General features: G+C 45.0%; 6 protein-coding genes across 7 annotated transcripts in view; 2 read left to right on the forward strand and 4 right to left on the reverse strand.

Annotated features, from left to right (window-relative positions):
- Positions 1-5,195: 5,195 nt before the first annotated feature.
- On the reverse strand, positions 5,196-14,762 carry LOC138794620 (CDKN2A-interacting protein-like). Its single transcript, XM_069973388.1, has 7 exons — positions 14,495-14,762; positions 14,215-14,406; positions 10,841-10,945; positions 7,954-8,151; positions 7,252-7,299; positions 7,092-7,165; positions 5,196-5,438 (listed from the first exon to the last, which is right to left on the reverse strand). Exons 1-7 carry the CDS (start codon positions 14,724-14,726, stop codon positions 5,361-5,363), a joined length of 927 nt encoding a protein of 308 aa, XP_069829489.1. The 5' UTR covers positions 14,727-14,762; the 3' UTR covers positions 5,196-5,360.
- A 209-nt stretch (positions 14,763-14,971) lies between these two features.
- On the reverse strand, positions 14,972-22,692 carry LOC138794729 (uncharacterized). The gene is made up of 4 exons (XM_069973575.1): positions 22,632-22,692; positions 20,563-20,697; positions 15,110-18,124; positions 14,972-15,015 (listed from the first exon to the last, which is right to left on the reverse strand). The coding sequence occupies exons 1-4, from the start codon at positions 22,690-22,692 to the stop codon at positions 14,972-14,974; spliced, it is 3,255 nt and encodes a 1,084-aa protein (XP_069829676.1).
- A 10,521-nt stretch (positions 22,693-33,213) lies between these two features.
- LOC138794621 (deoxyribodipyrimidine photo-lyase-like) lies at positions 33,214-46,761 on the forward strand. 2 transcript variants are annotated; one of them, XM_069973390.1, is made up of 10 exons: positions 33,214-33,389; positions 34,852-35,327; positions 36,849-36,994; positions 37,072-37,254; positions 39,091-39,249; positions 40,365-40,563; positions 42,292-42,444; positions 44,110-44,231; positions 45,379-45,538; positions 46,382-46,761. In XM_069973390.1, exons 2-10 carry the CDS (start codon positions 34,922-34,924, stop codon positions 46,534-46,536), a joined length of 1,683 nt encoding a protein of 560 aa, XP_069829491.1. In that variant the 5' UTR covers positions 33,214-33,389; positions 34,852-34,921; the 3' UTR covers positions 46,537-46,761. The 2 variants fall into 2 exon arrangements, with proteins under 2 accessions (XP_069829491.1, XP_069829490.1); XM_069973389.1 differs by having other exon boundaries at positions 33,214-33,327.
- Positions 46,762-54,557: 7,796 nt separating this feature from the next.
- On the reverse strand, positions 54,558-77,713 carry RUBCN (rubicon autophagy regulator). The gene is made up of 22 exons (XM_069974448.1): positions 77,577-77,713; positions 76,811-76,967; positions 76,483-76,566; positions 75,424-75,580; positions 73,641-73,747; positions 73,265-73,415; positions 72,241-72,699; positions 70,238-70,282; positions 68,158-68,241; positions 66,159-66,274; positions 65,553-65,748; positions 64,485-64,586; positions 63,458-63,529; positions 61,250-61,304; positions 61,037-61,169; positions 59,333-59,478; positions 59,008-59,072; positions 58,078-58,316; positions 57,932-57,993; positions 57,691-57,844; positions 57,136-57,226; positions 54,558-56,058 (listed from the first exon to the last, which is right to left on the reverse strand). The coding sequence occupies exons 1-22, from the start codon at positions 77,696-77,698 to the stop codon at positions 55,862-55,864; spliced, it is 2,994 nt and encodes a 997-aa protein (XP_069830549.1). The 5' UTR covers positions 77,699-77,713; the 3' UTR covers positions 54,558-55,861.
- A 13,098-nt stretch (positions 77,714-90,811) lies between these two features.
- EIF4E2 (eukaryotic translation initiation factor 4E family member 2) lies at positions 90,812-101,721 on the forward strand. Its single transcript, XM_069973391.1, has 7 exons — positions 90,812-90,901; positions 91,224-91,338; positions 93,330-93,464; positions 94,316-94,420; positions 94,658-94,810; positions 98,112-98,248; positions 101,067-101,721. The coding sequence occupies exons 1-7, from the start codon at positions 90,882-90,884 to the stop codon at positions 101,104-101,106; spliced, it is 705 nt and encodes a 234-aa protein (XP_069829492.1). The 5' UTR covers positions 90,812-90,881; the 3' UTR covers positions 101,107-101,721.
- Positions 101,722-130,713: 28,992 nt separating this feature from the next.
- Positions 130,714-144,179, reverse strand: part of CHRNG (cholinergic receptor nicotinic gamma subunit) — a 19,162-nt gene continuing 5,696 nt past the window's right edge. Inside the window, exons 3-12 of the mRNA XM_069973393.1 lie at positions 143,940-143,984; positions 141,580-141,689; positions 138,972-139,127; positions 137,870-137,967; positions 136,521-136,721; positions 136,149-136,263; positions 134,400-134,514; positions 133,266-133,476; positions 131,896-132,029; positions 130,714-131,301 (exon numbers count right to left, since the gene is read on the reverse strand). Coding sequence (XP_069829494.1) covers positions 131,119-131,301; positions 131,896-132,029; positions 133,266-133,476; positions 134,400-134,514; positions 136,149-136,263; positions 136,521-136,721; positions 137,870-137,967; positions 138,972-139,127; positions 141,580-141,689; positions 143,940-143,984 — 1,368 coding nt within the window. The 3' untranslated portion in view covers positions 130,714-131,118. The remainder of the gene's footprint in view (positions 131,302-131,895; positions 132,030-133,265; positions 133,477-134,399; positions 134,515-136,148; positions 136,264-136,520; positions 136,722-137,869; positions 137,968-138,971; positions 139,128-141,579; positions 141,690-143,939; positions 143,985-144,179) is intronic.

Genomic DNA, 144,179 nt, shown 5'->3' on the forward strand with positions numbered 1-144,179 from the left:
GCAATTATTGCCCGGGGTGGTCGGTAATTGGCCAAGTACGACCGATAATTGCTTCATGTTATAGGGCCTTTATTGGCTCCAGTCTTCTTATGCTTGTAAGTCCCCCTGTTCTTGGGATATTCAATCTTGCAAAATATGCAAATTAAAGTAACACTGTCCCCCCCCCCCCCCTTTTTGCATTCTGGCTTCTCTACACAGGTGTAATGGGTAAATTTAGCAGTTTTCATACCTTATTTTACATAATACGTCATGGTGCTTGTTCAAATAAAAAGTCATCTTTTATCAACTGGGGCTCACTGCTTCACTTAGCTCCGCCCACAGTGCCACCATAGGCCCCGCCCCTCCGTGGCCTCATTGGCACATAGGCCCCATCCCCTCAACGCCCTTTTGTATGGGCCGACCTAGAGGGGGTGGGGCCTAGACCTTTAGCACCATGACGTATGATGTAAAATAAGGTATGAAAACTGATAAATTTACCTTTTACACCTGTGTAGAGAAGTCAGAAGGCAAAAGGGAGGGGACAGTGTCACTTTAACCCCTTAACGACCGCAGGAGCATATTTACGCCCTGCGGCCGGTATGGGAGTTCAGAGCGGGGCCGCGCGCCGGCCGCGCTCTGAACCGCCGCGGTCTCGGTTGTCACATGTAGCCCGGGACCGCGGCTACTAGTGGGCACGGTCCGATCGCCGTGCCCGCTAATCAAGTAAACAGATGCAGCTGTCAAAGTTTACAGCTGCGTCCCATTACTTGCTGCAGCTGATCCCTGGTGTCTAGTGGCGGAGATCGTCACGGCAAACAAGTGGCGATTTCATTGATCTATGCTGTATTACTATATACAGCATAGATCAATGAGAGATCAGTGTGCCTATACTAGAAGGCCCCCAGGGGGGCTTCTAGTGTAAGTGTAAAAAAATTTTTAAAAAGTGTCATTATTAAAAAAATGCCCCCTCCCCTAATAAAAGTTTGAATCACCCCCCTTTTCCGATGTAATAAATAAAAGTAAACAAATAAATAAACATGTATCGCCGCGTGCATAATTGCCCAAACTATTCATTTATCACATTCCTCGCACGGTAAACGTAGTAAGCGCAATATGCGCAATCAATGTACCGATAGAAAGTAAACATCATGGCGCAAAAAATGACAGGGCTAATGATAAGGGCTCATGTGGGTCTCTAGGTGGAAAAATGCAAGTGCTATGGCCTTTTGAGCACAAGGAGGAAAAAAACAAAAACCCAAAAATCGAAATTGGCCCGGTCCTTAAGGGGTTAACTTTTTTGAAGCACTTGGGGTGTTCTTTACTCCACCACCACCACCATCCAGCCCGCCAGCTCAGATAGAGCAAGCGGGGAGGTAGAACGTTGCTATTAGGGGCCCAGGAACACCCCCAGTGATCCTAATGATATTTTTACAAGATTAAACATGACAAGAATGACAGGACTTATAATAGTAAGAAGACCGGGGCCAAGTAGGGGAGGTAAGTGGCCACCGGGAATGTATGCACAAACCTGTTGAATAATGAATGATGATGCCGGGAGTTGTGATGTCTGCTCCATAGCCCATAGTCCGTGCACTGACCGTATTTATGGAACTTTCTGTGGATAGAGTGAAAGGCAAGCGCAATACATGTGGCTTTTACCCAAATTCTACACAATGATAATATTTTTCATATGGAACATGACCTATGCAGATTCCGGAACCATGTCAGCTTAGGTTGTTGAAAGGTCAAAATTTGTTGTGGCTTTTCCTACTGTGTTTCCCTGAAAATAAGACAGTGTCTTATATTAATTTTTGCTTCCAAAGATGCTCTAGGTCTTATTTTCAGGGGATGTAGAATTTTTCTGTGAGGAAGAATTGACATATCTCAAGCAGAGCAGGGACAGGTATGGCAGCTTCTGGCCACTAGGGGGAGCTAACCACAGCATACTCGTACAGCACAGCAGGGACAGGTGACGGGATAACGGCAGACTGTGTGCAGCTCTACATCTTGCAGTGGGGGACAACGGGGATGGTGGTAGGCGACAGGCCTCTTGATACCTTGTCTGCACGTTTACAAGTGACGGTCATCAAAGGGGACACAGGGTTGGCAGCAGGTGCCGGTCTTCATGTCCTGCATGCAGCAGCAACTTAGAGTGAAGGTAGGGGACAACAGTGACGGACTAAAAAGAATCTCAGTAACATGCCCTGGTGTTCTGCTCGGCGGGCATGCTTCCAGCACATCTCCCCTTATAAACAAGGGGAAGTGATGATGACTAGAGAGGAGCGAATTTACCATAATAACGAAGCAAAGCGCTTTGTTATATCTACAATCCTCTTATCAACCAGCTGCCTTTAACTGACTGCCTCTCCTCCCCGGGTGCTGGGAAAAGCTGGATCCAGTCCTGGCAAACAGGCAGAGGTTTCCCGGGACTGGATCCAGCTTTTCCCAGAACCCGGGGAGGAGCAGCACGGAGCATCATATAGAAATGAGAAATTTTCCAGGACTGGATCCAGCTTTTTCCAACGCTTTTCTTCCTTATTACTGTATATTCACTCATCTTTACTGATGACAATAATAGAAGTAAACAGCCGCACAAATGATTGATCGTTCATGTCGCCATTTTTGATAGTTGTGCAATTTAAACAGACTAAAAGTTTTTTTCAAGAACCCCTCCGAGGTTCGGGTTCATATGAACCTGAACGCTCGGCATCAGATTCCCGCTGTCTGCCCGCTCCGCGGAGAGGGTGGATCCAGTGGGAGGACCGCCTGGAAAACTGGGATACAGCCATAGCCATAGGCTGTATCCCAGTTTTCCAGGCGGTCCTCCCGCTGGATCCGCCCGCTGCATGGAGCGGGCAGACAGTGGGAATCATCGCAGAGAGTTCGGGTTGGTACGAACCCGAACCGAACTCGGTTCAGACCATCCCTAGTTTTAAGCGTTAAAGGGGTTCTCCAGCATGGGGGCACTTTTTGGGGGGGACCTGAAGGTGGCTGAAATAAAAGACGTCCACTCACCTCCCCGGTTCCCGGCCGCTTCTGACGCTGCCCGAGACGCTACGTCTCAGAGCCGCTCAGCCACTCAGTGAAGGAGGCGGGATCCGTTTGAAGTCCGCTCGGATCCCGCCTCCTTCAATGAGTGGCTGAGCGGCCCTGAGACGTAGCGTCTCGGGCAGCGTCAGACACCCGGAAGCGGCCAGGAAACGGGCACCAGAGCGCCGTGATGCGGGACCCGCCGCTGGAATCGGGGAGGTAAGTGGACGTCTTTTATTTTAGCCACCTCCTCAACGGTCCCCCAAAAAAAGTGCCCCCACGCTGGATAACCCCTTTAAAGGGGTTATCTGGCTAGGCAAAGACGTAGCTATAATTAGCTACAGTAGCTATTGATTGTGAGTAAGTTAAGAAAAACATAAAGAAGCAATACTTACCTTTTTGCCCTTCCTAGTGTGCCCCAACAGGTCTCTGGTATCCCGCCTTCACTTCCAAGATGGACCTGCCTTGGGGTTAACAGCCGAGTCCATCATGAAAGTTGAGGCAGAATCGTCTCCAGGGGATACCAAAAACCAGTAGGAGGAGACTGGGGGAGCGCAGAGAGGTAAGTATAGCTCCTTTTTTGTTTTTTACATACTTGCAACTAGAGGTGAGTGAATTTACCGTAAAAAACAAAGCAAATCACTTTGTAAGCTCGGCAGTCAGCTTATCAGCCTGCTGCCTTTGAAGTCCATGGTGCTCGATTATGCTCTGCTCCAGTGCCGAGAAAAGCTGGACCCAGTCTTGGGAAACTGGGAGAAGTTTCCCAGGACTGGATCCAGTTTTTCCCAGCTATCACATTTTTGGTGAACAACCCCTTTAATATTTGTTGGTTACTAGTATGTCAGGCTGACATATGGAGGACTGTTCACATTTGTTTTATTTGACAAATTTGAAAAATAAACTCTGTTGCTTTACAAAGTTGGTGGCCTTCCTTTCTAGTGTTTTGGGGCGGCTTATGTAGAGTTCCATATGAGGGATTGGGAAGACATGTACTTCTGTTTCAGAGTTTTTGTTGCTCGACCAGTTCATAGACGGACATCTCAGAAAAGAAGCCTAATAGAAGCTTTAGTCTTCATGTGGGCCAACGTGGTGTTGTGGGTGGGGCTAAGTGGCACTTTGGCCATGAAGCCCCGCCCAGATAGCAGAATCCGCAGATGATAAAAGATGACTTTTTACTGGAACAAGCACCATGACATATGATATAAAAGAAGGTATGAAAACTGCTAAATTTACCCTTTACACCTGTGTAGAGAAGTCATAATGCAATAAGGGGGGGGGACAGTGTCACTTTAACTTGTACAGAGGACTAGGGGGCTACAAAGGAACCTGTCCAGGAAGTCCCAAACTCTGTCGGGGGGCGATGAAGACTTTACTGAGAAGAACATACCCGTACTAACAGCTTTTCAAGAAGAGATGACAGAGTGCCAGATCCTGGAACACGGGTGAGGGCTTTAACAACCAGGCTGTTACGACACTGGTATCTGCTGCTGCTCTGGACAGTTCCTGACATGGACAGAGGTGGCAGCAGCGAGCACTGTGTCAGACTGGAGAGAATACACCACGTCCTGCATTTAGATGTGTCGAAGGAGGACAATCCGAAACGCATTCTGTTTAAATAAAATATTTTTGCCACTACTTGCCGAATCATCTGTGCAGTAGTAAACTTACCTGCCCAGTGCATGAGCCCAGTAGTCCTTGATATTTGTTAGCAGAAAACTCCACCCACCAGCCACCGATTGGCTGTTATCTATCCCTGCCGTGTATATGTTGCAGTGAAATGATAGAATCAGGGATTTGATCAAATCCCTGGATTCTATCATTTTACTGCAACATATAAACTGTCAATCAGCAGCTGGAGGGCGGGGGGAGGGGTGGGGCAAGAATCCTATTCTCCTGCTTATTAGGAGAACAGCTGAACAGAATGATGTAAGTAATCACCGATCTGTCCAGCATTTCTGTCTCTAGTTTATGCTGCCCTCATTTAAGGTGGAATAAACCTAGCGACAGATTCCTTTTAAATACTTTCAGAACAAATGTCAGCAAGTCATCACAAAATGAATATAGAAAGACACATGTTACGTGTAGGTACAAGCTAACACAGCTGTAATGTGCAAAATGCTACCACTAATGTATGGTCATATCAAAGAACTCAGATCTATACACATAAGGATAAAATAGACAGGAATATTTATTCTTTTTATACTATGTACACTAAATGTGACCACACGAACCTTCATAGACTTACATTATATGTTAAAAGCTAATGTCAATCAACTCAATAATCATAAAAGTATACAGAGAAGGTTCCTAACATTATACCATATACCATGTCTTCTACAGAAGAGCTGACGTTAATTCAAGTTGTTGTTAAGCACATTTAGACTTTCCATGATATTTGTGTCCTTAGTATCCTCCGGCAGCCCCACATCCTAAGGTTTAAAAAAGATTAAAAGATTAAAAGAATATAATTCAGAATTTGCACACAAATTTTCCATTTACCTTAAAAAGTATATTCAAACTTCTCCCATCCTAAACCGATAGCTTATGCACAAGACAATGTGTTGTCTTTATGATAAAGGAAGTTTTACTCACTATTTAAAGGGGTATTCCACTTAAACATAACATTTGATATGTTGCTGCCCATGGTAAGACTAAAAATTCCTTTCATACTTGTTATTATCTATTCAGTCTCCTTCCCCCAGTTCTCAGCCGCTGCTTTCTGCTGAAAATACAAGAATGTGTGTGTGAGCTTTCTTCTCTGCCTCCCCCTCCTCCTCCCTCCCTTCTGAGACGTCTGATGTAAAGAAGTCCCTGGCAGGCTGTATGTGCAACATTGTAGCTTCTTTGTAATGCTGGGAGGGTTATTCTGAGGTCAAGATGCTGATGAACTTATTGTGATTAACCCTCCCAGCATTACAGAGAAGCTACAGTGTTGCAGATACAGCCAGTCAGGGACTTGCTGTCTCAGAGCCAGTCAGGGATCAGCTGTCTCAGAGGAGGGGGAGACAGAGAAAAAAGCTCACACACAGATTTTTGTGTTTTCAGCAGAAAGCAGCACCTGAGAACTGGGGGAAGGAGACTGAATAGATAATAACAAGTATGGAAGGAATTGTTAGTCTCATCATGGGCAGCAACATATCAAAAGTTATGTCTGAGTGGAATATCCCTAACATATTACAGACCTGATATTAAAACCTCAGTATCAGGACCTTTGTATAATAAAGCCCCCTGCATGATACAGACCAAGGAATTAGACCACAGTATATTGTAGGCCCCAATACCCAGCCACCAGCATAATACAGACCACAGAATAGGACCTTCTTATCATATTATAGTCACCCGAATATTATAAAACCCATAGAGGCCAGCTCCAGGTTTATGTGGGCCCTTGGGCTGCAGATCCTTAGTGGGCCCCTTTTCAGTACAAAACATTTAAGGGTAGTTAAACAGCAGAAACTACTGACACAGAATGTAATTGCTATGCAGATACCTGCAGCTTTCAACTTTTGCACTGTAAAGAATAGCATGCTTGGGTAAGAAGCCTGCACGGACTGTCACCTTGCTCTGCAGGTTTTTGTCACAGCATGTGGGTGAAATTTATTAAAGGGGTTGTTCACCCATTTTTTTTCTTTCAAATGAACTGTTACCATGAAGTGCCAGAGATTTGTAATTTACTTCTATTAAAAAATCTCAAGTCATCCAGTACTTATCAGCTGCTGTATGTCCTGCAGGAAGTGGTGTATTCTTTCCAGTCTAGAGATCAGTTGAGGTTTATATCAGGATTTGCTACTGCTCTGGACAGTTCCTGACATGGACAGAGGTGGCAGCAGAGAGCACTGTGTCAGACTGGAAAGAATACACCACTTCCTGTAGGACATGCAGCAACTCATAACTACTGGAAGACTCAAGATTTTTTGTAATAGAAGTGAATTACAAATCTCTGGCACTTTATGGCACCAGTTAATTTGAAAGAAAAAAAAATTTGGTGAACAACCCCTTTAATCTCTGCTGCCAATAATAATAATAATAATATTTATTTGTATAGCGCCAACAGATTCCGCAGCGCTTAAATAAATACTTACTGGGAGCGATAGATTGCCTCCTCCCTGTATTCTCCAGTAACTCACATGGACGATTTCAATATTATTTTCGGCCCCTGAAATAACAAATTTATAGAGATCACTTGATATCTTTGAGAGCGAGGTCTTACGAGATTTTCACATGATGCTGTTCATACGTCACCTTGCTTTGGTGCTTCTGTGCTTAAATTGTTAGTAGCTGGAGTAGGGTCTATAAATACAAGAAATTATTATTATTAATATTATTATTATTATTATTATTATTATTATTATTATTATGTTATTATTAAAAGGGTAGTTCAGCAAAAAAAAAAAAAAAACTTTCAAAACAACTAATGCAGGAAAGTGTCAGAGATTTGTAATTTACTTATATTTAAAAATCTCCAGTCTTCTAGTACTTATCAGCTGCTGTATGTCCTGCAGGAACTGATGTATTCTTTCAAGTCTGACACAGTGCTCTCTGCTGCCACCTCTGTCCATGTCAGGAACTGTCCAGAGCAGGAGAGGTTTCCTAAAGGGATTTGCTACTGCTCTGGACAGTTCCTGACATGGACAGAGGGGGCAGCAGAGAGCACTGCATCAGACTGGAAGGAAAACACCAAAATCCCCATAGAAAACATTTCCTGCTCTCCAGACTGGACAAATTACCACTTTTCTCACAACATACAGCAGCTGATAAGTACTGGAAGACTTGCGATTTTTAAATAGAAGTTAATTTCAAATCTATATCACTTTTTGAAACCAGCTGATCTGAAAGAAAAAGATTTTCGCCGGAGTACCCCTTTAACATATAGTATCTTTAGTTGAAATTTTGCATTTATTAGAGGTTAAACAATGCAGTAGAAGTTATCTTTTATTTCCTTACCTGTTATTGCTGATTGGTTGTTATTCTGATACGCGACTGGTTGGGTCTGATAGGAACTCTTTATATTGGCCAGTGCAGGGTATATCAGTGACCACAGTATGGAGATCAGGCTCTTCTTCTTAGTGGTTGTGCTGCTGGTTGTAGTAAGTGAAGTATTGGTGGAAGCTGCCGTTTTGCTTACAGCGGTTGTGTACGAAGCTACAAAAGACAAAGCCAGAGACACAATTACTCCAGACACAAGAAGCCTGAACACAATGATGATGGATAGCTGGGGCTTTGTGTCCGGCTACCGTTATTTTCTTATGCTTCAGAGCAAAACTGCATGGAGAGAAGCAACATGTCACTTCTTGACCAGCTCCGATTAAAATCATTGGGAGACTGGTTTTTGACAAGGAAAACAGGATGGTTTTTGCATTAAAAAAAAATCATGTGGTTAAAGGGGCACTCCGGCGATTTTTCTTTTCTTTCAGATTAACTGATTTCAGAAAGTTATATTGATTTGTAAATTACTTCTATTTAAAAATCTCCCCTCTTCCAGTACTTATCAGCTGCTGTATGTCCTGCAGAAAGTGGTGTATTCTTCCCAGTCTGACACAGTGCTCTCTGCTGCCACCTCTGTCCATGTCAGGAACTGTCCAGAGCAGCAGTAAATCCCTATAGAAAAGCTGTCCTGACATGGACAGAGGTGGCAGCAGAGAGCACTGTGTCAGACTGGAAAAAATACAGCACTTCCTGCAGGACATACAGCAGCTGATAAGTACTGGAAGACTGGAGATTTTTAAATAGAAGTAAATTACAAATCTGTATACATTTTTGAAACCAGTTATTTGGAAGAAAAATATTTCCGCCAGAGTACCCCTTTAATGCCTTATGTGGATATACCCCAAGTCTGGAGAATTCTAGCTATTGTTATATTTGTAGCAAAATTGAGAAACAAAATGCAGAGTGGGTGTGACTTACTAAATTAGATAAAAAAATGTAGATAACCTCCTCTAGAGTAGGTTTTCTATATGTGGTAATAATTGGTAATGCATTGTGATGCCCCATTACGTATTTCTGAAGAAATAAATGAACAAGTCTTAAAGGGGTTGTCCATTACCCCTGTCCTAAGGTTGGGTTTGGGGGTTTTGCAGCTCAGTTCCATTAAAGGGAACGGAGCTGAATTGTAATACCACACACAACCTGAGTGCAGTGGTGGTGCTGTTTACACAAGAAAGTAACTGTGCTTTTTCTAACCATGGATAACAATTCCTTCCATACTTGTCATCATCTATTCAGTCTCATTCCTCCAGTTCTTAGCTGCTGCTTTCTGCTGAAAACACAAAAATCTGTGTGTGAGCCTTTCTCTCTGTCTCCTCCTCCTCTCCCATCCCTTCTGAGACTGATAATGTGAACAAGTCCCTGGCAGGCTGTATCTGCAGCATTGTGGCTTCTTTATAATGCTGGGTGGGGTAGATTTATAGGGAAAATAGCACATTTCTTCTCCTTTACAAATATATATGTGGTACATCATACCTCCCAAGTGTCCCCCCTTTCTGAGACAGCTGATTTAAAAAAGTCCCTGACTGGCTTTATCTGCAACATTGTAGCTGCTTTGTAATGCTGGGAGGGTTAATCACAGTGAGTTCATTAGCAACTTGACCTCAGAATAACCCTCCCAGCATTACAAAGAAGCTACAATGTTGCAGATACAGACAGCCAGGGGTATGTTTTCATCAGCCGTCTCAGAAAGGAGAGGGGAGGAGAGAGCAAGGCTCACACACAGAATTTTGTGTCTTCAGCGGAAAGCATCAGTTGAGAACTGGGGGAAGGAGACTGAATAGATAATAACACATATGGAAGGAATTGTTGGTCTCACCATGGGCCGCAACATATCAAATGTTATGTCTAAGTGAGTGGAATATCCCTTTAAATGTATCAAGGAAAATATGTATGCATGTATGAAGCATTGCCCTAAAGTGGATCATTCCACTGGATCAAATCTAAAGCTAATTCCAGAACATATCCCTATAAATAAGGTAATAATGAAAGGTTGAATAGAGGCCCTTACACATACAATAGAGGCCCTTACACATACAATAGAGGCCCTTACACATACAATAGAGGCCCTTACACATACAATAGAGGCCCTTACACATACAATAGAGGCCCTTACACGTCTATCTGTCCTGATTTTCACCCTTACCCCCATAAGGCTGCTTAATAATTAGGAGCACACAGACTATATGGTGAGATTCCTGTGTTTCAGGATCATAACAAATAATTACTATTACACATTATCAATCCTGGTTATTTCCCATCCTAGAGGTTCTCCTACCTCCCGGCAGCGGGATCCTTCCCTGTTATGTACAGTATAAGTACCTGACATGGACAAAACATACTGGGGAAGCTTATCTTCTCCTTGCTGACAAAGCAGCTTCATACTATAGGATCAGCTCTTTAGAGGAAGAATTACATATGTAAATATAAGGCTAGGTTCACACTGCGTTTTTTGCAATCGTTTTTTTTTTCATCCGTTTTTTGCAAAAAACTGATGAAAAAACGGATGCATTTGTGTGCATCCGTTTTGATCCGTTTTTCCATTGACTTCCATTGTAAAAAAAACGGATCAAAACGGATCCGCTTTTTTTTACGGACACAAAAATAGTGTCAGCTACGTTTTTTTGTGTCCGTCAAAAAAAAAAAACGGATCCGTTTTGATCCGTTTTTTTTTACAATGGAAGTCAATGGAAAAACGGATCAAAACGGATGCAGACAAATGCATCTGTTTTTTTTTTTTCATCCGTTTTTTGCCAAAAATGGATGAGAAAAAAAACGGATTGCAAAAACACAGTGTGAACCCAGCCTAACTGGTAACGTCAGTATTGTCAGTTATAACAACTCTTACCTGATGCTCCAGGCGAAAGAGCGTTTTGGAGTGAGCTGCTGCTACTTCCTGCTGTTCTGAGGGATGATGGACTAGTTTCCCTTGCTGGGCTTATACCCGGGGATACTACAGAATGATAAATAACAGATAATAACAGATACACAACTTGCTCTGAACTATTTTACAAATAAGCAAAGTTACATATTTACTACTTGGGACAGTGAGAGCTAAAGTTTTCTTCATGTTATCACGTCACATCAACTTTTAGGCTATGTTCACACAACATACTTTTTTATAAAAGTAGGTTTGATTTTTTCTATTAGGCTTTGTTCACACAATGTTTTTTTCCTCTCCGTTTAAAATGATGTTCACCATTCCGCTGTTTGGCTGCCGGTCAGTGCAATACGTCTGTTGGACCATTATTCTAGGTCAGGTGGACTAATCGCTCTTTGTCCTTAATTGAAAGGTCCATTGAAATTAATAGTAAAAACGGTGAAAGGACGGTGAAAAAAGAAAAACTGTGTGTGACCAACTAAAAAATAACGTCCGCTGTTTGCAAAAATGTCCGAAAATAATTGTCATGATCATTTTTTTACAACAGGACACTGGTTGACCTCAGGGAGATCAACCAAAACACCGTAGAAACACCATCAGGTGTCTCGAAGTCAGTGTATTCTAGGAGATTGCCCCCTGGAAAATCAAAAAACACTGCAGAGACACCATGTCAGTGAGCTAGCCAGACCTTTCTCTGGGAAGGAACAACCAAGCCAAGGAATGTCTCCAATCAAGGAAACCACCCAAGCAAGGTATCCATCCACAGACAGCTGTTTCAGGGTATTTGCCCTTCATCAGTGTGGAGTAGGAATCTGGCTAGTGGAAGCAATGCCTAGTAAGTGCATGCAAAAGGGGGCAATGTCCTAGAATACACTGACGTCGAGACACCTGATGGTGTTTCTGCAGTGTTTTGGTTGATCTCCCTGAGGTCAACCAGTGTCCTTTTGCATGCACTTACTAGGCATTGCTCCCACTAGCCAGAATCCTACTCCACACTGATGAGGGGCAAATACCCTGAAACAGCTGTCTGTGGATAGATACCTTGCTGGGGGGTTTCCTTGACTGAAGACATTCTTTGGCTTTGTTGTTCCTTCCCGGAGTAAGGTCTGGCTAGCTCACTGACATCGAGACACGTGATGGTGTCTCTGCAGTGTTTTTTGCACACAATATTTTACAACGTCAGTTATTTTATACACTGTGTGTATTGGACGTCTGTCATTCCATTGACTTCAGTGCAGTGTATTGAAGTCGATTAAATTGCGTCAATAACGGAACTCTTTTTAAATAGAAAAAGCAGACGCCTTTTTTTGACATTGTGTGAACATAGCCTCGCAGTGAATGCAAACAACGGCCATTTGTACACACAATATAGCGAACAACAGCCGTGTTCGATGGGAGCCGTAAAAATAAGGAACATCAATTATAGACTTCAATGCAATTTTTCATTTAAATCAACGCCTGTTGTTTGATACTCAAAACAACAGCTGCTGCTTTGAGTGCAAAATAATGGACATTGTTTGTACATAGTGTGAACATTGCCTAAGTTACAATAATACCATGACCAGTGCACAACTGCAGGGGCCCCTATAGGGGAAAGGAATGGCATAAATCACAAAACTTCTTCTGGAAAGTCAACAACAACTTTTTACCCTGAAGGAAAATATGAGATCATGTGACATCTATGGTTGAAATTGTTATAAAGACACTAACAAGGTTTTACCCTGAAGGTAAACATGAGATCATGTGACAGTCATATCATTGTATGAAAGATACATGTTACTCCTTAATCATACATTCATTTTGAAGTAAAATTTTACAGATAGATTAATACATAGGAGATAGGAAAAAGTGCAGAAAGTGCAAAAAGATAGGAAAAAGTGCAGCACTCCAGAAATATTGTGCACAGAGGCCGGTGAAGTGCTGGAGAAAGGCCGCGAGAAGCGGCAGAAACATTATACATGAGATGTAATAAACTTCCCTTATACAATAGACATGAGATGTAATAAACTTCCCTCATACATTATACATGAGATGTAATAAACTTCCCTTAGAGTTTTTACACAATATTTTTGGAGTGCTGCGGTTCTTCCTATCTCCTATGTATTTGCCCGGATTACGTGTTCCAATGCTTTGCACCCACTACAACATTTACTTTGGCCTCTGCTGTTTTTGTAAATTCTTCGCTCTGCTTTTCTTGGGCTAATCTTGAGTTCCAATCCTAGCTTGCATCAGTAAGAACCTTGTGGATACAGAACTAACCACTTGTTTCCTTAGCTCCTCTAGTGGTATTTAGTACAGTGTACTTAGAGCCCGGCATAAAGACTACACTTCTCAGAAAGAACACGCTGTAAGTAGACATTTAAAGGAGAAGTCCCACAGAAGGGAAAACAACTGAGTTCTCCCATCCCCGATGTGCCTCCGATGTGCCGCTCCTGGGTCCTGTTCACATCAGACGGGCACTTGTGGCTCTGCTGGCTGCAACATCCCTTCCCCGGCTGAGTGATTGCCAGCCCAACCAATCAGTGACCGGGGCGAGACACAGGGTGATTTCTTTGCAGTTTTTGTACTTCCATGGGACTTCTCCTTTAAAGCAAATGTACACTAGGTACATTTTTTTTTTACATTAGCCGATCCCCTCTGGAGCCGCATTACAGAGGGGATATGAACCCACTAGGGTGCGGTGGGTGCACCTCCAGTGCATAGAGCCAGGCCGGGGCACGGCCAAAGATCTCCACCGAGTACTGGAACCAGGCGTCATTTTTTTTTTTTTTAAGACAAGGACCACGCCACAGGATCCCCATACAATCAGCTTATGTAAAAAAAAATTGCTTTAACCAGTAGAAAGTGCTAGGATGTCATAGGAACTGTGGGTGCAGTACTAAATAATTTAGTTATAAAGATCAATGTGTGATAGATGGAGTAGTACATATTGACCTTTAGGCTATGTTCACACACACAGTATTTTGGTCAGTATTTATGGCCAACCAATGCTGGCTCATGGGCTCCCCACAGTATAGTGGAGAGATGCAGCTCATGCTCACGGTTAGTTGCCAACACAACTGTATGACGCCTGGGGAGTCCCGTCCACGAGTCCTCTTCTTATTAATAGGGCTTGTGCGCAGAATTTCATACAGTTGCCTTGGCAAACTGACCGCCTGGCAGGAGCTGCGTCTCTCAACTCTAAACTGTGGATAGCATTTGTGTATATATATATACTTTTTTAAAGAAACAATGTGAGGAATGTGCCCCATCATGACAAGCACGTGTCTGTGAGGGGAGTAAGGGAGTAAGTGAAGTAAGTCTGTAAGCCTCCCTTTCCCCATTAGCATTTAGTCACCTACCTTGGTTGCTTTGGGACAATGGAGGGAGGTTTGAAGTCTGTCCATTTTCCGTGGGTCTCGCGGGTGCAGTGACAGGTCTACTTGCAGTCATTGATGATGCAGCAGTTGCTGCTGCAGATACAATCTGTACGGGATCGTTCGGCTTATTCTGGGGAATCAGTGGGTTGGCTGCAACCTTCTGCACAGTTGGTACTAAATAAAACAACACAGTTTATTACGGCCATACTGTATTCCCTTTGAATATTTTATCGTCTTTTGTAGAGTTACAATAGCTGCTTACCTGCCGTAGAAGTCGATACACCTTGGAACAATAGATTGTTTGTGCTTGTATAGGCAGAAAATTGGGTTCTATTCTGTGTGCTGGGTGCCAGATCACCTGTCGTATTGGCAGAATTGGGCACCGTCACTCCTGTCGTTTGGTTGGCGAGACCTGTAGAATTTAGAACTCTACTTCCTAAGGTTGTGAGAAGATAACTTATACCGGATTGTGCAGTAAGGGTGCTGGTTCTCATGGTGACAGCCGCTACATCTGTTAGCCTCGCAGAAGTAGTGACCATGGGACTACTAGAGATAATACCAGCTGCTGAGCTAATCGATTGAGTTGGTATCCCAATTGCCGGATTGGTTGTCTCTATACCTAATGCTGGCAGACTTCTTGTAGAATTATTTAGTATACCTGATGTTGACAGACCGCCACTGGAAACATAGGCTCTAGTTGTTTGCACTGACTCATTTATTTTAGGATTGCTAGGTGTTGTCACGGTTGTTGCCGTAACGTCCAAGGGTACCCCTCCACTTGGCCTAGGAGACCCGGTTGCATTAAAGACAAACATATTGGAAGATCCCATTGGGCTGGGGGATGTCTTGGTGTTCATGGTTGGTAATCCATATGTACCGCTGACAATAGTGCTGCTGAGCCCTGGTGTTGCTTGGACGCCATTTGCATTAGAAACTCCACCTGTTGTTGGTGGTCCAGTTACTCTGATGCCCGAAGTTGCATTGAATGCTATTGTTACTGTATTATTGTTTACGTCAGGTGTTTTCCCAGGTGTCGACATTGTGCTGACTACAATTTGCATAGTGCCGGCTGTGTTATTTTCATAGGAAGTATTTGCTAGAGGTCTAGAGGTGAAAACAGGGGTGATAACATTACTGGTGGCATTGGACAGTAGACTGAGCATTGGGGTAGTGCTAGAGAACATTGGGAAAGCAGTTGCGTTGCTTCTAGTTACATTCGGAATGAGACTGTTCAATGTATTCCCAGTCATTGTTTTGCCGGTGCTTACTTCAGTCACTCCTATGGGAATGGTTGGATTAAAATTAGATGCCGAACTGCTTAAAGAATTAGAACCAAGACTCGATGTTGCTCCAATAGTCCCTGTTAGCAATCCAGTTGTTCTAATGGATGGAGGTACCCCAATATCAGTTGCAGTAAATGGATTTGGTGTTGCACTTGTTTGCATTAAGATAGTTGAACTGGTTGTATTTGTTTTTAAGACGCTAATATTAGAGGACACAATGGAGACCATTGGCACAGTGGTGGTGGGGCTCAAAAGCATACCAGAAGCTGTGGTATTCCCACCTGTAGGTGGCGCTCCAGTTGCTGCCCTATTGCTGGTGATATCACTAATAACTGATGTTGTTCTTAGGTTTGACGTCATACCAGGCGTTGAGATGTTGCTGCTCGCTACTGGCAATTCGGTTGTTCTGGCTGAATTAGACATTGTTATAAAGTTACTAATGTTATACCCAGAATTAGATGTCACATTGCTGGGCAGTCCTGTCCCATTGGATGACTGTAAGGTGATAGTTGCAGCGGGGGCGGAAGTACTGGACGTTGTTGCAGCACCAGCTGGGGTCTGTACAAGTGCTGCCAATGTAGTGGTGTTGGTCATAGCAGATGGTACACTGTTACCGTTACTAGATGATGAAAATGAAGTCGAACCATTATTAGATCTGCCGGAGGTTATGTTATTGCTAGAAGAAGTTGTAATACTACCTACAAAGCTTGATACTATGTCATTTGTAGAAACTGAAAGCCTGTTTGCATTGGTGGTGCCAAGAGCTGTTGTAGGGTTGCCACCATTGTTAGAACCAGTGGCAGTGGGTAAGTTTGTTGAGCTGAGCGTTTGCACGGTGGAAGGCAAACCAGTTATGGCGCCAGTAGAAGGGGTGATTACTGTGGAAAATATTGTTGGAAGTGAAGTTGTCCTTAAAGTGCTGGTAACATTATTCAATGTCGAAATATTGCTGGTGGAATTAGAGAGCCCGCCGGATGTTATACTGCTGGCCCCAATGGTGGAGTAGGTGGAATTGGAGACCATGCTCAGGGTTGATGTAACACTGCTCGACAAAGGCACTTGAGTTGTTCCCGTAAAGTTACCAGATGTTGTAAGGTTACCGCCATTATTAGTGCGTTGCGTTGTGGAAACCGTGTTGGTTGTTGTATTACTGATGGCAGTTGTTGATGTTATGTTGCTTACTATAGAGGTAATATTGCTCGTCAGAGCCATTTGAGTTGTTGCTGTAAGGTTACCAGATGTTGTGAGATTACTGCCATTATTAGTGCGTTGCGTTGTGACCACAGGGTTGGTCGTGGTGCCACTGATGATGTTAGATGTTGCTGTTACGTTGCTGACTGGTGAGGTAATATTACTCAATATAGGCATCTGTGTTGTTCCCGTAAGGTTACCAGATGTTGTAAGGTTACTGCCATTATTAGTGCGTTGCGTTGTGACCACAGGGTTGGTCGTGGTGCCACTGATGACGTTAGATGTTGTTGCTGTTACGTTGTTGACTGGAGAGGTAATATTACTCAATATAGGCATCTGTGTTGTACCCGTAAGGTTACCAGATGTTGTAAGGTTACTGCCATTATTAGTGCGTTGTGTTGTGGCCACTGTGTTGGTTGTGGTTGTGGCACTGCCGATGACGTTAGATGTCTGTGCGGTCATCAATGTTATGTTGCTTACTATAGAGGTAATATTACTCAATATAGGCATCTGTGTTGTTCCTGTAAAGTTACCAGATGTAAGATTGCTGCCATTATTAGTGGGTTGCGTTGTGGCAGATGTGTTGGTTGTGGCACTGCCGATAACGTTAGGCGTCTGTGCGGTTGTTGCTGTTACGTTGCTGACTGTAGAAGTTATATTAATCAATATAGGCATCTGTGTTGTTCCGGTAGATGTTATAAGATTGCTGCCATTGTTAGTATTAATACCAGATGATGTCACCTTGAATAATTGCGTTGTGGCAACAGGGATGGTCGTGGTGCCACTGATGACAGTAGACATCTGTGCGGTTGTTGCTGTTACGTTGCTGACTGTAGAAGTTATATTACTCAATATAGGCATCTGTGTTGTTCCAGTAGATGTTATAAGATTGCTGCCATTGTTAGTATTAATACCAGATGATGTTACCTTCACTAGTTGCGTTGTGACGACTGTGTTGTTAGTGATGCCGCTTGTGACATTAGATGTCTGTGCAGTCGTTGCTGTTAGGTTGCTGACTGCTGGCATTACACTTGTTCTGACGGTAGTGGATGGATTTGTGCTCAGTAACAGATTGTTATTATTAATAAGAGTTACGCTGGAAGCTGATAAACTACTGCCCGATGTCGGTAATCCAGCACTACTGCCATTCGAGGTCGTGGGGACCACAGGGGAGGTCTGGCTGCTGCTTGGAAATGATAAATTAGATGTTGTGTTGGTTATACTCTGAGTAGATGGGACACTGGATGTGCCGGTATTTTGGGTTGAGGTGGAGGTCACTGCAGTTGGTGTCGATACATTTGGTGGTTTAGTTGTTGTATTTTGCGCTGAGGTTGACAACACGGTGGCCAGGGTTGAAATGGTTCTAGCAGTAGTGGGTGCTGTGGTTGTCTGAAGAGTGGTTACAGTCGTAGTAAGAGCTGCAAAAATAGAATGAGGTCATTATAACTCGGACATTTTGAACTGAATACAGTAATACCTCGGTTTTCGAACACTTTGGAACTCGAACTGCTTGGTATTCGAACGAAAATTTACCCAGAAGTAGTGTTTGGAATTCGAACTTTGCTCGGTATTCGAACGTTTTTTGAACGTTTTTGCGAGCGTGGATGGTGGGTTGTACCTGGCGAGTTAAACAGTGGTGAGGCTTCACATACAGTACAGTGCTGTATAAGACTGCTGGAGTGCATATACAGTGCAGTAGTAGTACAGCCAGTGCACCACCACCTCCCATACATTACAATGCTGCGATGGGGGGGGACGCTATACAGTAAAGGATGGGTGAGGAGTTGGTGACTACTGTACTATAATTGCTGGTTCTAATGAACATTTCTTATGTTTAATGTCCTGTACAGTATATAGTGCTGTTCTGTACTATAGTGATTATACGGAGCACTTATCAGTGTAATAAAGTAATAAAGTATTGTAGGGAATTATTGGTGGCTGCTGGAACCAATTCATCACATTTACATTATTTCCTATGGGAAGACACTGCTCGGTTCTCAAACTGCCTTCTGGAACCAATTAAGTTCGAGAACCGAGGTACCACTGTATATTGTTTTTAAGGAAGTTATGTGTAACTCCTCCCCATCAAGATTAATGGGAGGTGTGTAAATAAGTTACAAAAATAAAATATAAAATCTTGGCAATGCATTTCTTTTAAAAGCCAGACATGTGTATAGTTTGGATACTTAAAGGGGTAGTCCAGGTAGAGGGTTGTAAAAAAATACTAAATAAGTTATACTTACTAGTCCCAGTTTTGGTAGCTGCAGGAGACCAAGACCAGGACACATTAAACATATTTATTATGTTTTTACCCCCCCCCCCCCCCCCCCCCCCCCCCATATATATATATTTTTTAACTTTGCCCAGATTACCACTTTGAGTAATCTTTCCTTGCAGTTATAAGGTTTTCTCTGGTGCTCTATGACATCTAGTGGCCTTATTAAGGTACTGCATTGCACACAGTACTATATACATTATTCCTAACAATTTACCTCCTGTATTGACCTTCATGCTACCACTCTGCTACCAGCCTGTGTTCCCACATTTAAGAACTGCAGAGAAACGCATGCAGAAGTAAAACATGACATGTCAATTCTTTGGGCGGATTGCAGTTGAGAAATCCCATAAATCAATGGGACAGGTGGAATCTGCAGCGGGGATTTCCCTTAAAATTCCTCACCTATTCTGTAGTGTGAACATACCCATAGGCTGCTGGAGTTCAGACAGATGAACTGCTGAGACTCATAAGTAGGTTGGTGTCAGCTCACACTGTAGTTTTGATTTTTTTTTTCTTTCTTTTAGAGAAATACCGGTATGACACGAACGTGATTAGACCAATCATCCCAATTTGGGTGTTTTATAAAGATCTGAATTCTTTAGGCTGCATTAATATGTTGTTTATTTGCCATGTTTTTACCAAATTTTGGCCATGATTTTGGCAAAATGGCAGCAGTAGATTACACTTAAAACTGGGTGTGAAGGTGGGGAGAATCTTATAGCTGATGATATCATCCTGTAGTTCACAGGAACTTTACCCAGGACAGACCACTTCCTGAGACACAGAAAACCATGTCATTTTCCGGTGGTCTGAGTGCTGGTCACATGATGTAATGTAACCAATGGATCCAGCAGAGTTGGAATTACTGGCAGGAAACTTCCTACTACCTACTAAGACAGTGTCTTATATTAATTTTTGCTCCCAAAGATACACTAGGTCTTATTTTCAGGGGCTGCCTTATTTTTACATGAAGAAGTATTCACGTCACATGCACAGCAGGGACAGCGTACGGTATGGTGGCTTCCAGCCACCAGGGGGAGCTCACCACAGCACACTTATACAGCAAAGCAGGGTCAGTGAAAGGTATGGCGGCTTCCAACCACCAGAGGGAGCTCATCACAGCACACTCATACAGCACAGCAGGGACAGTGTACGCTATGATGGCTTCTGCCCACCAGGAGGAGCTCACCACAGCACACTCGTACAGCGCAGCAGGGACAGGGTACAGTATGGCTGCAGGCAACAGGATAACTGCAGACTGTGTGCAGCTCTACATCTGGCGGTAGGAAACAACAGGGATGGCAGCAGGTGAAGGGCCTTGCCTGCATGCAACTGCTCTGCAATGGACGGTGAAGGTAGGAGACAATGGCGGTGGGCTAAAGAGAACCACAGCTGCATGCCCTGGTGTTCTGTTCGGTGGACATGCTTCCAAACAAAAAATACGAGGTCTTACTTGTGGGGGAGGCTTTATAATTAGCAATTCAACAAAACCTCTACTAGGTCTTTTTTTCGGAGAAACAGGGTAGTTGGCAAAATGTACGGCACATTAAAGCTTGTAAAACATGAACTCTGTGTTACCTGCATTACAAGCAAGAGTGAAATCGGGACAGCAGTCTTTGTTCCCAGTACAGTATTCATCGCAGTAGCAGTCTCCCCTCCTGCAGGCGCTATTCACTCCTTTACAGCAGATTACTGGATTGGCAGTGCAGCGTCCTATACAGAATACAGAAAGGTTAAAAGATTCACTAAGGTGTTAATAGTTTTACATGTTTTTCTCTTGATATAGTCCTGCTTAATACATACTGAATGTCAATAGGTTTTTTTCTTTTCTGTTCTCAGTTTTGTTTGTTTTTTACAAAAGTTTTGTTGCATTTATCCAAAAAATGTGTTTGAGTTTTTGCTCTTGTGATCTGTGGATTCAAGGATTTATCTTAAAGAATGTGAGAAAAGGAAATAAAAGAAAAAGGACCAGTAGTCTTGGAGATAGGAGTGAAAGGTTCGTATAATGGAAGTAGGGATGGTCGGAACCGAGTTCAGTTCGGGTTCGTACGAACCCGAACTCCCGGGAATGATTCCCGCTGTCTGCCCGCTCCGTGGAGAGGGTGGATACAGCGGGAGGACCGCCTGGAAAACTGGGATACAACCATAGCCATAGGCTGTATCCCAGTTTTCCAGGCGGTCCCCCCGCTGTATCCACCCGCTCCACGGAGCGGGCAGACAGCGGGAATCTGATGCCGAGCGTTCGAGTTCATACGAACCCGAACCTCGGAGGGTTTGGACCATCCCTAAATGGAAGTTATTAGCAGAGTCAAGGGCGGTAGACATAGAAACATAGAAGATAGTTGGCAAATAAAGCCCCCTGCTCCATCTAGTCGCCCTTTTAGTATTTCCATTCTCATTATCTTAGGATAGATATATGTATACACCAGGCAGGTTACATTCTGTTATTGTAGATTTACCAACCACATCTGCTGGAAGTTTGTTCCAAGCATCTGCCGTGGCCGTATAGCTGGTAATGGTGTTGGGCCAGTTGGTGGGTTTGGTGTTTTGGAGCCTACTTGTCATGGTGGCCAGGAATGGTAACACCCACCTCCGGACACACGGACACCGGACCTTGGTTAGGACAGGCGTGAGGTGCGGAGTGTAGGTGCAGGTAAGGCGGTAGAGATGACAGAGTCCCACTTTAAACAGCTTTTGTACTTTACTGGAAAAAGGTATCTTAGTGCAAAGTTACAAACAGTGCTCAAATGCTTAGTGCAAGAATAATCAATATAATAGTCCAACAAGTAGGTGAGTAGATAGAGAGAACAGTAACAGGTGATAGGGACCGGATAGGTGGGCCCTTGCCTAATGTACTAGGTACTTTGCCGAAATAAGTGCTTGAAGAAATCCGCATATTCACGTATGGATAAGTCCCAGTTATCTCACCTGACAATAGTCCTCCCACCAGGAACTAGCTCCTTTTTATAGGGGTACATTAGCTAGTGTGTGGTGGGACTATGTGTGGGTAAGAGAGAAGAATAAAGAGGCAGGATAAGAACAAATGTGCCTGCACCTGTGATAGGACAAAACATAACATGTGACAATAACAGTTTAACCCATTTCTTCCTTCAGCTGTGCTTGGTACAGTATATAGAATAAATACAGCGACACCTAGTGGGGAAAACACTAAATACACTCTTCTTCATCCCCTTCTGTGTGAACCTGAGTTACTTTACCCAGGTGTATAGAAACTTAGTGGCACACCTGTGCTGGGACACTACACTGTGGCACGTTCTTGCACTGATCTGCACAAATAAATGATGTAGGCAAGTGACATGACAGTGGAAAGCTTAAAGTGATACTGTCACCTCCTCACTTTATGTACTGTTCTCTGCACCATCCACAAGCTTAGATGCTGCACATATGATATATACCTGTATCACTTTAAATTGCTGTCTTTAATGTCTATGTGTCTACAGGAAACAGGGACCTAACAACCAACATATATTGTATCTCTTCTATAATATAGAGAAGACCCCTCCTAATATCTAAGGCTATATACATCTGTCTTGCCGATATTCTAGTTATTCCTCATTGCATCAGGTCCAGCTGCTCTTTTCCCAAAGTTGAGACCCTTTAAATAAATCCCCATATCCTTTTCTTACCTGTGAACTGACTCTTCGCGGTGCTGATAAAGGCAAAGATGAATAGGAGTGTTAGCTTCATGGTCGAGGGGGCACGACTGAACAACAGTGGCAAAGACTCCTTGAAATGATAAGTGATGTCTAGTTCCAGGAAATATCACACATCACGATGTAGGGAAGAAACAAGTATCATTTACCAACCTTATTGTACAGGGACCAAACACTGAGGAAAAGCTTTGACTGATAGTAACAATAGTGTAAGCCTCCACCCACCATTATATAATATGGGATTCCTACGCAATGAGAGATGCCTGGGCCCACCGCTACCAAACAGAGACTTCTTCATATAGAGAAAACGGGTAAACCCGGGATGGGGAACCTTCGGCTCTCCCGCTGTTGCAAAACTACAATTCCCATCAAGCCTGGACGGCCAAAGCTTCGCTTTGGCCGTCCAGGCATGATGGGAATTGTAGTTTTGCAACAGCGGGAGGGCCGAAGGTTCCCTAGCCCTAATGTAAATACTGGTAGTGTTGGCCGGGATCCTCACTCATATGTCTAAGGTCTTCCATGCACCTTAGGGCCCTATTCCACCGGACGATTATCGTTCAGATTATCGTTAAATCGTTCGAATCTAAACGATAATCGTTCAGTTGAAATGCAGTTAACGATTAACGACCGAACGAGAAATCGTTGATCGCTTTATAAGACCTGGACCTATTTTTATCGTTGCTCGTTCGCAAAACGTTCGCATTGAATAAGATGTCGTTTGGTCGTTCGCAGTAGATACGAACGCAACAGCGAAGAGAAAACAATCGCAAATACGATCCTAAGTAACGATTATCGCTCCATGGAAACGAGTGAACGTTTTCAGGTCTTTCGCAATAGCGGTCGTTTGAGATCGTTAATCGTTAACGATTATGCAAACGATAATTGTCCAGTGAAATAGTCCGGCCCTTAGACAACTGTTGGGTGAATACCTCCCCCCTCCCCATTTTAGCCATGATGTATAAGGCGGCCTTCTGTCTCCTAAGACAGATGAAGCAGGTTGGATATCAATGGCTCGTTCTTGTGGAGATACTAAAAGAGGAGCCTGACAGCAGCAACACACTGACAACACAGTCTGACAACACCCCCCTCCCCCACCCTAAATTCAGAAGAAAAACAAACAAAGCACTCATGGTAGGAATGGATGAGACAGCTGTCATTCAGTGATTCAACCTACAGTCACTGGAGGTGTATGGCCAGCTTAAAGGGGTGGTGTCACAAAGCAAAATCACATATGTACCCATACCTCCCAACATTTTGGACAGCCAAAGAGGGACACTTGTGGAAAATTGTACAGACATTTCTTTTTAATTCAAGGATGCAATCCCACATACAGGATCTGCAGCAGGTTGATGCATTTAATTACATCAATATCTGCAAATCTGCAGCAGATCCTGTATGTGTGACTGCATCCTTAGGGTCTTATTCAACGGGCCGAGCAATGATGTAAACGAGCGCCGATCTGCTAGATCGGCGCTCGTTTACTGGTCCTATTCCACGGCCTGATGATCGTGAAACAAGGGCTGCATGGACATCGTTACCGATGTCTTTGCAGCCCTTGTTTCATACATTACCTGTCAGGGGCGGAGCTGTATGAACTGACAGGCCGCTAAGCCAATCACTGGCCGCGGCGTTTCCAGCCAGTGATTGGCTGAGCGGTCTGTAAGTTCAGACAGCTCCGCTCCGAAGCCGATGCTGCTGCGCGGGACTGAGAGAAGAAGACCTGCGGCCCTGACAGGTAATGTATGGTTCTGCTGAAATCGTCGGGCGCCGCCGCACACCCCTATTCAACCGTAGCGATGCGCTGGTGGCGAACAGCAATTTTAGGTCTGTACAACTTCCGTACACCCTGCTCGTCCGATGGGCGGGCTGGGGGAGCATGGGGAGGCGTGACAAGGCGGGGAAGAGGCGTGGCCTCCTCATGCACCTCATTTTCACCTACACCTGGAAGCAGGTGTAGATTTAGTATGCCGAGCGCAGGTTCGGGCACCCGGTCAGCCGGATCCACTAAGAGTGAATCCTGACGGGGAAAAGGGGGCGGGCCTAATAGAAGACCGGCAATGAGTCTGCATGTGTGAAAGGGGCCATAATGTCACATGATTCATTTGATATAACAATTTTTAGGATCCAACTTGCACCACATGATAGATAATATGCAGGTTTGGGTCTATTATACAGTAAGAAACCAGACACTTTCTAGAGCAACATAAAAAGTTTATTTCTGCCAATCTCATTTCTAGGTCAAAAAGAGGGACATGTAAGGGACCAAGAGGGACAGAGGGACGTGGGTAAAAAGTAGGGACTATCCCTCCAAAAGAGGGACACTTGGGAGGTATGATGTACCACATATATATTTGTAAAGGAGAAGAAATGTGCTATTTTCCCTATAAATCTACCCCACCCAGCATTATAAAGAAGCCACAATGCTGCAGATACAGCCTGCCAGGGACTTGTCTCAGAAGGGATGGGAGAGGAGGGGGAGACAGAGAGAAAAGCTCACACACAGATTTTTGTGTCTTCAGCAGAAAGCAGCAGCTGAGAACTGGGGAAAGGAGACTGAATAGATAATAACAAGTATGGAAGGAATTGTTAGTCTCACCATCGGCAGCAACATAGCAAATGGTATGTTTGAGTGGAATAACCCTTTAAATGGGCACAGATCAAAAAGTTCTGCACTCATCATCATGCAGCCATGTATAAGGGCTTTTTCCACAGCTCTGTCAGAAGGGAGGTATACATGCACTATCGATGACCACGCATCCGAATGACCGCCATGGAATTCTACATTTCTTCTGACAAAATCTGATGAGACAACCCCCATGCCGGCAGCTTCAGATTGTAGAGAAAACAAGTCTTTTATGTATGAAAAGTTACCTTCCTATTTCTAGCCCATTCAGTTAAAGAGACACAAAGGGAAACAGTAAAAAAAAGCTCCCTGAGGCCTAATAATATCATATAATGTGTCTACAATAAAGGTGGAAGCGCTGGATAAAATGGAAAATAACACTGAAGCACAAAGGCCTGAGAGTAACACAATACTTGTTTACCAGAGAAAACAGAAAATTATGACGTGTGTTCTTTGTCCTAAATCCGAGCTCAGGTGACAGCCTAATAACAGGAGCACAAAGCCGTCCTCCATGTTATATGTCTGTTACCTAACAGGAGTATCAGCAGCAGCAGTGCAGGACTAGTGATCAGCGAACATCCCGATATTCAGATCCCGAACATAAAAAAAAATATCTTGATCGGTTCATGTTCACCGAACATTCACTGCCCCCAGCCGAGCGGAATAGGTGAACATAATTTGAGAGATAGTGACTGGCGGCAGACACCGCCAGTCAAATCCCAGTATCTGTTGTGGAGTTAGAGTCTCAGCTCCAATCAGTTTTGGGGCTGGGATTCTGGGTTCCCTATAAACCCCCCCTGGTCCTTAGTTCCCTGCCTGCGATAGTGCCTAGTTTACTAGTGTATCTTGACCTGGCATTATTTCCTGCATTGCTTTTCCGGCTTATCTGACTTCTGGCTCTTTACTATTCGACTACCCTCTTGGATTCTGTATTGTACTGCGCTCCTCGTGTGTATATACACAATGATGTGCATACATGTGACACACACTGACAAATTGTCAGCTCTCCCTCCCTACACTGACAATTTCACAACATTCTAAGCCCTACTCAGTCAGCTCTCCCTCCCTACACTGACGATTTCACAACATTCTAAGCCCTACTCAGTCAGCTCTCCCTCCCTACACTGACAATTTCACAACATTCTAAGCCCTACTCAGTCAGCTCTCCCTCCCTACACTGACAAATTTACAACGTTCTAAGCCCTACTCAGTCAGCTCTCCCTCCCTACACTGATGATTTCACAACGTTCTAAGCCCTACTCAGTCAGCTCTCCCTCCCTACACTGACGATTTCACAACGTTCTAAGCCCTACTCAGTCAGCTCCCCCTCCCTACACTGACGATTTCACAACGTTCTAAGCCCTACTCAGTCAGCTCTCCCTCCCTACACTGACGATTTCACAACGTTCTAAGCCCTACTCAGTCAGCTCTCCCTCCCTACACTGACGAATTCACAACGTTCTAAGCCCTACTCAGTCAGCTCTCCCTCCCTACACTGACGATTTCACAACATTCTAAGCCCTACTCAGTCAGCTCTCCCTCCCTACACTGACGATTTCACAACATTCTAAGCCCTACTCAGTCAGCTCTCCCTCCCTACACTGACAATTTCACAACGTTCTAAGCCCTACTCAGTCAGCTCCCCCTCCCTACACTGACGATTTCACAACGTTCTAAGCCCTACTCAGTCAGCTCTCCCTCCCTACACTGACGATTTCACAACGTTCTAAGCCCTACTCAGTCAGCTCTCCCTCCCTACACTGACGAATTCACAACGTTCTAAGCCCTACTCAGTCAGCTCTCCCTCCCTACACTGACGATTTCACAACATTCTAAGCCCTACTCAGTCAGCTCTCCCTCCCTACACTGACGATTTCACAACATTCTAAGCCCTACTCAGTCAGCTCTCCCTCCCTACACTGACAATTTCACAACATTCTAAGCCCTACTCAGTCAGCTCTCCCTCCCTACACTGACAAATTTACAACGTTCTAAGCCCTACTCAGTCAGCTCTCCCTGCCTACACTGACGATTTCACAACGTTCTAAGCCCTACTCAGTCAGCTCTCCCTCCCTACACTGACGATTTCACAACGTTCTAAGCCCTACTCAGTCAGCTCCACCTCCCTACACTGACGATTTCACAACGTTCTAAGCCCTACTCAGTCAGCTCTCCCTCACTACACTGACGATTTCACAACGTTCTAAGCCCTACTCAGTCAGCTCTCCCTCCCTACACTGACGATTTCACAATGTTCTAAGCCTCACTCAGTCAGCTCTCCCTCCCTACACTGACAATTTCACAACGTTCTAAGCCCTACTCGGTAAGCTCTCCCTCCCTACACTGACTACCACTGTGAATATTGCTGCCTTACTAAATTTAGATGCTGTCCCTGCTCTTTTCACTCTCCCTATTGAACAAGAATCAGGAAAGACTTGAGAAAATTCGCCTCAGCGTCATGTTTTTATCACATTTACGTAACGTACGTAATGAGGCCAATCACAGTAATGCCAGTAGTGAACATGGCTACTACATTACCTGACGTGCCCTTCCTTCCCCACACGTTCATTGGCTCTTTCAAATTGGTGGGAGGAAAGTTACGCAGTTGGGTACATGGTGAGATAAACGTTCACATGTTCTAAAATGATCGTTATTGGCATCAAATAAATTCTTTGTGATCAGCGAACATGAACAATTCGTACAAAAATATGAACATTTACGAACATCTTGGCTCATCACGACACAGGACTAGAGAGATATATAGGGGAGATTTATCAAACATGGTGTAAAGTAAAACTGGCTCAGTCGCCCCCGGCAACCAATCAGATTCCACCTCTCATTCCTCACAGACTCTTTGGAAAATGAAAGGTGGAATCTGATTGGTTGCTAGTTGAAGAGGAACTATCAGCAGGTGAGATGAATCTAACCTGCTGATATGTCCCTATTGCACAGGAGACGCTGAGGAGGAGGGTATGACTCTTATAGTATGTCTCTTATAGCATGTCTCTTATAGTATGTCTCTTATAGTATGTCTCTTATAGCGTGTCTCTTATAGCGTGTCTCTTATAGTGTGTCTCTTATAGTATGTCCCTTATAGTATGTCTCTTATAGTGTGTCCCTTATAGTATGTCTCTTATAGTATGTCTCTTATAGCGTGTCTCTTATAGCATGTCTCTTATAGTGTGTCTCTTATAGTATGTCTCTTATAGTATGTCTCTTATAGCGTGTCTCTTATAGCGTGTCTCTTATAGCATGTCTCTTATAGCGTGTCTCTTATAGTATGTCTCTTATAGTATGCCTCTTATAGTGTGTCTCTTATAGTGTGTCTCTTATAGCATGTCTCTTATAGTATGCCTCTTATAGTGTGTCTCTTATAGTGTGTCTCTTATAGTGTGTCTCTTATAGTATGTCTCTTATAGTATGCCTCTTATAGCGTGTCTCTTATAGTATGTCTCTTATAGTATGCCTCTTATAGTGTGTCTCTTATAGTGTGTCTCTTATAGTGTGTCTCTTATAGCATGTCTCTTATAGTGTGTCTCTTATAGTGTGTCTCTTATAGCGTGTCTCTTATAGCATGTCTCCTATAGTGTGTCTCTTATAGTGTGTCTCTTATAGCGTGTCTCTTATAGTGTGTCTCTTATAGCGTGTCTCTTATAGCGTGTCTCTTATAGTGTGTCTCTTATAGTACGTCTCTTATAGTGTGTCTCTTATAGTATGTCTCTTATAGTGTGTCTCTTATAGCTGTCTCTTATAGTGTGTCTCTTATAGTGTGTCTCTTATAGTGTGTCTCTTATAGTACGTCTCTTATACTGTGTCTCTTATAGTACGTCTCTTATAGTGTGTCTCTTATAGCTGTCTCTTATAGTGTGTCTCTTATAGTGTGTCTCTTATAGTACGTCTCTTATACTGTGTCTCTTATAGTGTGTCTCATAGTGTGTCTCTTATAGCGTGTCTCTTATAGTATGTCTCTTATAGTGTGTCTCTTATAGTGTGTCTCTTATAGTGTGTCTCTTATAGTATGTCTCTTATAGTGTGTCTCTTATAGCTGTCTCTTATAGTGTGTCTCTTATAGTGTGTCTCTTATAGCTGTCTCTTATAGTGTGTCTCTTATAGTATGTCTCTTATAGTGTGTCTCTTATAGCTGTCTCTTATAGTGTGTCTCTTATAGCCGTATTACACCTGCAGACCCTCCATCTTCACTCACCAGTTAGCAGGATTTTCTAGTTTCTGATCATCATATTGATATCTGATCAGTCTTTGACCGCGTTCCCACATTTACTGTATGTCACCAAATTTAGCCGATACCAGACCCTCATGTGGTAACCAATACGTGTATGGCCAATAATCCTGGTAACAGCACATGACTACCATACCCCCCCCCTCCAAAAGACGCCAGATTTACTGGCAAGTTGGAAAGGGAGGTGGGAGACTAAAAAAATAAAAAAAAAGTTGTTTGCTTCCCCGTGCTCCCTGGTGCTGCCCCCCTCCCTGGTGCTGCCCCCCTCCTTGGTGCTGCCCCCCTCCCTGGTGCTGCCCCCCTGCTAGGTGCTGCCTCCCTCCCTGGTGCTGCCCCCCTGCTAGGTGCTGCCCCCTCCCTGGTGCTGTTCCCCTGCTAGGTGCTGCCCTCCTCCCTGGTGCTGCCCCCCTGCTAGGTGCTGCCTCCCTCCCTGGTGCTGCCCCCCTCCTTGGTGCTGACCCCCTCCCTGGTGCTGCCCCCCTCCCTGGTGCTGCCCCCCCTCCCTGGTGCTGCCCCCCTCCCTGGTGCTGCCTTCCTCCCTGGTGCTGCCCCCCTCCCTGGTGCTGCCCCCCTGCTAGGTGCTGCCCCCCTGCTAGGTGCTGCCCCCCTCCCTGATGCTGCCCCCCTCCCTGGTGCTGCCCCCCGCTAGGTGCTGCCCTCCTCCCTGGTGCTGCCCCCTTGCTAGGTGCTGCCCCCTCCCTGGTGCTGCCCCCCTGCTAGGTGCTGCCCTCCTCCCTGGTGCTGCCCTCCTCCCTGGTGCTGTCCCCCTCCCTGGTGCTGCCCCCCTCCCTGGTGCTGCCCCCCTGCTAGGTGCTGCCCCCCTGCTAGGTGCTGCCCTCCTCCCTGGTGCTGCCCCCCTGCTAGGTGCTGCCCCCTCCCTGGTGCTGCCCCCCTCCCTGATGCTGCCCCCCTGCTAGGTGCTGCCCTCCTCCCTGGTGCTGCCCCCCTGCTAGGTGCTGCCCCCCTCCCTGGTGCTGTCCCCCTCCCTGGTGCTGCCCCCCTCCCTGGTGCTGCCCCCCTGCTAGGTGCTGCCCTCCTCCCTGGTGCTGCCCCCCTTCCTGGTGCTGCCCCCCTGCTAGGTGCTGCCCCCTCCCTGGTGCTGCCCCCCTCCCTGATGCTGCCCCCCTGCTAGGTGCTGCCCTCCTCCCTGGTGCTGCCCCCCTGCTAGGTGCTGCCCCCCTCCCTGGTGCTGTCCCCCTCCCTGGTGCTGCCCCCCTGCTAGGTGCTGCCCCCCTCCCTGGTGCTGCCCCCCTGCTAGGTGCTGCCCCCCTCCCTGGTGCTGCCCCCCTGCTAGGTGCTGCCCCCCTCCCTGGTGCTGCCCCCCTGCTAGGTGCTGCCCTTGGCCGGGACCACGGGTGCAGGGGCGGTCTTGGCATTTCTGGGGCCCCAAGCGAAGCTATGTCTGGGGCCCCCCTCGACACACGTTCCAAAACAATAGACCGCTGTGTGTTGCCCCCAGTAGTATATACCCCTTGTGTCCTGCCCCCAGTAGTATATACCCCTTGTTTGCTTCCCCCAGTAGTATATAGCCCCCTGTGTGTCCCCCCCATTATATATAGCCCCCCTGTGTGCTCCCCCAGAAGTATATAGACCTCCTGTGTGCTGCCCCAGTTGTATATAGACCCCCTGTGTGCCCCACTAGTATATAGGCCCCCTGTGTGCTCCCTCAGGGGTATTTAGCCCCCCTGTGTGCTCCCCCACTTGGATATAGACCTCCTGTGTGCTCCCCCACTTGGATATAGACCCCTGTGTGCTCCTCCAGTAGTATATAAACCCCCTGTGTGGTTCCCCCAGTAGTATATAGACCCCCTGTGTGCCCCACCAGTATTATATAGACCCCTTGTGTGCTGCTCCAGTAGTATACAGACCCCTGTGTGCTCCCCCAGTTATATATAGACCACCTGTGTGCCTCACAAGTAGTATATAGACCCCCTGTATGTTCCCCCAGTAGTATATAGCCCCCCTGTGTGCTCCCCCACTTGGATATAAACCTCCTGTGGGCTCTCCAAGTTGTATATAGACCCGATTCTGCTGCCCCAAGTAGTATATAGACCCCCTGTGTGCTGCCCCCAGTAGTATATAGACCCCTCTGTGAAGCCCCAGTAGTCTATAGCCCCCATGTGTGCTCCCCCTGTTATATAGCCCCCCTGTGTGATCCCCCCATTTATATAGACCCCCGATGTGCACTCCCCCAGTTAAACAGACCCCTGTGTGCTCCCCCTCCCATATAGTATAAAACACAATAAAACAAACACTTATACTCACCTGGGTCTGGGCGTCTCCTCTTCTCTTCACTCTTGTGGCCCCAGGAAGGGTTTTCCCTACGATCACAAGAGGCCGCACTCTTCTTGTCCTGGCGCCGATGCTCCAGTGATGTCACTGGAGCGCAGGCACCACAAGGACAAAGCTGCCACTTGTGACCGCAGGGAAAACCCTTCCTGCGGCCACAAGAGTGACTGACAGGAAGGGAGCCAATGTCTCCCGCCCTGTCAGTGCTGCTGCATGTAACTGTGAGCGCTCATTACGAGTGCTCATAGTTACAGTTCAGATGGCAGCAGCGAGCAGGGCAGCGGCCCTGTCCAGGGGTCTTGAGCACAAGAGCAGGGCGTGGGGGCCCCCCTGGATGTTGGGGGCCCCAAGCGATCGCTTGGGGTGCTTGGTGCCAAAGACCGCCACTGCACGGGTGCCTAGTAGTAAATACGGCCCTGCCTTTTCCCTCCTCCTCGGCCACTGTCCACTTAAGCCCCTATTCCACGGGTCGTTTAAAGGAGCAATATCGTTCATATTCGGCCGATATCGGCCGCTACGAACGATATTCGTCCCGTGGAATAGAGTGCAACGATCAGCCGACATCGTTCATGTCGGCTGATCGTTGCAGTTGCTTGTTTTTCAACATGTTGAAAAACAAGGGACTGATATAGCAGTGATCTGCTGCCGTTGCTCCGTTGAATAGGAGCATCGGCAGCAGGCGCTGCTGTATCCTATGGGCTGCCCGGACGATCAGCGATCCCTGGGGCAGCACCCCCGCAGCTCCCCGCCGCCCCTCCCGCACTCACCCGCTCGCTGCAGCCGCGTTGAATAGCGGCAGCAGCGAGCGGGGAACGAGGAGCAAACGAGCACTGAGAGCGCTCGTTTGCTCCTCCAAACGACTCGTGGAATAGGGGCATTAGTCTGGTAGGACCGTCAGGAACACTGGGGCACCCGTTAGGAGCAATGCCGGCCCCCATAGCGGAGATCCATCCCCAGCGGCCCACCTATTCAGTGGAGCGGGTGGGATTGGTGCTATGGGCGGAGGGGCAGTGCTTGTAATGGTCAAAACAGTTCAAATATATTCTGAAAGTTGATGGAGTCCGTCTCTGTCACCCATTAGCAGTGAGTATAGGGACCATCAGTTACCATGGACCCAGCTCTGACCACCCCCTCTGTACCTCCTACAGTTCCTTCCCAGCACAAGTGGTTATGCTTTGCACATACAGTATCCTGTTGTTATACATTATTACATCATATATATAGACGGTCACACTGGCAGCATCACCCGCGCTGCAGGAACTTTCCCGACCATCGCTGTTCTCTATGGGCCGTTATAGTGTGTAGCGTCCTCGTGAATCATTTCCCTTGTTTACCACCAGGTGTCGCTGTCCGCTCTCAATGTTCCGGAAATACGCGGCGTATTACGTCATCTTGAAAGTCCTCTATTCTTTGCCTTATATAATGTTGTGGCGCGCATGTGAATGTTACACAAGCAGAGAGAGGAGCGGGGGGCGGTGATAGCCGGGACGGCGGAGAGGAGTCAGCCCGGGTGTGGACAGGTACGGTGCGGGGTCCCTCACTCTGCACATGGACACTGTGATGGAGCCTTATAATAAGCAGTGTATGTGTAACCTGTGTGAGGATGCTGCGCATTGTGTATAGGGACGGGAGGTACCACATAGATGGCGGGGGGGGGGACAGGAGGTACCACATACATGGGGGGGGGGGGGACAGGAGGTACCACATACATGGGGGGGCAGGAGGTACCACATACAAGGGGGGGCGGGAGGTACCACAGACATGGGGGGGGACAGGAGGTACCACATAGATGGCGGGGGGGGGGGGACAGGAGGTACCACATACATGGGGGGGGGGGGGACAGGAGGTACCACATACATGGGGGGGCAGGAGGTACCACATACATGGGGGGGGCAGGAGGTACCACATACAAGGGGGGGGCGGGAGGTACCACATACATGGGGGGGACAGGAGGTACCACATACATGGGGGGGGGGGCAGGAGGTACCACATACATGGGGGGGGGCAGGAGGTACCACATACATGGGGGGGGGCAGGAGGTACCACATACATGGGGGGGGGCAGGAGGTACCACATACATGGGGGGGGGGCAGGAGGTACCACATACATGGGGGGGCAGGAGGTACCACATACATGGGGGGGGGGCAGGAGGTACCACATACATGAGGGGGGGGGCAGGAGGTACCACATACATGAGGGGGGGGCAGGAGGTACCACATACATGAGGGGGGGGCAGGAGGTACCACATACATGGGGGGGGGGCAGGAGGTACCACATACATGGGGGGGGGGCAGGAGGTACCACATACATGGGGGGGGGCAGGAGGTACCACATACATGGGGGGGGGGGGGACAGGAGGGTTCCTAACCCTAACCCACCCCCATCACCCACTGTTGCCATAGGACCCCCCTCACCCATCACCCACTGTCACCACAGGACCCCCACACCCATCACCCACTGTCACCATAGGACCCCCCCACACCCATCACCCACTGTCACCACAGGACCCCCCACACCCATCACCCACTGTCACCATAGGACCCCCCTACACCCACTGTCACCATAGGACCCCCCCACACCCATCATGTACTGTCACCATAAGACCTCCACACCCATCATGTACTGTCACTATAGGACCCCCCACACCCATCACCCACTGTCACCATAGGACCCCCACACCCATCACCCACTATCACCATTCATAGCACCCCACACCCATCACCCACTGTCACCATTCATACACCCCTAAAACCCATCACCCACTTTCACCATTCGTAGGACCCTACACCCATCACCCACTGTCACCAGCATTGCTGTATAGGGCTGAGTGATGAATGACATTTGATTAGTTTGCATTTAAAGGGAATCTGTCTGCTGTAATTTATGTTCCTGCTGACACTGTAAGGTGAAGGTGATGTCTGCAAAGCCCAGGCCTTTTCAGTAGAGAATCCATGCCGCCATTGTGGCTGCTTACTAGGACCTGCCTGAGGTTTTTTTTATTTTTTTTACCCTCTAACCTGGGGGATGAATGTATTTTTCCCCAGACAATCTCTATCTGCCACGCTGATCCTGCGCTATTTCTATAGAGCTTTTTCCTTGACCAGAGTCAGAACCATGTCGTCTCAGAAAGGGAAGGCTCCAAAGCGCAAAAGCGAAGGGTCCGGAAGTGAGAAGTCTGACGGCCGCCCGGAGGACGACTCCGAGACAAAATCATCGACTGCATCCAAAATCCAAGGAAAAAGAAAACCTCAAGAAAATAAAACCAAGTCCAAAGCAATATCTGATGCGAGTAGCAGCGAGACCTCAGATGTCGACGCCAAAAAGCGGAAGATGCAAGAGAAGAAAGAGGCTGATGGCGATCTCACAGAGGCGGTGAGGAAGTCTCGCCTGAGTGTTGCCGCCTCTGTGTCTGACTTCAAGTTTAACAAGAAGAGAGTACGGCTGGTGTCCGCTGAGGCCGACCTGAAAGATGACGCCTTGGGCATAGTGTACTGGATGTCCAGGGATCAGAGAGTGGAAGGTGCGTGGATTGTTACTGTATTATGCAGGTGCGCCTTACATAATGGGAGGTGTGCAGATGGCATAGCCGGCAGTGTTACTGTTTATGTAGCATCAAGAGTTATGTAAACTGCATAGCTTGTGGTGCTACACCTCCTGTTTCTCTCCCCGTACCTTATAGATTGTAAGCCCTCACGGGCAGGGTCCTCTCTCTCCATGTACCAGTCGGCCATCTGCCTTCATGTAATGTGTTTTGATCTTGTAATGTTCTTGTTTGTTACCCGTGTCTCTTGTATAACGCTATGGAATCAAGGGCGCTTTATAAATAAATAATAATACACTGTTTGAGCAACTCCGATTAAGTTAATGGGAGCTGCTTAAAGGGGAACTATCAGCACTTTAGATAAATCTAACCTGCTGATAAGTCCCTATTGCACAGGAGACACTGAGGAGGAAGATATGTCTCATAGTAGGTCTCTTACCTTCCCCTGGTGCTGTTCCTGTCCACTTAGTCTGGTAGGACCGTCAGGAACACTGGGACACCCGTTAGGAGCAACACCTGCCCCCATAGCGGAGATCCATCCCCAGCGGCCCACCCCTTGTAATGATACCAGTGGAGCGGATTGGCAGCGGGGCAGTGCTCCTAATGGTCCTATGACTAAGTAGACAGGGACAGCACTGAGGATGAAGGTAACAGACATCCCTTCCTCCCTGTTATCCCGGGGGCTATCAGCAGGTTAGACACTACACAATTTTACAAAATTTGCTGGAGGGGTGCAGTTTTTTTTTTGTTTGTTTTTTTTTCCTGTTCGTGGTGTAGTAAATCTGATATGTTAAAGTTGACCTGTTAACTTATCGGGGGTTAGGTAGGGCTTCTTGTCGGAGTACAAGGTGCCTTCTTTCTGGCCATAGCCTTTTCCAGTCCTGAGATATAAGCTTTTTTTTTTTTTTTTTTTCATATTCAAATGAGGCCTAAGTCATCAGGCCACAAGCAGCTCCCCAGCTTGGGAAGAGCCCAGGCAAGTCCATACCATCCTTTTTTTTTTTTTTTTCCCTACCTCCATACCTACTTGCAGACCCCTACTACCCTTTGACAGCTGCTAGACTGCCTTCTTTAGTTCTCAAAGTTGAAATCTTGCACAGGAGCTGTCCATCCATGGGGCGGCACTCATGCAGTCATGTATTCTTCTTTTGGTGTCTTTCATCGGAGAGGAGTAATTAAGAGAACAGCGTACTGACTGCCAAAGGGGAGTAGGTGTACGCCAATGGGCACAAAGACAGTGAGTAAGGGATCATGGGCAGGCTAACCCTGGGCTGTGCCAGTGTCCCTGTCTAACCACCTTAAAGTCAGTCAATGATTGTCATCGGCTTTTTGATTTTGAAAAAGCTTCCTTATCATCTTTAAAGGGGAACTCGGGCCAAAAATCTTTTTCTTTTAAATCAACTGGTTTCAGAAAGTTGTATAGACTTGTAATTTAAGATAAAAGATTTTTGCCGGAGTACCCCTTTAAACTAACAAGTTCCTGTTACTCTCCTCTTTCAGATAACTGGGCCTTTCTCTATGCCCAGCGCCTGGCTCTGAAGCAGAAGCTGCCCCTGCATGTTGTCTTCTGTTTAGTTCCTAAGTTCTTAGAAGCTACTATCCGACACTATGGCTTCATGTTGAAAGGCATACAAGAAGTTGCTGAGGTATGTCACAGGATAAAACATGGGGTTAAACATAAAAAAGTGACATTTGAAAGAACGCAATTTTTTTTTTTTTTCAGGATTGTAAAGGTCTCAACATTCCCCTCCACTTGCTTATTGGATACGCCAAAGATGTTCTCCCAGACTTTGTAAAGAAACATAGCATTGGTGGGGTGGTGACTGACTTTGCTCCTCTGCGTGTCCCGTTGCAGTGGGTGTCTGATGTCTGTGAACGTCTGCCCAAAGATGTACCTCTTGTCCAGGTAAATTTAGATTACACATCTTGCTTCAAGTACTAGACATGGTAACGGGGAACTATCACCAGGTTAGACAAATCTAACCGGCTAATATCAGCGTATTGCGCGCAGGGTGCCATGGGTGCGAGGGTGGTATGTGTCTCCCCTTCTTCCTTGGTGCCATTCCCCTGCTGTTAGCAGTGTAATCCTCAGTCCGCACTGCCCGCCCCCAGAGTGCAAGCTGGCCTTCTTGCTCCATTTATTATCATTACAGGGAGCGGGCCGGATCAGTGCTCTGGTGGCGAAGTGCTCCTAATGGTGCTCCGGACCGAGGATCACACTGCTAACAGCACAGGGATGGTGCTGAGGAAGAAGGTGAGACACATATCCTCCTCCTTGGCACCCCTGTGCGCAGTAGGGGGCTATCAGCAGGTTAGATTTGTCTATCTCGGTACTGTAGTACTGGCCGGGATGATCTTTTCAGAGACTGGCCGCTCCGTGACCCGGCCGGGTCACGGAATGGCTAGTCTCTTACTGTGTGTAAACATAGCCTAATACTACATGTTTCCTGCAGAAGATGCTGATGTGACGCAGGTTCCTGTCAAAATCAGCCAAGCTCGTTTCCAAAGAGACAATTCATTTATAATAGCTCAGTTGTTCACAGTAGTGGAAAATCGGCCATGCATGTATGTATAGTCCCATTTGGTAGACTTGTTGCAGAAATGTTTATAATTGAAAGTTTTCCAAAACTAAACATTAACCCCCTATTCACATGGACCTAATCTGGAGACTTCATGCTGCAGATATGATGGTGTGGATTTAAAGTGTCACTGTTATAACTTTCAAAATCTAAATTAACAAGAAATGTGATATAAAGCGTGTTTTCAATTTATATTTTTTTCCCCCATTATCATGCTTTAAAACAAAGCTTGTATACTTGTATCCAGGTCCAGTCTCCTGAAGGCAGCTATATAACAGCTATACTTACTGTATCCAGGTCCAGTCTCCTGATGGCTGCTATATAACAGCTATACTTACTGTATCCAGGTCCAGTCTCCTGAAGGCTGCTATATAACAGCTATACTTACTGTATCCAGGTCCAGTCTCCTGAAGGCTGCTATATAACAGCTATACTTACTGTATCCAGGTCCAGTCTCCTGAAACTTTAGTCTTGTGCTGGTTGTAAAAGAGACTAAACCGGTCCGGGAGAATTCCGGCCAGTACAGAGAGTCACGGCTCAATGTGTCCATCAATCACATGACTGCCTTCTCTGTGAGTGCATATGACTAGAGATGAGCGCACCTGGAGCAGCTGGAGTCGATCCGAACCCGAACTTTCGGCATTTGATTAGCGGCGGCTGCTGAACTTGGATAAAGCCCTAAGGCTATGTGGAAATCATGGATATAGTCATTGGCTGTATCCAGGTTTTCCAGACAACCTTAGAGCTTTATCCAACTTCAGCAGCCGCCGCTAATCAAATACCGAACATTCGGGTTCAGATCAACTCGAACCCGAACTCTGTTCGCTCATCTCTACATATGACCTGGGAAACACAGGATTTCCTACATTTAGTCTCTTAAAGAAAAAGTCAGAACACAGGAAATGCCACATTTTCCATAATAACTAAAAACAATTAATAATGAATGTAAATTACACACTTGCTTTATATCACATCTACTGCTGATTTAGGTTTTGAAAGTTATAGCGACCAATATAAATGAATAGCCCCATGAATCTGTGAATTATGATCACACACAGCTTGTTTGATTTTTTTGTTATGGAGGCCCACCTGGATGTGTGCAGGAGCCCTATAGCTCCTTATGTTGGGGCTTTTGGTTCTCAAACCCTAATGTTTTTTTCCAGGTGGATGCACATAACATTGTCCCCTGCTGGGTTGCCTCCAATAAGCAGGAGTATGGAGCTCGTACCATTCGGAGGAAAATTCATGACCAGCTTTCTCATTTTCTTACTGAATTCCCTCCAGTCATTACCCACCCATACAGCTCCAAACTGCAGGCTGAGGTGAGTACCTGGTGAATTCCTCCTGCCACTACCCACCCATACAGCTGCAGGCTGAGGTGAGTACCTGGTGAATTCCTCCTGCCATTACCCACCCATACAGCTGCAGGCTGAGGTGAGTACCTAGTGAATTCCTCCTGCCATTACCCACCCATACAGCTGCAGGCTGAGGTGAGTACCTGGTGAATTCCTCCTGCCATTACCCACCCATACAGCTGCAGGCTGAGGTGAGTACCTGGTGAATTCCTCCTGCCATTAGCCACCCATACAGCTGCAGGCTGAGGTGAGTACCTGGTGAATTCCTCCTGCCATTACCCACCCATACAGCTGCAGGCTGAGGTGAGTACCTGGTGAATTCCTCCTGCCATTACCCACCCATACAGCTGCAGGCTGAGGTGAGTACCTGGTGAATTCCTCCTGCCATTACCCACCCATACAGCTGCAGGCTGAGGTGAGTACCTGGTGAATCCCTCCAGCCATTACCCACCCATACAGCTCCAAACTGCAGGCTGAGGTGAGTACCTGGTGAATTCCTCCAGTCAGAACCGACCGTCTTGTGGACAGTTGTTACAGAAGGTGTCACTTGTTCTAGAACCTGTTCTACGTTACTCAGACATCTCCTTCATTTCAATGGGCACGGTGTGGTACTATGTTTCCCTGTGATGGCACTGCAATGAATTTAAAGTCAAAAGATATCGCGTTAAAGGTTTTTTTTCACCATTTTTTTTTCTTTAAAATCAACTAGTGTCAGAAAGTGCCAAAGATTTGTAATTTACTTCTATTAAAAAAATCTCCAGTCTTCCAGTACTTATGAGCTGCTGTATGTCCTGCAGGAAGTGTTTTATTCTTTCCAGTCTCACACGGTGCTCTCTGCTGCCACCTCTGTGGCCTGCCAACATCACGTCTTAGGTTCCCTCTGAGATGTGAGTGGCTGTAGATCAGAGGACCAGTGTGATGCAGACTGAGGAGGTGAGTGGACATCATTGTCTTCATCCACTCCCTCCCTAGCGATACTGAAAAAGTCTCCTGCCCGGAGTACCCCATTAACATGAAGGAATAGGAAGCATTGAAATTTGTTGTCTGGCCGCTAATGTTCAGGCGTCTTTCTCGTCCTCCAGCCAATAGATTGGGATAAGTGCTACGCCAGCTTAGAAGTGGATCGTACAGTTAAGGAAGTAGAATGGGCAAAACCCGGTTCTAAGGCAGGAATGGACATCCTCTGCTCCTTCATATCCGAACGGCTCAAATGTTTTAACGCCGACCGAAACAATCCAAACAGACAAGCTCTCAGCAACCTGTCTCCATGGTTTCATTTTGGTAAGTGAAGAAAAAATGTCTCTGTCCCCTCTGATCACCATTTTACAGTTTACCAAAATATTCTACAACGTAACAACCTACTTTATTCATGAGTCGGCAAAGTTCTGTCCGTGTATCTTGCTGCCCTTGTGAGAAGTATCTATGCACAGGAATAATAGTGATCAGTGTAGGAGAGAAGGATGTCCCTGTATTGTAGGGGATCTGTTAAAGGGAACCAATCAGAATCATTGTTCCGATACGGTTCTCAACTGTATAGATCTACTGTGCAGCTCCCAGAGCATAGCGGCCGCGTCTGCAGCAGTAGCTATACATTGAGGAAAAAGGGAGTTTTATTCCGGTGCGTGAGGCCGGGAGAGGAAACAAACTAGTCATCTGGGCGGGCAGCCACACGTGTACTACTGGGAACCATATCGGCACAGTCATGCTGACTGGTTCCCCTTAAGTCTTTAGGCATATGATATGCAAAAAACACTGCAGAGACACAATCCTGTGTCTCGATGTCAGTGAAGTAGCAAGACCCTCCTCCGGGAAGAAACAACCAAGCCAAGGAATGTCTCTAGTCAAGGAAACCACCCAAGCATCCACAGACAGCTGTTTCGGGGTATTTGCCCCTCATCAGTGTGATGTAGGATTCTGGCTAGTGAGAGCAATGACTAGTAAGTGCATGCAAAAGGACGCTGGTTGATTTCCCAGGGGGCAATGTCATAGAATACACTGACGTTGAGACACGTGATGGTGTCTCTGCTGTGTTTTGGTTGATCTCCCTGAGGTCAACCAGTGTCCTTTTGCATGCACTTACTAGGCATTGCTCCAGCTAGCCAGTAACCTACTCCACACTGATGAGGGGCAAATACCCCGAAACAGCTGTCTGTGGATGGATACCTTGCTTGGGTGGTTTCCTTTACTGGAGACATTCCATGGCTTGGTTGTTCCTTCCCGGAGTGAGGTCTGGCTAGCTCACTGACATCGAGACACGTGATGGTGTCTCTGCGTTGTTTTGGTTAATCTCCCTGAGGTCAACCAGCGTCCTTTTTTAGGTATATGATAACCTACATGGTGACTCTTGCCAATAGTAACAGCAGTAGTTGGAATACAATTCGGGGCTGTACTTTAAGCTATAATTCAGTATTGGTACAAAACAAGTAATGCATTGTGTTCCTTAAAGAAGAAATCCCACAAGTTCAAAAACTGCAGGCAGGCTGGAGGAGACAGGAGAATAATATAAGACCTGAACTTACCCAATCGGTGACTGGGGCGGGACACCGGGCAATAGCTCGGGCCGGGTACGTGACGTTTCAGCTGGGGAAGCCAGATACATGATGTTTCCAGCAGAAGATGACAGCCGGCTCCTGTGAACAGGACCTGGGAGCGACGCATCGGAGGCACGGGGACGGGTGAGTTCAGGTGTTTATTATTTTACTGCCGCCATCAGCCGGCCTGCAGTTCTTGTACTTCCATGGGAGTTCTCCTTTAAATCAATAGTGTTATAAAGCATATATTCAGCTTTTACCTATATAAATGAGAAAGTCAACGCCTATAGACACACATGGCACGGCTTTTGTACATTCCTGAGCTGCAAAATATTACAGGGCACACCATATGCAACTTTCCTAGACCCTTAGCCCCCTTACAGCCAGGCCGCTATGGCAGCGTATACGTATAATCCACCAGCCTGCAGCGATATGTAATGGCCTGGAGCTGTCATCTCTGTGTTTGGTTGTATGACAGGTCAGCTGTCTGTGCAGCGAGCCATCCTGGAGGTGCAGAAGTATCGTAACAAGTACAAGGAATCTGTGGACAGCTTTGTGGAGGAGGCGGTAGTGAGGAGAGAGCTGGCCGACAATTTCTGTTACTACAATAAAAACTATGACAAAGTGGAAGGTACAGATATACTTGATGGCTCCATGTTATGTGAGAATTTCATTAAAGACCAGAGAATCAGCGGTGCTCCCTAGGAGATAGAAACCTTCTTTATGTTAACATAAAATGCAGGATCCCGTAGAGCTGCGTCCAACTTCTTCAGGCGTGGAGCTTCAAATACCGAGCATTCATGGTCAGAGAATGTTGCCAAACCCGAATGGTTCAGCATCTCCGCTCAACGCTAGTAATGGGAAAGTGATTTAAAGGGATACTCCAACAATTTTTTTTTTTTCTTTCAAATCAACTAGTGTCAAAGTTCATATTGATTTGTAAATTACTTCTATTTAAAAAATCTCCAGCCTTCCAGTACTTATCAGCTACTGTATGTCCTGCAGGAAGCTGTGTATTCTCTCCAGTCTGAGACAGTGCTCTCTGCTGCCACCTCTGTCCATGTCAGGAACTGTCCAGAGCAGCAGAGGTTTTCTATGGGGATTTGCTGCTGCTCTGGACAGTTCCTGACATGGACAGAGGTGGCAGCAGAGAGCACTGTGTCAGACTGGAGAGAATACACCACTTCCTGCAGGACATACAGCAGCTGATAAGTACTGGAAGACTGGAGATTTTTAAATAGAAGTAATCTACAAATCAATGTAAGTTTCTGACACCAGTTGATTTGAAAAAAAAAAATCGCAGAAGTACCCCGTTAATTATAATGCGTTTAATCACTTACACTTCCTTTCTACAGTAGACGCAGATTCACAGGGAATAGTAGTGTAAGAATTATTTACATTGCCTTTATCTGCCATGTCCGTGGTCATTCCGAGTTCCTCTTTGTATGTCTGCATTGACACTTTTTTTATTCTGGAACATGGAGACTGTGCACCAAGTGCTATAACATAATCTGATGTAGAGAAAAGAAAATCCCCTAGAGGGCAGCACAGGCCATTACTCTGATAAGAGATTAGGGATATATTAGTCAACATTTAACTTGAGTAGGATCAGAGTTATAATTGGAACTATGAAAACCGTGTACTTGTGTAATTGTTAAAAGTAATATTTGCATCTTGGGCGTTTATGACATGCCCCCAACACTCCATAAGCCCCTTCATACATCCCCAGCCTTTTTACAGTCAGGAAATGCTGATCAGGAGACATCAGTGCTTCTTGACTATAAAAACGGAGGAGAAAACAAAACCTACTTACCTGCTGCCTGGTTCTATGGGGCATCCGTGCTGAAATTCCAGGCAATTATAGGACATGGCCTATTTTCCAGCATGGACACCCTCCAGGAAGAAGGGTGTCCCTTCCCAATAGAAACCGACGTGTCTGAATAGAATTTCCTGACAGGTGAGGGCCTAAGGGCCCTATTACACTGACAGATTATCTGACAGATTTTTACAACCAAAGCCAGATTGGATTTGAGAAATCTCAGTCTTTTATAGTCTCTTCCTGGCTTTGGCTGCAAAAAATCTGTCAGATAATCTGGTGTAATAGGACCCTATGCCCTCATCCTGTAGGAAGGACTGGTGTCTGATGGCCCCACATTTCAACCCATTTGCCATATGCATCAGTAGAGGGGTGAGTGCTTGTACACATACAAAAAAAAAAGTTTTGAGCTTAGAATTTTTACTTTTTAAGTAATTTTTTTTTATTATACTGGGAATAAAAAACTTTGTTTTTGACAAGGTGCATACGACTGGGCCAAGAATACTCTGAAAGATCACGCGAAGGACACGCGGTCTCATGTGTACACGCTGGAGAAACTGGAACGTGGAAAGACTCATGATCCTCTATGGAACGCAGCTCAGGTAATGACCAGTCTTTAGTTTTGTGGGTTTTCAGGCTGTATTGCTATTCTCTATCACTATCTCTGCTTATTTGCCTTCCTTTTCATTGGCATTATTCTGACCGATGCATGTGGACTGGAGTGCAGGCCCTTTCCTTCATTTTGTTTATCACTTACTTTGTTCCATGACCCTCAGTGGGATGCTGGGGGGAATATGGCACATGTTACAGCGCTTCAGGATTAGAGACTTCCATACGCTTAGGTCTGATTTTGAGATCTCATCCCAGGTTTTTAACTAGTTGTTCCTTAAAGTGTCGCTGTCGTTTAAATTTTTTTTTTGCAGAAATCAATATTACAGGCGATTTTAAGAAACTTTACGACTAATCTCCCTCCTCCCCTCTCCATAGGTTACACAGGGGCTGACCGATGTAAAAGAGGGGTGATTTCCTGATAATGAGCAGTGGATGAGAGAGAGGAGGTTGGGGGGGGGCACCTGGGGAAAGTCTTTTTGAATGCAGATAATGGCATGTTTGCCTAATAAACCTAATTACAAAGTTTCTTAAAATCGCCTGGACTATTGATTTCTGCAAAAAAAAAAGAATAGTGACACTTTAAATCTAGTTTTAGTTCAAACCTTATATCGATTTCAATGTTGCCTCTTCCTCCTTAGATTTCCCATTGATTCCCAGCACCTGCTGGTATGTTCCCATAGAGCAGGAGAAGATAAGGAAGAAGGTAGCTGGTTCAGTGCCCTGGGGGCGGGACTACAGCCCTTGTTGCACTGATCAGCCCACCCCTCTACATGAATATTGACGGTTAATACTCGAAACAGGTTGATTACAAAAGTTGCACCTTAAAAATATTCACCCGTCATTAATAGAACTAAGGCCAAAAATGGGCGAAAAATCCAATTATTCACCCTAAAATAGGTGCAAAGCCCTTGATAAACTTCTGCCTTGGTCTTTTATATTTCATAAAGTAGTAACCAAAAATTACCCCCCCCCCCCCCCTGCATTCCTTCCATCAAACGCTGCTCTTCCCCCTAACACATGAACACACAGCGGATTAGCCGTATTGCCATTCTGTGGTTTTCCGGTGCAGAATCTGTGCTGTGATTGGGAAGGGTTGTTATATGTTCAGTGCAGGATGATGTGACCCTTTGTACTCAGTTGCAGATGGTGCACGAGGGGAAGATGCACGGCTTCTTGCGTATGTATTGGGCTAAGAAAATCCTGGAGTGGACCAGCTCCCCGGAAGAAGCCTTACGCTTTGCCATTTATCTCAATGATCGTTTTGAGTTGGATGGACGTGATCCCAATGGTTATGTAGGTAAGTGCAGAAACATTGCTGTATTGGTGGTCCATTTTGAGTCCCTGGAAAAGCATATTATGTACTTGGTTCTATGATTTTAAAGGGGTTCAGAAAAAAAATCTTTCAAATCAACTGGTGCCAGATATTTGTCATTTATTCCAATTAAAAAAAAAATCTCCAGTCTTCCAGTACCTTATGAGCTGCTGTATGTCCTGCAGGAAGTGGTATATTCTATCCAGTCTGGAAAGCAGGATAGGTTTTCTATGGGGATTTGCTGCAGCTCTGAACAGTTCCCGACATGGACAGAGGTGGCAGCAGAGAGCACTGTGTTAGACTGGAGAGAATACACCACTTCCTGCAGGACATACAGCAGCTGATAAGTACTGGAAGACTGGAGATTTTTTAATAGAAGTAAATTACAAATCTCTGGCACCAGTTGATTTGGAAAAAAAAAAAAAATTGCAGAATTACCCCTTTAATTATAATGCATTTAATCACTTACACTTCCTTTCTACAGTAGACGCAGATTCACAGGGAATAGTAGTGTAAGAATTATTTACATTGCCTTTATCTGCCATGTCCGTGGTCATTCCGAGTTCCTCTTTGTATGTCTGCATTGACACTTTTTATTCTGGAACAAGAAAATATCTGTCTCTAAAATAACATAAATAATCAATATATATATAAATAAAAATATTATACAACCACTTGTGTATTAGACAGCAATACTTACAATCTGACCAAATAAACTGCAGAATATATTCTCTTCAGCCCCTTCTGCCCCCAGCTTGGTAAATCAGTCGTGTTTGATGTAGATGTCAGTAAGGCTGCAGACTTGTTACCACCTCTTCTCTCCCCCAGGCTGTATGTGGTCTATCTGTGGAATCCATGACCAGGGTTGGGCTGAAAGAGCCGTGTTTGGGAAAATCCGCTACATGAACTATCAGGGATGCAAAAGGAAGTTCGATGTGGAACAGTTTGAACGGCGCTACCACCCCAAGAAGTTCACTTCCTAGCTTCACAGCGGCGATAAGCGTGCATGTGTTGTACTATCTCAGGATAATGGGGCTGCACTTCTATTGGCCGGTTAACTTGTCCTCCTCCTAGTAAGCACTTGGGTGTTATACTCCTGGGCATTTCATTTTAGAAATGTCTCACTATGGAACTTTTTTCACTGCCTATTTAATTGGACTTGTTGGTATGTTTCTCCAAAGTTATCAATTTCTCCAGTGTCTATATATATATATATATATATATATATATATATATATATATATATATATATATATATATATATATATATAAAATTAGTTATATATATATATATATATATATATATATATATATATATATATATATATATATTATTATAATATAATGACATTATTATTATTTCACACTCACTCACTCTCTGGGAAAGCAACTACTTGGATAAACCAGACCTTAATATAGCAATGCAATATGCTTTTTGCAACGGTTCCTCTATTTCAACACACGGGAATCCAGAATACTGTTATGTGATGTTAAAGGGGTAGTTCGGCAAAAAATCTCTTCTTTCAAATTAACTGGTTCCAGAAAGTGACAGAGATCTGTAATTTACTTCTATTAAAAAAATCTCCAGTCTTCCAGTACTTATCAGCTGCTGTATGTCCTGCAGGAAGTAGTGTATTCTTTCCAGTCTGACACGGTGCTCTCTGCTGCCACCTCTGTCCATGTCAGGAAATGTCCAGAGCAGAAGTTTTCTATAGATTTGCTGCTGCTCTGGACAGTTCCTGACATGGACAGAGGTGGCAGCAGAAAGCACTGTGTCAGACTGGAAAAAATACACTACTTCCTGCAGGACATATAGCAGCTGAAAAGTACTGGAGATTTATTATTTTATATAGAAGTTACAGATCTCTGGCAGCAGTTGATTTGAAAGAATTTTTTTTGGACTGAACTACCCCTCTAAAAGTAGCTGTATACTAAAAAGTCAGTCTTGTTAGTGTCAGCAGTTTGAAACTATTGCTATTATATCATAGGTGCCTTGTGTCTCCTTGACATATCTGTCTGTGCTTCCATAATGTAGACAAATAATAATAAATTCTTTGGTGCAAAGAGTCACCTCAAGCCCCGAAGTTCTGAATGGGTTTTATTGCCTGTCTCCCATTCCTGACCCTGCTTAGGACTCTGCACCCAGCTGCATGTCAGTCAAGTAGGGACAGGGATGGATGAGGCCCAAATGAAGCATTAGGCTATGTTCAAACACTTTAAAGAGACCGGCCATTCCATGACCCTGAGGTCTTTGAGAAGATGAAAAGATCATCCCCCGGATGATCTTTTGCGCCGCTTAGTTCTGATGCGGGCGCATTTGTGCGCTCCTGCATCAGAACTCCCCACAGCACACTATGGAGCGTGCGGCCGGAGCCGCTTGCTCCATAGTGTGCAGACAGGGGTTTCTGCAGCCGCTATTGACTGATTAGCGGCCCCAAAAAACTGACATGTCAGTTTTCTACGGCGCCACAAGGCGCCCCTCAGAGGGCAGCACTACATAGGTTCTGTGGGAATCACGGCCTTTGTTACAATGGCCGTGACTCTCACGGAACTTACGTTGTGTGAACATAGCCTTACACTGAAGAGAGACCTCTTTGTATTGGAGAATGAAAGCAATTTTCTATGTTGTGGAAGCACAGATGGATATATGACAGGTACCGTGTGTCTCCCCAGGCGTGTCCGCAGTGTGAAATCTGACTTGCAGTTGACACTCTCCTTAAAGAGTGGTTGGTTGTTGCTGTAGTGTTGGATCTGTTTATAAGCTGTTACATTGTATACAAATTTATCGATGCTAAGGCTGAAAGTGGGTTTTGTACGTTTTCATTAAAAATACAAAGTAAAATTAGTTTTTTTTTTCCTCCCCCCACCTACCATATAATGTGAAGCGAACCTCCTGCTCCTATACTAAGTCCTCATTGCAGCTTCACAAAAATTGTGCAGTAATAGAATGAAACTCTGAAGTAACACAGTGAAACTGTAGTGTGTGAACAAGCCTCAGTAGTGCAAAGCTATTAAATAGGTCTTCCCATAAGGATTACCATATTTAGGGTACGTTAGCAGCTAAATCTGCTGCGGATCCAGTAGTGTGAAGGTTAATGGGTCCCATACACGCAGCGGATCCACTGCGTGTATGGGACCCGGCCCCTTTTAACCCCGCCGATGATGACCGAAACCAACCGCAATCCCAAGCATACATTACCAGCTCGGCGCTGCGGCTGTGTGTCGCTCCCGCTTCCCCTCACTCCTCTTCAGCCAATCAGTGCACGGCAGCTGAAGAGGAGCGAGGGGAGTCGGGAGCCTGAATCAAGCCGCGGCGTCGAGCTGGTAGTGTATGCTCAGGGCTGTGGGTTGCAGGTGGGAGGCCAGCCAGCGGCGGCGGGGTTAAAGAGGCCGGGTCCCATACACTCAGTGGATCCGCTGCGTGTATGAGACCCATTCATCTTCACACTACTGGATCCGCAGCGGATTTCGCTTTCGATTTCGAGAAATCCGCTGCAGATCCGGTACGTGTGAACATACCCTTAAGACAAGATTATTATAGTATAGCATTAGCTAATATAACCTTATTTGTTGGGCTGTCTTTACAGTTGTCACAGTGCAATCTATCAGGTAATCTTTTCTGTCATTCACCAATCGCATATGCAAAAATACTGCAGCGACACCCCGACGTGTTTTTCAGCATCCTGAGACCTTCTACCGGGAAGGAACAACCAAGCGGGGAAGAGGGGGTCTCCAGTCAAGGAAACCACCTTCCAACAAGCCACATTCAAGAATGACATGGGGAAATACCCAAGCAAGATATCCATGCACAGACGGGGTATTTGACCCTCATCATTGTGGAGTAGGATTCTGGCTGGAGGGAGCAAAGCCTAGAAGGTGCATTCAAGTGCATGATGGTTGACCCCAGGAAGACCAACCAAAACACCAAGTCCTGTCATTCTTGACTGTGGCTGGTTAGAAAGTGGTTTCCTTGACTGGAGACCCTCCTTGGCTTGGTTGTTTCTTCCTGGTAGAAGGTCTGGCTAGCTCACTGACATTGAGGAACGTGATGGCGTCTCTGCAGTGTTTTGGTTGATCTCCCTGAGGTCAACCATGATTCTCGAATTCCCCACCAAACCTAGTCTCGTCTGTCAAACTACGGGATAGAGAAGCGCAATTCCTCATTCCACTGCTCCAGAGTCCGGTGGTTGATCGCTTTACACCACTTCATCCAATGCTTTGTGATAGGGATGAGTGAAGTAACAGTGTTAGTGAAGCACATAGCTGCCCCTGAACTCTGTGCTGCTCCACTCAGTGCCTGAAAAAGCTGCATATGGTCCTGGGAAAACTTCTCCCAGGACTGTGTCTAGCTTTTCCAGGTACCCAGGGCGGCAGAGAGTTCAGTCAGTGGCTGATAGCCGCGCTTAGCACTTCGCTAGTACTGTAAATTCGCTCATCCCTAATTGGCGATGTAAAGCATATGGTCCTTTTACACGGATCGATAATTCGCCCAATCAAACTATTAACGATTTCGTACTAACAATGTGTTCAAAACGATCAGCGTTTAGACGGAATGATAAATTGTTATTGTGATAGTTTTAAGATCCCTTAAGCCTATCTCACACACAGGTTAAATTGTTGAAAGACTGTTTACACGAAGCGATCCGCGCAATTTTAAAGAACTAGCGATTATTTGATAACTTGTTGATAGATCAAGATAAACAATTTATCGCTCGTCGCTTGATCGTTCGCTTTGTTTACATGAGCCGATTATCGCTCAAATGCGATCGTTATCGTGAAAATTCGACCAATAATTGCTCTGTGTAAAAAGACCATTTGTTTTTATGCCAGATGTGATCGTAGATTGTAGGATCAGCACTACTGTGCGCAGGGAGAATAGATCAGGAATTCAGCAATTAATGGTTACGTTACAGGGTGATCACTCCAACAGGGCACTCAGTTATTAGATTGGGCAGACAAGTCAATGCAGCTGATGTGGGTGACAGTGTGAGACCATGATACTCATCGCCATCTCTGACTGGAGCTCTCGCCAACTGCACAGACTGGTCTACGTGCTATCTGGGCAGGACTTCATAGCCGAAGCGCCACTTAGCCCTGCCCACAATGCCAGTTGGCCCTGCCCCTGTGGCGTAATCTGCACGTAGACCCTGCCTCTCTACAGCCATTGAAACAGGCCAGTCTAAAGGTCTAGGCCCCACCCCATCTAGGTTGGCCTATACCAATGGCCGTAGAGGGGATAGGGCCTATGCCGTGATGTCACAAGGGGTGGGGCCAACTGTTGTGGGCGGGGCAAAGTGTTACTTTGCCCAGATAGCACGTTCCGCAGATGATAAAAGATCCGTTTTTACTGGAACAAGCACCATAATGTATGATATAAAATAAGGTATGAAAACTGCAAAATGTACCCTTTACATCTGTGTAGTCAGAATGCAAAAAGGGGGTGAGTGTCACTTTAAATAAAGTGTTGTGATTAATGCCAGATGTGGTTTAAAACTCTCAACAATCCTGGCAACTCTTATGCAATTCAGCAACACTCGGTTTTAACTTTGTGGTCTCCACTTTGGGGCTAAGTTGCTGTGGGTTCTAAATGCTTCTAATTTTTATAAAAAAATACTTGCTAATCATAGAAAATCTAGGAAGAAAAAAACTTCACAAACTGACTTTTTAAACTTATTCCCTGCAAAGCGAATTCCTGGTCCAGCCCCTTGGTTTGTGGGCGTCATTCCATCATTTCTCTGCGCTCTTTTCTATAGTACACGCACTTTACAATGAACTCATCAGGTAATGTTTATGCCGGACGGATTTATTTTCCAATCATTCTGTGAAACAACCTTGAAGCATAATACAATTAGACCGATTAGTATTTACATCATCACCACCACATTTACAATGGAAAGATTTCATCACCTTTACCCCTTCTTAAAGGTGCTGCTTTATTTAGCTGGAGCCTGTAGCAAGAACGCCGGTGCTCAATGGTTTAGAAAAAAAAAAAAAAAAAAAAGCTCCCTGACATAAACCCAATACTGAAACTGCGGTCCTGTACAACAAAGAAATATTTTCTTACAAGGCTGGGTTCACACTACTTTCCATTGACTTCCATTATAATAATAAAAAAAAAAACCCATTTTTTTTTATGTACACAAAACGTGGTTGATCAAAAAAGAAAAAAAAATGCCTTTTTTTGTTAATAAAAGTCAAAAAAGCACAAAAAAGATGAAGGGGGGGGGGGGGGGGAGTGTGAACCTAACACAACAGCATGTTCACGTGTAAATGAGGCGGCTTCCTGCAATCTCCATTAGGCCTTCTTCAGCCATATCGTCATAGACAGCAGTAGCATATCACACAACCTAAACCAATAAAGTGTTTAACCCTATTCACACGCATTGCACAAACATCAGACAGAGGTTACAATCCACATCTGTCCATAATGGCCGGGGATTTCACCCATTGTAGGAATTGTGCTGCCAGAAATTATTTTAAAAAATCCTGCAACCTATCTACATACCTCGTTCAGATATTTTGTTTTCTTCCCTTTGTAGGGTTAAAAAAAACAAAAAAAAAACCACCCTGTGTATTGGTGAGAATACATCTAACATTTGTCCTGCATTAGAAATATGAAACCTATTCCTCACAATGCAACTACCTCATTGACTATAGGAAGATACATGTTGGGCTCTGTTCACACCGCCTTCATGATGTCCGTTATGTAATGAAATCTATAGTGATGGATAACCCAATCACGTCTGACAGAACTACCAACGGGCTCTGAACGGACCTGGAAGTAGTGTGAACGGAGCCTTAGGCTGGGTTCACGCTGCGTTTTTGCAATCTGTTTTATGCAGGGGAAAAAAAGGATTAATTTGTGTGCATCAATTTTTCCACTGACTTCAATCATAAAAAAAAAAAAAAATTTAACATACAGAAAAATGTGGTCGACCATGTTGTCATGTGCGCTAAAACAAAAAAAAAAGATGTGTTTTGATCTTTTTTTTTTTTTTTTTTTTTTAGAATGGAAGTCAATGGAAAAACATGCAATTTTTTTTTGCAAAAAGTACATGAAAAAAAAAAATGTGTGAACCTAGCCTTAGAAAAATCTTTTTTCAGAGCTTATAGCCCAACACGTGGGAGGAAACAAGATGCACTAAAGGAAATAAAAAGTCTCTCTGTATAGACACAGAGGATGGATGCATTCTGCAGGAGCTTGAGAGGTGCCTCTGAATATTGACTCTCAGCTGGATAAACACTTTCAGTACTGTAACACTCATATGAGGAATGACACTGGTTAATGGTGTCTACTGTCCAGCAAACATTCGTGTGGAGTGAATAAAGCCTGGATTTGCCTTGTGCATGACTGTATAGTGAAGTATTGTGTTCTGCCCCAAAGCCTTCACACTGACAAAAGTCCAGCTAAAGTGCAGAGAAGTGAGAGTCCACGGGAGAGTGTCCGAGAGCTGCCTTTTTACATAGAACATGATAGGACACCCCGGCTGTCTCTCTCATACATTCTGGTGCCAGGTCATATACAGATTAGCTATCCTCTAAAGCACATGTGACAACCTCAGGCCCTCCAGCTGTTGCAAAACTACAATTCTCATCATGCATGAGACAAAGCAAAGCTCCATCTGTCTAGACATGATGGAAATTGTAGTTTTGCAACAGCTGGAGGGCCTGAGTTTAACACCCCTGATCTAGACGGCTCCAGCTAAATAAGCCCCTTTAAATATTCATTTAAAAAAGTGCATATACTTAAATAACATGAAATATACTGAACAGACAAGATACTAAACACATGAGACGCATCAATACTGGAGTCGGGTATACAATCAGTTAGTACATTAGTGCAATACAGTAGGACACTGGTGTAACTCAAGGACCTTGAGGTGATGTCAGTTCAATCTGGTTAGTTCGCTGCTCCAAACACAGTCTGGAGACTAAGGTAACTATAGGCTTCTGTTATTACGCGGTTATTTTATGTACAGATAAGGATGGGTTCACACGCAGCCGATTTTGTTGCAGTTTCTGGAACCGAAAATCTCTTTCATTCAGTGTTCAATGTGGTTGGATCAATTTCTACAAATCCCCTTCAAATGTATAGAACCATCACCATGGATTCTGCAAACAAAAACTGCCAATGCAAACCAACCCTAATGGTACCACAAGATTTTCCACCAGGCTTAAAAAGGAGTCGTCCAGAAATGTAAAAACCTAGCTACGTTCTTCTACAAACAGCGCCCCTCATGTCCTCAGTTTGTGTATGGTATTGCAGCTTAGTTTCATAGAAGTGAACGGAGGCAAGCTGAAGACAGGTGTGGTGCTGTTTGTGAAAGACAGTAACTAGGTTTTATAATCCTAAATCTCATCTTTAAAGGGGAACTAAAAGCAGTTTAGACGACTCCAGCCGGCCGATATGCCCCTATTGCACAGGAGACAGTGAGGAGGAAGCTATGTGTCTTATAGTATGTTTCTTACCTTCCACCTCAGCGCTGTTCCTGTGCAGTTAGTAGTTAACTCAATGTCTGTGAGCACTGCCCTCACCCCCAGAGCGCCAATCTGGCCCGCCCGCTCCATTGATTATCATTAGAAGGAGCAGGCCAGCTTGGCACGATGGAAGCAGGGTAGTGCTCTGGGACATGGATTCAACTACTAACTGCACCAAGGAGGAAGGTAAGAGACATAATGCGGGCGGGGCGCCGAGGAGGAGGCTATCAGTAGGTTAGATTCATCTAATCTGCTGACAGTTCCCCTTTAAGCAACTTTTAAAAGTTTTTTCTTTTTAACCCCAGGCCTACCCACAGGATGTATCTGCAAAGCTAGAAATATAAAATGTACAGGAGCTAAAAGCGTCGGCTACCCTGTTTGTAGTGGTGCCGCTACGTAACTGCAGAGAAGCTCCCATTAAAGTGAATGGGTTCTGCTTTGCTGTTACCAGTGTCACCATTACAGACACCAAGGATTCCAGCTCTCCCACACTATTTGGGCTTTAGTCTCATGCTGTGTAATCCACAGATCTCCCAGCACCATGTGTCAATATGATACCAGGAGGGGCAAAATCTTTGCAGGACTTTACTAATACAGCCTCACAGCTGCATCAGTACATTCCTGCGAAGATTTAAACACTTTCAGTCCTCTCGGTATAACATTGATACATGGTGCCGGGAGAGCTGCGAGTCCATCGCTTCACACTCCATAACCTCTGTGGATTATGCAGCATGAGAAATAGGCCTTATTTCTAGAGCTGCTCCGATCAGCAAGGGTGCTGCACTGATCAATAGTGAATGGCCCATCAGTAGTTTTAAGCCAAAAATCCCCTTTAAGCAATAAACTCTCAGCATGCAATGCTAGAAGCTGACTGGAAAGGCAGAAAGGGAACTGACCCTCAAAGGCAACTAGGATTATATATTACCCCTAAACCTGCAATGTTTTATGGCAACAGCCCAAAGTAAAAAGAGAAAAAAAAAATTAACTCTAAATACCACGTGTACCAGCTATGGCTGAAATGGCATTCTGGGAAAATACAGAGCTTATAAAGCACTGCTTCCATGAAGCTTATATATGCTAAGGAGAGGGGATGAATAATGTATGGTCCCTAACCTTCCTAGTCCCTACAATACTTTCCGAACAATACTATAGGCTGGTTTGTTCCGTGGAAGTCATGTCATACAACATAGGGGCCAGGTTGTACATAAATCTACATGCAACGCATTGCTTACACATCCTTACGTACAATTCTCTGAGGCCCCAGGAAAAGATTTTGCTCCTCCGTTAGGTGCAAGTTTTTATAACGTCTTTCTAATAGGTTGCAGCATTCCATGAAGTCCATTGGTTATCTCACAAAATCTCGGCACTCACCAGTAGATTGTGAAATTTTATTGTATGTCCATATATAGTACACACGATACAGGCACGTTTCGTCTATCGCCTTTTTCAACTGCCTGGGCGATAGCTGAAATGAGTCCTGTATCGTTTGTACCCACATAGGGACATACAATAAAACTTCACAATGTACTGGTGAGTGCCGAGACTTTTGTCTCCATAACCTATGGGACTATTGCTTCTCTTTACAAGCACCACATAAAACAGAGTGCCGAATCCTCTCTTGACTTTGGATTGGTGATTTCGCAATCAGAAGCGTCAGTGTCGCAGTCATAGATAAAACTTTACAGTACCCTGAAGAATGGGTGATGAGACAACTGTAGCTGGGAATACTGGCTCTTTTAGGAGTAGACTTTCACAATGTCCGAGCTGTAGTGGAATGTAGCTGATGATACTTTAATAGATGTAAAGAATTCTAAAGTTACACCTAGTCTTCTAGCTTTTATTCGGACTCTGTTCGTGGCGATCCAGATCACCAGCGTTCTTCTCCTGTGAGGTTTCATCTTCTTCCTGTTCAGAATTGTACGACTCGAGACTCAGTCTTGCCATTTGATCCCTCCTCACTCGCAACCGTTCACATTTTGGGCAGTGGTCTGAACGGAAACAATGCTTGTGATAGCAGGCCTTACAGTCTGTGAAGGGGAAGAGGAAAATCAAAATGAGATGCGTGATAAAAATATTCATCAGCAAACAGTGAACCTCACCACACCTGGTAAGCCAAATTATTACCTATACGGAAAAATACGAGGCCATGTGTCAGTGATGCCCAGACAAATAGTATCCTTCTTGGACTTCATGCACACGACTGAGCACGAGTCCACATACTATCTGCAATTGTGGAGCTGTGATTGCAAATAGTATACAGGATGAATTCTACTCTATGGGCAAATGCACATGACCATGGATTTCAGGGTCCATTCAGTTGCCCGAAGCCCAAACTGTAAAAAGAATAGGGGATATGTCCTAATATCATATTACAGAGGGATTTGGGGAAGCTGGAGGCTTGGGCAGATCAATAGTAAATTAAGTTTAATGTGGATAAATGTAAGGTTATGTACTTGGGCCGTAGAAATAATAAGTACAGTTATGTGCTAAATAAGAAAACACTGGGTGCCGAAAAGGACCTGGGGGTATTGGTAAACTCAACTTTAGTGATCAGTGCCAGGCAGCGGCTGCCAAGGCTAATAAATTAAATAAAATGGGATGCAAATAAAAATGGGATGCATCAAAAGAGGCCGAGATGCTAAAGATGAAAACATAGTTTTGCCTCTTTATAAATCACTGGTCAGACCACATATGGAATACTGTGTACAGCACCGGGCACCTTTATATAAGAAGGACACAGCTGAACTGGAGAGAGATCTTTGTAGTGATCTCCTTACTCCTAGGTCTGTAACCATGACAAGGGGGCATCCTCTAGGTGTACAGGAAAGAAGGTTTCACCACCAGCACAGAGGCGGATTCTTTACTGTACGAGCAGTGAAACTATGGAATGCTCTATATTCTTTACTGTAAGAGCAGTGAGACTATGGAACTCTGAACCCTATAAACTATGTTAGTATTTTGACCATATTTGAGGTCCAAGCTCGTATACTTCTATTGTGTGCACGTTCTGTGACTGTGAAAAACACTTCATGGGCCCTCCGTACTGTGCACAATCTTGGTTGTGTTCCCGGCATATAAGCTAGGATCCATTTGGTAGCACTTACCTTCACATCTTCGGCACTTTGTCAATTCAAAAGGGAAGATAATGTCGTCACTTTGGCAGAATTCACATATGAAACCCTTTGCTTGGCACAACTAGTGAGCAAACAAAACAAATGGTTTAAATCACTGCAAGATATAATTATTCCCTTAATGTATTACACAGCCTGGATACTAAAACCTGCAAACTAAAGCAAAGTAACATTCAGCAAATGGTAACGGGGAGGGGTATTAAGACTGTCAACTTCACAAAACAGAAAAAAATAAAGGGGTTGTTCACCAAAAAATTTTTCTTTCAGATCAACTAGTGCCAGAAAGTGTTCCAGTCTGGAGAAAAGGAGAGATTTTCTAAGGGGATTTGCTGCTGCTCTGGACAGTTCCTGACATGGACAGAGGTGGCAGCAGAGAGAATGGTCTTAGACTGGGGAGAATACACCGCAACCTGCAGGACATACAGCAGCTGATAAGCACTGGAAGACTGGAGATTTGTTTGTCTGCTGATAAAGCTGCTGTAGGGCAGCGTAACGTATGGGGTTTGTTGCCGTCTGTCGTATACTTACCATGCATTTATCCACATGTAAGGTGCCCAGTCTCACTAACTCCTTCAGTTGTGGCACCAATTCCCCCTTCTTAATGGCCATAAGATCATTCAAGGAGAAAAGGTGTAAGTCTTCAGTCAGATGTCCTGGGACGCTGTCATACAATTCAAGTATCCTGTGATGGGAAAGAGAGTCATGGAAAGTATTAAGCACTGCCCATGCGTCTACACCCCCTCCCCCGCTCCTGAGTGTGGACACTCACCCTTTGGCCAGTCTACAGGTCTTAAACATGTTCTTCAGGTGCACCAGCTGGATTCGTAATAGCTGTAACACAATGAATCAACAACCTTATAATGGTGTATGGGACGACTCCAGGTTACGGCGTGCCGACCACCTACTATCACCTACCCGGACTTGCTCCAGAGCCTTCACCTTCTTGTACATGGCATTGTTGATATCATGCAGATTAAAGAGGGGGTCGCTCCAGATCTTGGTAAGAAGGTCCTTGGAGAAGTTACTCACATAATACTTGCTGAAGTCCCATTTCCGTAAAATACGCCCAGGGATGGCAGACTGGGCATTCTCATGGCAACACTGGCAGAAATATTTACCGAGGTACTCACAGTATCGGAGCCTTTTAATGTAATCTATTGGGCAGAATAGAGAGACTTAAAGGGGTATTCAACTCAAATATAGTGTAAATGCCCATTGTGAGACTAACAATTCCTTCCATACTTATTATCTATTCAGTTTCCTTCCCTCAGTTCTGAGCTGCTGCTTTCTGCTGAAGACACAAAAATCTGTGTCTAAGTCTCTCTCTCTGCCTTCCCCCTCCCTTCTAAGACGACTGATATAAACAGGTCCCTGGCAGGCTTTATCTGCAACGTTGTAGCTTCTCTGTAATGCTGGGAGGGATAATTACAGTGAGCTCATCAACAACCTGACCTCAGATTAAACCTCCCAACATTACAAAGAAGCTACAAAGTTGCAGATAAAGCCTGCCAGGGACTTGTTTACAACAGATGTCTCAGAAGGGAGGGGGGAGGAGGGGGAGACAGAGAAAAGCTCACACACAGATTTTTGTGCTTTCAGCAGAAAGCAGCAGCTGAGAATTAGGGGAAGGAGTCTGAATATATAATAACAAGTATGGCAGGAATTGTTAGTCTCATCATGGGCAGCAATATATCAAAAGTTATGTTTCAGTAGAATACCCTTTAAATTAAGCACTTAAGAATGCTAGTGGCTATATTATTTACATGTCTACATAATGATACAATGAAAACAAGGCTTTTCTAGTTGATCAAAGCAGAAGAGAGTACCCGATCACAGGCCACTTACCAGGCTCGATTCTAATGCCACAACCTGCACATCTGTAATTCTGCTTGGTGACGGACACTTTTTTCCTGTAAGAAAAATAATATAAGGACCGGCTATGAGCTATGGTACAGGACCGGCTATGAGCTATGGTACAGGACCATTCTCCATCCCTGTGAAGCAGAGATGGGGAACCTTCAGCCCTCCAGTTGTTGCAAAACTACAATTCCTATCATGCCTGGACAGCCGAATTTCGGCTGTCCAGGCATGATAGGAATTGTAGTTTTGCAACAGCTGGAGGGCCGAAGGTTCCCCATCCCTGCTGTAAAGCTTCAATCTTATGACATACGTGGGAGCTGTGTGGATGTTAAAGATGATCTGAGGTCGTGGCGGTGCCCATTCTAGGTTCCCACGAACGCGAATTCGCAGTTTGTATATATCAGCATGTTCTCCATCGTCTGGTGAGATCGGCATTGAATCCGGGATTGGCAAGAGCTAAAGCAGAGAACAGCTATTACTAAGTGTATACAAGGTACAAGTAAGAAGCAGAATGTTCCAAAGAAGAGACCAGACTGTCCACAAGAGGGTACAGTGACTTACATTGTGCAACTGTTACATTTGAGTGAAGATTACATAAAAGTTTACGATGAATGGTAATGTGAACTAAGCTGGGCACTTAATGGCTACTGCTTCCAGATATATGGCCAGTTATTGGTGCACCATGCCGCTCTGCATCTCCTTCACTTTGGTACATACAAGTTGACTGCCTATACACAGCGTGGATAGATAACTGCCAACCAGCAGCTGGTGGGCGGAGTTTTCAGCTTCTCATGAATATCCAGGACTACTGGGCTCATGCACAATATGGAGAGAACTACTTATTGCCCATGTTATTCAGGAGGAGATCTCTGGATCAGCTGCACAGAGCAATGTAAGCGATACATCATCCTGCTCAGCTTCTCTGTCACTAGTTTATGCTACCCTTATATCATATAGCATAAAGCTACTGACAGCTAAGCTATCGTTAGGCTACAAACCCACTTGCCGGATCTGCAGCGAGTCCCCTCGCTGCGTATTTGCTGGGGGCTACAGTGGGGCGATCAGGGCTGCAGGGGAGGGGGGCGATTGGGCGTCCGGGGCTGCGGGAGGTGTTAAAGGGGCTGCGGGCGGCTTGCTGGAGCATATACTTCACCTGGTCCCCGCTCCGGCTTGGTGAAGACACCGGGAACCGCCGAAGCAAGCCAGAGTCGGGATCAGGGAAAGTATCAGCTCTGGCGGCCGGGGGGTTAACGGGGCGGGCTGCGGACAAATGTACATCCCTGCTGCGTGTTTGTCTGCCATTGAAAGTATAGGGCCGGGATCCGCAGCGAGGGGACTCGCTGCAGATCCAGCAAGTGGGTTTCTACCCTTAAAGAGACTCTATGTCCATAGTAATATAGGTACAAAAAAAAAAACACCCACTTGAAAATCGAACAGTTTTTTTATATCATACAGACATTGTAAGATCATGTTTCTACACAAGACCTCTCTAGAATCCATTCACTTTCCCCATATCTCTCCCTAGACCTTGGATTTTTGGGGGATTTACATTAAGGCTGGGTTCACACTATGTATATTTGAGGCTGTATTTGGTCCTCATGTCAGGTCCTCATAGCAACCAAAACCAGGAGTGGATTGAAAACACAGAAAGGATCTGTTCACACAATGTTGAAATTGAGTGGATGGCCGCCATATAACAGTAAATAACGGCCATTATTTCAATACCACAGCCGTTGTTTTAAAATAACAGCAAATATTTGCCATTAAATGACGGCCATCCACTCAATTACAACATTATGTGAACAGAGCCTTTCTGTGTTTTCAATCCACTCCTGGTTTTGGTTGCTATACAGCCTCACAAATACAGCCTCAAATATACATAGTGTGAACCCAGCCTAAAAGTGATTAGTCAGGATTACCATGCCTCTCACTTGCTGTGATACTATGTAGATTTTGTGGTGTATTTGTTGGTTGTAGTGTGTAAGAACCTGTGAGATTTCCTAAATCTGCCTACCTTCTGAGGGGCATCCTGTTCAGGAACCAGCCACTCCAGCTCAGAGGCAGCCGGCAGCTGCATGCCCTCAAACTGCTTGAGCAGGCCCATGGCCACAGCTTCAGCCGAGTTGGAATGAAGGAAGGAGTAAGATCTGAGAGTGAATGAAGCAAAGAACTGAGCACAGAGATCTGGTGTATGAGTACAGTGTAATATACGTGTTCCTGAACTTACATGGACTCTGAGCTCTGCACAGGGTGACAGCTTACGGGCTTTCTGATGTCTTCATCTGGACAAAACAAAACAAAACACAATGGTTATCATGCAGATTAATACAGAGGAAACAAGTGAACACTGTGGTGAAAACATTTAAAACCTAAATCAACAGTAGATGTGAAATAAAGCAAGTCTGCAATTCACATTCATTATTTTTTTTTAGTTATCATGGAAAACACAGCACAGCACACAGGAAGTGCCGTATTTCCCAGGTCATGTACGCTCACAGAGAAGGCAGTCATGTGATTGATGGACATATTGAGCCGGGATTTCACATGTTTAGTCTCTTTTTTTTTTCATCCAGCACGAGACTAAAAAGCTTCAGGAGACTGGACCTGGATACAGTAAGTATAGCTGGTATATAGCAGCCTTCAGGAGACTGGACCTGGATATAGTAAGTATAGCTGTTATATAGTTGCCTTCAGGAGACTGGACCTGGATACAGTAAGTATAGCTGTTATATAGCTGCCTTCAGGAGACTGGACCTGGATACAGTAAGTATAGCTGTTATATAGCTGCTTTCAGGAGACTGGACCTGGATACAGTAAGTATAGCTGTTATATAGCTGCCTTCAGGAGACTAGACCTGGATACAGTAAGTATAGCTGTTATATAGCTGCCTTCAGGAGACTGGACCTGGATACAGTAAGTATAGCTGTTATATAGCAGCCTTCAGGAGACTGGACCTGGATACAGTAAGTATAGCTGTTATATAGCTGCCTTCAGGAGACTGGACCTGGATATAGTAAGTATAGCTGTTATATAGCTGCCTTCAGGAGACTGGACCTGGATATAGTAAGTATAGCTGTTATATAGCAGCCTTCAGGAGACTGGACCTGGATACAGTAAGTATAGCTGTTATATAGCAGCCTTCAGGAGACTGGACCTGGATACAGTAAGTATAGCTGTTATATAGCTGCCTTCAGGAGACTGGACCTGGATACAGTAAGTATAGCTGTTATATAGCAGCCTTCAGGAGACTGGACCTGGATACAGTAAGTATAGCTGTTATATAGCAGCCTTCAGGAGACTGGACCTGGATACAGTAAGTATAGGTGTTATATAGCTGCCTTCAGGAGACTGGACCTGGATACAGTAAGTATAGCTGTTATATAGCAGCCTTCAGGAGACTGGACCTGGATACAGTAAGTATAGCTGTTATATAGCTGCCTTCAGGAGACTGGACCTGGATACAGTAAGTATAGCTGTTATATAGCTGCCTTCAGGAGACTGGACCTGGATACAGTTAAGTATAGCTGTTATATAGCTGCCTTCAGGAGACTGGCCCTGGATATAGTAAGTATAGCTGTTATATAGCAGCCTTCAGGAGACTGGACCTGGATACAGTAAGTATAGCTGCGTTCAGGAGACAGGACCTGGATACAGTAAGTATAGCTGCGTTCAGGAGACTGGACCTGGATACAGTAAGTATAGCTGTTATATAGCAGCCTTCAGGAGACTGGGCCTGGATACAGTAAGTATAGCTGTTATATAGCAGCCTTCAGGAGACTGGACCTGGATACAGTAAGTATAGGTGTTATATAGCTGCCTTCAGGAGACTGGACCTGGATATAGTAAGTATAGCTGTTATATAGCTGCCTTCAGGAGACTGGACCTGGATACAGTAAGTATAGCTGTTATATAGGAGACTGGACCTGGATACAGTAAGTATAGCTGTTATATAGGAGACTGGACCTGGATACAGTAAGTATAGCTGTTATATAGGAGACTGGACCTGGATACAGTAAGTATAGCTGTTATATATCAGCCTTAAGGAGACTGGACCAGGGTTTCTGGTAAGTATGGCTTTGTTTTACACCATGTTAACATAAAAAATATTGAATGTAAATTGCTCATTTGCTTTATATCACATCTGCTGATTTACATTTTGAAAGTTATAAAGACAGGGACACTTCAATTTTACACTAGGCCACACTCTATAAAGACACTGGTTATAATCACTGTAAGAATAAGAGCTTATGAAATGGTTAGAGGTAGAGTGATCTTATACCATCCACGTGCAAACAGATTACTTGATTTCACACACATGCAAGGTGACAAGCGTGCGAAACAGAGAAAAAAATCCAGCAAAAGTGAGGTGGCACAGCAGTGAGGTTGATGGCTGCTTTGGTTCCTCAATACCTCTTCACAGCATTCAGGATACTACCTGAGAGCAGAGAAGCCACTGAGACAGAGAGTCCATTCCTAGTCATTACAATCAGGTTATGTCCGTCTGTATCTGTGTAACATGGCAGGAGTCACACTGCAGCACAGGAAGATTACACAATCCTGTCTAGTTCCTATTTAGCTCGTGTTCGTTCTTGGTCAGTAAGTAATTATTAAACTGTATTTGTTATGGTAAAATTCAATGTAAGCACTGACACCAACAAGAGGGTCATAAAGTGTTAACTTTCAGGGAACCAAAAACATTACTGCACAGCCCATATCACTCTACAAACACGAGCTAAAGGGGGCACTTATTCTTCACAATCAACTGGTTTCAGAAAGTTATATAGATTTGTAATTTACTTCTATTTAAAAATCTCCAGTCTTCCAGCACTTATCAGCTTCTGTATGTTCTGCAGGAAGTGATGGATTCTCTCCAGTCTGACACAGTGCTCTCTGCTGCCACCTCTGTCCATGTCAGAAACTATCCAGAGCAGGAGAGGTTTTCTATGGTGATTTCCTGCTGCTCTGAACAGTTCCTAAAATGGACAGAGGTGGCAGCAGAGAGCACTGTGTCAGACTGGAGAGAATACACCACTTCATGCAGGACATACAGCAGTTGATAAGTACTGGAAGACTGGAGATTTTTAAATAGAAGTAACTTACAAATCTGTATAAATTTCTGAAACCAATTGAATAGAAAGAAAAAGATTTTTTGCCAGAGAACCCCTTTAAAACACTAAATGTTTACCGAATTTCAAAATATGGTCTTCTTTTAATAAGAAAAATTATTCAAATAGTATACAGTAAGATAGAAGCAGTCAGTGTTCAAATGAATTGTATGTTTATACAGGACATACATGAACTACAACATTTGTATACATGTGCGTACGCATACATACACAAACACACATATATATATATATATATTTTTTTTTTTTTTGTGTGTCAGTGGTTGGAAAGTCTCCACGTATTAGAATTGCTGCCCATATATGTATGGAGAGATGTGAATGGGAAGAATAAATTACCTTTGATTTCATATTGATCCACCTCATCCACTGAGCCAGTATCAGACAGATGAGCCGATTCATGAGAACTTATCTGGGAGCTGCTGTCCGTCACCCCAAGGCCTGAAACACAGCAAAATAAAACATTATATCTCAATTTACAATAATTTACCAGCAACGGTATCTAAAGGTAGAATAAGCAGCATATACAGCGGACACAATCTACGCTGTCATTGTTAAACATTTCTCCTTACATAAGGGTGGATGACACCACAGGTTATAATACGCCTGCAATGAGTTCCCCAATATAATAATCCCGATAACATTCGTATATATAGAAATACTTGTAAAATGTATCTTTTTTTTAATCAAATGTTTTTTTTTATTGAGTATATTTAAAAAGATTTTTTTTTCACATTAACCCTAGAGAGTCCGACATACAGCAGCTGATAAGTACTGGAAGACTGGAGATTTTTACAACTTTCTGACATCAGTTGATTTGAAAGAAGATTTTCGCCGGAGTACCCCTTTAAAGGTCTCCACACACTTCAACAAAATGGAAGGAAGGATGCAGCCGTATTTCCCTAGAAGAATGAACTGGCATGAGAATGGACTTACCCCAGTTGATACCGAGACCAGGATTTTTACCATAATAATCAATTGGGAACACTGCAGCAGAAAGGAAGATGGAGGAATCATTCAGATAGAATAATTTACTCTAAGGCAAGCTTCTACTGTGGTCCAGGATCAGTTTACTGAAACCACAGAAGACTTGAGTACTGTGGCCACATTAAAGGGGTTGTTCACCCCCCCAAAAAATTCTTTCAAATCAACTGGTGCCAGAAACTGCTAGAAATTAGTAATTTACTTCTATGTAAAAATATTAAGTCTTCCTGTACTTATCAGCCGCTGTATGTCCTGCAGGAAGTGGTGTATTCAGTCTGACACACTGCTCTCTGCTGCCACCTCTGTCCATGTCAGGAACTGTCCAGAGCAGGAGAGGTTTTCTATAGGGATTCGCCACTACTCCTTTAAGGCCATCTGACCCAAGGCTTCCCCTTCGGTTCTTTAGCTGACGCTCTTACTCACTGCTTGACTGCTCGTCATTACTGGGCGTCTTCCTAGTACGGATCTGCTGGCGGCGTAGATGGATCTTCTGTTTTAGTTCCCGGATCTCCCGATCGCTGTCTTCCTCCTCCTCCTGAAGCTGACGGCTCATCATGTTACATTTCATAAGTTCTATAGCTGCGATCAGAGACTCCGAGATGCTGAAGTGAGCATTCTCCTGTACCAAGAAAACAGCAATGGCTGATGAGGCACAGTCAATGAGTCACTCACTGTTAAGGTTATGCTCACACTACGTACTCTTTATGAAAAGAACGGCCGTTGGTTTTTAATTAAACTAAATTAAACAACAGCTGTTTTTTTCATGGTGAAATGGGTCCCATTGAAGTCAATGCAAATAACGGCCGTTGTCATTCTTCAATAAAACCTTCTGCAAGTCCTGTATGTTTGTATAACATGTTGATTTGGCTTCTTTTACAATAAAGAGACATGATGGGACCCCCCCCTACATAGACATGATGGGACAGCCCCTTACATAGACAAAACATCCTACGGCAACATCAGCGCTTACAAATTATGGTAAAAAAATGGGGGAAAAAAAATAGAATATGATGACTGGTTCCTACGTACCTTCTCCAAGTCGGCGCAGCTTCCGAAGTCCTGCTCTGACAGATAGCTGATCAATGACTGCCCCTCTGACGGCCTTCGGAATATCCCGTCTGTGGTGTTCAAGTACTGGGAGCCGTCTGCAAGGCAAAGAAAGGAGGAGGATATTAAAGATGAGCAGATAAATCCCTGCCGAGAGAGAGTAAAGGACAAGGAGGTAACATAATGTAAGAAGGGGTAGAGACAGATAGTAATAAAAGAGGAAATGTAGACAATATTGCATGATCTAGAATTGATGGTCTATGATTAGGAGAGACCATCAATGTATGACTGGTGGGGAGCCAACCTCAAGAGCCCCAAGTTCTGTGGAAGGCTATGGGCCCCAGTATCACTGGAGTATCACCCAATTGATGCCGGTGCGGTCAATTTTTCAAACCGTAACTGGTTCCTGCCACCTCCACTCACTTGATGCGCTGGAGGTGGGTCCAGTGCACAGAAATGGGTGAACAGGGCGCGCTGGGCCTGCCTACAGTGCACCGTATGGGGCTAATTGGAAAGAAAGGAACAGATGGCAGGAACCGGGCAGGGTTTTAACAAACAAAAAAAAAATCTCACTTTGCGAAACCCCACTTCTTTTAACCAAGCAGTCACATCTCGCTTCATTAGGAGGGATCACCTGACTGTGATAGTAGATACATTCAGACTATTACTATAAAAAGGCGACAGAAAGTAAAGCATGGCCAATGCAGACTAAGGGTACCATTACACAGGCCCGATAATAATCCCCGGGACATCCCTGCAGAGCGCGTATCAGCTGGGGGCCGGACCGACAGGAGAAGAGAAGACAGCCGCAGCGGGGAACGAGGTGGTGAGTTGTGGGTTGTTTTTTTTTGTCTGGGGGCCATCTATAAGGGGAGAGTGCACAGGGGGGCTATATACTATTGGGGGGAGAGTGCACAGGGGGGCTATATACTACTGGGGGGAGCTCACAGGGGCCTATATACTACAGGGGGAGAGCACAGGGGGCTATATACTACTTGGGGGGAGCTCAGAGGGGGCTATATACTACAGAGGGAGAGCTCACAGGGGGTCTATATACTACTGGGGGGAGCTCACAGGGGGCTATATACTACAGGGGGAGAGCACAGGGGGGCTATATACTACTGGGGGGACCTCACAGGGGGGGCTATATACTACTTGGGGATAGCACAGGGGGGCTATATACTACTGGGGGAAGCTCACAGGGGGGCTATATACTACTGGGGGGAGCTCACAGGGGGGCTATATACTACAGGAGGAGAGCACAGGGGGCTATATACTACTGGGGGTAGCTCACAGGGTGCTATATACTACTGGGGGGAGCAACGGGGGGGTTATATACTACCAGGGCAGTCACCCCCTTTGTACCTAACATCAAAGGGCTGTTGAGAGAGAAAAAAATGCCAGTTTTCCTGCTAATAAGCAGCAATTCTGTATGTAAATAGTTGAACGTTTGTGAAAATTAACAAAAAACGTTTCCTACTGATGTTCAGCTCGGACCTTCACCTGACAATAGACCCCGGTAAGTGGACCCTCACTAAAAGTTGTTGAGTACCCCTGCCCTAAGGCTATGTGGAAAACATGGATATAGTCATTGGCTGTATCCATGTTTTCCAGAGAACCTTAGAGCTTTATCCAACTTCGAACGTTCGGTTCAACACAGTAGGATTCACCTAGGTTGAACCTGATGGGACTCTTGTCTTCTTTCAACCTTGTTTACTATGTTACTATGTTACTATGACTCGAACCCGAACCCGGTTCGCTCATCTCTAATTGATAATAGTAATATTAACATCAGCTTTAAAGGAACCCTTTCACCCTGGTGAAGAACCCACCCGATAGAGCCCCGACAGAGGCCAAGGCCTTGGGACCAGGACAGGCAGGAAGGGGTAAGTATCGGGGGCTCTATCAGGGGGTCAGGTGGGTTCTGCCCCAGGTGACAGATTCCCTTTAGATACTCTTGCTAGAAAACCAGGCTACTTACCGTAATCTACATAAAGCGAGTTGGGAGCGTTCGGTCTTCCATTAAATGTATTATTGTTTCTTCTAGAAAGATCTCCATGGGATTCTACAGTAAGAGAGAAGAGTCACACACCGGATACAGAATACATCCCAGACACTATATAGTACAAGCACATGGCTTATAAAGCCAAGTCAGGAAGAACACAAGAACGGAGGGTCAGAAGAGGAGAGACAGGAAGTCGTTTCCTATGGAGAATTCAGGGCGTCACAATGACAGAAAATAAAGTCCGATAAAAAGGAAATAAATAAAAATTCCATGTGTTACAATAAAAGGGTATTCTCATCTCAACTGACATAGTAAGGGATATTGTCCCCCACTTACTGTATAAAGGATTTCTTGGCTGTCTCTCACCTCAAAAATGCATGTTATATGTTGGTGGACAGTGCGGTATGGACAGGGATTCATGGTCACCGTGCCCATATCCCAGCCTACAACAGTGCCATAGGCCCGCCCCTCCAAGATGTCATCTGCACTTAGGCCACACCCCCTCAGCTGAGTCATCGGAATGGGCCCACCTAGAGGCGTAGGCTCCACCCTCTCTGTGACAGTCAGATCCGGGCCTAGGCTGTAAAGCCCCACCCATACAGCACTGTCCACTAACAACATGCATTTTTTGAGTGAGCGACCACCAAGAAATCTTTTATACAGAAACAAATGAAATGTCCAGAATATAAGCTTAAAAATGGCGCTGGGAACTTGTGATATGGAAAAGGGGGGGGGGCAATATCACTTTAAACATGCAAATAAGTTCATTCAGCAAACCTGCCTCCTCACCCTGATATGCAGTGGTTTGGCTGGTGTGTATATATATGAAAATCCAAATAACGGAAATACAGGTGCCGTTACACCATAGTAGCGTAAGGTCCAGTGGTCAAGACAAACTAGAAAAATCACCGGCGTATGGGGACCACTTAGGACTAACTAATACTTAACTTTTAATAATTCATTAAAAATTGTAGCAAAAAGGTCCACCTTTTTGCTACAATTTTTAATGAATTATTAAAAGTTAAGTATTAGTTAGTCCTAAGTGGTCCCCATACGCCGGTGATTTTTCTGGTGTGTATATATAGCTAGAAGCAGTCACTGAGTGAATTTATACTGTAATATAGTAATACATAAATGATACTAACAGTAATACAGTACAGTAATACTAATGTGTAATATGTGTAATATTACTAGTAATACTAATGTGTAATATGTGTAATATTAGTGTGTATATATATATATATATATATATATATATATATATATATATATATATATATATATATATATATATATATACACACACACATACACATACATACACACACACACACACACACACACATATACACACACCGGCCAGACCACTGCTTTTACAGCAGAGTGGTGGTTGATAACATAGACAATGCTGTGTTAAGAATGGGAGGGAATGAGCAGCATATCAGGAGGAGACAAGTTTGGTAAATTAATGTATTTGCTATAAATATTTAACCTGACAAGTATAACAATATTAGTTGAGATAGGAAAAACAACCTTACAATACAAATAGGGAATCTAATAAAACTGGTGTGATAACACATGCAACATACAGGAGTAAAGGGAAGCAAAAGCACTGGCCCCAAATGGTCTGTACAATGCTATCTGCTATACAGTGTCCCATAGGCGTCCTGCCAAGGAGGAAAGTATAGGGTCTTTTTTTTTAACGTCCCTAGTGGTATATTTTTTGTAAAATGCCAGAATAGCTCTTTAAAGGGGAACTATCAGGAGGTTAGAGGAATCTACCCTGCTGATATGTCCCTATTGTACAGGAGACACTAAGGAGGAGTCCATAGACTCCAATGCAATTTTTATTCAAAACAATGGCCGTTAAGACAAATTCTACTAGAAACATGAAAAATGTCGGCAGCCAAAGACCACTTGGTCCATCTAACCTGCCCTATTAGTATTTCATGTAAAATTATCTTATCCCACTATTAATGAATGGGAAACTACTGGAATTGCTCCTGTATCAGTATCACCAGTGCTTCTACTTTTCCAATGATAACAGATGATAGACCTGCAACAGGATCCTCCATTATACTAGTGATATTCCGTTCACCTCCTAGTGTGAGCAGTAAGGTAAAGGTAAAGTAAGAAAATCCATTACAGAGTGCAGAAACAGAAGGTATAACAGGTCATGGGTATCCACAGTACACATAGTCCTCCCATCTACACATACTAATACGATACTGCGCTCTACACACTGGAATTTATCAAATAGGATTCAGGACGTTGCCCTTACCTCCCCACAGCTAAAAGTAAGAAAAATAAAAGCAACTGGACACAGCTGAATCCTATTATAACAACGTCCTACTTTCCATGTCTGCAGCGTGTAACATGTTGTGTTACTGTCATTTAAAATATTTTTGCAGAAATCAATAGTACAAGGGATTTAAAAAAAAAAAAAAAAAACTAGTAGGTTTTATTAGGCAAAAAAGCCTCTTCTTGTACTCAAAAAGCTGTTTTCTCCCCACCCCCCTCTTTTTATCTGCTCATTATCAGGCAAAGCAGTCTACATTACAGAGGAGCAAAGTGAAGACAGGTTTTCCTGAGTCCATTTTAACCTATAGAGGGGGGAGGGACCCAGAGGGATGAGTGAGCAGGGAGAGGAGACAAGCAGCTGTACAGTGTGGAGACTGTCTGGGCACATAAAACACTGGATTCACAGGTCAGAAAGGTCAGTGCTTATCTAGGATCTTGGTGAGAGAAGATTGCATGATGTAGTGTTTTGCAGGGCTGCCTTTTCTCCTCCCCATGCTCACTCATTCGCCTGGGCCCCTCCCCTCTACAGAGCATAGTGGACACAGTGATCCTGCTTTTTCTGTGAGGGGGGAGGTAGGAAAACAACTTTTTGAGTACAGAAGGAAACTCATTTGCTTAATAAAACCTATTACAGAGTTTATTAAAATCACTTTTACTATTGATACTTATTGATTTCTGAAGAGCGACATTTATATGACAGGTACACTTTAACCTTGTGGATCACTTACACCTACACATGCCGATTGTCTTCACTGTGGAGCGTAGGATCTTCCAGCAAAACAATATAACATGTCACGCTGCTATAAATGTCCAACATTACTTTAAAAGAGATCACACGTACCGGATCCGCAGCAGATTTCACGCTGCGAGTTTGCAGCAAAATCCGCTGCGGATCCTGGTATAGTGAAGTTCTATGGGGGCAATGAAAATTCCGCTGCGGATGTGACCCAGCCCCTTTAACCCCTTGCATCCCTGGCCCGGAGCATACATTACCTGCTCAGTGCTGTGGCTGTGTGAGGCTCCCGGCTCCCCTCGCTCATCAGCCAATCAGTGCACGTTGTGCGCTCAAAGAATTGACATGGAGTCTGCGAGAGGGGTTCCGCTCAGAATTTCTGCCTGTTGTACTCAGTGTGAATGGGCCCTAATGGTGACATATCACCCCCCCCCCCCCACTGATTTTGGCTCTAAGCAATTAAGTGGTGCTAATATCATCTGCATATTGGCTGCGTGGCCGGTCAGCTCTGAGACCACTCTGAAGCTACAGCGCAGCGTCGGTGGGAGGAAGCAGAGGGCAGGAGAAGAGCGGGAGCATGGAGCGGTAATGTATAACCGTTTATTCAATCGTTGTATGTGGCAATGCATGGTCAGCAGCCGATGATTTTAGATCTGGACCTAAAGACACGATGAGCTGATGATAGTTGTCATCGGCTGATCGTTGCCTCGGCCTGATTCGGTCGACTATCGCTCTGTGTAATAGGACCCTTACTGATGAGATCACCAATTCATAGTATTGACCTTTGGTACTTACACCTGTCCTCTGCCTCCCCATATGCATCCTGCCCCATGCATCCTCTGGGATGTACTGAAGCAGCCATGGCTCTAGACACAGATTATAACCAACCAGGTCCTTACTGGGTGCCTCCCAGCCTGTCTAGCTGCTGTATGTGCTGCAGACAGTAGTTGGATAGCAGAGTAACTACTCATAATAATAGGACTGTGTATAAGAAACAGAATTTGCAGGAAGCACCAAAATCTTACCTGGATTTTTCCCGATGGCTACATGAGTATCGGAGTGTGAGCGCATGTGGCTCTTTCTGTGGCTGGCTCCATTGCTTATTTGGCCCTCGGAGAAACTAGAGCGACGAGGGACAGAAAGCAGAGTAAGGCTCGGTATGGCCGGCGTGGTTAGCGCTGGAGTGTCTGTTTTCTGGGGGTCGGAGAAGAGGTTAGAACTGCTGCTGCTCTGAGTGGATGTTCTGCGGCTCATGTTTCCTATTGCCAGGTACTCTGGGCCATCATCTGCCTCGCTGGGCAAGTCTTCTGGGCTGGCAGACTCTTCGCTGTGGCTGGTCATAGTGCTGATACTCATTTCACTTACAGGAGAAAAGGGCTCATGGAAAGACAAGTCTCGGGTGGGAAGGACAGACTCATTCACAGGCAGCGAGATGCACTCTTTATACAGGTTGTTTTGCTGATCTACCAGGCTGGAATGAAAACCTGAAAAAGAAAAAAAAAAAAGCATTGATGGAAAAACCAATGTACTGAGTGAGGGTCCTACTAGACGGCCCGATCAATCATGTAAACAAGCGCCGACCTGCTAGATCCTATTACACGAATCGTCTGCATTTCAAGGATTTCTTATGGGAAATTTTGCTTTGCTATAAGAGTGATTTGGATTACAAGCATAGTCCTGGAATGAATTATACTCATAATCCAAGATTTCACTGTATATTTAGCTAATAAAATATCTGGAATGTGGTTTGTGGCCGAACTTGGGGCCCAAAAATGATCAATGCTAAAGAACATCAGATATTATTAATTAACAATAAAAGGAACGGCCTACAAGCAACAACAACTTACTTTTCTATACCCAGCCCATTACCAAACGTTACATCCCCATTACAGCCTTTACAGGCATCATATAACAAGTGACAGCTGTAATGAGCCTCTAATAAAACTGTTAGGGAGACTTTATAACTCTATAACCCAATATACTGTATATACACCTCACGGCATTCAGGAAGAGACAGTCAGTGTAAAGCCGCACCCTCACAGCTCATACCATTGCTGGGCACACTGGACGGAACCTGAAGGCTAGTGTTGGATCTATAGAGGGACTGGGAAGGATTCTCAGTGTACGGGATGACTGGAGTAACAGGCAGCGAGATAAGGCTCAAACTCTTCCCTGAAATGAATTCTCTTTTTCCAGCAACCTGGGGAAGAAGACACGTGTGTATTACAATGAGATATATATATATATATATATATATATATATATATATATATATATATATATATAGATAGAGAGAGACATATAGAGATAGATAGACAGAGAGAGAGAGAGAGAGAGATAGACATATAGAGATAGAGAGAGATAGACAGAAATAGACAGAGAGACAGACAGAGAGAGAGACAGAGAGACAGAGACAGACACTTACCACTGATGGGTCAATCTGTGCCAGTAATCTGGGATTATTCTGTTCAACAGCTTCCAGACACTGAAACATGGCCGTCACATGAGCGTCGCTCAGCAGGAAGGCAGAATCTTGGTAATAAGACAGGTTATCTTATACTTTTTGCCATATAGAAAACAGTTATTTTTTAAAGCAGATTTTTCATTAAATGAGAAAAAAAACTCTCAGCCAGACCCAAGGGCTTCAGCGATCAAAGACAAAGTATTTCACCAAAACCCACAGAGGATTAATCTATCATGAAGTCATTCCCATAGAGAAAGAGCAACTCTCGGTTCTCAGTCCCAATCCCAAACTAAATTATAGTTGGAAGCGGAGCTGTCCGTCAATGTCCAACCATACAACTAGAGGTCTGTGCACTGCATTATATACTGTATACTCTAATATGAATACATTCAGTTTTAGTTGCCACTGACCTGTAAAATCCCCTTTTCACCCAGTTCATTGGGAGAAACAGGAGATTGTAGGTAAAGGCCATTGCTACTAGGAAGCAGATGCTAAGCCAAGTCCTGGCTCCTACTATACGGGCTGTAACCCTCCGAGCACATTTGGTTGCGTATACACAGAAGAATATTACTAAAGGTTTACGGTGACCTGAGAATAAATCTCCAGATGAAAGGAGGCGGCTATTGAAAAGCAGGCACAGAGTTTCACCTTTAGCTCCTGACATTTCGAGAAGCTGTAAATTACACCGTCAAGACCTGCAAAAACCTGCAACAGCAGCGAGGGCTGAGACTAAGCGAACAACGAAGAGCTCAGTATCTGCAGGAACGGTATAGCCCATGTGGAAAGGTACAAGGCTTCTGGCTTAGTGCCCCCTCCTAACAGCAGCCGTCTACACCCACATTTTCTGGTGTCCCCTAAACACAAAAAGGGAAACACTACGTAATTTGCGCGTATGAGCCGCGGCGGATTACGTCGCTCGTATACGCACACGGCGGCGCGCATCTCCACGAGTGCAATAGACACTATTCTCTGCACGGGTGGATTCCGCATTCTGCCAAAAGAATTGACATGCGGAATGCGGAATCCGCCCGTGCAGCGAATAGTGTCTATGGCACGGGCGGAGATTCCGTAGTGTGCACTCACCCTAAACCTGGAAACAGGGTCTTATATATGGCCATTCAACGATTTGGTTGTCGGTGCACATGGTGCTAGATGCCAAGAATACCAACACCAGAACTAGCACCAGTATCAGCATGGCCTGTGTGCACTTATAATAACCCTGCATGCTCCTTCCCATCAGTCACGGCAAGCAGAAACTGCTGCAGGAAGCTGGGCGCATCACATCCCAAGTGTATAGGAGAAGGAAAGGCCCTGCTGATCCTACTCAGAAGGAAGAGGTGGAAATCCTGCTGCTGGATGACAGCAATGACTGGGGAGTAAGTGTAAGGCTTGGTTCACACTAAGTTTTTGCAATTCTTTTTTTTTTTTTTTAAAAACAGATGGAAAAAAAAATGTATGCATTTGTGTGTATCGGTCTTTCCACTGACTGTATTATTTAAAAAAAAAAAAACAGATCAAAACGCATCTGTTTTTTTTTAGTGTACACAAAAATGCGGTTGACCACCTTTTTGTGTACGCTAAATAAACTGATGCGTTTTGATCCTTTTTTTTTTTTTTTTTTACCATGGAAGTCAATGGAAAAAAAGGATCAAAACGGATACACACAAATGCATCAGTTTTTTCATGTTTTTTTTGCAGTGTGACACCAGCCTAGGTTGATGTTATGATGTCCAATGTTTATTACCTGAGTAGAACTTCTTAGTATACTGTCGGCTGCCAAGAAGGACCTTGAGTTGTGTGGAGAGACGGTGAAACTGCAGGCTATGCTGTAGCCATAACTTGCCGCTGTCTTCACTACTAACATCACCGTTCCTCTGGCTGTTTTCGCAGAGAAGTAGGAACTAAATAAAGCAGCAAAGAAGAGTTAAAAAAACACAACCTCAGAAAACTCATTGTCCTGCCATAAATATACACACTCCTGCCGACTGTCACCTGACGTGTACGGCCATTTCTGGTCCCCTTTGCTTAACCAGCACTATTACAATTTGCTACATCCCACAGTCACCATTTACTAGACATCACTAGTTTTGCAGATGACGGTGATATTGTTGGAGGAGGAGTGTACAGGATTGTCTGTGGTACACAGATTCTATGAGGTGGGATCATCTCCAGGGGAGCATGGAGAGGTAAGTATGGCTGCTTTATTGGTGTATATATACCTGCATCACTATAGATAATGTTTACTCTATCCAGATAACTACCTGCCTGATATCTGGATAGGAATAGACCGCACTTACCTCACTGGCTACTGTGCCACGGCCAGTATCTTACAGCTCCGTCCCTGCTATGCAGCTGCTTCCGGGTTCTAAAGCTGTTACGTTGCAGGCCTCCTCAGCCAATCAGTGAATGAGGTGGGACACTGTGCAGCCACTTACTGGTTGGGGGGCCTCCTGCATTGTCATGAACCCAGAACCGGCAATGTCATAAACCCAGATACCAGCGGCAGTGCAAGAGCCAGTGAGGTAAGTACAGACTGTTTTCAATCACCCCATCCCCACCATATCTAAAAAAAAAAAAAAAAAAGTCCTCTGCCCAGACAACCTCTTCAGTGAATTATCTTGTTTAAGCTGCATTCACATTGTGCTTTTTAAATGGAAAATTAGAACAAATGTCATCAAAAATTCAATTTAACACAATAAGTCATTTTCTGGTGAGACATTCCCATTTTACAAACTCTTATATGAAATTGTGGCCACTGTATATCTGACCATGTCTCCAGGTCCCATCAAGGCTTCGTCTTTACCTGCTCCACCTGGGGAGACGATCCGGGGAAGAGCCGGGGGCTGCTCTTTACAAAGTTCCAGTAGTTCTGCTGCTTGCTGTAGACCTGAGGCAGAAATGATGGGGTTAATATCTACCAAATATCTTCACAAATGTGATCAGAGTGAGTTTGGTGACAAGTAAGGTTAGGAGGAGCTACGCGGCCAGGAACCTATGTGTTGTACAACTTCATCCTCCTCACAATGGAGCTAATCTGTATCCTGGCACCCACAGCAGTTTGCGTTTATCCCCCAAGCAATGATTCACAGTGTCAGAGTCTATTTGGCCTGAAGCCCATTGTATATTATTACCTGATCACATACAAGTCCGTGCTGAAGAATGCTGCTCATGTCTCGGCAGAGTCGCTGAAGCCCGCCGTACTTGGACCACACATTTCGGCTGTTGCCAGATACCAGTCCTTCCACCGTGGTCTTCAGGTTATCCAGGAGCCTCCAGAGCTCATCCCTGCTGAATTTTGGCACAAAACGCATTGTTTTATTATCTTTAGTAAGAACAGAGGAAACACAGTGAGGGGCACTTATCAGCTGCTGTATGTCCTGCAGGAAGTGGTGTATTCTCTCAAGTCTGACACCGCTGCCACCTCTGTCCATGTCAGGAACTGTCCAGAGCAGGAGAGGTTTTCTATAGGGATTTGACACAGTTCTGCACAGTTCCTGACATGGACAGAGGTGGCAGCAGAGAGCGCTGTCAGCCTCGAGAGAATACACCACTTCCTGCAGGACATACAGCAGCTGATAAGTACTAGGATACTGGAGATTTTTAAATAGAAGTAAATTACAAATCTGTATAACTCTCTTTAACCAGTTGATTTGAAAGAAACAGATTTCTAGTACCCCTTTAAAGGATAGAGTCACATGTACATAGTAATGTCTACAGAGCAGGTTTGCTGACATTTCTGGAAACATTCCTTTCAAGCGGAACAAATAAGTCTGCCAATGCAAATCTAATGCAAAGGACTGGTTCTCTCCCTTCCCCCAGAGATACATTGCCCGGGGGGGCTCTTTGGATTGGATTGCTTGGCTAAAATCAGGTATATAACCCTATAGCATCACATACATAAATGTAGCTGTGTAATAGCCGAACCATAAGGCCGTGTTTACACACTCGCGTTTGAAAACTGCAGAATAAAAAAAAAAAAACCATTGAAGATACACAAATATCTCTGTGCTGTGCTGCATGAATTAGGATGCAGCGAGTTCCAATAGTCTGGTCTGTAGTGTAGTGTCTGTGCACGGACAGTATAAGAAAAAACGGACAGGTCCTAGTGTGGACCACGGACGACTCCATGAATTTGCGGAGCACTAAATGCATACTATGGGGGAGATTGGCTCAGTTGCCCCTAGCAACCACCCTTAGCCCCCTGCTATCTTGGAGGGGCATTCCACGTTTGTGGCTGCGCCGGTGGTCAGTGCCGCAATGATGCTGATCCTGGTGCATCACTCAATTACAATGGGCTGCAGCAACCCTGTGTAATCGAGCAGTGGTCTCATGGATCAATGCAGTAAATATGTACTGCATTGATCTCTATGAAAGATTAGTGCTGTGATTGGAGAGTCCCCCAGGGGGATTTCAAGTTACTCTAGTGTTAAAAAAAAAAAAAAAAAAAATACCACCTGATAAAACTTGGTGAAAAAAAAAACTATGGGGGGATTTATCAAACATGGTGTAAAGTGAAACTGGCCCAGTTGCCCCTAGCAACCAATCAGATTCCACCTTTCATTTTCCAAAGAGTCTGAGGAATGAAAGGTGGAATCTGATTGGTTGCTAGGGGCAACTGAGACAGTGTCACATTACACCATGTTTGATAAATCTCCCCCCTATACAGTGTCCGATAACGGGCCGCACTACAGACATGTGAATGGGGCCTTATGAGTCTGTGAGAGTCCCGGACACCTTTATACAGAAGGGAACTAAACAAACTTCTTTGAGCTAAAAATATAGTGGAACCTTATTCTGCAGGTTTCATATGTACTGAAGGACTTTACATAAAAACAGCGAGGGCGGGGGGCTGTCATGCGCGTCTCCTCATCTCTCAGAACGCCCCAGTTACTAAATCTTTAAATTCGTATGGTGCCATAATTTTTAATTTACTTCTATAAAAAAATAAATAAAAAATCTCCAGTCTTTCACTACTTATCTGCTGTTTGTCCTGCAGGAAGTGGTGTATTCTCTCCAGTCTGACACAGCGCTCTCTGCTGCCACCTCTGTTCATGTCAGGAACTGTCCAGAGCAGCAGCAAATCCCCATAGAAAACCTCTCCTGCTCTCCGGACTGGAAAGAATACACCACTTCCTGCAGGACATACAACAGCTGATAAGTACTGGAAGACTGAAGATTTTTTAATAGAAGTAAATTACAAATCTCTGGCACTTTCTGCCACCAGTTAATTTGAAAGAAAATTTGTTTGGGGATGAACTACCCCTCGAAGCCTGCGGTATTCTCTCTCTCTACTTCCTATGGTATAGTGATATCTACTGTATATTTATAACCCCCGGAGCCATTATGAGGCCCTATAGAATTACATGCTCTTCAATGGGATTCACCTTGGAAAATCAATCAGCTATGCTGGAGTAAAATGGCTTGGGAAGCTAAGAGCTTAGTGAAGCCAGAGTGATATGTACGGCATGAAGGCCTCTATATACAAGGTACAGGCCGAACCCAAATGGCTGAGATCATATTAAGGGTAAACTCCGGGTCATGAGAAACATGTCGGTCAGCGAGGTCTCTAATCGTTCTTATTAATCCTATAGCAATTGTCATCTCATTATGATTATTATCCCAGTCTGGCCCGAAAAGCTACAGTGATTTTTTATTTATTTTGCTGCTTTAGAAGCAGCTTTTGGCTTTTTCCGCTGAAATAATGTGTTTTAGTACTTTTCGTTTGTTGAAATCTGCTGCCATACGATACGTGTAAAACTGAGGGACAAAAATGACACAAACTGGATTAAACACCACCAACCTGAATGCATACTGCTTTTTGAAAAATAAAAGCACTCAAAAAAGCACTTTTAGGCTATGTTCACACCTAGTAAGAGACCGGTCGTTCACAGAACAGACAGTCTCAGAGAAGAACATCCCAGCAGCCAGTACTGCAGTACCAGTCAGATGATCTTTAGCACCGCTAAATTCTGATGCGGGCACATCCATGCGTGCCCGCATCAGAATTCCCCACTGCTCACAATGGAGCGTGCAGCCGGAGCCGCACTCTCCATTGTGTGAACGGACAGGGTTTTCTGCGTCCGCAGAAAACTGACACGTCAATTTCTTGCGGTGCCGCTAGGGATCCTGGCCGGAGTGTATACTTTGTAACAACTGCCGTGATTACTACGGAACTTACGTTATGTGAACATGACCCTAGGGTGCGTTCACACATACAGGATCCGCAGCAGATTTCAAGCTGTAAATTTGCTTTGAATCCTGTATGTGTGAACGCACCCTAGGGCCATGTTCACACTACGTAAGTTCCGCAGTAATCACGGCCGTTGTTACATAGTGAGTACATTCCTATGTATCACATCTGACAACGGGCGTTTTCCCTGCTGTAAACTCACAGGCGTTATCGGCCACGTCCGCCTGGTTTGGCGCTAGGCGGCCAATCACTTCACTGCCGCTTTGATTTGCTGCAAATTTGACGCAACATAAAAAACCACAGCGTGAAATAAAGCAATTGCGTCGTGAATCCTAAGTGAGAGAAACACGTCGAGAGTATTCCACAGCAGGTAGAGGAGTTTTATACTTCCATCCCGACCTCCAGCTTACATCTCCACACGGAGCTTTCCAGAAAAATGTCATACGTAAAACCGTGTACAAAATTTAGCCTTGGGCTTTTACTCTCCATAATTCCTTCTAGCACCGAGTTCCCCTTTAACAAAAAGTCTTCTATCAGTAGGTCACAAGAATCTACAACATGGTAAGGGTATGTTCACACTATGGAAAAGGCGAAGACCTTCTAGCAGATTTCGCTCAGAATTCTGCCTGTCCCATTGATTTAATGGGACAGGAAGAATTTCAAGTGGAATCTACTAAAAATTCCTCGCTTATTCCACAGTGTGAACATACCCTGAAGCCCAGGTATGTCAAAGCCCATGTCCATTAAGGGCCCTATTACATGGGCCGATTACCGTGTGAAAAATAGTTATATCGCTCGAATCTAAACGATAATCGTTCTGTGTAATTGCAGGCAACGATCAAAAAATCGCTCTAATGTCGTTGATCGTTGATTTAGATCTAAGTCTAAAATTATTGTTACTCGTTCGCTGTAATTCCACGTTTGTTCAAGTTTCGCATTTTTTCACTAATCGTTCGGTGTAATAGCACATTGCCCATTGTTTTCCTGAGATCAGAAGGAATAAACGATCGCAATAACGAATATGGTGAACGATTTCAGGTTAACAATAAACAATCTTGTTTACGATCGTTTATCGTTAGTCGTTAATCATTAAAAATCGCTCCGTGTAATAGGACCCTTACTCACTGCCTATGTACCCACTTGCCGGACTTACCTGGGCTCTTACTGTGCTGGGAACGCCCCCTGGGCTTTGGATTACTGAGATAAGAAAGGTATGCCTGGAATCTGGCTAACCAACCCTGCCTAGCTGTGAGCTAACGTATAACCCTGCGTGTCCTGCCAGCATGTGTACGTCTCCCTAGTGTCACTCATACGGCTCTCTAGCAGGGCGCTGTACACAGATATTCTTACTTAAGGCCCTATTCCACGGAACGATTATCGTCCATATTCGGCAGATATCTGCCGCTACGGACGATAATCGTCCCGTGGAATAGAGTGCAACGATCAGCCGACATTGTTCATGTCGGCTGATCGTTGCAGTCGCTTGTTTTTCAACATGTTGAAAAACAAGCGACTGATACAGCAACGATCTGCTGCCGTCGCTCCGTTGAAAAGGAGCATCGGCAGCAGGCGCTGCTGTATCCTATGGGCTGCCCGGACGATCAGCGATCACCCGGGCAGCCCCTCCTCAGCTCCCCGCCGCCCCTCCCGCACTCACCTGCTCGCTGCAGCCGTGTTGAATAGCGGCGGCAGCGAGCGGCGAACGAGAAGCAAACGAGCGCTCGTTTGCTCCTCTAAACGACCCGTGAAATAGGGGCTTTAGTAACAATAACTATTTTTCCGCAGTTTTGCCGGTTGATTACAATGATTTATTCGCTATTCTGAGAAATCCTAAAAGGGAATCTTGGTCCTGCCAAACCAATTCCCCATCAGCACAGCTAGAAAACCTGCAGGATTTAAAGGGGTTATCCAGCACTACAAAAACATGGCCACTTTCTCCCAGAGACAGCACCGCTCTTGTCTCCAGTTCCAGTGTGGTTTGCACTTAAGCTCCATTCACTTCAATGAGTTACAGAACCTGCAGCCAAACTGGAGACAAGAGCGGTGCTGTCTCTGGAAGAAAGTGGCCATGTTTTTGTAGCGCTGGATAAACTCTTTAAATCAGGTCAAACATTTGCTGAGCGCCAGTCAGGAGGTTATCAGAAGATCACAGACACATTCTTTATTGATAAACGTACTTATCCTCGTATGACCCAATAGAAAAGCACTTCTGATCTGCAAATCTTCACCAATTTTTTTCTTTCAAATCATCTGGTGCCAGAAAGTGACAGAAATTTGTAATTAACTTCTTAAAAAAAAAATAATAATCTGAAATCTTCCAGTACTTATCAGCTGCTGTATGTCCTGCAGGAAGTGGTGTATGCTCTCCAGTCTGACACAGTGCTCTCTGCTGCCACCTCTGTCCATGTCAGAAACTGTCCAGAGCAGGAGAGGTTTTCTATGGGGATTTGCTGCTGCTCTGGACAGTTCCTGACATGGACAGAGGTGGCAGCAGAGAGCACTGTGTCAGACTGGAAAGAATACACCACTTCCTGCAGGACAGACAGCAGCTGATAAGTAATGGAAGACTGGGGATTTTTTTAAAGGGGTAGTGTGGCGCTAAACAATTATTCACTAAATAAGACACATTACAAAGTTATACAACTTTGTAATGTATGTTATGTTAGTAAATGGCCCCCTTCCCCGTGTTCCCACCCACACCAGACCCAGAGGTGTGGTGCACTATACTCACCTGATTCGCGTCGACCCCTGTCCGCCATCTTGGGACAAAGATGTCATCTTCGGGAGGCCAGCCGGACCGCACCAGCCCTTCTTCATGCCGGCCCCCCTTCTGCGGCGTCATCAGCTGCTCAGCCGTGATTGGCTGAGCACAGGTATGCTCAGCCAATCGCGGCAGAGGGGGGCTGGCCCAAGGGACGGTCGGAGCGGTTCGGCCAGCATCCCGAAGATGACATCATTGTCCCAAGATGGCGGACAGGGGTCGACATGAATCAGGTGAGTATAGAGCACTACACTTCTGGGGGTGGGGGGGACACAGGGAAGGGGGCCATTCACATACATAACAAAGTTGTATAACTTTGTAATGTGTGTTATTTAGTGAATAATTGTTTAGCGCCGCACTACCCCTTTAATAAAAGTAAGTTACAAATCTATATAACTTTGAAAGATAAAACATTTTTAGTGAACAACCCCTTTAAGGGCTATGCACTGTATTGTATATTCGTCACAGTAATCCTATCTGTGGAGGTGGAGGAACAATAGTAAACGTTCTGTATTCTACTCTTCTTCACCTTTAGTCGCTGAGCTGCATTTCCTCTGTAGGTTCCCTCCCTGTCATTTACCTCCAAATACACCAGCTGATCCTGATGATGAGGTCAGAGGGCGCGTCTTATCTATGACATCACTTTTACTGCCTCTTAGTAAACACTTTCACCTCAAGGAGAAACTCTGAGCCACCTGCACACATACACATCGGGAGGTACAAGCCGCTATATAATATATATATATATATATATATATATATATATATATATATATATTATATCGTATATTCAGGGTGTTGGCAGCTCCCACACCTGGACACATCAAACATTCCTGTCAATGACTAATAGCCTGGACTGTGTGAATATGCAGAAACTATTAAAGAGTTGTTCACCAACAAATTCTTCTTTGGTGCCAGATAGTACCAGAGATTTGTAATTTACTTCTATTAAAAAAATCTCAAGTCTTCCTGTACTTATCAGCTGCTGTATGTCCTGCAGGACGTGGTATATTCTCTCCAGTCTGACACAGTGCTCTCTGCTGCCACCTCTGTCCATGTCAGGAACTGTCCAGAGCAGCAGCAAATCCCTATAGAAAACCTCTCCTGCTCTCCAGACTGAAAAGAATAGCTTTGGCTGTCCAGGCATGATGGGAGTTGTAGTTTTGCAACAGCTGGATGGCCAAGGTTCCCTACTCCTGCTCTATACCGTCTCATGGATTACAATACATAACAGCATGCAGACGGCAGGGGGACAGGGCAGTCACCGAGTGGCATCGATGTCCAACCCTGCCACCTCTATGGCTGAATCCCTCAAGTTACCAATAATTCCGGAACCAAGCGAATGCCCGGATGATAGAAGTGTAATCCAGCACAAGTGTAGTAACTAAATCCAGCACATACTCCTCACATCACAGCGAGATGCAGAAGCCGATGGGAGTGATGGACAGAAGAGGTGCCCAGCTCCTGGAGGGTTCACCCACAGAGCCGTGACCTAGTTAGAGGAGGGTGACATACAAGGAATGGCAGCCGCTTCATCCTCCGAGCTCTGACACCACCAGGCAGATCCGTGCACTGCTCACACCTAATGACACCTCAATGTCACCGCTGGCCGGACACCCTCCTAGTAATCAGTGTGACCGGGAGAGTGACGCATCCCACAAACAGGTGACAATCTATGGGACAGTGTAAGGCTAGGTTCACACAGTATTCAGTGAGTATTTTAAGGGTAAATTCACACGGGCGTCTCGCATAAGAAATCCGCAGCTAATCCGCAATACATGTATTAATAATAAGAATAATATGTGTATTGCGGATTAGCTGCGGATTTCTTGTGCGAGACGCCCGTGTGAATTTACCCTAAAGGGGTAGTCTACTCAATCATAACTTTTGATATGTTGCTGCCCATGGTGAGACTAACAATTCCTTCCATACTTGTTATTATCCATTCAGTCTCCTTCCCCCAGTTCTCAGCTGCTGCTTTCTGCTAAAGACACAAAAATCTGTGTGTGAGCTTTTCTCTCTCCGTATCCCCCTCCTCCTCCCTCCTTCCCTTCTGAGACGGCTGATGTAGACAAGTCCCTGGCAGGCTGTATGTGCAACATTGTAGCTTCTTTGGAATGCTGGGACGGTTAATCTGAGGTCAAGTTGCTGATGAACTCACTCTCTCTATCCTCTGCCCCCTCAGGCTCTATCCTGCCCTCTGCCCCCTCAGGCTCTATCCTGCCCTCTGCCCCCTCAGGCTCTATCCTCTGCCCCCTCAGTCTCTATCCTCTGCCCCCTCAGGCTCTATCCTCTGCCCCCTCAGGCTCTATCCTCTGCCCCCTCAGGCTCTATCCTGCCCTCTGCCCCCTCAGTCTCTATCCTCTGCCCCCTCAGTCTCTATCCTCTGCCCCCTCAGTCTCTATCCTCTGCCCCCCAGCCCTGTGCTGACCTCTCCCGCACACCCCCCTCTTCTCACCCACCATGTCCCGGCACTAGCCCCCCGCTCCCCCGGCACTAGCCCCCCGCTCCCCCGGCACTAGCCCCCTCTGTGTCTCCATCATGTACAGCGCCCCCTCCTGCTCACTCACCCCGCGGGCACGTCCCGGTGCAGGCCGCACGTCTCCATCTCGGTGCCCGGTAGAGACACTTTCCATCTCACGTCAAAACACAAGTCAGCCCAGCCCAAGGCCACGCCCACAGCCCTCGTGCCTCCTAGTTCCGGTAAGCGTCAAGACTACATGTCCCATAAACCCCTGCGCGGCGCAAGTCCTCGTCTGAGAGCCGTGAACAGCGCTAAGGGCAGAGGGGCGGGGTCAGGACTGAGGGGCGGGGCCTGTGTAACCGCAGTCTCCTCATCGTCTGATGCCGGCCGTAAGTGAGGCCGCGCAATAACTGTATCCCCGGCCATATCACGTGATCAGAGCGGGGCTCAGCAGTTTATTTACTTACATATTGGGGAAGCTGTATAGTGTAATATTCTGTGTTGCCAATAGCGACCAATTGCATCTGAGATTTTATTTTTAAAAAGGCCTCTGAAATATGAAAGCTACGCTGTGATTGGTTGCTATCGGCAACAAAGTATATTGCAGGAGGAGATATATCGTATATCACTTCTTTCACTGGAATGTGGAATCCGCCCGCCCATAGAATGGCGTCTATGGAGCTGGCGGAGAGTAAGTAGTAACGACGGAATCCACCAGAACTTATCCATGCGTGAATATAGCGTGAACCCGGCCTCACGGTGCTTCTGCTTGAGCATTTACTTTACTGAAAGAGTAGTAGATACTTGGAATAAACTTCCAGCAGATGTGGTTGGTAATTCTACATTAAGAGAATGTAACCTGCCTGGTATATACATATATCTATCCTGGATAATACAAGGGGGGGTAGCCTCCTCCTGCACCAGATTTCTCATGATTTACACTTACTAAGGGTTGGTTCACACTACGGATTCTGTCACTCGTACCCGCTCACGGACGCACGCATCTCCGGCCGTGCCATAGACTCCATTCTACGCATGGGCGGATTCGGCTGTCCATCTAAAGAATAAACCGTTTCATTCTTTGAACAGATGTCGGAATCCGTCTGTGCATAGAATGAAGTCTATGGCACGGCCGGAGATGCGTGCGGCCGTGAGCGGGTACGAGTGACAGAATCCGTAGTGTGAACCTACCCTTACACTTAAAGAGACGCCTGGGTTGTTAGGGCGTCTGGGAATGGACACCATGTAGGCTCACCGTTAAAAGGTCTACAAAGAGGCAACAGAGGGGCTCACCGCTAAGGGGTCTGAGAAGGGTCAACAGGGGGGCTCACCGCTAAGGGGTCTGAGAAGGGTCAACAGAGGGGCTCACCGCTAAGGGGTCTGAGAAGGGTCAACAGGGGGGCTCACCGTTAAAAGGTCTACGAAGAGGCAACAGAGGGGCTCAACGCTAAGGGGTCTGAGAAGTGTCAACAGGGGGGCTCACCGCTAAGGGGTCTGAGAAGGGTCAACAGGGGGCTCACCGCTAAGGGGTCTGAGAAGGGTCAACAGGGGGCTCACCGCTAAGGGGTCTAAGAAGGGTCAACAGGGGGGCTCACCGCTAAGGGGTCTGAGAAGGGGCAACAGGGGGGCTCACCGCTAAGGGGTCTGAGAAGGGTCAACAGGGGGGCTCACCGCTAAGGGGTCTGAGAAGGGTCAACAGGGGGGCTCACCGCTAAGGGGTCTAAGAAGGGGCGATAGGGGGCTCACCGCTAAGGGGTCTAAGAAGGGGCAACAGGAGGGCTCACCGCTAAGGGATCTAAGAAGGGGCAACAGAGGGGCTCACCGCTAAGGGGTCTACGAAGAGGCAACAGAGGGGCTCACCGCTAAGGGGTCTAAGAAGGGTCAACAGGGGGGCTCACCGCTAAGGGGTCTGAGAAGGGTCAACAGGGGGGCTCACCGCTAAGGGGTCTGAGAAGGGTCAACAGGGGGGCTCACCGCTAAGGGGTCTGAGAAGGGTCAACAGAGGGGCTCACCGCTAATGGGTCTAAGAAGGGGCAATAGGGGGCTCACCGCTAAGGGGTCTAAGAAGGGGCAACAGGAGGGCTCACCGCTAAGGGGACTAAGAAGGGGCAACAGGAGGGCTCACTGCTAAGGGGTCTAAGAAGGGGCAACAGGAGGGCTCACCGCTAAGGGGACTAAGAAGGGGCAACATGTGGGCTCACCGCTAAGGGGTCTAAGAAGAGGGAACAGGGGGGCTCACCGCTAAGGGGTCTAAGAAGGGGCAACAGAGGGGCTCACCGCTAAGGGGTCTAAGAAGGGGCAACAGGGGGCTCAACGCTAAGGGGTCTAAGAAGGGGCAACATGTGGGCTCACCGCTAAGGGGTCTAAGAAGGGTCAACAGGGGGCTCACCGCTAAGGGGTCTAAGAAGAGGCAACAGGGGGGCTCACCGATAAGGGGTCTAAGAAGGGGCAACAGAGGGGCTCACCGCTAAGGGGTCTAAGAAGGGGCAACAGAGGGGCTCACCGCTAAGGGGTATAAGAAGGGGCAACAGGGGGACTCACTGCTAAGGGGTCTAAGAAGGGTCAACAGGGATGCTCACCGCTAAGGGGTCTAAGAAGGGTCAACAGGGGGCTCACCGCTAAGGGGTCTAAGAAGGGTCAACAGGGGGCTCACCGCTAAGGGGTCTAAGAAGGGTCAACAGGGGGCTCACCGCTAAGGGGTCTAAGAAGGGGCAACAGGGGGACTCACCGCTAAGGGGTCTAAGAAGGGTCAACAGGGGGCTCAACACTAAGGGGTCTAAGAAGGGTCAACAGGGGGGCTCACCGCTAAGGGGTCTAAGAAGGGTCAACAGGGGGGCTCACCGCTAAGGGGTCTAAGAAGGGGCAACAGGGGGGCTCACCGATAAAGGGAAAAATGGTGTTGGGTAGGCTCGTTGCTAAGACGTCTGGGACAGGGGTGGCAGGCGGGCTCACTATTAAGGAGTCTGGGAAAGGGGCAACAGGTGGGTGGGTGCGCTGGGCGTCTAGATAAGGGGCCCCACGGCTCTAAGAATGGTTTAGGTGTCTGGAAAGGTGCAGTGGGCGAGCCTGTTGAGGGCCAAGGGCCGTATTACACAGGACAATTATCGTTCGAAAAATCGCTACATCTTTGGGATTTAAATTATTATGGTTTTGTGTAAAAGCAGCCAAGGATTAAAGGACCAACGAGAAATCATTGATCGATTGATAGAATACGGACCTATTTTCATCAGTGATCGTTCTCAAATCGTTCAGTGTAATAATTCAGCGTCATTCGGTCGTTCCCTGGTCCATCAGCAAGGAAAGGACGAGCATAAGAACGACCGTAAGTAATGATCATCGTCCTATGTAATAAGGTGAACGATTCCATTCGTCATAGCGGTCATTTGAGACCATTTATCGTTAATCACCAGTGTAATACCAGTCTAGGAGATAGGCCCCGTTAAAGGGGTAGTTCTTTAAAAAAAAAATGACCTCTATTAAAAAATCTCCAGTCTTCCAGTCTACTTATCAGCTGTCGAATGTCCTGCAGGAAGTGGTGTATTCCTTCCAGTGCTCTCTGCTGCCACCTCTGTCCATGTCAGGAACTGTCCAGAGCAGCAGCAAATCCCCATAGAAAAAACTCTCCTGCTCTCCAGACTAGAAAGAATACACCACCTTCCTGCAGGACATACAGGATAGTGTCAGACAGTGTAGGGACACACCCCTTATTGGTAACACCCAGTTGGCTATTGAGTCATACATTTCCAGTAAGAATTACAGAGGAACGGCACATCACAGAGATATACAACTAGATGATCCAAGATTGTTATCTCATGGGCACTGCATGTATCTGCTAAAGCTGACAGACCAGGAGTGGTGACATGTTCCCTTTAAGATGCTTCCTAGTCTTCTGCTTGTGAAGAGACGATAAGGCTAGGTTCACACTGCGTTTTCAGCATCCGTTTAACGCATCCGTTTTTTGCAAAAAACGCATGAAAAACGGATTGCAAAAAACTGATTCATTTGTGTGCATCCGTTTTTCCATTGACTTCCATTATTAAAAAAAACGGATCCGTTTTTTTTGACGGACCAAAACGGACAAAAAAACGTTGCTGACCCTATTTTTCTGGACGTTAAAAAAAACGGATCCGTTAAACGGATGCTGAAAACGCAGTGTGAACCTAGCCTAAGGAAGAGGATATTATCATATATTTACACATAGAATTTATAACAATTAACTTCATTGACAGCTATAGACGGGCACAAAGGAAAACAAGTAAAATTACTGATTCATCATCGCCATCTTGTGGTGATAACTTATACTGCAGCCTCCCGCCACTTTTTTTTTTTTTCCTTTTAATTTCCATTGTGCAAAATAATTTGTGACCTGGGACTTTTCTGCAATAATCCTCCTCATCCCACCACTGCCTGCCGCTAGGCAATAAGCAACATCCTGGAGATATTGAGGACGGTGCTCAGGGAACACAGATCAGTAGTTGGAAATATTTAGTACCAACAATTATGTACATCAACCCTGAAAGAGGGAATATATATATATATGTATATATATATATATATATATATATATATATATATATATATATATATATATATATATATATATATATATATTAAACCCCACAGTGTGCTTCGGTATGTTGGCAGGGACAGGGTACATTGTGGATCTACAGATGTGTGGTTAAAAAGACTGACTGATCCCCAAAGTGAGATCTCCCATAGATTTCAATGTAGAAGTGAACATTAATCTTTCTGAATATCTGTACAGAATATGAGCAGGTGGTCCTCTGTCCTGATGGGGTGCAGGGGACCACCTCTGGGAACTTTCAGAGTTTGAACTGAAAGTGACAAATAACAAATAAAGTCCCCCCACGTGTGTGTGTGTAGACGTGACCCAATGATTAAAGGGAACGGTCAGCAGATTAGACAGATCTAACCTGCTGATAGCCCCCTATTGTGCATGGAGCGCTGAGGAGGAAGGTATGTCTCTTACCCTGTGCTGTTAGCAGTGTAATCCTTGGTCCGGAGCACCGTTAAGAGCACTGCCCCAGATCAGCGACCCCACCCACCCGCTCCATTATCATTAGGCTGGCTTAGTGCTATGGAGGCAGGCAGTGCTCCTAACGGTGCTCCGGACTGAGGATTACACTGATAACAGAACGGAAATGGTGCCGAGGAGGAAGGTAAGAGACATATCTTCCTCGTCATTGCACACAATAGGGACATATCGGCAGGTTAGATTCCTCTACACTGCTGATAGTTTCTCTTTAAAATGACGGTAGATGAAAGTTTCACTTTGTCGCCCCCATAGATCAGTGCGCAAAATAAAGGACCAAAGACACTTTACATTGATGCGATCTTATACAAATCCCTAGTAGTTTCACACAGCAGAAGGACACATAAGCATCACAAGGCCTCAGAGCCTCTGCAGATTTATACGGTCTAGTGTTTATACCAGGGATGAAGAACCCCAGGCCCTCCAGCTGCTGCAAAAACTACAATCCCCATCATGAAGGCTGTCCAGGCATGACAGGAATTGTACTTCTGCAGTAGCTGGAGGGCCTGGGGTTCCCAATCCCTGGTAAATAAAACGCAGCAAAGGATGAATTAAAAAAAAAAAAACTTTTTGCCCCATTCAAAATGGCCGCCAAATCCCGCCGTTGTCCACGATTTGTAGTTGTCCGGTCAGAAACAAGAGCGGCTACAAAAGGTTCCGTCCGCTTACAGGAAGCGCGTGCGGAGGAATGTTATGCAGGAAGCGGAAGCGGCGGGGAGAGGAGCACGGAGACGATGAACAACAAATTTGATGCGTGAGTTTAGGGGCTCGGAACGGTGACCTATAGAGCGGTGCGGTAACGTCCAGCTGCACATAGTGCCCGCCACAGGGGTGGACCGGGGTGTGACCGGGGTGTGACCGGAAGTGACCAGAAGGTGTCAGCATCCTGCGGTACCTGTGCGGCACCTGTGCTCGTGTGTATTGCTCCCTTGTACTTTGTGCAGTAACATGAAGCCTGGTCCTGTCTGCGGTGTAGGAGCCTCCATAGTGCAGAGATAGATTGGGAGACAATAAGAATATTACGTTTTATTGATTTTTTTTTATTTATTTTTTTTAAGTGATTTTTATTGTTTCAGTCTAAAGGATGATGACAGCGGCGACCATGATCAGAACGAGGAGAACGGCACACAGAAAGACGGTGAGAAGGAAAAGAACGACAGGGAGAAGAGCCAGGGCCCCTGCCGGAAGAAGGTAGGACGCCACGGCGTGTGTGTGTGATATATACTGGGGGGGGACGCTATATACTGGGGGGGACGCTATATACTGGGGGACACGGCACACAGAAAGACGGTGAGAAGGAAAAGAACGACAGGGAGAAGAGCCAGGGCCCCTGCCGGAAGAAGGTAGGACGCCACGGCGTGTGTGTGTGATATATACTGGGGGGGGGGGGACGCTATATACTGGGGGGGACATTACATATACTGGGGGGGACGCTATATACTGGGGGACACGGCATATACTGGGAGGGGGACGCTATATACTGGGGGGGACGCTATATACTGGGGGACACGGCATATACTGGGGGGGATGCTATATACTGGGGGACACGGCATATACTGGGGGACACGCTATGTACTGGGGGACACGGCACACAGAAAGACGGTGAGAAGGAAAAGAACGACAGGGAGAAGAGCCAGGGCCCCTGCCGGAAGAAGGTAGGACGCCACGGCGTGTGTGTGTGTGTGATATATACTGGGGGGGGACGCTATATACTGGGGGGGGACGCTATATACTGGGGGGGGACGCTATATACTGGGGGGGGACGCTATATACTGGGGGGGGACGCTATATACTGGGGGACACGGCATATACTGGGGGGGGGATGCTATATACTGGGGGGACGCTATATACTGGGGGACACGGCATATACTGGGGGACACGGCATATACTGGGGGACACGGCATATACTGGGGGGGACGCTATATACTGGGGGACACGGCATATACTGGGGGGGACGCTATATACTGGGGGGATGCCACCTCGCTGGGTGTACGCTATATACTGGGGGGATGCCACCTCGCTGGGTGTACGCTATATACTGGGGGGATGCCACCTCGCTGGGTGTACGCTATATACTGGGGGGATGCCACCTCGCTGGGTGTACGCTATATACTGGGGGGATGCCACCTCGCTGGGTGTACGCTATATACTGGGGGGATGCCACCTCGCTGGGTGTACGCTATATACTGGGGGGATGCCACCTCGCTGGGTGTACGCTATATACTGGGGGGATGCCACCTCGCTGGGTGTACGCTATATACTGGGGGGATGCCACCTCGCTGGGTGTACGCTGTATACTGGGGGGATGCCACCTCGCTGGGTGTATGCTGTATACTGGGGGGACGCCACTTCGCTGGGTGTACGCTATATACTGGGGGGATGCCACCTCGCTGGGTGTATGCTGTATACTGGGGGGACGCCACATTGCTGGGTGTACACTGTATACTGGGGGACGCCACCTCGCTGGGTGTACGCTATATATACTGGGGGGACGCCACGCCACTGGGTGTACGCTGTATACTGGGGGGACGGATGAGCACTAATCTATAGGTGATGCTGTCACATCACTTTCTATGTAGGGATGACCCCTTTAAGGGTGCGTCAACACTGGAAAAATCCATATCCCTTTAAAGGGGTACTAAAGCGCAAATCTTTTTCTGTCAGATCAACTAGTTTAAGAAACTTTTACAGATTTGTAATTTACCTAGATTAAAAAATCTCCAGTCTTCCAGTACTTATCAGCTGCCATATGTCCTGCAGGAAGTGGTGTATTCTCTCCAGTCTGACACAGTGCTCTCTGCTGCCACCTCTGTCCATGTCAGGAACTGTCCAGAGCAGGAGAGGTTTTCTATGGGGATTTGCTGCTGCTCTGGACAGTTCCTGACATGGACAGAGGTGGCAGCAGGGAGCACTGTGTCAGGCTAGGGAGAATACACCACTTCCTGCAGCACATACAGCAGCTGAGAAGTAATTGAATACTGAAGATTTTTAAATAGAAGTAATTTTACAAATCTATTTAACTTTATGAAACCAGTCTATTTGAAAGTATAAATATTTTCGCCGGAGTACAAAACCTGCACCCAACCTGGAGACAAGAGCGGTGCTGTCTCTGGAGGAAAGTGGCCATGTTTTAGTAGTGCTGGAAAACCCCTTTAATTCCGCCATATGTTGTGTATTCACAGACAGTTGTACCCGGCCCAGCAGAGCACCCGTTACAGTACAACTATACCTTCTGGTATTCCCGCCGAACTCCAGGAAGACCGACCAGCTCTCAGAGTTATGAACAGAACATCAAGCAGATTGGTACCTTTGCCTCAGTAAGTGACTACTAAGTGTTACCGCTTTGTTTAAAGGGATTACCATACAGCAAAATGGAATAAGAAAGTGTTGAATCGTTGTTTTTACACACATAGGGGGCAGATTTATCAACCATGGTGTAAAGTGAGACTGGCTCAGTCGCCCCTAGTAACCAATCAGATTCCACCTTTCATTTTCCAAAGAGTCTGAGGAAAGAAAGGTGGAATCTGATTTTTTTTTTTTGTTTTGTTTTTTTTAAACACTACAGTAATTTGAAATCCCCCCGGGGGACTCTATAATCACAGCACTAATCTTTCATAGAGGTCAATGCAGTACATATTTACTGCATTGATCCATGAGACCACTGCTCAATTACAATGGGCTGCTGGAGCCCTTTGTAATTGAGTGCCGAGCCAGTATCAGCGTCATTGCGGCGCTGACCACCGGCGCGACCACAAGCACGGAATGCCCCTCCAAGATCAGAGGGCTGGGTTGGTGTGGGTTTTTGGTGGATCCACCCACTAGACAGGGCTTTAGTACCATTTAAATGCAGCTGTCAGTTTTGACAGCTGCATTTAAATAGTTAATTAGCCAGATGTGGCCATCACCCCCCGCCTGCTAATAGCCCTAGTCCGGGGAGCAAAGGGGTTCTGAGCGGGATCACTGTGTGGCGTCATGATGTAAGTCTACATCACATGTTGTTAAGGGGGTTAATGGTAAGTGGCCATACATTTACCCGATTTTTCAGGATTGGTGGGTTAGAGAGTTTCAGAGCTACTCCCCCCGCAATCACTATTTCCTGACATATATCTATTTATCTTTATTCCCATACTCAGATAAACCAATTACATATATCTGCATTGTTATCTAGGTGGAACAGTTCTGGAGGTTCTACAGCCACATGGTCCGTCCCGGTGACCTGACCGGACACAGTGACTTTCATCTTTTCAAGGAAGGAATCAAACCGATGTGGGAGGTGAGTACGTCTGGAGCAAAAGAAAATCAGAAACCAGTAAAGCCGCTATTACATGGGGCGACTGTGAGGAGCAAACGAGCGCTGTCCTTCTCTCATGTCGGCTGATCGTTGGCTTCTATTACACGGGACGATTATCAGCCGAATCGCGCAACAATTGTTCCGTGTATTAGGGCTTTAAGAAGATGAGTGCTGATACTGCGTGTATGTCTCTCTCTCTCTCTGTTTCCTCCTACCTAGGATGATGCAAATAAAAATGGAGGAAAGTGGATAATCCGCCTGCGTAAAGGGCTGGCTTCTCGCTGCTGGGAGAATCTCATTTTAGCCATGCTAGGGGAGCAATTCATGGTTGGCGAGGAGATCTGTGGGGCGGTTGTCTCTGTCCGTTTCCAGGTGAGATGTTAGTAATTTGTTTGTTTAAAGCGCATATACCATCAGTACATTCACTTTACGTTTTTCACATAGAACGGCGCGGCCCGGGCATCGGCTGGAGGTGAGTTGGCCCACCTCCAGTGATTTAACTTTGGCCAGGGGGCCAGGAATAGAACGGCGACCACAGCACCGGCGTCCCCACACTGGCGCTATTCTATTCCTGTGAACTACTTAAAGCGAATGTACTGATGGTATATTTGCTTTAAAGAGGTTCCCAGTGCTTTTTTGCGCTCTGTACTGTTTCCAGAAGTATACCGATGAGGACGAGAGGGGGGTGGCTGCATCTTGTGACCATCCCGCACACCCGTGACAATGTCCAGTAGCTACCTAGTGTCGCCACAAAATCAGGCATCTGTTGGACATGGTGTGCAGGCGTGGTTTTATCGCAACCCCGCTCCGTTCTCCGGATGTCAGACGGTATACTTTCAGATTTGTTAATTTTCGTCTCTTAAAAAGATTTACAGCTAATGCTAATGGCAGGACATAAACCACACACAGATTTGACAATCACTAAATGCAGACCCCCTAAGTGCTAAAGAAAATAAAAATGTGGCTCCTCGCATATCATTTGCACCATCCCATATAATGTAATATAGTATAATAAGCCTATATTGTGGGCATGCAGGATCCAACTAGTGATTCACGATGCACCGAAATATCGATACTACTATCGATATTTGGGGCAGAAAAAAGGTTCGGTACCAGGATTTCCTGGTATCGATACTCTATGTTAAACTGCCTAATAACGCAGCTTAACATAAAGTATGGTGCAGAGAACACGGCCGGCGGCTACCTGAGCGCCAGCCATGTTCTCTGTGTGCCGCCCCCTGGTGCCCCCTCCTCCGCCCGCACGCTCTCCGCTCCCGGCGGCGCCAAATTTACATAACCAGCACATAGCGATCGCTAGTGCCGGCTATTTTACAGGGTAGATGCCGCTGTCACACCTGACAGCGGCATTAACACCTCCTGAGCCGCTCCATATGCAGCGGGAGTCTGCTGCATATGGAGCGGCCCCCACTGCTAATGACTGTGGCCCGCGACCTCGCGGGCGGCAGTCATTTAACTATTCCCCCCCCCACTCAGGACCCACTGCTGCAGCCGGGTCCCCCGTACCCACCAGTTCCCGCTGCTGCAGCCGGGTCCCCCGCGCCGCACCACCCCCAGGACCTGCCGGTGCAATGCGGTCGCACCCTCCGGTGTCCACAATCCTGCCCCCCCCCCCTTCCCTCGGAGTCCTCCGGTACAGTGGCACAGCAACTCCCAGCATACCTTCTTGTGGGGAGTTGTTGTGCACAAGGAGGTATGCTGGGAGTTGTTGTGTCAGGAGGCTGCTAATGCACTACAACTCCCAGCAGCACACCTTCTTGTGCACTACAACTCTCAGCATACCTCCTTGGAGACAAAGGTATGCTGGGGGTTGTAGTGCAAAAGGAGGTATGCTGCTGGGAGTTGTGGTGCATTAGCAGCCTCCTGACACAACTCCCAGCATACCTTCTTGTGGGGAGTTGCATTGCACAAGCAGGTATGCTGGGAGTTGTAGTGCACAAGGAGGTATGCTGCTGGGAGTTGTTGTGTTAGGAGGCTGCTAATGCACTACAACTCCAAGCAGCATACCTCCTTGTGCACTACAACCCCCAGCATACCTCATTGTGCACTACAACCCCCAGCATACCTTTTTGTGCACAATGAGGTATGCTGGGGGTTGTAGTGCACAAGAAGTTGTGCTGCTGGAAGTTGTGTCAGGAGGTTGCTGCTGCACAACTGCAACTCCCAGCATACCTTCTTGTGCACTACAACTCCCAGGATACTTTCTTGCGCACTACAACTCCCAGCACACCTTCTTGTGGAGAGTTGCACACAAGGAGGGATTCTGGGGATTTGTAGTGCACAAGGAGGTATGCTGAGGGTTGTAGTGCACAAGGAGGTATGCTGGGAGTTGTAGTGCACAAGGAGGTATGCTGGGAGATGCAGTTGTGCAGCAGCAGCCTTCCGACAAAACATCCCAGCATACCTCTTTGTGTACTACAACTCCCAGCATACCCACTTGTGCACTACAAATCACCACAAGAAGGTATGCTGGGAGTTGTAGTGCATAAGAAGGTATACTGGGAGTTGTGCATAGGGAGGTATGCTGCGGGGTACAGAGGAATTAAAGTGTTTAAAAAAAGTTTAAATTAAAAAAACAATAATCATAATAAAGGTTCTAATAATCCCTGTTCCCTTTTTTTCAAAAAAAATATATTATATTTGTATTTTTACATATTTTTTTTCTCCAAACTTTTATTTAGTATCGAATTAGTATCGAGTATCGAAATAAGAAAGCTGGTATTGGTATTGAACTCAAAATTCTGGTATCGTGACATCCCTAGATCCAACTAATACCAGCAAAAATTCCCCCCAGGATGGGTGGGGTGCACAACCAAGAAGAGGAAGCCACTGCTCCCATCTGCAACACAGGCAAAAAGACAGATCTCCTACAACACCAGACATGTCCAAAGTTATTGATCACAGCAGAACATACAGCTGTTGAAAGATCATGGACGGCTGTTCTTTCTGTCAATATGTTCTCATAGACTTAAATTAAAAAATATTGACGGAATACGTGGCCAGCTGGAGAGTGCATCACGCTGCTGTAATCTCTCCATGGCTATATCTTCTGATCAGAGCGGGTCTCATCAGTGAGACTAGCTGGGATCAACAACTTTTGACGTGTCTAATGGTATCTTAAAAGTTATTTGTAGGGAGTGACAGGAATTACAAGTACAAACTTGCTCCCCCCTGGTGAGTGGCATGACCGGCCTCAGGACTCTAGACGGAAGTTATTTTCCCTCAAGTTGTGATGACGTCATGACTTGGGAGAAAATGCCCGTCCCGGTTGATGGACTGGCAACTCAGCCAATCAGTGATTGGAGCGGCGTCCTGTCTCAGTCACTGACTGCCTGAGCGTCGAGTCCATCAGCCGGGTCATGACATGTCCGAGATGGAGATCACAAAGCCCGGCTGGGATCCTGAGGCGGGTCCTCCCGCTCACCGCAGGCACGGGGAGAGGTAAGTTTATACTTGTAATCAGATTCCCCCTGCCGGCTGCCAATTTTTTAAAAAATTCCCTAAGGGAGGCCTCCAGGTCTCTCTGACCTGTCAAAACAGAAACACATGGGAAACTTTACTTTAAGTTGGTGTTCCCCTTTAAATCAAAAGGTCTATATATTGGGTGGACTGACGGGCGGCTTATAATAAAGATGATTTCTTGCATTCATTTTAGGAAGACATTATCTCTATCTGGAATAAAACTGCAAGTGACCAAGCAACCACCGCTCGCATCCGGGATACTTTACGTCGAGTTCTGAATCTGCCTCCAAACACAGTCATGGAGTATAAAACGCACACAGACAGCATCAAGTACGTATGAAGTTACACACCGCATCCTGGATTCTCTTATTGCAGCTTTGGATGTTGCCAGAGAGGCATTTTATGGCTACTTAAAGGAGAAGTCCGGCAAAAATTTTTATTAAAGTATTGCCCCCCAAAAGTTATACAAATCCCCAATATACACTTATTACAGAAACTGCCTATAAAGTGCTTTTTTCCTGCACTTACTACTGCATCAAGGCTTCACTTCCTGGATAACATGGTGATGTCACTTCCTGGATAACATGGTGATGTCACGACCCAACTCCCAGAGCTTTGCGGGCTGTGGCTGCTGGAGAGGATGATGGTAGGGGGACACTGAGGGACACAGGGCACTGGAGGGACACTGAGCATCCCCCTGCCATCATCCTCTCCAGCAGCCACAGCCCGCACAGCTCTGGGAGTCGGGTCGTGACATCGCCATGTTATCCAGGAAGTGACATCGCCATGTTATCCAGGAAGTGACATCGCCATGTTATCCAGGAAGTGACATCGCCATGTTATCCAGGAAGTGACATCGCCATGTTATCCAGGAAGTGACATCGCCATGTTATCCAGGAAGTGACATCACCATGTTATCCAGGAAGTGAAGCCTTGATGCAGTAGTAAGTGCAGGAAAAAAAGCACTTTATAAGCATTTCCCGTAATAAGTGTATATTGGGGATTTGTATAAACTTTGGGGGCAATACACTACTATAAAAAAAAAAAAATTTCTGTACTTCTCCTTTTAATGTTACATGAAAAATCTGTGCCAAAAACATAGGCTTCAGTGTTCCTGGAGAAGACAAGAGGGGGATGATAGAGGCGTAGTCCTTTTTCCCCACTTATACAAGCTTTCAGACAGTAAAGTGAATGTAAGCTGACTGCATGTGGGAAGACTGCCATGTGGGGCATTACGACTTTTTATTTTTGAGTTAAAGGGGTAGTTCTGAAAACCAAAAAAAAAAATAAAAAATCTTTCAAATCAACTGGTGCCAGAGATTTGTAATTTACTTCTATTAAAAAAATCTTCAGTTTTCTTGTACTTATCAGCTGCTGTATGTCCTGCAGGAAGTGGTGTATTCTTTCCAGACTGGAGAGGAGATGGGAATTTTCTACTGCTCTGGACAGGTCCTGACATGGACAGAGGTGGCAGCAGAGAGTACTCTATCAGACTGGAAAGAATACACCACTTCCTGCAGGACATACAGCAGCTAAGTACTAAAATACTGAAGATTTGTAATAGAAGTAAATTACAAAACTCTAGCACTTTCTGGCACCAGTTGATTTAAAAGATTTTTTTTCTGAACTACTCCCTTTAAGCAACCAGGGTATAAAAGTATACCTTGTAGTGTCTCCATGCATTTCCCTCTTTTGAACCTTTACAAAATGACATAATGCAGTATATGAAAAATTAGGGATTAAGTACCAGACGTTGCTTTGTATCCCCTTCCTGATATTTTGGCTGTGTTTGTCATAAAGCCCCCTATCACACCTCGCTGTGGTGGTCTCGGTAAAATATGTATAGGTCTGGGGAGAAAACATTACATGGAGGTCATCAAGCCAGAGGCCGTAGTGGATGATGTCTTCAAGTGCTCGGCCAAGCTGGAAGGATGCATGCATGAACTAGGGCAGGGATGGGGAACCTTTGGACCTCCAGCTGTTGCAAAACTACAGTTACCATCATGCCTGGACATGTTAGATAAGCTTTAGCAACAGCTGGAGGGCCGGAGGTTCCCTATTCCTGAACTAGGGGATGGAATTAGATTGGTAATGTAGATCAGTCATCAGTCTCATTATGTAATTGGCCAATTCTCTACAAAATCAAGATTTTTTTTATTTATTTTTGTAACTTACCTTTGGTTGCTCAGGACCTGGGAAGAATTTCACGGCCTGGGAAACAACAGCGGCCGCTGACTTTATTCTCCCACACTCCCTGCATGCAGCGGTAGGGCCTCATATTAATTCCTCACTACTTTTTTTTTTTATTTTTTTTATTTTTTTTTATTTTAATAATTAAAGTGTACCTGTCATGTAAATGTCATTTTTCAGAAATAGGACAAGTGATTTTAAGAAACTCTGTAAAAGGTTTTATTTAGCAAAAGAGTTTCATTCTGTACTCAAAGCTGGTTTCCTCCCCCCTCATTTCAGAAGAAGCAGGATTTCTGTGTCCATTATGCTCTATGGAGGGGGAGGGGCTGAGGGTGGGTGAGTTAGCACAGAGAGGAGAAAGGGCAGCCCTACACAGCACATCATCCTGCAAGCTTCTTTTACCAACTCCCAGATAAGCTCTGACCTGTAAATCCAGCTCTTTATGTGCCCAGACAGTCTCCATATTGTACAGCTGCTTCTCACCACTTCCTGCTTACTCATCCCACTCTGCCCCTCCCCCCTCTATAGGTTATAATGGACACAGCAAACCTGTCTTCACTTAACTCCTCTGTAATGAAGACTGCTTTGTCTTATAATGAAGAGACAAGACGTGAGGGGGGAGGTAGGAAACAGCTTTTTGAGTACAGAAAGAGGCTTTTTTGCCTAATAAAACCTATTACAGAGTTTCTTAAAATCGCTTATACTACCGATTTCTGCAAAAAAAATTAAATGACAGCTACACTTTAATTTTCCTTTTGTCCATCATCTTTCCCAGGATTCCATTTTGTGTGACTATTTTAGTGTTTGGGGACTAAAGAGAGAGTTGTGTCTGTGTTTTTATGTCCATGGAACTAATGAGCGAGGAGTCCCCTGATGCAGCAATCCATGAGATTACCGGCGTAGCAATAACTTTTTGTCTCCTTTTAACCCCAGTTTATAACTTCCTTGTTTATTACAGGGACAAGACGAGTTTCCGAAACACAAAAATTGCATTATGAGAAAATGTTGTCGCCCTCACCAGGTCTGAATTCATCACTCCCTCTTTCGTACAGTATTCTGCATGTGTACCAGTGACACCAGTAACCCATTTACTGCCAGAGAGCCTAGCAATCCTTGCCAAAAAGAAAAAAAAGGTAACCTGTTGTGTGGCCTTGGCTGGAGAGGTGGGTAAGAATGGCCTTCCTGTCACTCAGCTCCACCACCTTTCACTTTTTACGTGATGCCGCTTCATCGGGGGAGAAAGTAAAGCACTAAAAATGTTACGTTTCTTGAATACTTTTTATTTGTGGTTTTATTATTTTTTTTTAAGGGGTAGCAGATGGCATGAATTCTATGTTTGTTTGTTTTTTTTATCTGTAACTTGTGGCCACTCCCGCGTCATTGAAGCGAAACCTCTGCTCCCGGAACTTGCCTTGTAATGTTTCTTCAGCACTTTGTTAGTTTCCTTTCATGTTTTACGCAAAGGATTTTGTCCGTGTATGATAATGGAAATCATCATCGCCCTATCAGACCCGTTACTGAGACATATCAGTATTATCGGTGTACAAGGTTTAACCTTCATTTTGGCTGTCTGTATGTCGCAATGTCATCTCTATTAAAATATTGGGTCTTTCGTCCTGTCTTGTCTTTTTTTTTTTTTTTTTTTTTTTTTTTTTTTTTTCCTGAGTTATTAAATTAAAAACAGTAGAGCATCTTTTCTAAGGGTGGGTTTACACTACGGAACCCAAGCGGACCCGTTCACATCCGTGCGCCTTTCCGCCCGTGCCATAGACACCATTCTATGCACGGGTGGATTCCGCATACCGCCGAAAGAATTGACATGTCAATTCTTTCGGCGGAATGTGCCCGCCCATAGAATGGTGTCTATGGAGCTGGCCGAAAGGCGCGCGGATGTGAACGTGTACGAGCTACGGAATCCGGCAGAAATTCTCCGCTTGGGTTCCGAAGTGTGAACCCACCCTAAGAGTGGGGTCACATTACGAAATCTGCTCCATAGACACCATTCTATGCCCGAGCGGGTTCCGGATTCCGATGAAAGAATTGACATGTCAATTCTTTCGGCAGATAGCAGAATCGGCCTGCCAATAGAATGGTGTCTATGGAGCCGGCGGAAAGGTTCATGTACTAGCGTCGGAATCCACCGGAATTTATCTGTGCAGATTTGATAATGTGAACCTACCCTTATAACTGAACTTTAGGCCGAAACTCTGTAATGAGTAAAGTGACAATTAGATGATACCATGCTCGATTGTCGAGATATGTAGATCAGTTCTGGAAGGCTGATCCCAAACCGGGCTGTGTGTTCCCATGGGAAACCATGTACATTACATTGTAATTGGTTTGTACACTCCATGAAAGCTAGAGCGCCAGGCCCACAGAGGGTAAGGACTAGCAGTAAGTAGCCAAGCATTCCCCACTCTAAATGGCTGTTTGAACTTCCCGCGTGCAGGCACCTGTTAGAACTCATCGCCAAATTTAAAAAGACTTCTTCTTACAGAGTGGTGGGACATTGGCGGCCTGGAGAGGAGTCCCTGCAGCTCTCCCCATGGTTCACCCTGCACCTACGCTGCCCATATCATTCACCTGCTGCAGGAGTAGCTCCTCTAGCCTCCTCCACTTCACCTCACCGCAACAGCTCCTCCATCTTGCCCCACTGCACCCGTAGCTGTTCCCTGCGACGGGTGAATGATATGGCTGCCGCATGAGGTCTGCAGGGACTCCTCTTCAGGCTGCTGGTGTCCGTGCTCGTGCTGAAGCACAGGTGCCAGTGGTCTGGAGAGGAATCCCCACAGCAGGTGCAGCTCCCACCGCTCTCTCCTGGTAGATCTTGGCACCGAGTTCAAACGGGGGCAGGTGTGCGTCAAGTTCAAACAGCTGCCTCTCTCCCTCTCGCCTCTGCTGCAGGGAACACCTGTTTAGGGCCCTATTACATGAGACGATTATCGTGCGAAAAATCGTTAAATCGTTCAAATTTAAACGATTGTTCTGTGTAATTGCAGGCATCAATCAAAAAATTGTTCGTATGTTGTTGATCTAGATCTGAACCTAAAATTATCGTTAATCGTTCGCTGTAATTCCACATTCGTTCGCTCAAGTTCCGCATTTGTTCAATAATCGTTCAGTGTAATTGCACATTGTCCATTGTTTTGCTGGGATCAGAAGGAATAAACGATCATAACTAAGGACCATCGTCCTGTGTAATATGGTGAACGATTTCAGGTTAACGATCAACAATCTTGTTTGTGATCATTTATCCTTAGTCGTTAATCGTTAAAAATCGCTCCATGTAATAGGCTCCTTAGAATTTCCTTATTATAAAAGGAATCCCCTCTCCTGTAACCTTGGTGTCTGAACAGTAGTTCGGCCGATTTTGTTTGGATACGGAACATACATAGGGCAGCAGATTTGTCCAACATAAGACATATGCTCGAACGTCTGACATTGATTTCGACTAAGTCTTCTTGGCCATCTGATGCAATTTCAACGCATTTCCAGTCATTTTTATTTTTTTTTCCATTTTTGGGCATTTCTTTTTGTAACAGCAAAAGTTGTTCTTCCCTTATATCTTCATTTATTAAATTACTACTCTTAAAAGCTCAAACAAAAATGTACTTTTTCTTTCAAACCAACTGGTTTCAGGAAGTTATATAGATTTGTAATGTACTTCTCTTTAAAAATCTCAAGTCTTTTCATACTTATCAGCTGCTGTATGTCCTGCAGGAAGTGGTGTATTCTTTCCAGTCTGACACAGTGCTCTCTGCTGCCACCTCTGTCCATGTCAGGAACTGTCCAGAGCAGCAGCAAATCCCCATAGAAAACCTCTCCTGTTCTGGCCAGTTCCTGACATGGACAGAGGTGGCAGCAGAGAGCACTGTGTCAGGCTACAGAGAATACACCACTTTCTGCCGGACATACAGCAGCTGGTAAGTACTGGAAGACTTGACATTTTTAAATAGAAGTAAATTATGTTGTGTTTACACAGAAAGATTTATCTGACATATTTTTGAAGCCAAAGCCAGGAACAGACTATAAACAGGGAACAGGTCATAAAGGAAAGACTAAGATTTCTCCTCTTTTCAAAACCATTCCTGGCTTTGGCTTCAAAAATTTGTCCGATAAATCTCTGTGTAAAAGCATCTTTACAAATTTATATATTTTTCTTACTCCAGTGGATTTCAAAGAAAAAGATTTTCACCAGAGTACCCCTTTAACAATACTTTGGCACACACTTTCTTCAGTAGTCTGGAGCAGAAACACAGTTTACAGTTACCAAATCTATGTGTATAAGACCGATATTTTTTTTTATAATTTCTCATTTCCCAAGGCCCGGCATAATATATGGAATTCCTGTAGCTGTTGTTCCTTGTTTCGGTCATGAATTGTACGCTCAGCTTATACACATAAGATTTCCTGAGTAATTCTTGTGGGGATAGCTGCTGGCTGCACGCTTGTAGACAGTAAGGGTATGTGCACACTGAGTAATTTAGTCTGAAAGTCCGTTGCATAAATGAACTTAATCATTCTTTAGACGGAGGAAGGAATCCGCCCGTGCATAGAATGGACGGATTACGCGACAGACTTTCTGTCTAAATTACTCAGTGTGTCAGATGCTAAAGGTGGCCCAGAGAACATTTTGGTGGCTATATAAGTATTTCCTAAAAAGAAAACTCAAATAAGGACTTGGGTAGGTAGTATGAATTGTGTCCTAGAGATAAATGGTGCTATATGGTGCAAAGAAGGTATGTATTTTTATGAAAAAGACACCTTAATGGTGCGTTCACACCTACAGGATCTGCAGCTGATTTTCTGCAGCAGATTTCATTTAAATAACTGAACACAGAATCAAATCTGCTGCAGATCCTGTAGGTGTGAACGCACCCTAAAGGAGTACTTCAGCGAAAATCTTTTTCTTTCAAATTAACTGGTTTCAGAAAGTTATATTGATTTACAATTTACTTCTATTTAAAAAATCTCAAGACTTTCAGCACTTATCAGCTGCTGTGTGTCCTGCAGGAAGTGGTGTATTCTTCCCAGTCTGACATAGTGCTCTCTGCTGCCTCCTCTTTCAATGTCAGGAACTGTCCAGAGCAGGAGAGGTTTTCCCTGAGGATGTGCTGCTGCTCTGGACATTTCCTGACATGGACAGAGGAGGCAGCGAAGAGCACTGTGTCAGCTGGAGAGAATACACCACTTCCTGCAGGACATACAGCAGCTGCTAAGTACTGGAAGACTGGAGATTTTTAAATAGAAGTAAATTACAAATCTATATATAACTTTCTGACACCAGTTGATTTTAAAGAAAAAGTTTTTTGCCGCAGTACCCCTTTAATAATAAATAAGCATCGCGCTACTAAGTCGGAAAAAAAAATTGCACATTTAAAGCAATAGTGAATATAGGCCTATGTGTGTGTGTGTGTGTATATAGCCTTGAGATAACTGAGCTGGGTATGTTATGTATTGTGCATGTTACGCCTGGGCCCCCTCCCTATTGCCATGGGTTGGTCTGTTTAGTAGTCTTCTATACATCATATAGCTGCAGTATGATATATGACTGAGGCCTGGGTGTTTTATGGTCTTCCCTGTTCTCCATTGTTCCACCTCTCTTTCAGCTCATCTCAAAAAACATGTAGTTCTGAAAAGAAACCAAAGGAAAATAGACATGTTTGTCATGTGGATGGAGAGATGTTGTTAAGGAGTTATACAGCGATTCTTAGGTCTTACCAGCAGGAATGTCGCCGACAAAAGAAGAGCCTTGTCTATCGGAGTGACGGAAGCTGAAACTGCGGAGCCGGAGAGAAGCAGCATTCAGTCCATTAGAAGTACAGCACATGTGTGAGATGGCTATTCCTATTATTATTATTATTATTATTATTTTCTTGTGTCACTTGTAAAAAGCTCAAGGGAATGGGTGCTCAAAACGTAAGGCTTGGTTCACACTACATTTTTGCAATCCGCTTTTTTCATCCATTATTTGGAAAAAAACTGATGCGTGTGTGCATCCGTTTTAATATGTTTTTCCATTAAATCCCATTATAAAAAAAAACATCAAAACTGTTCCGTTTTTTTTTTTTTTTCAACATACACAAAAACGCAGTTGGCCTCATTTTTGTGTCCATTAAAAAAGGAACGGATCCGTTTTTTTTTATAATGGAATTCAGTGGAAAAACGGATGCACACATGCATCCTTTTTTTCCTAAAACGGATGAAAAAAACCATAGGGTGAACCCAGCCTAAGGGGTAGAGATAGGAGTCAGGTAGCTCGGCATTTGAATACTGGTGGCTGAGGGAGTTGGATGCAGCCCTAGGGAATCCTGGAAAACATGGGTACATATGGCTAGATCTATGTTTTCCAGGACTCTCTAGGGCAGTAATGGCTAACCTTGACACTCCAGCTGTTGCAAAACTACAACTCCCATCATACCTGGGCAGCCAAAGCCATATCTTTGGTTGTTCAGGCATGATGGGAATTGTAGTTTTGCAACAGCTGGAGTGTCAAGGTTAGCCATTACTGCTTTAGGGCTAAGTTCCCACACAGTATTTTGCAACCAAAACCAGGAGTGGATTGGAAACACAGAAAGGCTGTGTTCACACACTGCTGAAATTGAGTGGATGGCTGTCGTTTTATGGCAAATAACAGCCATTGTTGTAAATTAACGGTAATTATTTGCCATTAAATGACGGCCATCAACAGAGTGTGAACATAGCCTTTCTGTATTTTCAATCCACTCCTGGTTTTGGTTGCAAAATACTGTGTGGGAACACAGCCTTACAGTGTAACTATCATGTCTGTTCAGGTGCACACCGATTTGCAGAGATGAATATCAGAAAATCCCCACATTTAGGTGTGCAAACCTTGTGGCACCATACCCCAAAAAATCTGCTCCACCTTTTTCTCTTAAAGGGGTTGTCTAGCACTACTTTCTTCCAGAGACAGCACCGCTCCTGTCTCCAGGTTGGGTGCAGGTTTTGTAACTCAGTTGCACTGAAGTAAATGGAGCTTAAAGAGGACCTGTCACCCCCCGCGCCGGGGTGACAGGTTCCTCACCCCCAGATAGATCCCCTTATAGTTACCTCATGTCGCCGAGTCCTGCTGCCGGAGCCGGTCCTGGGACGGAGATATCCCGGTGAGAAGCCGGTGCGCGCGCTGTGGAGATGAGTCCAGCGTCTATAGAGAATGAATGGAGCCGGACTCATCTCTGCTGCGTGCGCACGGCTCCATTCATTCTCTATGGACGCTGGACTCATCTCCACAGCGCGCGCGCCGGCTTCTCACCGGGATATCTCCGTCCCGGGACCGGCTCCGGCAGCAGGACTCGGCGACATGCGGTAACTATAAGGGGATCTATCTGGGGGTCGGGAGCCTGTCACCAATCATGGCCGAAATTCTAATATTTTTATTTTTTTTTTGCTAATTAGCTGTAAATTTAAATTTTATTAATATTTGCAAATACACTTAATTATTTTTATAACTGTGTTTTTGAGATATACACACTTTACTTTCCTGTCTCGCGCCGGCTCTTTTCAAAAGAGCCGGCGCAAGACAGGAAGCTCCCGTCATGCAGAGCGGCAGCAATACCGGGGGCGCCGCCATATTGATGACGTCACTTTGCGTTCCAACGCTGGAACGCAAGTGAATAAATTAAGATGGCGGCGCCCGGCAGCGAACAAGAGGATTGGGTAAAGTATAAGATACAGACTGCAAAGGCAGTCTGTATCTTCATAAATAGACAAAATGAAGATATAGACTGCCTTTGCAGTCTGTATCTTATACTTTACCTCATCCTCTTGTTCGGTACAGCAAGGCCGGCCGCCGCCATCTTGAATACGTCACTTGCGTTCCAGCAGTGGAACGCAAAGTGACGTGCATTTGCAGTCTGTATCTTATACTTTACCTACTCCTTTGTTCCGGTGCAGTAATGCCAGCCGCCGCCATCTTGATGACGTGTTGCTGGAACGCACGTGCGTTCCAGCGTGACGTCATCAAGATGGCGGCGCCCCGGCATTACTACACCGAAGAAGAGGATTAGGTAAAGAATAAGATACAGACTGCAAAGGCAGTCTGTATCTTCAGGAATAGACTTAGGGAGAGAGGACCTTTAATAATAGGGACAGTGATTTTTAGGTGATATGTTCTCTTTAAAGGGGTTCTCCAGTGCTATAAAAACATGGCCACTTTCTTTCAGAGACAACACGACTCTTGTCTCCAGTTCAGGTGTGGTTTGCAATTAAGCTCCATTCACTTCAATGGAACTGAGCAGCAAAACCTGCACCCAAACTGGAGACAAAAGCGGTGCTGTCTCTGGAAGAAAGTAGCAATGTTTTTTTTTTAGCGCTGGATAACCCCTTTAAATGCAAACCACAGCTGACCTGGAGACAAGAGCGGTGCTGTCTCTGGAAGAAAGTGGCCATGTTTTTCTAGTGCTGGATAACCCCTTTAAGAGGGAAACCTTGCACAATAAACAGCAATAAGCGATGCAACGGTTCACTGTGCGGCCCACAGAAATAGGTAGCTAACTTCTTACACCCTATGGGACGTTCATTCTGTATCTGGCCCTTAGAGAGTAGGACCCACTCATTTGCTGCAAGTTGTTTTGCTGCATTATTGTACCAGTCTTTTTCCTCCAGACCAAGCAATTATAGTCCTGTAACATATCAGGTCAGACATGTAACTTACTGTCAAGGCCAAAGAAGTCGTGATCCATGTTGTAATCTTCATTATATCCCGGCCATCTCTTCCATATAATAGCAATCATTTGACCGTCCACTGATGTCACCTGCAGCCAAAATGGAACATAAGGCACCCCTTGTATTTATGTATGTTGTTGCTTTTGGTATGGTGCGTTTACACAGAAAGATTTATCTGACAGATTTTTGAAGCCAAAGCCAGGAACAGACTATAAACAGGGAACAGGTCATAAAGGAAAAATGCTGTATTAAGCATGTACTAACTATGTAAAATTGAAATCAGACAGACTTCTGTGGTGTCCCACCAGGGGTGTTGCTATTGGTTACACCCTAAGTAAAAGCCTGTACTTATTGTAAGCAAGTAGTGATAAAGTTTTGCCACTAGATGTCTCTATTATAGGTATGTGTATTTAGACGCTGCACAGCTGGAGTATGGAAAGGTTTATTGTTTGTGTGTATGCCATGTGGTTCTGTGACCCTATAGGAGTGTCGTCTTCTTCTATCCTATCATCTCTCACTTTCCTTCTTCTTATGCATCTTTCACCCACTCACATCGCACCTTAGATACGCTGGAAATGGGAAGTCACATGGCTAGAGGCAGTGTATGAATTGCTAAATTGCTTTCAATTGCTTCCAAACAAAAAAAAAGGTTTTTGTTTGAAAGCATGCCCACCGAACAGAACGCCAGGGCATGCAGCTGGGATTCTTTTTAGTCTGCCACCATTGTCCCCTACCTTCACCGTCCACTGCAGAGCAGCTGCATGCAGGACATGAAGACCGTCACCTGCCACCAACCCCGATGTTTCCTTTCGGGGCCATCACTGTGTGCAGGCAAAACCTCAAGAGGCCCATTGTCCCCTCCCGCCAGAAGTAGAGCTGCACACAGTCTGCCGTTATCCTGTCACCTGCCACCATACCATACGATGTCCCAGCTGTGCTGTGGTGAGCCCCCCTGGTGGCCAGAAGCCACCGTACTGTACACTGTCCCTGCTATGCTGTACAAGTGTGTTGTGGTGAGCTCCCTCTGGTGGCTGGAAGCCATCATACCATACACTGTCCCTGCTGTGCTGTACGAGTGTGCTGTGGTGAGCTCCCCCTCGTTGCCAGAAGCCGCCACACCGTATGCTCTGTCCCTGCTGTGGTGAGCTCCCCCTGGTGGCCAGAAGCCGCCATACCGTACGCTCTGTCCCTGCTGTGCTGTACGGGTGTGCTGTGGTGAGCTCCCCCTGGTGGCCAGAAGCCGCCATACCGTACGCTCTGTCCCTGCTGTGCAGTACGGGTGTGCTGTGGTGAGCTCCCCCTGGTGGCCAGAAGCCGCCATACCGTACGCTCTGTCCCTGCTGTGCTGTACGGGTGTGCTGTGGTGAGCTCCCCCTGGTGGCCAGAAGCCGCCATACCGTACGCTCTGTCCCTGCTGTGCTGTACGGGTGTGCTGTGGTGAGCTCCCCCTGGTGGCCAGAAGCCGCCATACCGTATGCTCTGTCCCTGCTGTGGTGAGCTCCCCCTGGTGGCCAGAAGCCGCCATACCGTATGCTCTGTCCCTGCTGTGCATGTGACATGTGAGGTTGGACCCCCGCAAGCTGATTTTGCCTGGACAACCTCTTTAAGACCAAAATTGAAGCAGTTATTCACAATGAGAAAACCAGTGCTTCTCCTATCCATACACAACAGCTCCAGAGTTACCTAACCCTTAGCAGACACCAGTTCTTGGTGGCGGCTTATTCCACAAGGTGTCCATAAATCCTGCTTCAGTGTTACCTGGAATTCCTGGTCAGCATGGCAGCGAGCGGCACTCCACGAGCCTTGGATGTCCATTGTTCTCCGTCCCTCCGAGTCATGCACCGAGAGACACGGGCTAAACAAGCTCCATCTAAACCAGAAAACGACAGGGAGTTCGGGTCCTATTAAACCAAGCGATTTTTAACAATTTATGATAAACGCAAACGACAAAAAGATTATCGTTTAAATTCAAACAATATGTCATTTGCACGATAATTGTCCCATGCCATAGGGCCCTTAAAGGGGTACTGTTTGTTTTTTTTTGTTGTTTTTTTCCATATCAACTGGTTTCAGAAAGTTATACATATTTGTAATTTACTTCTATGTAAAAATCCCAAGTCTTTCAGTACTTATCAGTTGCTGTATGCCCTGCAGGAAGTGGTGTATTCTCTCCAGTCTGACACAGTGCTCTCTGCTGCCACCTCTGTCCATGTCAGGAACTGTCCAGAGCAGGTGTTTTCTATGGGGATTTGCTGCTCTGGACAGTTCGTGATATGGACAGAGGTGGCAGCAGAGAGCACTGTGTCAGACTGGAAAGAGTACACCACTTCCTGCAGCACATACAGCAGCTGATAAGTACTGGAAGAGAAAAACTCTCTGAAACCAGTTTATTTGAAAAAGATTTTTGCCGGACTACCCCTTTAACTACACCTCTGGGCACAGATTTATTCAGTAGCCAATCTAAGTTAGCATTTGTAGGCAACACATTTATGACATCAGGGACTAAAGTTGATGCAGACTTTGATATTTTTATTTCAAAGGCTTAATTTATTATAGGAAATAAGGGGGCTATTATCAGGGGCTGTTATATACCCGGTAATGCACTATACTGACCTCTGCTGGACAAAGCCTAGAAGGGCATTAGATGAGGAGAATACTCTGATGACCATCAGGCAGCAGAACAGGCAGCACACATCCACCCGGTAGGGTCTACAGAACCTCAGCACCTCCTCTCTGCTCTGGTCGCAGAGTCGCAGGCAGCAGGAGCGAGCGGGGCCGCAGAGCTGGTAGCACGGGCAGCTGGAATCTGCAAGGAGACATGGAGTACGGCTTCCTCAATCTATAACACCTGTTAGGCTAGGTTCACACTGCGTTTTTAGCATCCGTTTAACGGATCAATTTTTTGCAAAAAACGGATGCATTTGTGTGCATCCGTTTTTGATCCGTTTTTTCATTGACTTCCATTATAAAAAAAAAAACGGATCAAAACGGATATGTTTGTTTTTTTTTACGCACAATAAAGTACTGTTGACACTACTTTTTTGACCGCTAAAAAAAACGGATCCGTTAAACGGATGCTGAAAACGCAGTGTGAACCTACCCTAAGCATGGAGAGCGGCCAGCCTGCAAGAGCGGAGTGTGATCTGGGCTTACACAAGAGGGACAGCATTGTGGTTAGAGATTTTTCTTTCTAATCAACTGGTTCCAGAGATTTGTAATTTACTTCTATTTAAAAAAAATCTCCAGTCTTCCAGGACTTGTCAGCTGCTGTATGTCCTGCAGGAAGTGATGTACTCTTTCCATTCTGGACAGCAGGAGAGGTTTTCTATGGGGATTTGCTGCTGCACTGGACAGTTCCTGACATGGACAGAGGTGGCAGCAGAGAGCACTGCGTCAGACTGGAAAGAATACACCACTTCCTGCAGCACATTCAGCAGCTGATAAGTACTGGAAGGCTCTGGATTTTTTTATTAATAGAAGTAAATTATAAATCTCTGGCACCAGTTGATTTGAAAGGGAAAAAAAATGGTGAACCACCCATTTAACAAATGGGAAGACAAATGATTTTTCCTGCTGTTTGTCAGAAAACAAGTTGCCATACTGTATTATTTACCAAGCTTCTACATCAGGACCAAGCAGGTGACAAAACAGTATGGGCAGATCATTGTATGGGCAGAGTCATTGTATGGGCAGAGTCATTGTATGGGCAGAGTCATTGTATGGACATATCATTGTATGGGCAGATCATTGTATGGGCAGATCATTGTATAGACATATTGTATGGGCAGAGTCATTGTATGGACATATTGTATGGGCAGAGTCATTGTATGGACATATCATTGTATGGGCAGAGTGATTGTATGGGCAGAGTCATTGTATGGACATATTGTATGGGCAGAGTCATTGTATAGACATATTGTATGGGCAGAGTCATTGTATGGACATATTGTATGGGCAGAGTCATTGTATGGGCAGAGTCATTGTATGGACATATCATTGTATGGGCAGAGTGATTGTATGGGCAGAGTCATTGTATGGACATATTGTATGGGCAGAGTCATTGTATAGACATATTGTATGGGCAGAGTCATTGTATAGACATATTGTATGGGCAGAGTCATTGTATGGACATATTGTGTGGGCAGAGTCATTGTATGGACATATTGTGTGGGCAGAGTCATTGTATGGGCAGAGTCATTGTATGGACATATTGTATGGGCAGAGTCATTGTATGGACATATTGTGTGGGCAGAGTCATTGTATGGGCAGAGTCATTGTATGGGCAGAGTCATTCTATAGACATATTGTATGGGCAGAGTCATTGTATGGGCAGAGTCATTGTATGGGCATATTGTATGGGCAGAGTCATTCTATAGACATATTGTATGGGCAGAGTCATTGTATGGGCATATTGTGTGGGCAGAGTCATTGTATGGGCAGAGTCATTCTATAGACATATTGTATGGGCAGAGTCATTCTATGGACATATCATTGTATGGGCAGAGTCATTCTATGGACATATCATTGTATGGGCAGAGTCATTCTATAGACATATTGTATGGGCAGAGTCATTGTATGGGCAGAGTCATTCTATGGACATTGCCTATGCCAGAACTCTATTCACCATCTTGGCACCAGAAATACAGACTCTAAGTTGATCCCCCGGATCTGTGTGTCTGATATTCGCACGCTTACCTTCGGTAGCCACAAGTAATTGCTTGGCTGTGCGACTGGAAATAATGTATAATCTCTTTGATTGGCAGCTCAATCCTGTAACAGAAAGCAATGATTACATCCCTCCCAGTAATAAAATCCATAGAACAAATAGAGGGGGATCATTATGTATAGAGAATTGTGCTCTGGTGTAATGAATGTCGGATCCGCCGTATGAATATTCAGAATAAACACCGCCAATTACAATGTGCGCTCATTCTCATCAGCGCCGGGGATAATTTAGGTTTATGCTAGTTGTAGGGGACACATAATTATCTATTTGTGCGTATAACATTATGCAGAATACTCGTACTTTTTATTGCTTTATTCAAGAAATTGTTGCTTTCTCTTTGCTGCAGTTATGGCAGCTGGCTTTTCACCGTTAGTCTTAAAGGGGTACTCCAGCTATACATAGTTACATAGATTTGTAATTTACTTTTAAAATCTCCAGTCTTCCAGTACTTATCAGCTGCTGTATATCCTGTAGGAAGTGATGTATTCGCTCCAGTCTGACACAGTGAAGTCTTGGCTGAATTTCAGCTTTACATATTCCATTATAAAAAATAAAAGAATAAAATAAATAATAATTATATATATATATATATATATATATATATATATATATATAATATATATACACACACACACACACACACACATGTCAGGAACTGTTCAGAGCAGAAGCAAATCCCCATAGAAAACCTCTCCTGCACTGGACAGAGGTGGCAGCAGAGAGCACTGTGTTAGTCCGGAAAGAATACACCACTTCCTGCAGGACATACATTAGCTAATAAATACTGGAAGACTTCAAATTTTTTAATAGAAGTAAATTACAAATTGCACTTTGTGTCAGTAATTAATTTGAAAGAAATATTTTTTTTTATGGAGTACCCCTAAACCTTGTGGTCAAACCCCCTTTAAGACCTACACAGGTGAGGCCTGCAATGGTTTCCATCAGTAGATAATCCAGTCCTTTATGTAGTTCTATATGGCTTCTATTCAGGTGCTGATAGGGATAATATAAAACTGCAGACATATGGCGGAATTGAGCCGTAGAAGTGGTTGCAGGCATTTTGACAAGTTACTGTAAAGGCGTGCTTTTATTTTACTGGATCCAATAAAATTTTCGCACCTTTCCCATAGGGTAAAGGGGGCAGCCTCACAAAGCGCAGCGTTTTTCTCTCCTTTCTGGTGTTTTTGAGGCTCTATGGCGGTTTTTCCAAAACACAACATGCTAAGGGAGTGTTTTTTAATCAGTGGAATTGTTTTGGTTATCTCAAAAACGCCATTGCTGTGTGTATGCCTTTTTTCTGGTGTTTTTGTCACCTTTTCTGGCCCAGCGGCTTGGTCACATCCGTGATGGCAGAGGAAAAAAAAGTTCAGCACACAAAAACGCCAAAAGCACAAAAAAAGGATCATTCACACATAAAGTAAAAAATGGCAGAAAAAACAAACGCATGGGGTGAAAAAAAAATGCCATGTGCTGCATTTGCATTATTTCTGGCTTTTTTTTTTATTAAAGGAGAAGTCCAGGGAAAATTTTTATTAAAGTATTGTATTGCACCCCAAAAGTTATACAAATCACCAATATACACTTATTACGAGAAATGGTTATAAAGGGCTTTTTCCTTGCACTTACTACTGCATCAAGGCTTCACTTCCTGGATAACATGGTGATGTCATTTCCTGGATAACATAGTGATGTCACTTCCTGGATAACATGGTGATGCCACTTCCTGGATAACATGGTGATGTCACTTCCTGGATAACATGGTGATGCCACTTCCTGGATAACATGGTGATGCCACTTCCTGGATAACATAGTGATGTCACTTCCTGGATAAAATTGTGATGTCACGACCCGACTCCTAGAGCTGTGCGGGCTGTGGCTGCTGGAGAGGATGATGGCAGGGGGACACTGAGGGACACAGGGCACTGGTGGGACACTGAGCATCCCCCTGCCCTCATCCTCTCCAGCAGCCACAGCCACACAGCTCTAGGAGTCGGGTCGTGACATCACAATTTTATCCAGAAAGTGACATCACCATGTTATCCAGGAAGTGGCATCACCATGTTATCCAGGAAGTGGCATCACCATGTTATCCAGGAAGTGACATCACCATGTTATCCAGGAAGTGGCATCACCATGTTATCCAGGAAGTGACATCACCATGTTATCCAGGAAGTGACATCACCATGTTATCCAGGAAGTGACATCACCATGTTATCCAGGAAGTGAAGCCTTGATGCAGTAGTAAGTGCAGGGAAAAAAGCACTTTATAAGCATTTCCCATAATAAGTGTATATTGGGGATTTGTATAACTTTTGGGGGGCAATACTATGCTTTAATAAAAAATTTCACCGGACTTCTCCTTTAAAAACGCAAGATAAGTGTGTGTGGGGGCGCCCTAAAGAGATGGCCGCTGCTAAGTATATATTCGGGCACTTCTAACATATTATAGCATAGTAGATTTGCCAATGGTAATAACTATAGAGAAAGTCAGCGCTGGGGATATGGAGTCTGCTGTACAGGTTTATGCTTCTTACTACCTGTGTGTATGAGACGTGAGACGCACACTATTATTCCATACAGCCCCATCAAAGTATAGGAGGAATGATCGGTAAAAAGCCAAGTGTTCCCCTGTGGAATAGCGTTATCATTGTTCTGCCGCTCTCAGATGCGAGTGTTACTCTAAGAGACTCTGGAAGCTTCACATAAAAATCCGGTAGGAATAAAATGACAGCGTGTTATTAAGTGGCTGCCGCATTATTGGGAAACTGGGAGCAATAAGAAGCTTTTTATTTTCAAGGATTTTAGAAGAAATCACTTCATTGCACAGTTAATTCTATGGCCACTAGGTGGCGCCACATTCCTATTACCACAACAGCCGTGTATTATCGTTATGTTCTTGGTATTTTTATTTGTAATTATTCGGCAGGGTTTCTGTGGTAAGAGAAGAAATGTCACCTCTTGGCACCGGATAGCACTCATAAGAGTCCTTTAGTGAAAAAGAAACATGATGTGGAATTGGGACACAATCCGTAAGGTATTGTACAAAAACAATTAGCTACACGCCTGAGGCATACAAAGTCCATGTTAGTAAACAGTATAGGTAGTATATTAAGCAACAGGAGGAATACGTAGTGGGACACTGCACTGCGCTAATTCAGTACTTCCACCTCCCACACATTACTTTCTATCAGGCATGTTGTTTGGAGTGTGAACAGAACATGATTTTCACTTTTAAAAATTTGCATCAACTAAGTTCTGATTTAGGCTAAGTTCACACTGCATTTTTGCAGTCCGCTTTTTTAAAGGGTAACTCCGGCCAAAAGTATTTTTTAATATGTTATTACTTTTGGAAAGTTAAACAAATTCCTAATGTACATTAATTATGGTAAATGTACATATACTGCAATTTCCCTTAATTTAGTAGATCATGGAGTGTTACAGTTCTGTCAAAAACCGTGACGTCACAAATCAATTGTAATTCCTATGGAGTGTCCAGCAGGGGGTGCACTATATATAGAAGTCAATGAGCAAGGATACTTGCTCCCCAAAGTATTCCATATATGTATTTAATCTTTTTATATTGTATATTCATCTATTGCTGTGACGGTTTATCTCCAGCTAAAATATTTTTCTTTTTGAAACACCAAAAAAAGAATAGTTGAGGAAAAATCTCAGCAAAACACAACAAAAATAACACCATGTGTGAACACAGTCTTAGAGAAAGTGAGGTGTGAGTACAACATGTTGCCTGGCTATGATGAATGTAGCAAGGGGTGCTGAAACTGTGCAAAAGTCTGCAGGGAAGTGAGATGTTCTGTAACTGTTTTGGGCGGGAAACTGGCAGGAGTGCTGGGGGAGGGAAGTAGGCAAGGTGGGAGGGCTGTGATGAACATCTGAGGGAAAGCAATGCATCCGCAGACTTGTAGTCCTGAGCAACTTCTCAACCAGGATCTCCAACCATGAAATACAGAACTAAGACAAAAACTAATGGGATTTATGATAGTTTCAGATCCAGGGCAGACAAGTAAGCAGGTTTATTTTTATCTGATGTTGGAGTACCCCTTTAAAGGGGAGATAAAGCCCGAATAGTTGCTTCTACAAACCTAAGGCTGGACGGTGGCCCCTAACAATTGATTCATCGTGGACTCTTAATGGCAGCTTGTAGAATCGCCACAAGATGGCGCTGGCATTCTTTTGTAATGTCTTTTTTAAGCTCCTTGGCGGTTTTCACCCACACCTGGTGCTGAATCGTTAATAAATGGTGTTATTTAGATGGATAAGGAACCCCACCATTGTGGGACAGAAGCAGGTACTTGTGCACATATAAACCTGTACATACACATCACACACATGCACTTTGTATATAACACATAATCAAAATGCAAGAAGGTTATCAGAGCATGCTGGTACCTTAGCAAGTATTATTGAGATTTTAGTGTCTACTGGTGGGCCTCTACAGGGGGATACTGCCTACTGGGGGCTATATACAGAGCTCTATGTACAGGGGGACACTGCCTACTGGGGGCCTATCTACAGGGGGACACTGCCTACTGGGGGCTATATACAGAGCTCTATGTACAGGGGGGCATTGCCTATTAAGGCTATATACCGGTGGGCACTGCAACTATCTATGGCAGTACACTGTCTACTGAGGTTTTATCTACATGGGGACACTGCCCACTGGGGGCCTATCTACAGGAGGTCACTGACTTCCGGGGGCCTATCTATAGGGGATCACTGCCTACTGGGGGCCTATCTACAGAGGGACACTACCTACTGGGGACCTTTCTACAGGGGATCACTGCCTACTGGGGGCCTATCTGCAGTGGAACACTGCCTACTGGGGGCCTATCTACAGGGGGTCACTGACTTCTGGGGGCCTATCTATAGGGGATCACTGCCTACTGGGGGCCTATCTACAGAGGGACACTACCTACTGGGGGCCTATCTACAGGGAATCACTGCCTACTGGGGGCCTATCTACAGGGGGACACTGCCTACTGAGGTTCTATCTACAGGGTGACTGCCTACTGGGGGCCTATCTACAGCGGTCAGTGCCTACTGGGGGCCTTTCTACTGTGGGTCACTGCATACTGGGGGCCTATCTACAGGGGGTCACTGCCTACTGGGGGCTATCTACAGGGGGTCACTGCCTACTGGGGGCCTATCTACAGGGGGACACTACCTACTGGGGGCCTATCTACAGGGGGACACTACCTACTGGGGGCCTATCTACAGGGGGACACTGCCTACTAGGGGCCTATCTACAGGGGGACACTGCCTACTGGGGGCTATCTAAAGGGGATCACTGCCTACTAGGGACCTATCTACAGGGGGACACTGCCTACTGGGGACCTATCTACAGGCTGACACTGCCTACTGGGGGCTATCTAAAGGGGATCACTGCCTACTGGGGACCTATCTACCAGGGGTCACTGCCTACTGGGGGCCTATCTACAGGGGGTCACGTCCTACTGGGGGCCTATCTACAGGGGATCACTGCCTACTGGGGGCCTATCTACAGGGGGTCACGTCCTACTGGGGGGATATCTACCGGGGGTCACTGCCTAATGTAGATAATCCCAAGTAGACAATCTAAAAGGCAAACTACCTACTGGGTCCCTATATACTGAGGAAACTACCAACTTAGGGTTATCTACGGGAGGAACTAACTACTGGGATCCATTCACTGAGAATCGGTCATCCGCGCCTCAACTACAGACCAAACGATGGCTTGCCCATTTTTTTCATCGCAGATGACGACCCCAACAAGGATCCTTAACACCTATAGGTGTGTATATGGAGCCATAGAAATGAATGTGCGGCAAAGCAGTAGGGTTTCCATTGGCCGGGGTAGTTTTGGCGGTTTTGTAGCTGCTAGGTGGGTGTAGGGTAACTTTGGCACTTATCATGGTAGCCTGGAGTGGCGTTGGTATCCACCCTCAGTCAGACAGGCACTGCTTCCACAGGTTTGGATAACCCAAGTGTAAAGGTGCAGAATAATAGATAGAGTCTAGTAGCTTAACCAGAGTAACATCCGTATACTTAAGTTCTTCCGTGCAATACAAAAAAACAAAGCTTCAGTAACTGTAGACGTGAGAGTAGAGGAGAGTCCTTAGGGCCCTGTCCAAGGTAGCTGTGTACTCTGCCGGGATGGCGTAGCTGATAGGAGGAGAAAAAGAAGATACTTGTACTTACGTACCTGACCGCCTTATGCCCTACAGCGTCGGGATACCCGTCATATTAGGGTAGTACGAGGTCCCAGGTCCCTGCGCTGGGTTGAGCAGACTTCCCGAAACATTTCAGAACAGCCGTGCGTTACAGAAGAATATGTAGGCGTAATCTGCAGCTTTGTCCTGCTGGGGTCAGTACCAAACTCTGATATACTGCCCTGTATCTTGTTGAGAGTATCCCTGAACAGAATGCTGGAGGAGTTAGCGGAAGATATGGAAGTATGTGTCTTTTTTGTGTGTGTGGCGGGGATATTATTTGGGGGCTTCAAGGGAACTGGGGGTCTGATATTAAATTGGGGTTGCAGGGGGGAACTAAGGGGGGACTGACTATATGGGGACTATTTAAATGGGGACTGATGGAGCTACAGGTGGGGGCATAATACTATATGGCGCTGCAAAACGGGACTGATTCTAAATAGGACTGCAGGAGCTGGCTGATACTGAATGGTCCTGCAGGGGGAAATTGATACTATATGGGGGCCGCAAAAGAAGGGACTGATACTATATGGGGGTTGCAGGGGAGAGAGGACTGATAATATATGGGACAGAAGGGCAAAGACTGATACTATATACGGGCATCAGGAGGGAACTGATTCTATATGGGGGCTACAGGGAGGGGGACTGATACTATTTTGGGGCTGCAAGGGGGAGTAACTGATACTATATAGGGGACTGATATATGGATTTTATATGGATTATATGGGGTTGCAAAGAGGGTACAGTTACCATATGTGGAAGCTGCCCAGGGTGGTAGGGCTGATACTATATTGTACTGTATGAGGACTAAATAGGCTGCACAGGGGTAATAACTATTTGAGAGCTGCAGAGAGGGGGTTTTATACTATTTCGGAGTGCAAAGAGATGCCTGGCACTATATGGGGACTGCACAGAGTGACCAGATACTATATAGAGACTGCACAGACTTCCTTATACTATATAGGTAATGCACAGAGGTACCTATACTATATGGGGACCTTACTACTATGTGGGGCGTAGAGCATACCAAATGTGGGGGCACAGGGGACCCAACTACTATATAGGCTGTAGCCTAAAATGTTTCTCTGGGAGATTCTGTAGAGAGGATTCATGGCCAGGAGAAGACTCCCAAGATGGAGAAAAAAAGGGAAAAGTGACCAATGCCCCCTGTGAGGCACTGGATGTAACTGCACTCTCTGATAGGGTGTGTAGTGATAATGGTCATGCTGTGGTGGTTTAATTTAGGTATTATGTAGTGCTATAATTAATAATTGCTTTCTCTTCTCTTTTCAATCCCCTCCTGGTTTTGGTTGAAAAATACTGAGCAAAAATAGGTAGAATTATCTAGCGGGCCTTAATATTACTGTATTCATGTTCTTTTGCATTGATTCAAAAGTTTACCGAGAAGCTCTGAGGCTACGCTGCTGTACTAATCCAGCCTGTCTCCTATATGTACGACTATGAACCAGCAGGAACATTCCTGGGAGATTCATTATTAATGAGTCAGATCCCTTTGAATGTGTCACGGCCGGAGAACGTGTGTGCGTTTTAGTAAAGACGCCTTTTTCTATCCTTTAAGTGGTGTGAAATCGGAGCCAGAAGACAGGTGCCGGGAACCGAGAATATGATCAAATAAAAAGGTTGCAGTATATGAGGAGAAGCGTCTCTGTTCTGAATCACTATACACGTCCATCAGGCTGAAACTCCCAAACTGGTGAAAAATACCATATACAGGTTATATATATATATATATATATATATATATATATATATATATATACACACACACACACATGTATACAGGTTATACAAGTGCCCCGTGCTTCGCTCATATACACACATACTGGTTCTATGTAAGAGCATGCCTGCTGGTAACAGGATGAATGGAGATGTGGCTAGAAGGAAAAAAATTACTGTGTTTACTATGTGAGACTTAAAGGGGTATTCCACTCAAACATAACTTTTGATATGTTGCTGCCCATGGTGAGACTAACAATTCATTCCATACTTGTTATTATCTATTTAGTCTCCTTCCCCCAGTTCTGAGCTGCTGCTTTCTGCAGAAGACACAAAAATCTGTGTGTGATCTTTTCTCTCTGTCCCCCCTCCTCCCCCCTCCCTTCTGAGACAGATTATGTAAACAAGTCCCTGGCAAGCTTTATCTGCAACACTGTAGATTCTTTGTAATGTTGGGAGGGTTATTCTGAGGCCAAGTTGTTAATAAACTCACTGGGGGACATGTATGAAAAGGCGAAAATGCCTTTTTAGGCACAAATGGGGCTGTTTGGCCTAAAAATATTCGCAAAAGGTAATTTTGGGAATATTTTTTTTTGCATCTGTGGTGCGGAGAGGGGACGTTACGGGGGGTGCGGCAGCACGCAGAGGGGGCGGGGCCTTTGTGTGCGCCGCATTTATCATTTTTCCAGTGGAAAAATGATACTGAAACCTACGCCAGCTCTGAGCTGGGGTAGGTTTCTAAATTTTTGTACGGATGGGCTCTGTGTGCTCGGGATTTACGTAGAGGCAGTGCGCCTGAGCTCGAGCTGCAAGGACATTTGTAAGCCTGGCGTAAAAAATGCTGGACTTCATAAATGTCCCCCACTGTGATTAATCCTCCCAGCACTAAAAAGAAGCGGCAATGTTGCAGATACAGCCTGCCAGGGAATTGTTTACATCAGCTGTCTCAGAAGGGAGGGGGGAGGAGAGGGAGAAAAAGAAAGGCTCACACACAGATGTTTTGTGTTTTCAGCAGAAAGCAGCAGCTCAGAACTGGGGGAAGGAGACTGAACAGATAAGAAGTATGGAAGAAATTGTTAGTCTTACCAAAAGTTATTTCAAAAATGTTTCTTAAAAAAAAAAAAAAAAGTTAATAAGTGCTGCATATTCATAGGCCGGAGGGGCGCAGGTGAAATCCTGGAGACCACCTGTCACCCCTGCACTTTGGCTCAGTATAAGTGATGTAAAGTATAAAGTTTTCCGGAAACCTCTTACCTTGCGGTTTGGCTTTGGTTGTTATACAGAACTGCTGAGCACTCGCTAAGATCTGCAGCTCTGCGCAGGCGGATTCCTCTGATTCTTCCACCACTGTCAGAGCTCTTTGAACCCTCGGCTCCCTGTCTCTGCCGTGAGAAGATGAAGCAGCAGGCACGGAGGTGATGGCAGCGACTCCTCTCCTTGAAGATCTTTTCGGCTCAGCGCTCTGTTCCGTCTCTTTTGTTCGGCGCTCTAGACTGCTTCCTTTTGTTCTGCAGGAATATCTCTGGTTGTCATCTTTGTGATTAGAGGGAAGTCTGCGGGAAACTTCCATACATCGGCACATCTTCTTCTTCTCTTCAGGCAGCTTAGGAAGATGCCCAATGTGTTTCTCTCTCTGGAGATATCCATAAGGCGATGGCTGAGAACGTATGATGGACATAGAGCTGGTGGGAGTAGACCCCTGTACTGTATCCGGCTCTATTCCAGAGGGGTTCTATCTCTTATTAATCCCAATCCCATCTGCCCATTGGTGTTTCCATCTCAACCAGGCGGATGTTGTTTGGATCTCTGCGGGAGGCTGTCCGGCCTGTCATCCAAGGTGATGGGTCACCATGAAAAGAGGACGAAAGTCAACTAAATTCTTGCTGGGATTATGGGCAAGAAAATAGACGGCGGACATTCTTTACGCAGGACAACTGTCCGTCAGTCTCCCAGGTCAAGAACTGCACATAATCCTGGTGCCCATTATCACAGCTTCTTGTCCTAGCAGACTCTATGGAAGGGGCAGGGAACCTTGGCTCTCCAGCTGCTGCCAAACTACAACTCCCATCATGCCTGGACATGTTAGATGAGCTATAGCTTTGCCGGTCCAGGCATGATGGGAGTTGTAGTTCTGCTAAAGCTTGAGAGCCCAGGTTCCCCCCCCCTGGTCTATATAATATCTCCAAACTATATGGGTGGCCAATGAGGGACCCTTGTGGGTCACGCTAGGAAAAAAATTTAATTCAGGGATGCAATCACACATACAGGATCTGCTGCAGATTGATGCAATCACATATACAGGATCTGCTGCAGATTGATGCAATCACACATACAGGATCTGCTGCAGATTGATGCATTACATACAGGATCTGCTGCAGATTGATGCAATCACACATACAGGATCTGCTGCAGATTGATGCATTACATACAGGATCTGCTGCAGATTGATGCAATCACACATACAGGATCTGCTGCAGATTGATGCAATCACACACACATGATCTGCTGCAGGTGGATGCAATCACACATACAGGATCTGCTGCAGATTGATGCAATCACACATACAGGATCTGCTGCAGATTGATGCAATCACACATACAGGATCTGCTGCAGATTGATGCATTACATACAGGATCTGCTGCAGATTGATGCATTACATACAGGATCTGCTGCAGATTCATGCAATCACACATACAGGATCTGCTGCAGATTGATGCATTTGGTTACATTGATGCTTGCAAACCTGCAGCAGATCCTGTATGTGTGATGCATCCTTAGGTCCCAGTCACACATCAGTAACCCTGTCTGTAATTGGGGACCAGGGACAGGATTACACATGTGTCTCAGTAACTGTTCGTATTCGCAGGGATCTATTGTCAGGTGACACGGACACACAATGGCTTAATGATTTTTTTGCGGTACGCATCATGCCCCCAGAACAGATCGGTAACCCCTACAGATGTGTGTATGGGACCATATGATCTGCATGTGTGATATGATGTGTGATATGATGTGTGACAGCGGCCATAACGTCATATGATGCATCTGATATAACAATTTGCACTACATGATGGAATAATCTGCAGGTTTGGGTCTATTGTCCAGGAAAAAAACAGACATTTTCTAAAACATAAAAAGTTTATTAATACAAATCTAACTCCTAGGTCAAAAAGAGGGACATGTAAGGGGAAAAAGAGGGACATGTAAGGGGAAAAAGAGGGACATATAAGGGGAAAAAGAGGGACATGTAAGGGGAAAAAGAGGGACATGTAAGGGGAAAAAGAGGGACATGTAAGGGGAAAAAGAGGGACATGTAAGGGGAAAAAGAGGGACATGTAAGGGGAAAAAGAGGGACATGTAAGGGGAAAAAGAGAGACATGTAAGGGGAAAAAGAGGGACATGTAAGGGGAAAAAGAGGGACATGTAAGGGGAAAAAGAGGGACATGTAAGGGGAAAAAGAGGGACATGTAAGGGGAAAAAGAGGGACATGTAAGGGGAAAAAGAGGGACATGTAAGGGGAAAAAGAGAGACATGTAAGGGGAAAAAGAGGGACATGTAAGGGGAAAAAGAGGGACATGTAAGGGGAAAAAGAGGGACATGTAAGGGGAAAAAGAGGGACATGTAAGGGGAAAAAGAGAGACATGTAAGGGGAAAAAGAGGGACATGTAAGGGGAAAAAGAGGGACATGTAAGGGGAAAAAGAGGGACATGTAAGGGGAAAAAGAGGGACATGTAAGGGGAAAAAGAGAGACATGTAAGGGGAAAAAGAGGGACATGTAAGGGGAAAAAGAGGGACATGTAAGGGGAAAAAGAGAGACATGTAAGGGGAAAAAGAGGGACATGTAAGGGGAAAAAGAGGGACATGTAAGGGGAAAAAGAGAGACATGTAAGGGGAAAAAGAGGGACATGTAAGGGGAAAAAGAGGGACATGTAAGGGGAAAAAGAGGGACATGTAAGGGGAAAAACAGGGACATGTAAGGGGAAAAAGAGGGACATGTAAGGGGAAAAAGAGGGACATGGGTCAGAAGTAGGGACTGTCCCTCCAAAGGAGGAGCACTGGAGAGCTATGACTAAATCCAGAGCAATCTAAAATAAAGAGGTTTGGAGGAGGATTTGCTACTACGCACACAGTTTAGATACATGTACGGCTCCCAGTGCATTCATCTATGGCAGGGATGGGGAACCTTGGCTCTCCAGTTGTTACAAAACTACAACTCCCAACATGCCTTGACAGCCAAAGCTTTAGCTCTCCGGGCATGATGGGAGTTGTAGTTTTGCCACAGCTGGAGAGCCAAGGTTCCTAGCCCTGAGATAAGGAAATGATGGAGGCGTCCTTGTCCGAGTCTCAGTCATGTCTATGATGTACAGTTTGGGTAATAAATAAAACGAATCTCTATAATAGAAGAAGGATCGGGGTCTGAGGGACCATGGTGGTTCCTGCTCTTATTAACCACATGACACCAGTCCCCCTGGAGCCCCGGCTGTGGGGTGAGGCACAATACTCTGATTTAGGACAATGCTGGAGACAGTTCTGGGAAGTGAGACAGTGGTTGGCCGCCATCTACTATTCATGGCCGTGTTTACTTTGGATCAGATACCCAGGAAGATTCTCTTTACCATCTGACAGCATGACACATCCACATGGGCCGCATATTTATTTAGCGTCTTTCACAATAGAGAAATAAATGTCTGCTCGCTGAAGCTCGCACTCTCAACTTCATCAGTAATGCCAGACAGGGCTACTTTAAAGGGGTACTCCAGCAAAAAAAAAAAAAAAAAATCTTTCAAATCATCTGGTTTCAGAAAGTTATATAGTTTTGGAATTTACTTCTATTAAAAAAACTCACATCTTCCAGTACTTATCAGCTGCTTTATGTCCTGCAGGAAGTGGTGTATTCTTTCCAGTCTGACACAGTGCTCTCTGCTGCCACCTCTGTCCATGTCAGGAACTGTCCAGAGCAGCAGCAAATCCCCATAGGAAACCTCTCCTGCTCTCCAGACGGGAAATAATACGGCACTTCCTGCAGGACGTACGGCAGCTGATAAGTACTGGAAGATGAGTTTTTGTTTTTTTTAAATAAAAGTAAATACAAATGTCTGTCGGTTGATTTTAAAGACTTTTTTTTTTTTTTTTTGCTGAACTACCTTTAAGCATCCATGCTCTTATATGGGGCTGGTTGTCTGGAAGCTGGCACTTAAAGTGTCAGAAAATTGTATTCTATTATGCTGCGTTTAGACGGAACGATTATCGTGCGAATTCGCACGATAACGATCGTACGTGTAAAAGCTGCGATCAAACGACGAACGAGAAATTTGTTCATTTTGATCTTACAACATGTTCTAAAATCGTCGCTCATCGTTCGCAAAAAAATCGCAGATCGTTCCGTGTAAACAGTCGTTCACCGATTTAACCAGAATGGCTTTACTGAAGAGTCTCTTGGAATACAGAACACTTTGGCAGCCAATAGCTTGTCTTGATATAGACTTGTGTTTCACTGGATCTGTGCTGGGAGATACTTGTAAGTGCTGATATAATAGAGGTGGTAGTAGCGGTACTTGTCTAGTTTACAGTTGAGCAGTGAAGAGGAGAGGAGTTTGTCAAGGGAGTCCCAACCCAAGGTAGTTATGTGCTCTGCTGGAACTTTAGAAAGAAGAATACTTGAGAGATACTTGTGCCTGTCTTTACACTGCGTTGTCTGACCACCTTCTGTCCTACAGTGTCGAGGTACTCATCCTAATAGGGTGACACAAGCCCCAGTCGTGGTTACCTGGGTGAAGCTAAGTGTCCGAAAATTTCCAGTGCCACCTGCGATGCAAGATAGAGTACGTAGACCTTCGTTATGGTAGCTTTGCTCTATCCAACTCAGTTCCTCTGTAGCTAGGACACCATGCACTGTGTAGAGTGTTTTTGGCGTGGGTTGGGTTATTCCCCAACTTGTCCTCCTTGAAGAGTCTAACATTGCATAATGGAAATACTTAGACTAAAGAAACTGAAAGTCTCTGGTTGCTCCATACACATGTATACTGACTCTCCAACACAGTTGGACAGACCTAGACAGGGGTCCTGGCAGAGCCTGGCCCTGGCTCAACTACAGCAGGGATGCCTACTCTGTGTGTCCTCCTCCCACGAGAATCTGAACGGAACTCCCCTACACTTCCCCCCACCTAGTGACTACTTCCTACAGGGATATGTAAAAGCCCCTGTGAGTGGTGGTGAAGAATGTATGCTAGAAGAGAATGAAAATGATAGGTTTGAAAGAAAGAGTATCTCCATTGGTCATCAAAATACATAACATAGAGGGGGCAGTAACCCTTTGTTCACTACAGGTGTGCAATAGATACAGGTTCACATAACACCCGTGGTGGGAGACCACACATGTATATCTTTATTTGGACGTTTTGGGAGAGTGAGGTATGTTTATATCATGCTGTCCTGTGGTGAATGATGCCCCAGAAAGAGCAGACAGGCAATGACCACAGCAGGTGCTGCAACCTTACTATTGTGTGTGATAGTCTGCAGTGATATGAGATGGCCGCCCGTATATAATGTATATAATATATAATGTATATAATTATTTTGTGGTATTCATCTCTATTGGGACATGGTAGGACGTTTCTGTCCTGATAGCAGCTCATGGAAAGTGGTACATACGGTACACCAGCCATAATATTTATTAACATGTTACAGACAAAAGGTTTTACAATAAGCATAATAAAGCTAAGACACTCAGGAAAAGATTCAGAAGCTGTGAGATGCGTTAAGAGTTACACTATGATACCGCTGAGAGAAGACCAAGAGGTACAATACAGAGACAGAAAACTGCCCATCTCATGACCGCTGGGGTACACCATAACTCTGGAACCCCCTCCAATACTGAAACAGAACCCCCCACCCATACTGGTTTACCACTGATGCCCCTCATCAACACTTAACCAGTTTTCTGATCTTTTTTTTTAATTCTGTAAGACATTTGATACAAGAAAAGAAAATATCAGTCTACTCAGTAGCATTAAAGGGGTACTCCGGCGAAAATCTTTTTCTTTCAAACCAACTGGTGTAAGAAAGTTATATAAGTTTTTAATTTACTTCTATTTAAAAATCTCCAGTGTTCCAGTACTTATCAGCTGCTATATGTCCTGCAGGAAGTGGTGTATTCTCTGCAGTCTGACACAGTGCTCTCTGCTGCCACCTCTGTCCATGTCAGGAATATCTTTAAAAAAAAAAAAAAAAAGAAAAGAAAACCTCTCCTGCTCTGGACAGTTCCTGACATGGACAAAGGTGGCAGCAGAGAGCACTGTGTCAGACTGGAAACAATACACCACTTCCTGTAGGACATGCAGCAGCTGATAAGTACTGGAAGACTGGAGCTTTTTAAATAGAAGTAACTTACAAACTTTGAAAGAAAAATATTTTGGCTGGAGTACCCCTTTAATAATGTGTCCAATGCATCAGCATCAGAAATATGTCCTGTATCCAGGTGCGTAGTTACCATAAAGGCTGACCTCGCCTGACCTCTCCGGCTCCAAGAAGCTGGGAGAGAGAAGGAAGGGTAGAGAACTGCGCCAGGTGAGTATGTGTAGCGTGGGTGGGGGTCTCCCATACAGGATTACCCCATGAATCCTAGCCACATCCCTGCCTGGACCAGACTGTTAGTTGCTTATAGATGAGTACTTCTATACTACAGTCCTGGGTGGATATTTACACCGTATCATGTAGGAGCCATGAGTTCCCCCTCTCCTTTACTGTATCACACGTATTTAGTGCATATATGTGAGGTTATAAGATATAAGAGCAGTTCAAGTATATAGAATTGGCCACCTATATATATAAACTAGTGCAATATGTGGCTATGGGGGGGTCGCCCTTAACACCAGTACCTTCATAGTTTTCCCGTTCTAAGGCCCGGCCACATCTGTGTAGGGTTGGTTTTTAGAAGGAAGCTGCTGAATCCATTATTCAAATCAACTGGTGCCAGAGATTCGTAACTTACTTCTATTAAAAATCTCAAATCTTTCCGTACTTATCAGCTGCTGTATGTCCTCCAGGAAATGAAGTATTCTTTCCAGTTTGGAGAGGAGGAAAGGTTTTCTATGGGGATTTGCTGCTGCTCTGGACAGTTCCTGACATGGACAGAGGTGGCAGCAGAGAGCACTGTGTCAGACTGGAAAGAATACACCACTTCCTGCAGGACATACAGCAGCTGATAAGTAGTGGAGGACTGGAGATTTTTAAATAGAAGTAAATTACAAATATATACAGTTTCCTTATTAACATGTAAAATCTATTGGGGGAGAATGGATGAGGGGCGGCTGGCAATGCTCATCCCCGGGAAGTAGTAAATATATAGTAGTCATAAAAATATACAACATGGTCAATCATTTGGCCGAAAAACGGCCAGATCCTGATCTCCAGCTCCATATAAGCCAAGGAATGTTTTCAGACAAGAGCATTAGAGTAGATGTAACTTGTCACATGACTGTCAACCCCCCCCCATGATACAACCCCCCCCCAATGATACACATCTCTATTCCCAATGACAAAAAACCATAATATTTAGCAATATGTCACATATGAAAGGAAAAATGAGTCTCTTACCATCATTCTCATATTATAACTACAACTGCGCAAAGTAAATCATTCTACAGTCTGCATGTCAGACTACACGCTTCGGATTGCTCTTAAAGGGGCAGTTCAGCGAACACATTCTTTCAGAACAACTGGTTTCAGAAAGTTATATAGATTTGTAATTTATTTTTATTAAAAAATCTCCAGTCTTCCAGTACTTATCAGCTGCTGTATGTCCTGCAGGAAGTTTTATATTCTTTCCAGTCTGATACAGCGCTCTCTGCTGCCACCTCTGTCCATGTCAGGAACTGTCCAGAGCAGGAGAAGTTTTTTATGGGGATTTGCTGCTGCTCTGGACACATGGACAGAGGTGGCAGCAGAGAGCACTGTGTCAGACTGGAGAGAACACACCACTTCCTGTAGGACATACAGCAGATGATAAGTACTGGAAGACTGAAGATTTTTTATTTTTTTTTAATAGAAGTAAATTACAAATCAATATAACTTTCTGGCACCAGTTGATCTTTTTTGCTTTTTTTCTGAATTTACAAATAAAAGGCAATATTCATTATTTCCTAAACATTCCATCATAGGTAATATAGGTATATAGGTAAGATGCATGACACAAAGGCAAAATATATTTCTTTTAAAATTACATACAATTCTACAAAAGATGACCCTGCAAGTTACAAACTCAACACAGAAGTGTAAGAAGATTTAAAGGGATTTAAAGGGATTTGTCTTTGCATTTCTAACCTGTTTTTTCTATACAAATTAAACCTAATAATGAAAATAAACCCACAGATCCCACATGAATATAAAAGTATATAAGTATATAGACCACCAAGTCCAGGTAAAACCTTCATTGTAACTAACGTCATTTTATCCTCTTTTCAAGTCTAAGCAGGTGTATTCTGCCAGTGACTGATCCAGTACCTGCAGCGAGGACATTTCCTGACCAGATAGAAGGAAGGACCACAGCTATTATTAGGTCTAAAGGTTTAGTCTACAGCTGATACAGAACTCCCAGTACAGGAGGTAGACTCATAGCAAGAAAGCAGATGGCATCCAACCAGTCAGTGATGCTTTCAGGTGGATCCATGAGACTGTGGTAGATAAAGTTTTGGATCTCCAGGGAAAGGCTGAGCTGGTGCCTGATTGTAGTGGCCGGCCAGGAAGGTGCCGATGGAGCCCAGGATGAACAGCGAGAACATGATCAAGAAACAGACTCTGTCTATTACTCGACCTATCAAAATCCACTCCTCGTTCTCCTAAAACATGAGATACATTTAGTTATTGGCCATAAAATCTTACGTGTCAGCTCTTAAAGTGTAACTGTTATTGAATTATTTTTTGCAGAATTTAAAAGTACAAGCGATTTATAGTAGGTTTTAATAGGTGTGTTTATGTGTGCTATGGCTGCAGCAGGCTGTGTGTGTGTGTGTGCTATGGCTGCAGCAGGCTGTGTGTGCAATGGCTGTAGCAGGCCGTGTGTGTGCTATGGCTGCAGCAGGCTGCGTGTTTTTGTGTGTGTGTGTGCTGCAGCAGGCTTTGTGTGTGCTATGGCTGCAGCATGCTGTGTGTATGTGTGCTAAGGCTGCAGCAGGCTGTGTGTGTGTGTGCGCTATGGCTGCAGCAGGCTGTGTGTGTGTGTGTGTGTGTGCTATGGCTGCAGCAGGCTGCATGTGTGTGCTATGGCTGCAGCAGGCGCCCCGTGTATGTGTGTGTATGTGTGCTATGGCTGCAGCAGGCTGTGTTGTGTGTGTGTGTATGCTATGGCAATTAAATGTGGCAATGGGCAACACAACACCACATGGATCCTATCACAGGAACATGGACTTTGTTAGGACATTATGGAGACTTACACTCTTAAACTCATTCTTTTCTCTGGTAGTTCTAGCAATGTGGTTACAGGCTTCCACTGTGTCTCGTATCTCTGGAGCCGCTTGGCTCAGACTGTGAATTAGCTCTTGTACCGTGCCATTTCCGATTCCTTTACCTCAAATTAAAAGAAACAAAAAATTGTGCATTCAGTCTTCGGGTGCCTTCACACACAACGTATCCGCAGCAGATACACAGCGAAATACGCTGCAGATACTTGCCCATGCATTTCAATAGGATGACACACTTACAGCGGGATTATCATCCCACCGCGAATATGTTAAACTCAGCGCTGTTAACCCCCGCACCCTAAGGCTATGTTCACACACAGTATTTTTGCACCAAAACCAGGAGTGGACTGAAAACAAAAAAAGGCTCTGTTCACACACTGCTGAAATTGAATGGATGGCCGCCATTTAATGGCAAATATTTACCATCATTTTAAAGCAACGGCTGTTGTTTTCAAATAACAGCCAGGGGCCAATACAGAGATCAGTGGGGTTACATAGGTCAGACTTCTTGCGATCTCCTACTTCTCCCCTATCCTGTGGATAGGGGAAAAGTTTATTTTTTTCTTGAATACCCCCTTAAAATATTAGAAAAACACCAATAAAAACGCCAGCAGACAGATGTTAGCAAGAACTTAATAGAAGTTTATGATCGGCCTTACACTGGGCGGAGATTTATCAAATGTGCGGTAAAGTGAAACTGGCTCAGTTGCCCCTAGCAACCAATCAGATTCCACCTTTCCTTCCTCACAGACTCTTTGGAAAATGAAAGGTGGAATCTGATTGGTTGCTAGGGGCAACTGAGCCAGTTTCACTTTACACCATGTTTGATAAATCTCCCTCATGGTGTAAAGTGAAACTGTCTTAGTCGCCCCTAGCAACCAATCAGATCCCACCTTTCATTTTACAAAGAGTCTGTGAGGAATGAAAAGTGGAATCTGATTGGTTGCTAGGGGTAACTGAGCCAGCTCTACTTTACACCACTTTGATAAATCTACCACATAGCGTTTTTTTGGGGCGGCCTTTTTCTCTCCTTCCTGGTGTTTTTGAGGCTCTGTGACAGATTTTCCAAAACACAGCATTCTGAGGGGTGGCGTTTTCTCGGCAAACTGTGGCGTTTTTTCTCCCATAGACTTCAATGGGATTGTTCTGGTTGTCATTGCTGGGCATATGGTGTTTTTTGGGGTGTTTTTGTCACCTTTTTTGCTCCAGCAGCGAGGTCATGTGATGGCAGAGGGAAAAAAAAGTTCAGCGCACAAAAAGACCTCAACCACGAAAAAGATCATTCACACATAAAGCCAAAAACGCCAGAAAAAATACAAATGCATGAAAAAAAAGAGACATACCAATTTTTTCCAGCACGACCTTCATGAGTCCGTCTCGCTGCTTCTGCTTTTCGAACATCAGTTCGCTCCTGGGTTTCCTCAGCATGTATTCATCCGCCTTTATTATCAGCCCTAGAGAACTGCTGCGTCGTGTGAGCGGCACGGGTTCGGGCGCCAGGTCGCTTTGGCGGAGATGCATCTTAAGAAGTCGCGGCAGCTTCCTCAGGAAGAGCTGAGAGCCATAAGTAATTGAAGGTAAATGTTATTAGCGCTTCAGCGCAAGGTCAAGGACTGACAAAGGTATATACTGTATACTGCCGAAAAACATCAGAACCTGAATCCAAAGATAACTATCGTAAACACGTTGAATTTATTGCAAAAACGCAGTGTGAACCCGGCCTTATACAAAGAAATGAGTGAAAACCATACAAACCCACAACACGATTAAGAGGCTGCAAATCTGTAGATACATTTCATCTCAGGTCTGATCCATATAGATTCTACCAGTGGGGGAATATTTTTTTCCCAGTTCACAGCATGGCAGCACCGCCTACATTAAAGGGGTATTCTACTCAAACATAACATTTTATATGTTCCTGCCCATGGTGAGAGACTAACAATTACTTCCACACTTGTTATTATCTATTCAGTCTCCTTCCCCCAGTTTTCATCTGCTGCTTTCTGCTTAAGACGCAAAAATCTGTGTGTGAGCTTTTCTCTCTGTCTCCACCTCCTCCTACCCCCTCCCTTCTGAGACGGCTGATGTAAACAAGTCCCTGATTGGCTGTATCTGCAACATTGTAGCTTCTTTGTAATACTGGGAGGATAAATCACAGTGAGTTCATCACCAACTTGACCTCAGAATAACCCTCCTAGTATTACAAAGAAGCTACAGTGTTGCAGATAAAGCCAGTCAGGGACTCAGAAGGGAGGGGGAGTAGGGGGAGACAGAGAGAAAAGCTCATACACAGATTTTTGTGTTTTCAGCATGGCATAGCAGATCGCTGAAGGTCTGCTCACCAGGGTCCCCACTATGCCCAGAACTGGGTCACAATACATGGAGTACTCACTGCTGAACTCCCTTTAAGATTTTTTCAGAGCTCACACAATACTGTGTAACCGAGTGAGCCAACAATCGCTTTTCCCCGTACCTACCTCTCTGATGTTACTTGACATGCTGTGGGTGTTTGGGGTGCGGAGTGAAACGTTTAAGACAACGACAGCATTAACTACGATGGTGATAGTGACCACGATAAGAAATGTTATATACCTAGAAAAGGAAATATTCTCATTACACATAAATGTTACAGAATTCAAGATCACATACATGTAGGCACCATGAATCCTAAAGGGAATACACATACACCAGTGCTGCCAGGTTCCAGATGCCGAGCACTGCATACATACCTTTAGCCATGCTGTGCGATCCGCCATCCTCCCTGCTCCCCGCCTCCAATCCCAATCCCCGCCTCCTCCGTAATGATTGACAGCCGGCTCAGTACTAAATGAGCGGAATATCAACATGAGCCAGCTGTCAGTCATTGTGGAGAAGGTGGGTGGTGTCCTGAAGATACAGCAGTGGCTGAAGAGTGGGGAGGGCACAGACAGCGTCATAGACCACAGACCCGCCTCTGTGATACTGACTGCCCCCCCAAAAAAAGATCACTTTTACCGAAGATGCTGGATCACACAGAATCACATGCACATACCTCCCAAGTGTCCCTCTTTTGGAGGAAGAGTCCCTACTTTTGAGCCACAGTAAGTTTTGTCTGTACCTGGGGGAGGGGTAAGGGCCATGCAGTTAGGGTAGAAAGGAGAGGTGCAGAAGAAATGAAAAGGGGGGAGTAAGACCATGTCAGGAACTGTTCAGAGCAGGAGAGGTTTTCTATGGGGATTTCCTCCCGCTTTGGACAGTTCCTGACATGGATAGAGGTGGCAGCAGAGAGCACTTTGTCAGACTGGGAAGAATACACAACTTCCTGCAGGACATACAGCAGCTGATAAGTACTGGAAGACTGGAGATTTTTTTTTTCATAGAAGTAAATTCCAAATCTCTGGCACTTTCTGGCACTGGTGAACAACCCCTTTAAGCAATAAGGTGATCTTTAAAAGGTAAAAGAAGTTCGGCAAAAATTTTTATTACAGTATTGTATTATCCTCCTCAAAAAAAATCACCAATATACACTTAAAGTGCTTTTTTCCCTGCACTTACTACTGCATCAAGGCCTCACTTCCTGGATAACATGGTGATGTCACTTCCTGGATAACATGGTGATTTCACTTCCTGGATAACATGGTGATGTCACTTCCTGGATAACATTGTGATGTCACTTCCTGGATAAAATGGTGACCTGAACCCGACTCCCAGAGCTGTTCGGGCTGTGGCTGCTGGAGAGGATGATGGCAGGGGGATGCTCAATGTTCCTCCAGTGTCCTGTGTCCCTCAGTGTCCCCCTGCCATCATCCTCTCCAGCAGCCACAGCCCACACAGCTCTTTGAGTCGGGTCGTGACATCACCATGTTATCCAGGAAGTGACATCACCATGTTATCCAGGAAGTGACATCACCATTTTATCCAGGAAGTGACATCCCCGTGTTATCCAGAAAGTGACATCACCATGTTATCCAGGAAGTGACATCACCATGTTATCCAGGAAGTGACATCCCCGTGTTATCCAGGAAGTGACATCACCATTTTATCCAGGAAGTGACCTCACCATGTTATCCAGGAAGTGAAGCCTTGATGCAGTAATAAGTGCAGGGAAAAAAGCACTTTATAAGCATTTCCAGTAATAAGTGTATATTGGGGATTTGTATAATTGGGGAGTAATACAATACTTTACTATGCTCCAAGTATGAAAATACAACTAAATGGACCTCGAGCACATGACGTCGAACACTTACTTTACTATAAGCGGCACGGCTGTGGATGTTTCTGGAATTTTTTTGGCTATCAGGAAGAGAAATACAGTCTGAGCCAGCAGGATGTTGATAGATACCGTACATTTCTGACCTCCCGCTTTAAAGAAGAAAAAAACGAATAAAGAAGGAGAGGTTACAATGATGGGAGATGAAAGTGCCCCCCCCCCCCGGGCTCTTATATATAGACGAATACGAGTGCTATCCCACCCTGACGCCCCACCCACCGCTCCTATATATAGACCAATACTGAGTGATACCCCGCCCACTGCCCCTATATATAGACCAATACCGAGTCATTTCCCACCCCGACGCCCCACCCACCGCTCCTTTATATAGACCAATACTAAGTGATACCTTTGGCAGGGAGGAAATACACCAGGACACTGACGAATGAGATGAGAACACAGGGCACTATGATGTTGATGATGTAGAAGAGCGGCTTCCTCTGAATGACGAGATAGAAGACGATGGCCTGGTAATTGATGTCGTCCACGGTGTGGCGATGGTCGATAATCTTCTTGGCTGGCATGTGTTTTATGGCCCATTCCCCATTTTCTAGAAAGATTATATGTATACAAGATGCAAAATATCAGCAGGTCAGAAGGGTCACGGTTAGGAGACTATTAGACGGTCCGATCAACAATGGAAACGAGTGCCGATCTGCCAAATCAGCACTCCTTTACTGGGCCTATTACACGGCTCAGTTATTATTTAGCAAGGGCTGCATGGACATTGTTTATGATGTCCGTGCAGTCCTAGCCCTAAACTGTTATACATCACCTCTCCATGCCCCTGGTCTTCTCCTGTTCTCTGCACCATGGCTGCAGCTTCAGAGCAGTGTCTGAGATGACAGGCCGCTCAGCCAATCACTGGCCGGGACCACCGGGATGAAAGAAGAGGGCAGGAGAAGAATGGGAGTATGGAGAGGTGATGTATAACAGTTTATTCAATCGTTAGCTATTGGCTGCGCATCACTATTACACGTAGCGATACACGGTTGGCGGACAATGATTTTAGGCTGATCATTGTCTCTACTACACGGAGCAATAATTAGGCAGATTCAGACGATAATTGCTCCATACAAAAGGCCCTTAGGGACTAGCCAAGCTTCGCTAGACTTGGCGGGCGGCTTGTCGGCCTGCTGTCTTTGAACTTCGTGCTGCTCCCTTCCTGGGAGAAGTTTCCCAGGATTGGATCCAGCTTTTCCAGGCACCAGCACAGAGTTCAAAGGCAGCAGGCTGACAAGCCGACCACCGAGCCTGGCCAAGCTATTCGCTTTGCTAGTACTTCAACTTCATTTTTTGCAAAAAAAAAAAAAAACATATTGACTGAAGTTCAAAGAATTAGTAATTTGTATATAATTTGACCTGTTATTTTTGTCAATGTTTCAAATAGATAAAACAAGTAAATGAGGACAAATGCGTAAGGTGGCTCCACGTCCACTTTGACAACATATCTGAATGAATGAAACCATCCTGAGACTATGTTCACACACACAGGGTATTTTTAGTCGTTTGTTTTACAGCTCAGAAAGAACAGCTGAATAAACAGACTGAAAAACTGAAAGCAAAAAAATAACTAGAGTGTTGGCCTTTTTTTTTTTTTTTAACAGCTGTTTTTTCAGCCGTTTTTTGAGGCTGGAAAAACTGTGTGCAAACATAGCCTGAATGGTAAAGCCCCTGTTACCATATGTTGCTTCATACCTGTGAAGGCTTCTGGGTCTATTTCAATCCATTCTATTGCCTTCCCATCTTTCTCTGTCAGAAGCAGTGCGATCTCATTGGCGCTGTACGTCTGGGACCTGAGTTATATAGGAGACCAGAGGTCAGTAGGAAGGAATCACGCTTTCTTGTATCACACTGTTTGTACCGGTGTCCTCATTCAAATGCTGTTTTTATCTTATTACACAAATTCAAGTTAGGCTGGGTTCACACTGCGTTTTGCTGTCCGTTTTATGCAAAAAATGAATGAAAAACAGATTAAAAATGTATGCGTTTGTGTGCATCCATTTTCCCATTGTCTTTCATTATAAAGAAATACGGATCAAAACGCATCTATTGTTTTAGTGTACAACAAAAACATGGCCAAACAGACAAGGGACAGGTTTGCTGAGTCCATTATAACCTATGGAGGGGGGAGGGGCCGAGTGGGATGAGTGAGCAGGGAGAGCAGAGAAGCAGCTGTGCAGTTCGGAGACTGTCTGAGCGCATAAAACGCTGGATTAACAGGTCAGAAAGGAAAGTGCTGGTCTGGGAGCTTGGTGAGAGAAGATTGCAGGATGATGTGCTGTGCAGGGTGGCCTTTTCTCCTCTCCATGCTCACTCACCCCTTCAACCCCTCCCCTTTCCATAGACCATAATGGACACAGAAATCCTGCTTCTTCTGAAGTGAGGGGGGAGGTAGAAAAACAGCTTTTTGACTGCAGAAGGAAACTCTTCTGCTTAAAGGGGCATACCGGGAAAAATTTACTTTTCCCCTTTCCAGAGGATAGGGGGAAAGTAGGAGATTGTGAGGGTCCGACCCCTGAACCCCCTGGCAATCTCCCTCATCCCCCTCAGCCCCTCCCCCCTCCATAGAGCATAATGGACACAGAAATCCTGCTTCCTCTGAAGTGAGGGGGGGGAGGTAGGAAAACAGCTTTTTGAGTACAGAAGGAAATTCTTTTGCTAAATAAAACCCATTACAGAGTTCCTCAAATGGCTTGTACTATTGATACTTATTGATTTTTGAAAAGTGACATTTATATGACAGGTACACTTTAATACCACATTGGAATTCGTAAAAAATACATCTCCATATACTTACTGAAAAACCATGGAGCAATTCTGCCAATCAAATGGGAAATATGTAGCCACAATGGGGCAGCTGCTCTGATAGATGGCAGGAGGCAGCCAGTAGATGGAACCATCGTTTGAAACCAAGGTGTTGGCGTACAGGGCGATGTTAAAGACGCCATCTACACTGAAAATGGAGAAGAAATCGTCAACCTCAATCATTCTGAACATCTTCAGGAATATTTCTGCCTATACATTACTCTCCTTTACAATTGCAGTAAAAGCCGACAAGTGGCCAGAGAGGACATGATACATGCAGATGTTGGGTAGGGCTGGGTTCACACTGCATGTTTCCAATCCGTTTTTTTTTTTTTCTTTAATCCGTTTTATTAAAAAAAAAAAGATTTAAAAAAAACTGATGAAAAATAGGGATCAAAAAACATATTTTTTAGCGCACACAAAAATATAGTCTACCATGTTTTTGTTTACGCTAAAAAAACAGACGCACTTTGATCAATTTTTTGATCCTTTTTTTCTATAATTGAAGTCAATGAAAAGAACAAATTTAAATAGATGAACAATAACGCAACAGTTTTTTCATCCGTCCCCCCCAACACACATACAATGGATGAAAAAACAACGGAGTGCAACAACGCGGTGTGAACCCAGCCCAAGACAGTCTCATAAAAAGATTTAGCTGTAGATTCCCAGGATAGCCCTGTCCAGATGTCCCAGGATGCCCCACTGTCATTTCACCTGTGAATTCAGATTGGCTGCTAAAATTTGAAGGAAAAAGTTCACTTATTTTTTTTTTTTTTTAAATATTCGGTAAAGTTTAAAAAACCTTTGCTTCATTGCTTTTCCACATACTGTGAGTTAAAGCGGTTGTTCCCTAAATTAATGGGTGCCAGAGATTTGTAGTTTACTTCTATTTAAAAATCTCACATTTTCCAGTACTTATCAGCTGCTGTATGTCCTGCAGGAAGTGGTGTATTCTGTCCAGTCTGACCCAGTGCTCTCTGCTGTCACCTCTGTCCATGTCAGGAACTGTCCAGAGCAGCAGCAAATCCTCATAGAAAACCTCTCCAGCTCTCCAGTCTGGAAAGAATTCAACTTGCTGCAGGACATACAGCAGCTGATAAGTACTGGAAGACTAACTTTTTTACTAGAAGTAAACTACAACTGTCTGGCACTTTCTGGCACCAGTTGATTTGAAATAAAACATTTTTGGTGAATAACCCCTTTAAATGAAAAGGTTGTCTGTGTAATGCAGGAGGAACACGATTAAGGAAAAAAAAAAACTGTTAATGTAGTCACTTTCCACTTTAGCCAGGAGATGATGAGCCTGGACACAGAACCCCTCTATATTGAAGGAGAAGTCCGGCGAAATTTTTTATTAAACTATTCTATTGCCTCCCAAAAGTTATACAAACCCCCAATATACACTTATTACAGGAAATGCTTATAAAGTGCTTTTTTCCCTGCAATTACTACTGTATCAAGGCTTCACTTCCTGGATAACATGGTGATGTCACTTCCTGGATAACATGGTGATGTCACTTCCTGGATAACATGGTGATGTCACTCCCTGGATAACATGGTGATGTCACTCCCTGGATAACATGGTGATGTCCCTCCCTGGATAACATGGTGATGTCACTCCCTGGATAACATGGTGATGTCACTTCCTGGATACCATGGTGATGTCACTTCCTGGATAACATGGTGATGTCACTCCCTGGATAACATGGTGATGTCACTCCCTGGATAACATGGTGATGTCACTCCCTGGATAACATGGTGATGTCACTCCCTGGATAACATGGTGATGTCACTCCCTGGATAACATGGTGATGTCACTCCCTGGATACCATGGTGATGTCACTTCCTGGATAACATGGTGATGTCCCTCCCTGGATAACATGGTGATCTCACTTCCTGGATAACATGGTGATGTCACTTCCTGAATAACGTGGTGATGTCACTTCCTGAATAACATGGTGATGTCACTTCCTGGATAACATGGTGATGTCACGACCCACTCCCAGAACTGTGCGGGCTGTGGCTGCTGGAGAGGATGATGGCAGGGGGACACTAAGGGACACAGGGCACTGGAGGGACACTGAGCATCCCCCTGCCATCATCCTCTTCAGCAGCCACAGCCCACACAGCTCTGGGAGTCGGGTCGTGACATCACCATGTTATCCAGGAAGTGACATCACCATGTTATCCAGGAAGTGACATCGCCATGTTATCCAGGAAGTGACATCGCCATGATATCCAGGAAGTGACATCCCCATGTTATCCAGGAAGTGACATCACCATGTTATCCAGGAAGTGACATCACCATGTTATCCAGGAAGTGACATCACCATGTTATCCAGGAAGTGACATCACCATGTTATCCAGGAAGTGACATCACCATGTTATCCAGGAAGTGAAGCTTTCATGCAGTAGTAAGTGCAGGGAGAAAAGCACTTTATAAGCATTTCCCATAATAAGTGTATATTGGGGATTTGTATAACTTTTGGGGGGCAACACAATACTTTAATAAAGAAGTCACCAAGTGGAGCGACCGTGCATCACCAACTCCACATCACTTTCTATACTCAGTCTGGATGGTCTTGAATATTACTGACTTGTTTTCTAGGCCGATATCTGGAAGCCACACCATGGTGGAAGGTATACGTGTGGTTTCAATGCCGCCATATTCTTCTGGATCCCAGCTCAGACGATAATCTTTCCATTGCTGAAAGTACAAAAAAAGGCGCAGATCAGCAAAATTACTTATGGAGGTTAAAGGGGTACTCCGTTGGATTTTATTTTCCATTAAAATCAACTGGTTTCAGAAAGGTATATACAGTTGTAAGTTACATCTATTTAAAATTCTCCAGTCTTCCAGTACTTATCAGCTTCTGTATGTCCTGCAACTGTATATAACTTTAAGAAATCAGTTGATTTGAAAGAAAAAAGATTTTCACCTGAGTACCCCTTTAATACGTTTAATGTGAGTCCAAGGTTACTTTTCTATCTCATACAAGCGGATAACAAGCGAGTCAATGACGAGAATAGATTTATCAGGAAGATACAAAGGTCACAGGCGGACATTACTAGTCACATGTCTTGTATGTTTATTAGCCCCCTGGAGGTCAAGTTGTGCGGAGAATCCGAGAGATATAGCCGATGATCGGTAGATGATGGATTACTACTTCAAGGAGGATGGGAGTTGTAGTAAGCGTGATAACAAGGCTTTATACAATGGATGAAGTGTTTAGAGGGAGACTAATCAATCTGATGTAGAGAGTCTCCCCCGAAACACATCATGCACTGAATAAATAGTAAAGTAATTAGAAACAGCAGGAATACCTTCCCATGGAACACACTCTCTTATCCAACTTACAAGGAGTGAATCTTTGCAGGCAGATGGAATAGGTATTTAGCTATGTGGGTGCTCAGCTACTAGTATACAGTCTTTCAGTTCGTAATATCGTATAAAAGAAAATTAGCGGCACTCACCACCTCGTAGCAGTTCCATCGTTTCCTTATTAAAAAAAAATATATATCATTGCAGGTGAGACGCCAGTGTGAGCCAAACTGTGTTGCTGGTTACAGCTGTTTCGCGCTCCTTCCGGCGCTTCTACAGGTCTGTAGAAGAACTGGAAGGGGTGTGAAACAGCTGTTTGGCTATTTTCTTCACACAATGTTTTTTTCAGCTCCGTTTAAAATGACGTCCGTTATTTTAGACTCAAAATTTTTTAGCAGCCTGGCCTCCCCTTAGTGCAATGACTGGTGTTTGTAAATTATTTTAGTTTGGTTACTAATTAAACTTTGGATGCGGTTTAATTGAAAAGTTCATTGAATTTAATAGTAAAGACGGAGAAAGAACGGTGACAAAAGGAAAACTGTGTGTGAACAACTAATAAAAAAACGTCCGCTGTTTGGAAAAGACGTCCGAAAATAATGATCATGTTCATTATTTTGACGTCCGCTGCAAAAACGTCCGTTATTCAATACACTGTGTGCATTGGACGTCCGTCTTCTTATTGACTTCAATGCATTGCTATTGCAGTCAGTTAAATCACGTCAAAAATTGATGTTTTTTTTAAAATGTGAAAATCGCCCACCTTTTCAATATTTTTGACGTTGTGTGAACATAGCCTAAGTACGACTCCAGTCCTCCTTGATGTAGTAACCCATAATCTACCGATTATCTGCTATATCTCTCGGATTCTCCGCACAACTGGACCTCCAGGGTGCTAGCTTCTTCTGATCTCCTGTATCGGGTCCCTTGGTCCAGTGGACGTGCTGCAGATGGTTACACTCCACTACAAGCTATTGGCGGTGCAGGGCTCGCAGCACGACCACCCAAGGTGAGCGGCATCCATAGCCCTCTCTTACGCATATATTCCTCCCTAAAGTATCAGGCTGGGTTCCCACTATGTTTCTTTTATAATGGAAGTGAACGGAATACATCCGTTTTTCCATCTATTTTTTATCCATCTATTATGAAAAAAGATGTAGTGTGAGCCCAGCCTTAAGGTCCTATTACACGGAGCGATTTTTAATGATTAACGACTAACGATATACGATCGCAAACGAGATTGTTTATCGTTAACCTGAAATCGTTCACCATATTACATAGGACGATGGTCGTTAGTTATGATCGTTACTATGATCATTTATTCCTTCTGATCCCAGCAAAACAATGGACAATGTGCAATTACACTGAACGATTAGTGAACAAATGCGGAACTTGAGCGAACGAATGTGGAATTACAGCGAACGATTAACAATAATTTTAGGTTCAGATCTAAATCAACGATCAAGGACATACGAACGATTTTCCGATCGTTGCCTGCAATTACACAGAACGATTATCTTTTAAATTCGAACGATATAACGATTTTTTGCACGATAATCGTCCCGTGTGATAGGGCCCTTACACTATATGTGCTTTCTCTCTAGCACAGTTGTAGGGTTATTGGACGTACTTACTTACCATTTCTACCCAGACATTAGTGGTCAAGGCTTCTTTCTTTTCATTCTGCAAAGGGAGTGATAAAAAAAAAAAGTGAAAATGCTGAATGTTTGTCAGTACAGATGCACGACACAGTATAAGCATTAAAAAGTACAGGCATAAAAAATTGTATGATTTAAAGGGGAACTATCAGCAGGTGAGACGATTCTAACCTGCTGATATGTCCCTATTGCACAGGAGATGCTGACGCTGAGTCCTGGG

Source organism: Dendropsophus ebraccatus, chromosome 6, assembly GCF_027789765.1.
Source record: "Dendropsophus ebraccatus isolate aDenEbr1 chromosome 6, aDenEbr1.pat, whole genome shotgun sequence".
Classification (NCBI taxonomy): Eukaryota; Metazoa; Chordata; class Amphibia; order Anura; family Hylidae; genus Dendropsophus; species Dendropsophus ebraccatus.

Coding starts and splice junctions, on each gene's coding strand:
- EIF4E2 (XM_069973391.1), top strand. CDS start 90,882: ATGAACAACAAATTTGATGC. Junction 94,811..98,111: donor TTGTCTCTGTCCGTTTCCAG/GTGAGATGTTAG, acceptor CATTCATTTTAG/GAAGACATTATCTCTATCTG. Junction 98,249..101,066: donor ACGCACACAGACAGCATCAA/GTACGTATGAAG, acceptor TGTTTATTACAG/GGACAAGACGAGTTTCCGAA.
- LOC138794621 (XM_069973390.1), top strand. CDS start 34,922: ATGTCGTCTCAGAAAGGGAAGGCTCCAAAGCGCAAAAGCGAAGGGTCC. Junction 36,995..37,071: donor GCATACAAGAAGTTGCTGAG/GTATGTCACAGG, acceptor TTTTTTTTTCAG/GATTGTAAAGGTCTCAACAT. Junction 40,564..42,291: donor GTCTCCATGGTTTCATTTTG/GTAAGTGAAGAA, acceptor GTTGTATGACAG/GTCAGCTGTCTGTGCAGCGA.
- LOC138794729 (XM_069973575.1), bottom strand. CDS start 22,692: ATGAAGCTAACACTCCTATTCATCTTTGCCTTTATCAGCACCGCGAAG. Junction 20,698..22,631: donor CGCGAAGAGTCAGTTCACAG/GTAAGAAAAGGA, acceptor TATTCTGTATAG/GACGCTGCACTGCCAATCCA. Junction 18,125..20,562: donor CACTCTTGCTTGTAATGCAG/GTAACACAGAGT, acceptor CTATTTTTGCAG/CTCTTACTACGACTGTAACC.
- RUBCN (XM_069974448.1), bottom strand. CDS start 77,698: ATGCAGCACAGCACAGAGATATTTGTGTATCTTCAATGGTTTTTTTTT. Junction 76,567..76,810: donor ACGGACTTGTATGTGATCAG/GTAATAATATAC, acceptor TTTCTGCCTCAG/GTCTACAGCAAGCAGCAGAA. Junction 61,170..61,249: donor GTGCAGAGCTCAGAGTCCAT/GTAAGTTCAGGA, acceptor ATTCACTCTCAG/ATCTTACTCCTTCCTTCATT.
- LOC138794620 (XM_069973388.1), bottom strand. CDS start 14,726: ATGAGAACCAGCACCCTTACTGCACAATCCGGTATAAGTTATCTTCTC. Junction 14,407..14,494: donor TGTATCGACTTCTACGGCAG/GTAAGCAGCTAT, acceptor TGTTTTATTTAG/TACCAACTGTGCAGAAGGTT. Junction 8,152..10,840: donor TCTTTCGCCTGGAGCATCAG/GTAAGAGTTGTT, acceptor TGTCTTTTGTAG/CTTCGTACACAACCGCTGTA.